Source organism: Bradysia coprophila, unplaced genomic scaffold (assembly GCF_014529535.1).
Source record: "Bradysia coprophila strain Holo2 unplaced genomic scaffold, BU_Bcop_v1 contig_232, whole genome shotgun sequence".
Taxonomy (NCBI): Eukaryota; Metazoa; Arthropoda; class Insecta; order Diptera; family Sciaridae; genus Bradysia; species Bradysia coprophila.
In genome coordinates, this window is record NW_023503493.1 from 3,131,817 (window position 1) to 3,275,995 (window position 144,179).

General features: G+C 36.3%; 7 protein-coding genes and 5 long non-coding RNA genes across 12 annotated transcripts; 10 read left to right on the forward strand and 2 right to left on the reverse strand.

Moving 5' to 3' along the window:
- The first annotated feature begins 19,112 nt into the window (after nucleotides 1-19,112).
- LOC119075978 lies at nucleotides 19,113-19,550 on the forward strand. The gene is made up of 2 exons (XR_005087517.1): nucleotides 19,113-19,216; nucleotides 19,272-19,550. It is a non-coding gene; the product is annotated as an uncharacterized LOC119075978 (long non-coding RNA).
- A 10,222-nt stretch (nucleotides 19,551-29,772) lies between these two features.
- LOC119075979 lies at nucleotides 29,773-30,176 on the reverse strand. The gene is made up of 2 exons (XR_005087518.1): nucleotides 30,116-30,176; nucleotides 29,773-30,058 (listed from the first exon to the last, which is right to left on the reverse strand). It is a non-coding gene; the product is annotated as an uncharacterized LOC119075979 (long non-coding RNA).
- An 18,456-nt stretch (nucleotides 30,177-48,632) lies between these two features.
- Nucleotides 48,633-50,616, forward strand: LOC119077180. The gene is made up of 3 exons (XM_037184362.1): nucleotides 48,633-48,877; nucleotides 48,940-49,514; nucleotides 49,574-50,616. The coding sequence occupies exons 1-3, from the start codon at nucleotides 48,816-48,818 to the stop codon at nucleotides 50,614-50,616; spliced, it is 1,680 nt and encodes a 559-aa protein (XP_037040257.1). The 5' UTR covers nucleotides 48,633-48,815.
- A 703-nt stretch (nucleotides 50,617-51,319) lies between these two features.
- Nucleotides 51,320-52,933, reverse strand: LOC119075964. Its single transcript, XM_037182546.1, has 3 exons — nucleotides 52,615-52,933; nucleotides 52,361-52,546; nucleotides 51,320-52,295 (listed from the first exon to the last, which is right to left on the reverse strand). Exons 1-3 carry the CDS (start codon nucleotides 52,907-52,909, stop codon nucleotides 51,736-51,738), a joined length of 1,041 nt encoding a protein of 346 aa, XP_037038441.1. The 5' UTR covers nucleotides 52,910-52,933; the 3' UTR covers nucleotides 51,320-51,735.
- Nucleotides 52,934-53,213: 280 nt separating this feature from the next.
- Nucleotides 53,214-53,768, forward strand: LOC119075973 (anaphase-promoting complex subunit 10-like). Its single transcript, XM_037182560.1, has 2 exons — nucleotides 53,214-53,421; nucleotides 53,500-53,768. Exons 1-2 carry the CDS (start codon nucleotides 53,217-53,219, stop codon nucleotides 53,709-53,711), a joined length of 417 nt encoding a protein of 138 aa, XP_037038455.1. The 5' UTR covers nucleotides 53,214-53,216; the 3' UTR covers nucleotides 53,712-53,768.
- Nucleotides 53,769-57,389: 3,621 nt separating this feature from the next.
- Nucleotides 57,390-58,217, forward strand: LOC119075980. The gene is made up of 2 exons (XR_005087519.1): nucleotides 57,390-57,683; nucleotides 57,954-58,217. It is a non-coding gene; the product is annotated as an uncharacterized LOC119075980 (long non-coding RNA).
- An 11,800-nt stretch (nucleotides 58,218-70,017) lies between these two features.
- Nucleotides 70,018-71,792, forward strand: LOC119075976 (endocuticle structural glycoprotein SgAbd-5-like). Its single transcript, XM_037182563.1, has 3 exons — nucleotides 70,018-70,298; nucleotides 71,381-71,553; nucleotides 71,627-71,792. Exons 1-3 carry the CDS (start codon nucleotides 70,156-70,158, stop codon nucleotides 71,674-71,676), a joined length of 366 nt encoding a protein of 121 aa, XP_037038458.1. The 5' UTR covers nucleotides 70,018-70,155; the 3' UTR covers nucleotides 71,677-71,792.
- An 11,230-nt stretch (nucleotides 71,793-83,022) lies between these two features.
- On the forward strand, nucleotides 83,023-86,687 carry LOC119075988. The gene is made up of 3 exons (XR_005087525.1): nucleotides 83,023-83,054; nucleotides 86,420-86,422; nucleotides 86,564-86,687. It is a non-coding gene; the product is annotated as an uncharacterized LOC119075988 (long non-coding RNA).
- Nucleotides 86,688-116,851: 30,164 nt separating this feature from the next.
- LOC119075950 (oxygen-dependent choline dehydrogenase 1-like) lies at nucleotides 116,852-119,819 on the forward strand. Its single transcript, XM_037182516.1, has 10 exons — nucleotides 116,852-117,100; nucleotides 117,195-117,272; nucleotides 117,334-117,452; nucleotides 117,521-117,719; nucleotides 117,782-117,907; nucleotides 117,972-118,096; nucleotides 118,436-118,606; nucleotides 118,671-119,109; nucleotides 119,169-119,397; nucleotides 119,471-119,819. The coding sequence occupies exons 1-10, from the start codon at nucleotides 116,950-116,952 to the stop codon at nucleotides 119,769-119,771; spliced, it is 1,938 nt and encodes a 645-aa protein (XP_037038411.1). The 5' UTR covers nucleotides 116,852-116,949; the 3' UTR covers nucleotides 119,772-119,819.
- A 1,195-nt stretch (nucleotides 119,820-121,014) lies between these two features.
- On the forward strand, nucleotides 121,015-123,050 carry LOC119075977. The gene is made up of 2 exons (XR_005087516.1): nucleotides 121,015-121,747; nucleotides 122,969-123,050. It is a non-coding gene; the product is annotated as an uncharacterized LOC119075977 (long non-coding RNA).
- Nucleotides 123,051-128,726: 5,676 nt separating this feature from the next.
- LOC119075974 (cuticle protein CP14.6-like) lies at nucleotides 128,727-130,796 on the forward strand. Its single transcript, XM_037182561.1, has 2 exons — nucleotides 128,727-128,961; nucleotides 130,367-130,796. The coding sequence occupies exons 1-2, from the start codon at nucleotides 128,822-128,824 to the stop codon at nucleotides 130,620-130,622; spliced, it is 396 nt and encodes a 131-aa protein (XP_037038456.1). The 5' UTR covers nucleotides 128,727-128,821; the 3' UTR covers nucleotides 130,623-130,796.
- Nucleotides 130,797-133,966: 3,170 nt separating this feature from the next.
- On the forward strand, nucleotides 133,967-136,265 carry LOC119075975 (flexible cuticle protein 12-like). The gene is made up of 2 exons (XM_037182562.1): nucleotides 133,967-134,179; nucleotides 135,814-136,265. Exons 1-2 carry the CDS (start codon nucleotides 134,046-134,048, stop codon nucleotides 136,061-136,063), a joined length of 384 nt encoding a protein of 127 aa, XP_037038457.1. The 5' UTR covers nucleotides 133,967-134,045; the 3' UTR covers nucleotides 136,064-136,265.
- The last annotated feature ends 7,914 nt before the right edge of the window (nucleotides 136,266-144,179 follow it).

The window sequence follows — 144,179 nt, forward strand, 5'->3', positions numbered from 1 at the left end:
AATTGTTGAAAAAATCACAACAAAACTCACCTAAGCAACGTGCACCAACCGTGTTCAAGTGCACTTCACATTTTCTAATCTCTTACACCATTAGCATAATCATATCAGCCACTTTAATCAAAACTGACTTCATCATCATTCTTTCACCACACAATGGCACTTTAGCCAGTACTCCATAAACCATCGCATCAAAATCACCATCTCGCACTTAAACAACCGAATTGAAAATAATTTCCAAATGTTTCGTGATCGCTATCAAAACGTAAACTGATCGAACAACACAACCATTTGAACGAACAGCATAGTTGCAACTTGAACAAGAAATCTTAATTTCGATGATCCGATACCGGAAGGACTCTAAATAAATTTTATTCCATTTTCTACCTACATTGCCACCACGTGAAAAAAGGTATTACGTAGACAATACAAAAGGGTTGTATACGATGAACATTGAACAGTATTTTCTAATTCAATTCATTAATTTTTTCGGTTCTCTTCACGCAGTCACAGACTTCAGACCGATTTTTTTTTTCGTATTTTCGTTGAGTTGTTGTTAAATATTCTATTTTGATACGAAATTACAAAGGATCTGAGGATCCCCTATCGAGCTGATATTAAACATACAATCGTGATGTGGTGCTTTTTCGTTCCTTTCACTCGGGTTTGTTGTTTTTTTTTTGTTAACCCTTTTTGCAAGTTAACCTTTTTTTTTACCCCGGTCTAATGGATGTTGCTGTCTGCATTCAACTTAAATGAGTTGGATTCAGGTAGATGAAGGATCTTTTGTGTTTCAGTTTATTTTTTGTGTTATTTGTCCCTCTTCGTGAAGTACATTATGAATGTCATATGTCGTTCATTTTCAATTTTTTATTTTGTTTGTTTGTTGTTGTTATGCATTGCAGAAATGCGTTGCATTTAATGTGAAAGTAAATTTTTGTTTGGTTGCACAACTTTGCATTTGTTTAAACATTCGTTTGCAAAGAATTCAGCTCGAATTACTTCTCGTTTTTGTGGAGAGAAGGACAGTCAATTCGTTGAAACAGTTACTTTCGAGTTATTAGTAGACTACGAACCTCTGTCTAAATTTCTGTTTCGACTAGTTGGAAGTTATGGACCGAGCCGAGGAAGTGTTACTCTCTTCAAAATAAAAATTTTGGGCAACGAAACACAGCGACACAAAAAAGTATTTTATTGCCTGTCCCGTCCGAAAGTTGACCATTACATAACAGTTTGCCCCGTGTGAAAGCTGACCATTACGTTTAGTAAATTTTCGGTTCATGAATTCAAACTTTATGAACTTTCGCATGGGATAAATCAGAATTCATTAGACAATGCTACGCAATACATTGACAGTATTGACAGTATATTGATTTCGCCTTTGGATCCGATATACAAATTCTACACTTGTCGAGAAGACAGATACCGAAGCTTGTTGCTCCAAAAATTCACTTTTTGGTTTGCTTTTATCACAAAATTCTGACTTCATGTAATGAGTTACTTTCACCAACATCCAATGTAATCCACTATTGCTCTTCTCTTCACAACGCGCAAGTTCGTCGTTATTCATTAACATTTTAGCTAATTTCACTTTCGATGTTGTATAATGAAGTTTGAGCCTATGAAGTGACTTGAGAAGGTTGTCGATATGCATGATCTACTATTTGTAAAGAAGTTTCGAATTATAATGAAAATGAAAAATTCTAATTCCTCATCCAGCAGGTTGGATTTTTCAATAAAAAGCTTTCGTTAAACAACTCAGTCTTTGCTTTATATTCACTTGCGGCTCCTTTAGACGTCTAGTGCTGGACCACTTTCTTCTTCTTCTTCTTTTTCAGCCTGTTTCTATCCACTGCTGGATGTAGGCCTCTCCAACTTCTTTCCATTTCGTACGATCCATTGCCATTTGCTGCCAGTTTGTACCTGCAATATTCTTAATTCCGTTTGTCCATCTCTCTGGTGGTCTACCTATAGCTCGTTTTTTATATGGTCGCCAGTTCATGATCTTTTTGGTCCAACGTTCGTCTGTCCTTCTTGCAATATGTCCCGCCCAGCTCCATTTCAGAGATGCTATTCTTTCCATGACATCAACGACCCTGGTTTGTTGTCGAATCCATTGATTCGTCATTCTGTCTCTGAGTGTTATTCCAAGCATACTCCGTTCCATGGCTCTTTGTGTCACTCTCAATTTATCTTCGGATGCTTTTGTTAAAGTTAACGTTTCCGCTCCATAAGTGAGCACTGGAAGGACACAAGTGTCGAAAACTTTGCGTTTCAGACTATTATTCATTTTGCTTTTTAAAATATGTCTGAGTTTTCCGAACGCTGCCCATGCAAGACCAATCCTACGTCTTATTTCTGCAGTTTGGTTGTCCAGACCTAACTTCAGTTTATGTCCTAGATATACATAGCTGTCGACTCGTTCAATGACAGTGTCACCAATTTTGATTTCTCTATCGTCCCCGATGTTGGTCATGACTTTTGTTTTCGATAAGTTCATCTTGAGGCCAACTTTGCTCGCCTCTTCACTTAACTGTTGTAGCATAAGCTGAGCCTGACCTAGATTCGCTGCTATCGGTACAATGTCATCAGCGAAGCGGAGATTGCTCAGGTACTCTCCATTTATCTTTAATCCCATTTTACTCCAGTTTAACTTCCTAAAAATACTCTGCAGAATCGCCGTGAATAATTTCGGTGAAATGGTGTCACCCTGCCTTACACCTCGGCCAATTCTGAATTTCTCCGTGCTCTTATGAAGTTTTATACATGAAGTAGCATTTTTGTACACATATCGAATTGTGTTGGAGTACCTTGAGTCTACTCTACATTCGTCTAATGCGTCCAATATCGACCATGTTTCCACTGAATCGAAAGCTTTTTCGAAGTCTATGAATAGCAAGACTATGTCGATGTTGTATTCACGACACTTCTCAATAAGCGTTCTCATCACCTGCAAATGGTCGTTTGTGCTGAAACCAGATCTGAAAGCAGCTTGTTCAACAGGTTGGTAGAAGTCGAACTTGTTAGTGTTCCTCTTCGTAATGATTTTCATAAACAACTTGTAGAGTGTTGACAATAGGCTTATGGGTCGGTAATTTTCCAGCTTTGTTATGTCTCCTTTTTTATGCAGCAATGTAATTACCGCATTTTCCCAGGCTTCTGGTACTTCTTCCCATTGGAGACATTGATTAAACAAAGCCGTGATTGCCTTTAATAATGAGTCTCCACCTAGTTTAATGGCTTCCACTGGAACACCATCTTCTCCGGGAGACTTTTTGTTTTTCATCTCGGCTACTGCAGCTTTGACTTCATCAACAGTTATGTCGGGCATATCCTCCGATCCCACGTTTCTTATTATTGGTCTATCTTCGGTTTCTTCCGTTGGGCTCTGTCTTGCTGAAGAAAACAAATTCTCATAAAATTCTGTTGCAATGTTTAATATCGCATTTCGATCCGTTTGGATCGTTCCTGTTTTGTCTCGTAATTTGAAGATTTCTTTTTTGGCGTTTGTCATTTTTCTTCGTAGGACTTTCATATTGCAGTTAGCTTCAATTATGTTTTGAGCCAATTGGACATTATATTTTCTTTCATCTGATCTCCTTGCTTTGTTGATACTTTAAGACAGGTTCCGGTATTCCACCGAATCTCGTCCTCCGTTTTTTACCAACTCTGCTCTGCTTGCGATCAGGTCTAATGTTTCTCTGCTGAGTTTTGATTCTTTCCCTTGGACGGATTTGCATTTGGATTTCATGAAACCCATTATTGTATCGACGATTTTGGTATTCAATTCGTCCAATGTTTCACATTGATTGTTGACGTTATCTAATTCGGCATTCATTTTCGTAGCAAATTCTTCATTTTGTGTGTAAAGCCGTTGTACGTCAATCCTTTCACTTTTCTGAACTAGTTGTGATCTTTGAAATCTGGTATTTAACGTGACTCTTGCACGAACCATTCGGTGATCACTACCGGTTGAAAAATTGTTTAGGACCGTAACGTTCTTAACGGTTGACTTACAGCCAGTTATGATGTAATCGATCTCATTTTTCGTTACACCATCTGCACTAGCCCAAGTCCATTTCCGTTGAGGCTTTCCTGCAAAAAATGAATTCATTGCGTACAAATTGTGTTGCTGTAAGAAGTTGAGTAAAGTATTTCCACGCTCATTTCTTTGGTCGTTGCTAAAACTACCAACAGAGACTTCGGAGTCTTCTTCTCGTTTTCCCAGCTTCGCATTGAAATCACCGATTAGATATTGGTAATGTGAAGGGTTTTCGTCCAGAGCTTTCTCGACATCTTCATAGAATCTTTCTACTTCTTCGTCATCATGGGTGGACGTTGAGGTGAAACAACACGATCAGGAAGCCAAAGGATAGAACGATCCCAGAATTCTTATTAGCTACTAGGTTAAGCTTTTAAAGGACGAATAACCTTTTGCTCAGATAGGTTCAAAAGAATGGGCAAAGCTTTATGGAAAAGAATGTTCAAAAAGAGTAACACTACCCCGTCGGGCACTGTGCACTTTGATAGGCACGGTGGTCCCGGAACGTGCAGAAATGTGCGGGTCAGAGCTCGAGGATTACCGGGGGCGAGCAAAGTAAAGCTTTCATACTCACCAACCCGCAGTAGCAAGCGTGGTGTTTTAATGCTAAAAACCTTCAAACGAAGCCATAACGAATTATACATTGCCACATATAATGCCAGAACATTGTCGTCAAGACAAAAAATGCAAGAAATGGAAGAAGAGCTAGAAAAGATAAAATGGGATGTTGTGGGAGTGAGCGAAGTGAGAAAACCTGGAGAGGAATGCCTGAAATTACAATCAGGGCATACATTCTTCTACCGAGGAAGTGACAGTCAGATGCTGATGCACGGTGTCGGATTGTTCATAAACAAGCGGTGGTCGGATCGCATAATTCACACGAAAAGCATATCCGATCGAGTGATATACGTAATCCTGAAGATAAATAACAGATACAGTGTCAAATTAATTCAGGTTTACGCACCCACGTCCACCCATGATGACGAAGAAGTAGAAAGATTCTATGAAGGACCACTTTCGTTTCACAAAAAATACAACTTACCCTGACTCAATGAAACGTTTCAGCACGACATAACATTATGTTACACGTAAATAACATCACATCCAAATATTCAGGCGCCAGTTCCCCATCCAACGACCTCTTCACATCACCGAAATTGAATCATTATCCAAAATTATCGGATGCTGATTCGGAAGCGATTTAACCGTTAAATACTTCACCGCAGTACTTTGTCAAATGCCATTGTGTGTATAAATACCGATCCCTTAACCCGTAAAATTCTCTATGAAATCCGATTTTATGTACTAAACTGCAAGAGTCAAAATCTTTTGTCCCGAAAATAAAAAATCTCCAAAAAAAAATTACAATTGTTGCAGGTCCTTTTATTATTATTATTGGTTCTCACGATCCTTTTTTTTCCTCTCTCTTTCGACAAAACAAAAATAAACCATAACTTACACACTCTGACAGGTAAATACCAACAACATCGCTCTAATCACATATTGCTACTTCTGCCGAGAAGTTTTTTTTTTACAAAAATATGTGAAAAAATCACAAGGGCGTTTTTATTAGTTGTTTACATTGCACGGACAAAAAACTGTTTTTTATCGTAAAATTGGCATTATGAAATTGATATTGAATTTATGAGTAAATATAGGGTTGGGACTGGAGAGATCGTATAAAAAAACATGTTGGAAGAGGTAAACGCAACAGTTTGTTAGTTTTATGGATTAATTAATGTCAGTTGGGGATGACAGTCTCTCTTGTGGAACTCAAAGAGTAGTCTAAAAATGAGTTGCGCTTATTTTCGCGAATCCTCTCTTAAACATTTTTAAGTTAGAAAATTCAAGATTTTTTGAGGATTTCAAGAATAACAAATGCATGTTTACCAAGGAGAGTAAATAGGAAATTCCGAGAAAAGCCAAAGTTCACACGACTTAGAATTTACCATTTATCTCCAAGGACACATGATTTTTTCACCCATGCATGGCGTGAATAACCGGTTTTATCCACGAAACAAATAAATTAATTTTCAAAACCAAAACAAAAAAACAGTTTCAAAGAGAAAAAAAAACTCTTGTTCAGCCCAAAGTCCGGAGGCTGCTATGTCATCTCGCACGCTGTTGAGTTTTAAAGTATTTTGACTTCAGTATATGATTAATAAATTAAATTAAATAATTAAGGGGTCAAAGTTTCCGAATTAATTTTTTTCTTGGCCCTAACGAACCGGTAATAACCGGCTTTACTGTAAAACTTCAAACTCGGATATCTCTGTTAAATCGAAATATTAAGTGGTCCCAACGGTTTCTGAAACTTTGATAAAATACCTAAAACTTATAAAAAAAAACTTTTTTTTGTCAAGGAACTTGAACTGCCCGGTCTATAGAGTATTCCTGGAAAAGTGGCCTTAAAAAAACCGCTAACTTTGAGACTCATTTCCCTGGCCATTTCTTATTCAATTTTAACGCTTTTTGGAAAGGTAATTTCATACCATACCAACGATAGCTGGCCCAGCTCTAACATATCAAAGAATCGGGCACCACAGCTCTATAGGAAGCACCAGTCTTGGCACCAGTACTTTTCCCACAATTTTTGTTTTCACAAGCGTTTCGAACGATTTGGACGATTTTTACTCAAGAAACTACAAGACCTTTGTATAATGTGCAACCATATGACTGGGTCTGAGCCTTCCCAAATGCATCCCATAGCTAGAACTCAAGAAAAACTAGCATTTCTAGCAATTTTTTGTTGTCTCCTCTAGTTTTGAGGAAAGATTTATGTATTTGCATGTCAGTTCCTACAATTCCATCACTTTGACTGGTCATCCTTCCCTGTGCTAGAACTCTAGGATGGTGAGCACTTCAATCTGTTTTTTCGAACTTTCTTCTGGATTGCATCACTGCGAAAGACCTATCTTCTACCCAAAACTAGAGCTAATGAAATCACGGTGCACGGATGAAAATAATCATTAAAATTGTGGAGTTTCTTTTGGGATTTGCTAGAGTGGCAAACATGTATGTGGAGTGGACTGCTCAACCTTTCATAAACGACAAGCGTATCGTCACATAACGAGTGAATCTGGTACCCGTTTTGCTTAACGTACTGCTTAGTGTTACGAACAAAAAATCTTTTACTTCATTTTTGACACAATATTTCCGTCATCGTTATCGATAACAGATGGATAGTCGAAGAATAGTATTGATAGCCCCTTAGTTGTTCGCCTGTTTCAAATCATGTGGGGAACAAATCTGCCGTAATTTGGATAAAAAACAATTTCCAGTGGAAATGACAATGAATGAGAATCTAGTTCCTCAATGCAAAATAATAATTCTCAGAACCTGATCGATTTCAATTTTCTATAAAAAAAAAATCAGAGAAAAATCACAGCGCCCTTTTCACCTGGATTTGAATAAATTCAAATTTATTTCCTTTTAAATGCAACCGAGTCCTTAAATAACAACTCGAATGCAATATACGAGCAGAGTTACACAAAGTGTATACAGCGAATACACTCCATGTTCGGTGGAGAGCTTATTCTAATATTATATTTCCACATGAGGGGCAAAAAAAAAATGTTGAAGCAATAAATGAGTGAAGATGAATGGAACGAAAGAAAGCAAAAGTGACATGTGACAGAAATATGAAAAACTTTTGTGACATTTGACATTCTGCTGAAGAACAAAACGAATTTCATTTTGTTTGAATAGTTGAAGAGAGAGAGAGAGAGAGGGGGGAGAGGAAAAAATTGTTCTCGTTTCCGCCGGTCTGTTTATTTTAGAAACAAGAAAAAAATCGCATTGTTCGTTCCATGCCATTACGAACGGCGAATATTATGTCCAATGACTGTTCAAAATATATATGGCAAATAAACAAGAAGCAGCAGCTCTGAGTAAACATATTTTTAGAAATGTACCCGAGCCAAAGGTATCAGTGAAAAAAAAGCAGAACCGGCATCTTCCACATTAAATTGCATTAGGGTTACTGTTCAGCGTTCCCTAACAGATTTCCTGAAAAACATACACAAAAATGAATGGAAAAATGAAAATATCAATTTTGGTTTCTCACGTTAAAAACATACCAAATGCGCGATGCGTTGTTGTTGTTGTTGTACGTATATAACTCTTGTATGCAAACAACACACAAACCCCCGTGTCATACACGCGAAATTTTCTTGTGCATTGAATTTTCCGAACAAAATGTAACAATAAATTGTGCTGGGTAATGGCACGTTACAAATTCGATAATGTCCTGTTTGATTTCCACAACGCGAAATTCTTACATTACATTTTCCACTGTTGGTTGTATAGAATATGTGTGGCGTGTGTATGTACAAATAAATGGGACACTAAATAAAATGTGATGAAGAAAATCACATTTGTTGTGCGGAAGATGGGATTTATGTCACAAAAATATTTCTAATTTTATTCTGAAGCAACCAGATCCGTTTTGCTCATTATGTCGATAATAAACACGCGAAACTTTTTCCTACATACCGCCAGGCTCCTACTGTCAAATGCCAATTTTCGAGAATTTCGGGTGGCCATAATATGGAGATTGTGTTGACGATTCTTTGATTGCACAGTCGATGTTATTTCCTGCACAAAAACATCTCTAAAATCAAAAGCACACCCTCATGTGTTAACATGTTTGGTAATTCAAAAGATGTATTTTCCATTTCGTTTATAATTCGCTAGAGATACACATGCAAAAATATATGACCTCCTCCGTAGAGGTAAGTCGTATTTTCTTCACCGTGGAGTAATGGTAGAACTGACATTTTTTAACTTTCATTTTCAACTGCCAGATGCGAGGCAACGAAAGATGCAAAAAACAGGTACGACGACCCGTTCGAGCAAACATTATTCATTGCTCAGCTTAAGGTTTCAATTTTCAATTCTCAAAAAATCAATGTCTGCCACAAAATTGACGACATTATACAGTGACCCAGTGAGACTAAAAGGTCACGACAACTGGTCACGTTTTACTATTTACAATAAGAAAATGTTAAACTCAAAAAACTCATTGATCATTTTTGTTACCTACATCAATAGATGTCGCTCTTCCGTAAACTTCTCAATGAATTTCAGAGCGAACATCATGGTAACCTGTTACATACGTATGGCTATTCATCTGCTATCGAAACCAACGACGAAAACAATGACAAACTCTGGGTAACGTGGTTCTTTATATAGGAAATGCATGTTAAAAAATGTGAAGTACAAGATTTGAAATCAACCGATTGAAAATACTTTGATCGATGGAAGTAATAGACCCGATTCTAATACTGGTCCTACGCTTGCCATCTGTAACAGGTTAATGTTCCAGTTCCCACAAAGGACAGGACAGAACGAATTCCTTGGATGTTGCCACACGATTTCAATAGAACTGATCGAGTGTAGTGAATATGATAGTTCGAATGTTGAAAAAGTATTTCAACCTTGAAGGAACTCTATTGAAATGTTAGGTGCTATTACTTATAAGCGCTGGACGTTTTTTTGTTCAATGACTCAGCGAGACGACGGTGAAAAAAGGTTCATACAAATTCAGTCGATTTTAGTGATTTTAGCGATTTTAGCGAGTGTCATATATCAAGGTGTTTGACCATTGCACTGAACCAAGTACCAGAGCAAAATCTTTAATCTCTCTTCGTCACAGTAGTCAGAATTTCTGATACAATTTAAGAGGCGTCGGTGTACGACCGCAAATCCGACCACGAAAGTGTTAGCTTTCAACAGAGAATATTTTTGGTTGTAGCAGTTTGACCGGCTCTGAGAAACGTGAGCAGTTTATCATGGGCGCGCGTTAGCATAGCGCCCGTGACGCAAGTCCTATTACTAGAAAAAATTAAAAAAAAAATTTTTTGTCGTAGACTGCAGAACCATATATACAGCAAATATTGAAGTTCTACAATTCAAAGACAAATGACTCCAAATTACCATTAAAAAAACTAGGCGTCCGTACGAGTTCAACGAGCTATCACACGTTCTTGCAGCTTAAAATTTGGCCACGCAAAAAATCTTCCAAGAAGCCCCATTTCCATACATTTTGGTCAATTTCAGTACTTTAAACGAAATGAAAAAATCCTACGTTACTTTGTTAGTCCGTCCGTCCGTCCGTCCGTGTTTCCTATCTTCTAAAGTCTTCTTTAGATTTTGTTGAAATTTTGGGAGTAGATTCTAGTCGTCATTCTAAGACATTCCAGAAAAAAAAATTTGGGGGGAACCGGCCTCGTTTCGGAGCTAGGGCTTCTCGAAGTTCCCATATAGGCCACATATAAGAACACCTTTTTGTGTGTGTGTGTGTGTGGATGGGTATGGTACAACAAATTTGTTCGCTTTTGGTATTTGGTAAGCCCTGCTCGCCTCAATTTTTTCCTAAATTTAGTATTTTTTAAATTTTTTTAATTTTTTAAATTTTTTAAATTTTTAAATTTTTAAATTTTTAAAATTTTCAAATTTTTTTAAATTTTTCAAATTTTTTTTAAATTTTCAAATTTTTTTAAATTTTCAAATTTTTTTTAAATTTTTTAATTTTTTTTAAAATTTTTTGGTAAAATTTTGTTTCTAGAATTTCTTTGGTCAAATTTTTGCTGTTACAGTTTTTGCGTACAAGCGCAGAATGCGTCACCTCCAGCGATATCAGTTGTTTTGGAGGTACTTGCGTCACTTTTACTCTTTTGAGTGTTTTTGACTGATGAAAATTTCGCTAAACTGCTCACTTTTCTGGAAGCGGGTCAAACGACTACAACCAAATGTATTTTCTGTTGAAAGCTAACACTTTCGTGGTCGGAATTGCGGTGGTATATTTTCGAAAAGGGATTCTGATGGAAAGATATCATTAAAAATGAAATATGAAGCTCACAAATGTAGGCTACAATTTTAGCTAAGTACCGGTGCGTCTTAGGTTTGTAAGGTTGGTATAATACTACTGCGTCGCAAGTTTATACTGAAGAAACCAAAAGGGTTCCGTATTTTTCTGCAGGGAATTTTTGGGTCTGAAGATTTTCACAAATTTTCCTAAATTTTTCCACAAAAATATGAGAAACTTCCAAAACAGCACTTCGCGAGCTGTCAACTTCCGGCACACCTGGCATTTTTATAAGAAAAATCTAACTTGACAAAAAAAACACATAATTTTCGTTAGGTTGGATTTTCTTGTAATAAGCGTCCCAGAAGTTTACAGTTCCGCGAAGTGCTATGTAGTAACTGAACACACAAACTTGCCTCTTCATCAGTATCATTTCACTGAAACTAAAATAAAAACAAAACAAAAATCCGATCCGAACCGAGTAAATCCTAATGCCCACATTAATTTCCAACGTCTTTATCTTGTTAACCTTTGACGAAACCTAAGTAACTCGGAAAGGGGTTCTTTGCCAACTACGGATGGTATATTTCTTTTCAATTCGTTTCATCGTTTTTCCATCCAATATATGGATATACATACACGAAGCACCGTGTTTCCCATCAAACTGTTTGTCTTGTGTATGTTTTCTGGATGGCAATGGGTGCACCTATCTTAAAAAAAGAAGAAAAAAAAGGAAAAACTGGTTTTTGAAACCCTATGCTTTTTCTTCACGCCAAAATAACGTAGAAAAGAAAACCAAATAGAGCGAGAGCAGAGTGACTGAGTGTAGTATATGTACATATGGCATGCCTGTGTATATAAATTGATCCTTTAACGGATTTAGTTGATCCCGAGGATTTATGGTTTACATACTCGGTGTATGCTGTCGGATGTGTTTGGAGTGGAGTGTATTCTTAGTGTACATAATATGATAACGGATAAAGCTAAGAAATATTATATGACCAAACGTATACCTTCCAAATTGGATACACCAGCGAAAGTAAAGTAAAAGGGAAACCCATCATCCATTACAATGCAAACGAAATCCCTTTCAAATGAATGTTATGTCTGTGTACTCAATACCACTGCCACTGTGTGTGTAGTATGAATATATGGTGTATCGGGGATATTATATCGAGAATCAATTCCGAGTCACATTTACGAAAATTAAAATACATGCATGAACTCACCACTGCTCTCTATCTCTCTACATATATATACACAACACTTCAAAGATACACTATTTTTTGCCCGTACACACAACATCATGACATCCAATCCTCCCTAAATTTTTTATTTTTATTTTTGTTGTTGCCATTTTTCCTATTTTTACCAATTTTCCCATTTCCATCAATAAAAACGAAGAAGAGATAAACCCCCCCGTACGAACCATCCAATGCACACAATAAAAGGGATAATAATTTATTATCCAATTCCAATCGGTGTATACGAACTTCATTGGCTATTTCGATTCGATCGGTCAAAGAACTTTTTTGTGATACACAAAATATATGAAGCGGGAGTAGCAGGAGGAAAATTGAATGGAAATGTCGAATGAGAGGTCTTATATGTTGTATCGAAAAATGTAATAAAGAGAAGCGAAAGTAGAGCTCGCATTATGTCCTAGTGGAGTGGATGGAGTTTTATTTGATGTTTTGGTGTAGTTTTTCATTTATAAAGATGATTGTTGGGAAGGTGAAAGTACATTTATCCTGCCGACATGAACAATGGCTTATTAAAATGGGGAAACCAACTGATTTGCAAGTCTTCTTTTCCGCGTGCAACAATTTGCCACCCCTTTCAGGAGAGAAAAGATTTATCGTGCGCATGCATAATTAACTCAATCGCCTTGCGTAGGCTATAGATCGTACTAAGTTTTCAGGAATTTTGTCGAAAAGACAAATGTATCACGGTTTGTAACTCAATCTATTACTTCTTTTGATTAAACGTGTTTTCATAGATTTGATAAAAAATCTTCTCCTTCAATGGTTTTACTATTGTCGAGTTAAGTGGTTAAATGGGTAACCAGAGTTCTTTTGTCAATAACAGATGATTAGATCTAAAAGTTTTCTGCAAATTCTAAATGTATCGAGAAGAATGGCCTTGCAGTGTCAATACTTTTTACGATTTCTACAGAATTGTTGCAACGTCAAAATATCTTCCACAAATATGATCCGCGTTCAGCGATCAGCCTTCAAATTTTAGGCAGTTTTAGTGTGTTTGCTGGCTGCAAGGATGTACACATGTTTAGTCCATCATTCCGCAGAGGGCTGCTAGGAAGTTCGCGCCGCGTCATTCACAATAATTGACAGAATGACACATTTTGTATAAGGAAAATGTCACTTTGTGGGTTATTGTGAATGACACGGCGCGAAATTCCTCAACACCCCGCAGAGATTATTTGCATACTTCTAGTCGTGGTTCGGAAAAAAGCAATGGACCCTCTGCAAATTTGTAGCCTACGTTCAGGCGGAAAATATTCGTTTTATGGTGATATCTCTGTGGTAAAATCTTTTAATATTTTCCGTCGAAATGTAGGCTACAAATTTACAAAGGGTCCATTGCTCGTAAGGTGACAACTGTCAAGTTACAAATTCTTAAATTCATATGTGTAACATGACGAAATATACTTACAATTAATATTATATGACGTACTTGCTAGTAAGTTTGTTGCTTTGGAAAGTGTGATCTTTGTGGAACGAGCCGAGGGCGAATGAAGTAATCACTCAAGTCAAAACAATCACTTAAATGCAATTACAGTCCACGACATCTCAATTGTCTCACATCCTATGATTTCCACGTTTTCAATGAATTCCACACATTCCACACAGCTCACACTCTGTATCAGTATGATCCACTGTGGTTGCTAAGGTTATATATTATTAGGAGGTTGGGCCAACAGCCTTTTTTCGTGGTGGCATTAAATCAAAAATAACTCGTTGCTACTGTGATGCTGTTGCATTTCAAATTAGTTGAACTCTGCGAAGAAATCACCTAAATCATTTCGAATGAAATCCTTAATCTGAACCTTAAGATTTGACGGACTTTTCAGATTAAGGATTACATTCGAGAGTTTTGGGTCCGTGCAGTAAAGATAACTTTCCCTCACGTTTTTGAATAAAGTTATTTTATCGCATACGGTATTTGTTACTGCCAGCAACAATGTACAGATGACACCGGTCAATTTGCTATAATTGGTATGTCGAAACTGAGCCAACGTCTCGCTAGTTCATACGTCACAGCAGTTCATACGGAATTTCTCTTCAGCCAGACACACGCTGGTACCAAGATTTTCATATCAAATCATAATTTAAATGTCATCCGTGAACTGTTCATAGGATTCTAAGTTGTCCAAGTGTTGTCAAACACAATAAGTAAGTCCTTTTATACATGTAGGTTGTGAACATAACCAAACTTTGTAAAAATCAGATTTTGTAGCTTCTACATCAAGCATAATTGTACGGCAATAAACTTTTTCTTATGACCGACGCTTGATTGCTTACTTATTTCCCCTGGCTACACACTGACTAACAGGAATACATTTGCCCCTTTACCCGTGGAATCAACACTACGAAATTTATTGTGTTTGACTACACTTGGACAACTTAGAATACATGGTTAATCCCATGAACAGTTCACGGATGACCCTATAGTGTTAAAGGTTTTTCAATCACTATAAAAAGAGATGTTTGCCTATTGCGATAAAATACCTCACTGCTATAAGGCTGTATATAAGAGACTCGTACTAATACTCGTGCAAGCGCTCGTATAACGTAAACGTCTCTCAAATACAGCCTTATAGCAGTAATACACTATTTGCTCACTCCACGACGCATTATGGTTTAACCTTAATATATGAACAAAAAACCAATTGTGTGTGTATCCTCACTGAGTATAAAAGGACAGATTTTGCATTCGTTCTATTTAGTTAGAAATCATTTTCGGAACAGAATGAAATACTTTTTCGTCGTTTTACTTGCGTTTATCGCACTCCAAGTAAGTTCTACATTAATTTGAATCAGTTGACTCTTCAGTCATTTGTTCCTAGTTCCATTTGTGCGCTGGTGGAACAGGGAGTGTAATAGATTCTAGAGATTGGTCGACTGGAACATACGATTCGGAGAATGGAATAGAGGGTAATGGTTCTGAGAATGGAACTGATACTAACAGAGATGAATTGGAAGGAAATGTAGAATGTGATGGAGTTTTGGATGGAATTGTATGTGTCGTTGGCGACTTGGTAGACTCAACACTTGGATCAAAGTAAGACTTCAACGTACACTTCATGAATTGAATTTGTTACGAATCCTGTTAACGACCAAATCGATTGTTATAAAATAAAGGAAAATCGTAATTAAAACCGGTGGTTTATACTTGTTGAACATGAATGAAATGAGAAACATTGCTAGTGTCACACTGTTAGCAGCCATAAGAACATTCTTATTAAGGAACAGATTGGCGATCGAGGACCGAAGTGGTGTGCTTTTAACATTCTTCATTGTATCAGTTCGTGTGGTTTGAGCCTATCCTTACTTCATAACTAATGTCTAGTAATAAGATGACAGAATATGTGATTTAACAGTCTCTTCTCGTGTTTTATGACGTATTCTCGAATTAGATCGGCTATCCATTGAATTTAAGTGTCGTATGTCAGTTGGTGATCATTCGTAGGGAGTTCTTTTGACTTGTTTGTGTAGCATCGATGTCGGATTTTTTAGTACAGCTCAGAGCCATACAGCTAGTCCAATAGCGCGATAATTGATTTATAAATCAATCATTTACAGTACAAGTTTATTTTGTTTAGAGCTGTATCCGACCAACGTTGGTTAACTGGTACATTTGACTGATTTTAAGTTTAATTGGTCGCGCTTTTTGTCGACGTGGTGTCTCCAGTTTAATTTGTTGTCCATAAATAAATAAATAAAATAAATCACTCATACTTTCTGAAGGATCATACGAGTCAAAATATTTTCTATTCACTGAAAATATTCTTAAGGAAAATTTTGAGGGTTTCGAAAGCGTCATTCTACTCTTCTCTTTTTTTTTCATTTTCGTACCTGTAAATGCCTAGCAAAATGGAACTAATATCATCTCACAGCATCATCAATATCCACTAGGCGTTGTAGATGTTTTGCTGATTCTGCCTGCCCAACAGGAGATTCATTTAGGTAGATGTGTAGATTGCTATTTATATGAAGCCAAGGTGACATGATTGGAGATTCATGCCATAAATACAAAAAGTGTTTACGTCGGGAGGTTTCAGTTGTGCAAACTTTTTCTTTTATTGAACTACGTATATATATTGCAATTCTGTCAGCAGAATAAGGCCAACGTACGAGACATACTCGTTACTTATTTTTTAAAACCCGTACGAAGTCTTACTATGATGAATTTGTGTGCATTTTTGACTAGCCTACATTTAGGCGAGATATCAATTGAACACCTAACTTTACATACTTCTAGGGATGGTTCGGAAGGCATAGTAATGCAGTGGTCCAGACTGCACTTGTTATTGACCGCAAAAAGTATGTTACTGAGGTTTCTTAACGAAACGAATAAACAAATTTATGTGAGATCCGCTTTAACTTTCCATTAGGGGTTTGAGTGGAGCATACAAAATCGATTTTTTGCCAATGGCATTCACGATTGTCAATATATGAATACGGACTACCACATCCCTAACTATATACAATATAATAATTGCTACAATGAAAGACGTATCATGGCCCTACGTTAGTGAAGGGCCGTGAGGCAGTCCGTTCACACTGAAAAATTTGAGAATATTTTTTTCCACAGGACTAAGGAACATATATACACGAACTAGATTTTCTCCGAGTCGTGAGATGAGCCTGAATGGAAACGTCGTTCCTTGGTCTGAACACATTAAATATTTGAATGTACTGCTGGACCGAAAGTTGACCTTTGGCGAGCATGCGAAGCACATTCAGGTAAAATCACAAAAGTGCATGAGGTTGCTGTACTCCTTGATCAACAGGAAGTCGAAGTTAAGTTCGAGGAACAAGTTATTGGTTTTCAAAAGCTCATTCCGGCCGGTACTTCTGTATGCACCTACTCGGGGAGTGCCCGCTCTACGAGGATCTTCGTGATCTGAATGGTTGTGGGTTACTCATTCGTAACGGATCGCTTGACGTTAGCGGGGCACTCAGCGAGATTGGAGCGTTTGAAAAGTTGAATCAGTTTGCGGTATCGCTATTCGGCAGGAGGTCGAGGTTGATGAGAGGGGACGTGGATCCGTGAATGATGCATGTGTACGCCGTTATGTCTTCAATGTAGTTGATTGTGGGGTGAATGACCGGCGCAGGATGAGTTCAGCTGGTTGAACGGCTAAGGCCAATTCCAGACTGTATCTCGGAGAGTGGCGACTCCGCGCAATTCGAGCTAGTCGATCGGAGCTGGAAGTTCATGCTTCCATCCGAAGTGGTCTTCGATACCACCTACCCTACCCGAGGGTTAAATCGGTACCATGGGTGTTGGGAGCCCACCAGGATTGCACTATCCTCCTGGTCCCAACTATGGTTGAGGAGCCTATCCTTGGCTGAAACGTGGTGGCTGTGGTTCAAGTGCGTTTAATACGCTGGGGTACTGCTCCCGGGTGAATTGCAGTAAGGGTTGTGATAGGCCCTTGTCCCACCTTTGGCTATGCTGGTGCATGAAACACCAGCATATAAAGGTAGTCATTTGACGCGCTGATTGAGCGTATCTCAATCTACTCCTCTTAGAGAGGACGAGATGTTATGCCTTCGGGTGGGTAATCTCGTTAATCTAAAGATATTATTCTGTATGCGTCTCCCGTATGGGGTGGATGTGCCAATAGTCACTTGAAGGGGCTGCAAGTCGCCCAAAATAAGTGCCTTAAGATGGTGTCAAATAAGCCATACTGTTTCCCCACTTTGAGGTTACACGAAGACACATGTGTGAGCTTTGTTAAAGATTCAATTAAGACTCAGACGGAGAAGTTTGGTTCAAAAAGCTTGTTTTCTGAAAATCCGATGATCTCCAGCCTGTTTAGTTAAGTCTAGTGTATCTAGTCTGTTTTTATTGTATTTCGTCGTAAACGTGCTAGTCGCTCATTTCACGATGCCGTAAAGCCCCCTCATCCCGACCTTTCACCAGTTAATCCTCCTGTTTGTATAATTAAGTCTGTCAGTTGTAGTCCTTAGTTTTTAAGTTAAGTCAAATCAAGTATTAGAAAAGGTTTTTGTCCAGTTTTCCTTTCGCCTACTCGCTCCTCAGTCGCCATTTAAATAAAAAACTAACACACTAACGCTAAATTAAGTTGAAAAGCCGTTCTTAGGCTAAACACGTGCTGCAAGTAAATTTTTTTATCTGGGCGTCCAAACGAGTTCAACGAGCTATCACACGCCTCATAAGGTTAAGATTTGGCCGAGATATTAAATTTCAAAACTTGGAAATTTGTATGAAGAAATGGATTTTTATACATTTTGAAATAGATGAATTTTACCAACCTTTGTCACTTTGTTACAACGAAACTTTTGAATTTATCGGTGGATTTGGCTCAGGGTATGTCAAGGACGTAATTCTAAGAAAATGATTTGAAGAAATTTTTATAAAAGGTTATAATTTCGGAGCTATGAGCGTGTTAAGCTATTCAAGGTTCTGAAAGAACAGGTTAAGACAACTCTGAGTTGATCACGAGGGCGGTGACACACAATTGCGTCAACGGCTGCGATGTTTATATGTAAAATGGAACTTAACAAAAACAAAATTCTGAATTTTCGAGAAAAATATTTTCTTCAAGTTGATTTCTCACTCTATCTGTTTATAAAATTTGGTGTCAACCGCCTTCGTGGTTGTCTTAACCTGTTCTTTCAGAACTTTGAAGCTATTGAGCTATGGTACCTATAACTCGGAAAATACGGCAGATAGAAAGTTCGTTTAAAAGACAAATTTATAGAGATTTAGATTCTAGTCGACACATGTTTCAGAGTTTTACTAATAGGGGTAAGCCATAATGGTCCGAAAAGTTTGTAAGTATGAAAATTTCGTTAACTTTTGACATTTCTTCCATATATTTTATGTCAAAAGTCTATATTACGTCCTTGATAGTAAGTTTGCTGTTTTAGCTAGTGTTGCCAAAACAACAAACTCACAAGCAACGACGTAATATACTATTACTCACTCTACGACGCATAATTGTTTACCCTTAATATATCAACAAAAAACCAATTGTGTGTGCATGCGCTCAGTATAAAAGGACAGATTTTGTATTCGTTTTATTCAGTTACAAATCATCTTGGAACAGAATGAAATACTTCTTCATCGTTTTAATTGCGTTTATCGCATTCCAAGTAAGTTGTACAATAATTTGAATCAGTTGACTGTTACGTCATTATTTGTTCTTAGTATGTCAGCGCTGGTTTGGGAGGGGCTGGAATAGACTCTAACAGTTGGGCGAATGGAATAGACCTTATCGGCTCGTTGCCAGTGAATGTGAATATTGGAGAATGTGATGAAATTTTGGATGGAATTTTCTGTATCGTCGGCGGCGTGGTACATTCAATACTTGAACCAATACTTTGATCGAAGTAGGACTTTAACGTTAACTTCATCAATCGAATTTGTTACGAGTTATTTTAACGACCAAATCGATTGTTATAAAATAAAGGAAAATCGTAATTAGAACCGTTGGTTTACACTTCGTGAACAAAATGCTAGTGTCACATCGTTACGAGCCTTAGACCTAATTAATTCATTACTATAGTATTGAGTTATCATGGACCTATGTTAGTGAAGTGCCTTGACGCAAGTCCGTTCACACTGAAAAATTTGACAAAACGAGCCATCAGAACAGTCGGAGCGTTTGCTGCGACTGAGCCCCGTACAAACCCGTACATCTATTGCGCACGTGACCCTACTTCGTCCGTCGCCCTACTCTTACCGTAAGCCTATTGCGCCCGTAAACGTCGTAAAATTCTTATGCAATGTGTACGTCTTAAAAATTGCGCATAGCGCAATTACGAAGCCCCGTACGACGTTCCTTTCAAAAGTAACACAAACTACACTTCCCACTGATCAGTGATATTGGAATTATCATTTTCACCTATTTATATTGATTTTACAAAAATCCAAAATGGCGGCCGACGGCCATTTTGTTAGGAGGTGGAAAGTACAACGGCTGCTTTACATTCGTTAGTACCTTTCAAACAAACAAAAATTCATGAAATTCGGTTAAATTTTACTCGAGATATTAACAAAAAACACCACCTTCACTGTACGGCCGAGTAGCCACATATAAGCTCACTCCAAGAGACCTAGCTCACGCTCCGGTAAACCGAATCTCATAAACTTTTTTTCCCTGATTGGTACGGTCAATACCTATCTAATAAATCAAAATCTATCTAAATCCGTTCAAATTTGACTAACCTACAAGCAAAAAGGGATTGCCGCCCTGTACCTAGTTCACACCAAGGGGTCTAACTCACGCGTCGGTCATCCAATTTCCATAAACTTTTTTTTTGTGGATAGGTATTGTAAATACCTTTCATTTGATGTATCACTTACAAGTGTAGCCTTTAAATGGCCAGAGAAATCTTTGGAAAACGTTAAAGCACTTATGGGGCCCCAGCTCTGAAAGGGTCGACCCAAAATCGCCCATCTTCGAACTTAGCCTCACTATTTCAACTACCTTTCAGGGGAAAAAAATTGTTTGAGATCGGATTTGATTTACTCAAGATATCGACGTGACAGACGGACAGACGGACAGAAGGACAGACGGACAGACGGACAGACAAAATTTTTATTGCGGATTCGTTATCTATGAACATAGGCAAACACTTTGCCCTTACCGTCTGCTTCGAATTCCATCAATTACACACGGCATCGTAATCCTATAAGCCCCTTCGTACTTCGTACGGGGCTAAAAATTCTACGCACGAACTTTTTGACTTTTTTTTTCCTTCATTCCTACTACCCCTTGAAGTATTTTATTCCCAATCTGGGCGTCCAAACGAGTTCAACGAGCTATCACACGCCTCATAGGGCTAAGATTTGGCCGAGATATTAAATTTCAAAACTTGGAAATTTGTGTGAAGAAATGGATTTTCATACATTTTGAAACAGATGAATTTTACCAACCTTTGTCCTTTTACAGCGAAACTTTTGAATTTACCGGTGAATTTGGCTGAAATTTTCAGGGTATGTCAAGGACGTAATTCTAAGAAACTAATTTGAAGGAATTTTCGTAAAAGCTTATAATTTCGGAGCTATGAACGTGTTAAGCTATTGAGCTATGGTACATATAACTCAGAAAATATGGCAGATAGAAATTTCGGTTAAAAGACAATTTTATAGAGTTTTAGATTCTAGTCGACACGTGGTTCAGGGTTTTCACCAAATATCTACCATTTGGTAGCTATGAGCGTTTTAAGTGCTAGCTATGGCAGTCAGATAGAAACCTTGTGTAAGAGACAAAGTTATAGAGTTTTAGATTCTACTCGATGCGTGTGGCATGGTTTCCCTAAAAAGTCGCTTTTTAGTTGCGTCAAATTTTTGAATTTCGTAAAATTTTCGATTTTCATCAAATTTTTGATTTTCAACAAATTTGCGATTTTCGTCAAATTATGGAATTTCGTCATCGCTTTCCTCATCAGCTGCCATTTGTGAGGCATATCTTTTTGCGTGTCGGATCTGCAAGCGTCACCTACACCGATATCAGTTCTTTTGTAAGTGGATAACAGGACTTGCGTCACACCTCCACTGTAAGTGGTTTTGGGCGATTATCAATTACAGTCATTACAGTCATTAACACTTTCGCTCATTACTTTAAGCTTTACTTCAGCCTTAAACGTGTCCATGTTCCTAAGTTTCCGTATCCGAGAGCTGAGGCGATTGTATTCACTTATAGAAGTCTTGAGTGATGGATGATAGTTGGCAATGTGTACTTGACTTCGTCGTCTAGAAGATCGCGAGGAAATGTCTCTATTAAGTCTGATGTCAAATACTTGTTTCGTGAGTGAATTGAGCATCCGGTGGAAGTGAACTATTCTCTCCACAGTAGCCCATTGGTGAATCGGGATCAGATTGCAACTGTACAGGAAGGAGTTCTGTGTGTCTCTAGACAACCTGAAAGTTGCTTTGACGCACTTGTTTTGAATTATTTGCAATTCATCCAATTTTGTTTTGTTGTCCCGACTGTAGATCCTCCCGCAAAATGGGAACTACTGGTGTCAGTATTACTGACGTAAAAGTCGGATCTGCTTCTAAACCGAGCAGTCCCGGCCCATTCCACGAAGTTCCCTCGGGGCGTTGCAACCCCGCGGAATTTGATGCAAGTCGATCGGAGCTGGGAGTTCATGATTCCATCCGAAATGGTCATACCAACCACGTACCCTACCCGAGGGTTTGTATCGGTACCACGGGAGCTGGAAGCCCCCCGAGAACCAGAGAAACTCTCGGTATCGGGCCCAGCGATGGTTGAGGAGCCTATCCTTGGCTGAAACGTGGTGGCTGTCGGTTCAATTGCGCTTTATGCGCTGGGGTACTGCTCCCGGGGAAAGTGCAGTAAGGGTTGAGATGGGCTCTGGCCTCACCTTTGGTAATGTTGGTGCATGAACACCGGCATAAAAAGGTAGTTCTACCCGCTGATTGAGCGGTAATCTCGATCAAATCCTTTTTGGAAAGGAAGAGCTGTTAAGCTTATGGCTCTCTAATCTAAAGATATGTTATTCTGTAGATAGGGCAGCTGCTTCTTCTTTCCAATCGGGATGAATTTTCCATGTCTCCACACGAGCGAAATGAAATGTTTTTGTCTTCGATACTAACGTTGAGATCTGGTAGTCGGCTCGCTCGTCCAAAGGTCATGTAGCAGGTCTTACCAGTGTTTAGCGTCAACACATTCCGGCTCAGTCACTTGTGAAGCAAGTTGATATCACGTTGCATCATTTGTTGCATTAGTGTCCTTTAATATGGTGGCTTCTACTTTAGTGTGGTTCTGTAGTCTCTGCTCGTGCATCAAAATGGCGTTTGGTCGAATCGATTCCCATTTAATCCATTTATTTTCTAAATAAATTGTATATTTCCTTCTTTAGCACACAGCGGTGGACAGTGGTGATCATTCCGAGGATCATTCGCGGGAAATTCTTTTGACTTGTTTGTGCAACATTGATATTGGATTTTTTAGTACAGCTTCAAAGCTCAGAGCCGTACATCCCAGGCTATTATGACTATTTATAAATCAATAGTCATACTAATGAATGCGCACAGCACTTTAGAAGCCGACGAGCCAGAACATTTTGTCTTGTTTTGTGTATCATTTCTTGGGCTTTTTGTCTCACTTGCTGTTTCGGGTTTAATTTGTTGTCCAAATATAAACCTAGATATCTGGAACAGAAATTCCGTATAGGTCGATGTTGCTATTTATACGACACAATGTAAAGGTGACATGATTGGAGATTGATACCATAAATACAAAAAGTGTTTACGTCGGAATGTTTCAGTTGTGTCAACATTTTATTTTTATTGAGCTAACTACAGTTGCCGTTTAAGGTGGAATTTTGTAAGCAGAATAAGGCCAACGTACGAACCACATTTTTACTTATTTTTAAAACCCGTGCCAAGTCTTATACGTTCACTACTACGTTTTTAACACATCGAGCTCGACTCCCTGAGCAATGAGACACATTGGAAAAGGTTACTTTGGAGGACTGGCCAAGGTTTTTTGCCAATATCTGCCGAACTGTGCAGCCGACAGCATTTTTATCCCCCCCAAAATCCAGTCATTTCTCTAACTCACTTTTTCACCCCGAACGAAGTTCTGGGGGCTTATATGATGTAACCCAAATAGGATTAATTTGTGTGCTAGCCTAAATTTAAGCGAGATATCAACTGAGCATCTAACTTTCCTCCGGTGGTCCGGGCTGCACTTGTTATTGACCGAAAAAGGATATGTTAGTGAGGTAGTACTTTATTCAGCTCTAGATGTGTAATTATGACACGAGGGCCTCGTCGAGGCATACAACTTTTTGGCATGTAATTAAAGTGATAGCTATTTAATAAGAAATGATCACAAGAAAATAGGAAATGATCACTAGAAAAAGAGAAATGATCACAATTTTTTTATGATTGCAATAAAATGAGAATTTGATCACCAAAAAATAAGAATTTGATCACTAAATATATGCAATTTTACCACTAACATATGATCGTCTCGAAATAAGAAATGATCTACAATTATACGAATTTGATTACAAAAAATAAAGAAATGATCGTGCAAAATAAAAAATTTGATTGCAAGAAATAAGGATATGCTATCTATTATTCTGTTTGATTATTAGACGATGCAAGAGAAAAAAAAATTAACACCTAAGTTACCAACACCGTTCCGGCGCCCGGCTCGCATTGCGGCCCTCCGCTTCGCTACGGGGCAATGGGCCGGATCGCTCGGCGTGTTAAAACGCTTTTTATGTGCAATGAATTACACAGACTAATTATTAGACGATGCGAGAGATAAAAAATTAACTCCTAAGTTACCAACACCGTTCCGGCGCCCGGCTCGCATTGCGGCCCTCCGCTTCGCTCCGGGGCAATGGGCCGGATCGCTCGGCGTGTTAAAACGCTTTTTATGTGTATTCGTTCGGACTTTTAGTGATCAAATTCTTTACTTTTAGTGATCAAATTCTTTATTTTTAGTGATCAAATTCTTTATTTTTAGTGATCACATTTGATTTAGCGGGTGGTAGGTACTACTTGTGATCACTTCTTATTTTAGGTTGATAGAATCTTATTTCGTAGTGTTATATTTGAAAAACTGGTTGTGATCACATTCTTATTTTCCTGCAATCATTTTAATTTTCAAGTGATCAATTCTTATTTTAGATTTATCGCTTTTATTTCTTCCCCAACTTTTTATGCCACAGAGACATCTAAAGTTTGCAAATTTTGCATATTATGATGTGGCATAAACAGATCTACTAAGATTCAACATTTGGCGCCCCCGGGTGGACTTTTGGGGCGATTTTGTTTTGGATAAAATCAAATTCGTTTCGATTATTGGCCACAAATTGGGCGTTGCATGAAAATTTTGTTGTTGGCCTTTCGAATTGGACTACACAAGAGGATGTCACTGCGTGCACAGATTGGGTCAATGGAGCAAGAATTTAGTCAGCAGTACAATCAGAGCCGGATTAACCATATGGGCTTGGGGGGGCCCGGCCCACTTCTTCTTCTTCTTCTTTTTCAGCCTGTTTCTATCCACTGCTGGATGTAGGCCTCTCCAACTTCTTTCCATTTCGTACGATCCATTGCCATTTGCTGCCAGTTTGCACCTGCAATATTCTTAATTCCGTTTGTCCATCTCTCTGGTGGTCTACCTATAGCTCGTCTTTTATATGGTCGCCAGTTCATGATCTTTTTGGTCCAACGTTCGTCTGTCCTTCTTGCAATATGTCCCGCTCAGCTCCATTTCAGAGATGCTATTCTTTCCATGACATCAACGACCCTGGTTTGTTGTCGAATCTATTGATTCGTCATTTTGTCTCTGAGTGTTATTCCAAGCATACTCCGTTCCACGCCTCTTTGTGTCACTCTCAATTTATCTTCGGATGCTTTCGTTAAAGTTAACGTTTCCGCTCCATAGGTGAGCACTGGAAGGACACAAGTGTCGAAAACTTTGCGTTTCAGACTATTATTCATTTTGCTTTTGAAAATGGGTCTGAGTTTTCCGAACGCTGCCCATGCAAGACCAATCCTACGTCTTATTTCTGCAGTTTGGTTGTCCAGACCTAACTTCAGTTTATGTCCTAGATATACATAGCTGACGACTCGTTCAATGACAGTGTCACCAATTTTGATTTCTCTATCGTCCCCGATGTTGGTCATGACTTTTGTTTTCGATAAGTTCATCTTGAGGCCAACTTTGCTTGCCTCTTCACTTAACTGTTGTAGCATAAGCTGAGCCTGACCTAGATTCGCTGCTATCGGTACAATGTCATCAGCGAAGCGGAGATTGCTCAGGTACTCTCCATTTATCTTTATTCCCATTTTACTCCAGTTTAACTTCTTAAAAATACTCTGCAGATTCGCCGTGAATAATTTCGGTGAAATGGTGTCACCCTGCCTTACACATCGGCCGATTCTGAATTTCTCCGTGCTCTTATGAAGTTTTATACATGAAGTAGCATTTTTGTACACATATCGAATTGTGTTGGAGTACCTTGAGTCTACTCTACATTCGTCTGATGCGTCCAATATCGACCATGTTTCCACTGAATCGAAAGCTTTTTCGAAGTCTATGAATAGCAAGACTATGTCGATCATGAACCGAAGCGATAGCGGAGGTTCGTGACGCTAGTCGACTCCCTAAGAAAAGAAAACAACCAACGGGAGACTAAGGAACCTATATATAGGCGAACATTTTAACTTTTCCATACTGAACCAAATCAAAAAAAAATTATGTTCAAACGAAAGTGCTCGTCAATACGAGTTCAACGAGCTATAGATCATTAAAAACGGTGGTCCACATCCGGAGAAAACACCACTTGAAAACCACTTGAAATGAAGCATCTTCACACATTTTCAGCACATTCTCCATATTCGAGTTAATATAAATGTTTCGAATGTTTGCGAAAACTGCGCTCGCACTTTTGCTAAAACTTATATTAATTCAATCTTAACACTTTTTCATCGGAAAATCAATAAATTTTTTTGAAGTTTTTTACTTAATTTCTGTAAATTTAATTAAAACATTTTCATGCAAAAAACCAAAAAACACACTTAAAACACACAGCAGATGCTGAGGAAACCCCTCATACGACAATAATCATCTGCCACTTTGTGACGCATTTTTTTTGTAAAACTTTCGTTGTAAAATCTCATCGGTAAACTTCTCGTTGACATATTTCCTTGTTAAAATTTTCTTGGTAAAAATTGATTACGTTGAGGCGCAGAATGCGTCACCAAAACTGATATCAAATGTTTTGGAAGTTTGATTTTTACTACACTAGCGTCACCTTTTCTTCTTTGAGGTTTTTGTGGGATGTTGTATTCACGACACTAATCAATAAGCGTTCTCCTCACCTGCAAATGGTCGTTTGTGCTGAAACCAGATCTGAAAGCAGCTTGTTCAACAGGTTGGCAGAAATCGAACTTGTTAGTGTTCCTCTTCGTAATGATTTTCATAAACAACTTGTAGAGTGTTGACAATAGGCTTATGGGTCGGTAATTTTCCAGCTTTGTTATGTCTATTTTTTTTTGCAGCAATGTAATTACCGCATTTTCCCAGGCTTCTGGTACTTCTTCCCATTGGAGACATTGATTAAACAAAGCCGTGATTGCCTTTAAGAAGGAGGCTCCACCTAGTTTAATGGCTTCCACTGGAACAAAAATAGTGGGAGGTTGTTGGATCGCGAACGGTGCTTTCTACTCGGTAATAGTTACAAATCAGAGTCGTCGTGGAAATTATAGAGAAAATCGAATTGGCACTGATTTGTGTAAAAAAAGAGTGTTCATCAGAATAAAACATAGAGGTGAAAAGGGCAACACGTCCGAATTAAAGTGTTTCATTCTCCGTCCTAATGCCCTGCCCAATGCCCACAATTACAAAGATCTGACTGGTAGCCAGATCGACTGTTGAACAATTCAACAATTATAGGTCGAAAATTGTTCATCCAGGACGATAATATCGCCTACAGTGAATAATTTTAAAAATATTGTCTGGACGATATTATCGTTCAAAAAACGATTGAATCGTTTTTTGGACGATATTATACTTCTAAAAAATTTCATGGTTATTTTGTTGGAATTTCACGGATTCCAATCCGGACTTCTAATAAAACTCAGATGTTCACACTTTGAACGTTTATTAAAGATTGAGTGGTTCTATGAACAAAGCATCGTATTTATCGTACCTAATTCTAAGTCTACTACGTTAATATTCATTTCATTAGGGTACTATTCTAGTGTGTCTCCTCGAGTGTTCGACTTGACCGAGTTATATTAATTGTATAACTCCAACACTCCCACTCAATTCATGTAACTCGTACATGAATCCAATACTCCCACTTAACTTTCATGTTGTCGGCTCCCACTGAATTCGTAATGTGGACCATTGTCTTTATTTCACCATCGACTCGACCATTGACTATCGACTCGACCATAGACCATTGTACCGCATCGACCATTTGTACTGCATCGACCACTTTATTGCTTGTGAGATTGGACTGCTCACCCAGTTGTGACTAGCTCCTCAGACGAAATCCACGTCATACTTGGAATTTACCGCCACTGAGGGATATACTGCCCACTCAGTCATTCGCTGTTGCTACCAATGAATTCTCTGTTGCTACCCATCAACAACCCATCATGGACCTCATGCAACCATGTGAGATTTGACTACTCACCCAGTTAGCCAGTGACCATCTCCTCAGACGAAACGATGCCATATTAACCGCCATACTTGGAGTTTACTGCCACCACAGTGCGACTGCCTCCTCAGACGAAACGACATACTAACCGCCATACTTGGAATTTTACTCCACCACCGGTCTTGTAGCATAGCTACATTCGCTTGCACTTAACAGTGCCACAACTTTCCACAGATCACAATTCAATCGTACAGCGAGTGTTATTGACACCCCTTCCAGTGCAAACTGGCGCTGCAGATTAATTGCCACAGTTCAATGTGTCTGGGCCCATAACCTGTTGGAATTTCACGGATTCCAATCCGGACTTCTAATAAAACTAAGATGTTCACACTTTGAACGTTTATTAGAGAGTGACTTGTTCTATGAACAAAGCATCGTATTTATATCTAATTCTAAGTCTACTACGTTGATATCCATTTCATTAGGCTACTATTTTAGTGTGTCTCCTCGAGTGTTCGACTTGAACGAGTTATATTAGTTGTATAACTCCAACATATTTCAGTGAAATGATAAGTTGGTACGCCTGTGGCGAGATAGAAGGAACTGGTGAATGACAGTTGGTTCCTATAAGAGAGAATGGAACCAATTTTGTTTTCAGTTCTCTCACATTCTGTCCCAGAGGAGCCAACTGTCATTCACCAGTTCCCAGAGAGTTCCCAGAGAGATGCGAATTTGACGACTGGGTCGTTTCGACGGATAGAGGGAATATGTCGAATGATTTTAAAATTGGTTGAGAGAAAATGTATTGAATTCTCTCTCAAAAACCCAACTGTCATTCGACATATTCCCTCTATGCGTCGAAACGACCCAGTCGTTATATTAGCATCTCTCTGCCAGTTCCTTCCATCTTGCCACAGGCGTACCAACTTTTCATTTCTCTAGGATATTTTCGTTTTCTGTACTATATTATAGTCCAACTAAACGATAATATCGTCCAAAGCACCTAGCAGGGTAATAGATGTTTTACACGTCAAATAGAGTAGTATTTTGATACCAAAACCAATAATACCATTAGCAGCCTTAACGGTAATTTTGCAATGACATTAAGAAAAAAAAGGTATGGAAATATTCGCATGCTTCTAGGTGCTTTGTATCGTTCAAAGAAACGATACAGAAAATGATAATATCGTCCTGCGGATATTTTCATCATTTATGGTTTATCGTGCGAAGTTAAAGATTATTGCTAATGATTTTGCTCATGCATTTTCCTCTGCAGGATTTCCCAATATTTTGCAACCACCTGGTATTTCTAGAGACTTTTGAATCATTAGGTTGCATTACTAATGAAGTCAGGTGGCTCAAAAGAACTAAACCTTAAAAGCACTTTGGGCCTTGATCAATGGACCACCGTTTGTTTCTTAATAAAAATGTGGTCCCATTAACGTGATACAACGATCGCTAGCTGTTATTGCTCCTAACAGTGTGACAATAAGCAATGTTTCTCATTTAGTTCATGTTCGAGATGTATCAGAACTATAAACCACCGGTTTTAATTACGATTTTCCTTTATTTTATAAAACAATCGACTTGGTCGTTAACAAAATTCGTACAAATTCGATTTATGAAGTTAGCATTGAAGTTCTACTTCGATCCAAGTATTGAATCTACCAAGCCGTTGAGGAGACAGGTAATTCCACCCAAAACTCCATCACATTCTTCATTCATCACATACTCTGGCACGTTTTCTCTGTCACCAGTTCCATTCCTATCAGCAAACCTTAGCAGCAAACTGTCAGAATCTCTTCCTGGCAACACTTCACCAACGCTGACATACTAAGAACAAATATGATGACGTAACAGTCAACTGATTCAAATTATTGTACAACTTACTTGGAATGCGATAAACGCAAGTAAAACGATGAAGAAGTATTTCATTCTGTTCCAAGATGATTTGTAACTGAAAAAAACTGATGCAATATCTGGTCATTTATACTCAGTGCACACACCCAATCGGAGTCTTTGTTGATATATTAAGGTTAAACAATTATGCGTCGCGTACTGTGTAGAGTGAGTAATAGCATATGACGCTTGTGAGTCTGTTGTTTTCGCAAGTATGCTTTGCGGAACGAGCCAAAGGTGAGTGGAGTAACACCACAAGCCAAAACAATAACTTACAAGCAATTACAAGATTGCGCCTATTCTTGTGAATTTAAGAATTCGTAATTTGCAAGCTGTCACTTTAATGCTAACTGTCAATTTACGAATTCTTAAATTCAGAGAATCGGCATCCTGGGCCTCAATTCTCATACGTTCGTAACTTCACAGTTCTTTTCTTATGGAGTTTTATACACACAGCTGTCAAGTTACGAGAATATTTGGAGTTACGAAAGTACGAGAATCGGCGCCCTGAGCGGTGTAAATGTTGTAAAGTAATTCTGCCCTATTTTGCCACTTGCGACGCAAAATTTTTTTGGTAAAATTTTGCTTCTAGAATTTCTTTGGTCAAATTTTTCCTGTTACAGTTTTTGAGTACAAGCGCAGAATGCGTCACATCCAGCGATATCAGTTGTTTTGGAAGTATGCACAGGGACTTGCGTCACTTTTACTCTTTTGAGTGTTTTTGACTGATATCAGTTCTTTTGGAAGAATTAGTAGATTGAAAAATTTGAAAAATTTAAAAAATTTGAAAAATTAAAAAATGTGAAAATTTTGGAAGTTTTGAAAAATTTGAAAAAATTTAAAAATTTGAAAAAATGTTGACAGTTTTCAAATTTTCAAAATTTTCAGGAAATTTTGAAAAATTTGAAAAATCTGAAAATTTTGATAAATTTGAAAATTTTGGAAATTTTGGAAAATTTGAAAATTTTGATAAATTTGAAAGATTTGAAAAATTTAAAAAATTTAAAAATTTGAAAAATTTGAAAAATTTGAAAATTTTGAAAAATTTAAAAATTTGAAAAATTTAAAAATTTGAAAAATTTAAAAATTTGAAAAATTTGAAAAATTGAAAAATTGAAAAATTTGAAAAATTTAAAATATTTATTTTAAATGCGACAAAAAAGACTGCTCACAATTATGGCGCAGCCGGTAAAACATCGATCTTTTCTCAAAAATTAAAAACTACAGTAAATAAATATCATCGATCTTCTTCTTCCCTAATGTTCCCAAAATACAAGCAGCGTTACCACGTTGAATTGCGATGGAAATTCTTTGCAGAAGGTATTCTTTTGATTTTACCTCACCCGTTGCCTTTTTCATTAAAGAGCCCAATTTATCAATAAATTTCTTCGTTTCCGGACCCATGCAACCTAAAGTCTCGAAAGCAAGTGGGGTTAGCAAATAGTTTTGTTTCAAAGAAACGTAATGGTTATGCTTATGTCTCTCTGCTTTTTCAGCAATGGACCGTGCTTTCTTTGATGAATCATTAATATATGATGCAGCCATGGTATCCCGGACGGTAACATCCCACAAGAGTGATCTCCCATGACTCCATGGTATCAAAGTCATACCGTCAGGTCTTTTACCATCATCTCTTGAAATACCTGGAGGCTGTACTATATTTGGAACACCTGCACTAGAGAAAGCATAAGCGAAGGTATTCTGTCGCAGTCATCAACGGTACACTGTAATAGCATTCTTCTCGATACATTTAGAGTTTGTAGAAAACTCTCAGATCTAGTCATCTGTCATTGACAAAAGAACTCTGGTTAGAGGACCAATTTAGCTACTAAAATTTTTGGTAAAGCCATAGAAGTAGAACATTTTGCATCAAATCTATAAAAAAGAATCATAATCGTTCCTGACGCTATTGACCGTGTAGAAATGTCGCCTATCACAAAATCGATTTCTTGCCATTGAGTGGCATTCATGATTTTCAATATCTGAATACGTAACGCACTTCACAGCAAGGTTCTGAAAGAACAGGTTAAGACAACTCTGAGTTGATCACGAAGGCGGTGACACACAGTTGCGTCAACGGCTGCAAAGTTTATATGTAAAATGGAACTTAACAAAAGCAAAATTATGAATTTTTGAGAAAAATATTTTCTTTAAATTGATTTCTCACACTATCTGTTTATAAAATTTGGTGTCACCCGCCTTCGTGGTTGTCTTAACATGTCTTTCAGGACTTTGCTGCACAGAGAAATGATAAGTTGGTACGCCTGTGGTGAGATAGAATGTACAGGAGGGTGACAGCTGAATTGTATGGGAGAGAATGTGGTCGTCTGCCTCTCCCATAGCGCCCAGCCAGCTGTGGTCCTTATTAGCATTCTCGCCACATTACCCATTTTTACACTGTTTGAAGGTCATGTGATTAGAGTAAAACTACTCTTATCTATCTACACAGCCAATACTCTCGCTATGTCAGGTACTTTGGTGTCGCTAAAGTGCTTAGAGTTAAGTAAAGTTGTGCAATAGAGATCATTTTTCACAGATTGGTACGTTGCGCTACTACAACTTGTACATTCTCTACTAACAGTCTTGCTGCTTTGTCGAGAAATCATAAATTGTTTCCAATTTGACAAAAACCACCACCACAAAAAAATATTTCATCCTTTCCCCACCGACCCAAACAGTAGCAAGAAAAAAACTTCATTTTACATCAATGGGATTTGTATGCAAAAAATAAAAAAAATTGAAACACACCGAACCGTTCCATTATACATGCAAAAAGAAGAAAAAGAAGAAAAATCCCCATTTCTCAACTCGAATAGCAGATATATAGCGAGCGAAAATATATACAAACAAAAAATGGAAAGTCAGAAAGACAAAGTTCGGACATCGGACCGCAGATGTTATAAAATTGAATTATTCATAAAAGAAGAAGCTCTACGGTATACGGCTCTCCCCCAGTTTTATTATACAATGTATTTGTATGTATATGGTTGATATAATACTGGTTACGTACTTTCCGTCCCGAAGCACATTTTTCTAATAATAAATATGAAAAAAAGGACTTTTTTTTTCCTTTTGCCTTGCTTGCATTCCCCATATAAATAATATATCCACCTTAAGGTAAAAAAAAACAAGAAGGAACAGAAGACTACGACGACGACGAGTATCCTTTTTTTTACTCGCTAGTCCTTGAGGTAAAATAAATTTTATAGAATTGTTCCGTTTTATATCAAATAATATTTTTCCTTTATAGTGGTTTGGTGGTGGGGTTTTTCGTTATATTTATTTCAAATAAAAACCGTACGCCCCATACTCTCCACACACTATTATACCATTTCGAATATCACATGGATAAATATCCCACGATCAAGAGGACCCACATAATATATTTATAGGGACACGAATCTATATATTGGATATGTGTGTATGTTGTGGGTAATAGGACGATGTAGATGGAGAAGCAGCAGCAACAACAACAACAAAAAACCTTAAAGAATACACGACGTCCTGTCATGTATCCCAGGAAAACCCTAATGTTTTTTTATTTTTATTTAATTTCAACTCTAATGCAGGACAGAGTAACGAGAAACAGAGAAATGGAAACTCTGCTTTTTGTTCAACTTTTTTTTTTCGTCTTTGTATCCTTCGGTTCTTGCTTGGAAACGACGAGAACACAAAAATAACCTCAGCGTATGGGAAAAAAAGCAAAAATAAATAAGTGGTCTGGGTTTGCCATTGCCATATTATACAAGTCCCAAGTCCAGGTCCATTTTGTGTGTGTCTATTTCCTCGGAACATATAAAATGTAAATGTGTTCAAATGGGAAAGTTCACTAACTGATGGGAATGGGGAATAAATTTTGTGTAACAACGGTACGTGCAGCACAAACTCTCTCAGTACCATGTGGGGTCCTCGCACCGCTGTCTGTGTATACACTTTTATACACGGAGCACAGAAAATGCATGAGATTATGGAATGGTGAATGGAACGGGCGTTTGTAATCTCGTATAGCATTTGTATTTTAATGGAGTTATGTATGTTAAACGGATCAATACTGACCATCGTTCTGTGATTGGTCACAGCAATTGCGCTTCGTTGTTTCGTAACATAAATTCCATTTAAAGCATGGCGATAATGCCAGGGGTTATTGGACGGAAATTAATACATCAATTTAAGTACTTTTAGGGACGAGCACCAATTTCTTAGGAGATTACCGTGGATGCTGCGAAAGCAAGTCATTGCATGATCAAAGTAAACTCATAAGTGTTGAGCAAGAAGTTACGGTATAGCTGACTTTTCCACAAGTGTGGAGTTTAATTAGCCGAGCCGAAGCCGAGGTATACAAGCTTCGGTAAGTGTTCTTCGACAAGTGTAATTGAATACATCAGCTTCGGCTCGGCTATGCAAAATTAACACTTGTGGAAGAGACAGCAATCGAAACTTCTTGCTCAAATAAACACGAGGGAGTTCGCGCGTATCACAAAGTTGTTTGCGAATTGATGAATTACGTTATATTGTCTGCTGATCATCATAAAGCAATTTACGTAAAATGAACCTTCTTGTAATGGATCATTTACGCAGGGTGCAGGCAATAATAGTGTATTATTTACCAACGGGACGTGCTGAGGCGTTTTGAAGAAAATTTTCACGAATACAGGCTCTCACTGCTCGTGACTATTCGTGTCACTCGTATGTTTATACGTCGAACATGTACGATATATATATCAGACGTTGGAATATCCGGATAAAGGCAGAAATGAAGCTGTCTGCCAACCATTTCATACATACTGGACGTATGAAGACCTCGGCTTCGGCTCGGCTATGCAAAAGTTACACTTTTGGAAGGGACAGCCACGGAAACTTCTTGCTCAAACAAACACTAGTGAGTTTGCTAGTATCACAAAGTTGTTTTCGAATTGATGAATTACGTATATTGTCTGCTGATTATAACAAAGAAATTTACGTAAAATGAACCTTCCTGTAATGGATCATTTACGCAGGGGGCATGCAATAATAGTGCATTATTTACCAACGGGACAAATAATTAAAATGTTACTTCTTGGGTAAAATTTACCGATCCGAGGCGTAGACGAGCTCAGTAAACATACATGAAGCCATTCACAGTGGGGTTGAACAAAACTTAAATAGAGTCGCGACACCACCTCTGATTTTTCTTCATGTTCCTATTGAGTGACTCGAGTGCTATAAGGAACCACATTCAGTTCGCGGATCCATCCAGCCGTTTCGGAGAACCGGCACTCATGGCCGTGCGGGGCCGACGAGTCATTTTGAATACAGATTGTTATCGTAACGGATAGAGGGACTAATTCGAAGCTAATTCGTATTAAAATGGCTTCCCTCGACAACCTGACCACAGCCAGCTAAAGTCGAAATTTCGACATTTTTAAATCGTGATATGTCCAAGATGAAGAGAGTTTGAAACTCTTTGAATGGCGATATTGGTAGCGGATTTCATGCTCTATTAAACGCCGAGAATGGATTTTGTTTGCAGCAAGGGCACTCTACGACGAAATTTTCAATTTATTATCTATCTTCAAGTGCCCGTTCCTTTACGATAAGTAGAATTGTTATTTTCGTTATTTCAATAGTTTAATGACACATTTTCTAATAATCCGAGCGAAGCAAAGCTCAATTTCACGAGAAGTCTCGACATTGTTATCAATTTTTTCCGTTCTCATCGCACTAAAGAAGAGACAATGTTCTTCTCCAAAGACATGCAGGACATCCAGTAAGTTTCGTGTTGTAGTTTTGAGCACTAGAATGTATAGTCGTCAAACAATCAAGACTCAAGAGAAAACCGGAAAAAAACTCTGTGTGCTCGTCACACATCTAACTGGATCATCGAATCTATTACCTCTTTTGATCATACTGGGTTCAACGTATCGATGGAAAATCTTTTACTTCTATTGTTAAAATATATATTACGTTATATAAGATCGCATTAGCCAGAGCTGACCGTTCATTTTTGTCGTCGGTGTTTATAACAGATGTCGGAGCTGCCATAAATCGTTTTCGAAACTGTTTGATTAAAGGCCCTAAACAACGGACGGTGAGGCGACATAACTACACGGTCAATATAGTCAGGAACGATATTATCGTTTTTTAGACGATAGTATCGTTTTTTAGACGATACTATCGTCTAAAAAACGATAATATCGTCCAAAAAAATTTCATCCAGGACGATAATATCGTCTAAAATTATAAATTTTAAAATATTTTCAGGACGATATTATCGTTTTCTTGACGATATTATCGTTTAAAAAAACGATAATATCGTTTTTAAACGATAATATCGTTTTTTTGGACGATACTATCGTTTTTTTGATGATACTATCGTCTAAAAAACGATATTATCGTTCAAAAAACGATAATATCGTTTTTTTGACGATAATATCGTCCTGGATGAAAATATCCGCTGGACGATATTATCGTTATTTTCTTTTTCTGAACAAATTTATCGTTATTTTGGACGATATTATCGTCCTGATCGATAATTTTTGGGACGATAATATCGTTTTTAATTTATTAATTTTTTTAAATTTGAGACGATAATATCGTCCAGGACGATAATATCGTTTTTAATTTATTTAAAATAAAAATTCTAGACGATAATATCGTCCTGGGCGATATTATCGTTCTGGATGGTTGTTGAAGACGAAACACAAAATCTTGTAGATAAACACCTTTTTATAGACGGCAAATATATATTAAAAATTGGTTCATTTGGTTCTGTAAATTTAAATTTTATATAGAAAAATTACACAGACTAATTATGAGACGATGCGAGAAAAAAAAATTAACTCCTAAGTTCCGACACCGTTCCGGCGCCCGGCTCGCATTGCGGCCCTCCGCTTCGCTCCGGGGCAATGGGCCGGATCGCTCGGCGTGTTAAAACGCTTTTTATGTACAATCTAAGTTGGTATTCATTTCGTAAAAAGATGAATTATTTAGGGACGAACTAAACGCCTTTTTTAAACACTGATGTGTAGGTGATTTCCTCTGACAATTGTTTTTTGATATTTTGGAAGAGAATTCGGTTCTTGCTGCACCTCTGAGTAAAATTTCGTGCTGGACGATATTATCATTTAAGAAAACGATAATATCGCCCAGGACGATATTATCGTTTTGGACGATATTATCGCACAGAAAACGAAAATATCCATTAGATTTTCTAGAACGGTAATATCGTCCAGAAAACGATAGTATCGTTTTCTGAACGATAATATCGTCCAGAAAACGATACTATTGTCCAGACAATATTTTAGAATTTTCCAATTTAGACGATATTATCGCCCTGGATGAAAATTTTTTGGACGATAATATCGTTTTTTAGACGATACTATCGTCCAAAAAACGATATTATCGTTTTTTTGGACGATACTATCGTCTAAAAACGATATTATCGTTTTTTAGACGATAGTATCGTTTTTTAGATGATAGTATCGTCCAAAAAAACGATAATATCGTTCCTGACGATATTGACGGTGTCGAAATGTCCCGCCACCCAACGGACGGCCTAGCGAGTAGGCACAGTCACAGTCCCCCTGAGTCTACAATTATTTTTTTCGAAGAGAAAATCTCCCTCTGAAAACATGTGAAGACTTTGATCAAATGCAGCATAGGGATAAAGTAATTCAGAAAGACGGATTCCTGTTGTACACGAACATCGTTTTGTTAACAATATACTGGCGTCTTCAGCGAACAATTTCCAATTTACACCATATGAACCGTAACAGAAATACAATTCCGTCTGATTCAAAAAATCGAGGAAAAAAACCTGGGAACTTTCAACCCCTTCACGTTCTCTGGCTCAGACATAACATAATACGTATATGGGATTAAGGTCAGGTAATCTCCAATAAAACCATTGTGTCAATTTTTTAATATCCGAAAAAAAAAATCGAGAGAATTGTTGTAACACATAAAAGGTGTAGTCGAACTGTCGAACAGTAAATTTAAAAGACCGAGCCAAAAAAAAAATGAATCGAGAGAAAGAAAACATTTTCGGAACGGAACGATAGTTTTCGATTTATGATGTATAGCGTTCGATTGATTGCATTTTGTGGAACACACAGACATAATACTATCTAAAATGCAGCGCGCAGGTATAAATATGGCAATATCTTTTTGCCGGTTCAACCATTTGACTGGTAAGTACAATTCATTGAAATTAAATTTAATATTTATTTGTTTAATGACAAAACATCGCTGTTTAAGGGGATCGGGGAAGATGAAATATGGAATGTCAATAGAAAAAGCCAAAAAGGGTTGCGAAATAGAAGAAAAAAATAAATTTTTTTTCTCATGAACTGAGTGTAGCAGAAAATTGTTTTTTGTTCGGTAAAAACTCGCATTAGAGACTGAACGGATGGCTGAGAACATTTTCTTTCGCATTCTTTTAAAAAAATTAACCGTAAGGATTTTCCCTGACGAATACGGTTTCATTTTACATCTCCGACTGTAAAAATAGGTACATGTCGCTGGCACCGCCACCATTTAGGGCTGTGTCGAGTTATGGCTCATTTTAAAGGGCTCGTTTAGGGCTGACGAATAAAACCGGTCCCGAGTTTAGGGCTGTCGATTTACGTGAGTTATACCGTTTTGAAGTTTTCAAGCATGTCACTTAAGTGTTTTGTCATAAACTGAATAGGTTTTTGACTTTCCACTCAATCTATGATTTGGGGCTAGTTTAGGGCTGACGATTGAAACCGGTCCCGAGTTTAGGGCTGCTCAAATACCATAGTTATTCAATTTTTTCTCGAAAAAACATGTCATATTGGCAGTTTTGGATGTTATTCATAGTGTTCCTAGTTTAAAGTATATATTAACGTTTGGGGCTAGTTTAGGGCTGACAATTGAAGCCAATCCTGAGTTTAGGGCTGCTATCCCGCCAATGATATTCAGCTTTCTCTAAACACAAAAATGTCATATTAGCTCTTTCAACGATATTCAAAAAGCGTCTGACTAAAATTATAGTCTATCGTTTAGGGCTCATTTAGGGCTGATGATTGAAACCGGTCCAGAGTTTGAAGCCGCTCAGTGTCCAAAGTTATCCGATGATGAAGAAAAAAAGCATGTCATAATGGGCGATTTGTTGATATACAATGTGTTTCTTAATTAAATCATAGCTTCACGTTTAGGGCTCATTTAGGGCTGACAATTGAATCCGACCTCAAGTCTAGGGATCTTGAACGAGCAAAGTTATTCGAGTTATCACCCATCAACTGTTCCATTGGAAATTTTCAAGATATCTGACGATCAGATTTCAAGTCTATGACGTGAATCCATCGTTGTCTCTGAGGTATTTTTCAACATTATTTCAAGAGCAACTACGGTATTAATTTTATTTGAACAGTTTCTCCTCTCGAAAACTAAGACCAAAGGCAGTGCTATTCTCTAGTCTTAAGTGCATTTCAGCATTGTTAGAACAATCATACTCAATAAGAGATTCAATAACTTTATCTGATTTGTAGCGATAAACAAGCCTCTACCCCTATCGCTTAATGCAACATTTTTATGGATCTTTTAATATGAGAGTATTACTTTCAGAGTAAACCACCTCTTTTAGTTTTTGATGGATTGCTAACCTAAATACATGACTGGTTCCAAATTTTAGGAATAAACTAGCTCAAAATTGTTGATCAGTTGATAATTAAAAATATTCTTCAGATATGCTAGAGCCCTCACAGTCCCTCTATCCTTTATCTCTACGGCTAGGTTAGAACACAATACTACCAAGTCGTAAACTTATTAGATATGGAATAACTTCATCCGCTAAGCGACACAAATTCGTTCTGTAGTTCCAAAAATACTAGAACAATCATAACTTAGTTTATGTCAAAGTTTTAAGAGTCATATCGCCCTGAAATCTTGGCGACATTCGTACAACATTCCAAAAATTAAAATATTTTTTTCTTGAGTTATTGGTTACCCTCTGACATGTCTTTACTTTTGAACGCTTTTCACAGAAAATATTTTTTTTTTTTTTTCGAAAAATAAAAGATATGTGTTTGCTAGAATTGAAAGACGAATCCAATGAGCTATCACTCATTAAAATGTGAGACCGCTTGTTCCATAATCGCATTGTATATCAACAAAACGCCCATCATGACATGCTTTTTTTCTTAATCATCGGATAACTTTGGACACTGAGCGGCTTCAAACTCTGGACCGGTTTCAATCATCAGCCCTAAATGAGCCCTAAACGATAGACTATAATTTTAGTCAGACGCTTTTTGAATATCGTTGAAAGAGCTAATATGACATTTTTGTGTTTAGAGAAAGCTGAATATCATTGGCGGGATAGCAGCCCTAAACTCAGGATTGGCTTCAATTGTCAGCCCTAAACTAGCCCCAAACGTTAATATATACTTTAAACTGGGAACACTATGAATAACATCCAAAACTGCCAATATGACATGTTTTTTCGAGAAAAAATTGAATAACTATGGTATTTGAGCAGCCCTAAACTCGGGACCGGTTTCAATCGTCAGCCCTAAACTAGCCCCAAATCATAGATTGAGTGGAAAGTCAAAAACCTATTCAGTTTATGACAAAACACTTAAGTGACATGCTTGAAAACTTCAAAACGGTATAACTCACGTAAATCGACAGCCCTAAACTCGGGACCGGTTTTATTCGTCAGCCCTAAACGAGCCCTTTAAAATGAGCCATAACTCGACACAGCCCTAAATGGTGGCGGTGCCAGCGACATGTAAAAATGAAGAGTGATGTTGGATGTATAATACACCATAGGCGACGTAAGCCAACATTGAAATAAATATTTTCAATGAAAAAAATTTTCTTTCCACAAAAATATTACAACAAAAAAAATGGAAAGACGAAAAAGAAGATAAGTGGGCGACTCTTATTTCCAGTCCAAAGGGTCAATGATGGCGATGATGAATTTTTATTTAGTGGTTTTATGTATGATGATACGTTCGTAGCGGCGGAGGGTTTGGTATTACTATACATAGTCTGATAGAAAAGGGGACAAAATAAATTGCGCTAAACCTTATCTGGAGGAACCAGGCAAACGAGCGCATCAATCAACTACTTAATGTTGGAATTTTCTTTCTTTTTCGCCGTTGTTGTTGTTGTTTCTGTTGGATGTGCAAGGAAGGATATTTTTATGTTTAGCCCGTTTAAGAGATGTTTCGGACAATTTTTTTTCGTTCTTTCTGTCTGTATGTGTGTTCGTATCGGAGTTGGTGTAGTTTTACGGATTTATTGTTATTTATGATCGCCGGAAGTAATCCAGAGAGGTAACATTTCCTGTCTGCTCTTCACTTGGGCATTCTACTTTGTATGCAAGAATTTCGTTGTTAACGTCCATCAAACCTTCTAAAAAGGTATAGTGTTGGACGTGAAGGACGTTTGAATTAAACAAAAATCTGTCATTTATGCTAACATTTTAACGCAGAGTATAAAAAGGATCACTCCATAGTGGTAATAACCAGTCTGCTTTCCATTACTACAGCCGTGAAGTGTCGCCAAATTCAAATAGCATAATCATTGGTAATACCAAATCAGTCAAAAAACCCTTAGAGGGTAAATGTGACGCAAGTCCTTTATCTTACTTGTTTTATCAACAAAAAATTGACACAAAAAATTAGTGAAAGAAAATTTTACAAAAAGAAATTTGCGTCACATTTAATCTTTCAGGACGTATTTTTCCACATTTTAACCATTTTCCTAACCCTAGTTTCCTCAACATCACTTGTGACGCAATTTTTTTTTTTGTAAAATTTGCTTTTTTAAATTTTTTGTGTTAAATTTTTGTTTATAAAATTTTGCGTAGAGGCGCAGAATGCGACACCCTCAGCGATATCAGTTATTTTGTAAGTAAGATAACGGACTTGCGTCACATTTACCCTTTAAGGCCAGTTCATGGTCGCATATATCGCAAAAATGTATGCGAGTATGAACTGGCCTTAAGGCCAGTTCATGGTCGCATATATCGCAAAAATGTATGCGAGTATGAACTGGCCTTAAGGCCAGTTCATGGTCGCATATATCGCAAAAATGTATGCGAGTATGAACTGGCCTTAAGGCCAGTTCATGGTCGCATATATCGCAAAAATGTATGCGAGTATGAACTGGCCTTAAGGCCAGTTCATGGTCGCATATATCGCAAAAATGTATGCGAGTATGAACTGGCCTTAAGGCCAGTTCATGGTCGCATATATCGCAAAAATGTATGCGAGTATGAACTGGCCTTAAGGCCAGTTCATGGTCGCATATATCGCAAAAATGTATGCGAGTATGAACTGGCCTTAAGGCCAGTTCATGGTCGCATATATCGCAAAAATGTATGCGAGTATGAACTGGCCTTAAGGCCAGTTCATGGTCGCATATATCGCAAAAATGTATGCGAGTATGAACTGGCCTTAAGGCCAGTTCATGGTCGCATATATCGCAAAAATGTATGCGAGTATGAACTGGCCTTAAGGCCTGTTCATGGTCGCATATATCGCAAAAATGTATATATATATATCGCAAAAATGTATGCGAGTATGAACTGGCCTTAAGGCCAGTTCATGGTCGCATATATCGCAAAAATGTATGCGAGTATGAACTGGCCTTAAGGCCAGTTCATGGTCGCATATATCGCAAAAATGTATGCGAGTATGAACTGGCCTTAAGGCCAGTTCATGGTCGCATATATCGCAAAAATGTATGCGAGTATGAACTGGCCTTAAGGCCAGTTCATGGTCGCATATATCGCAAAAATGTATGCGAGTATGAACTGGCCTTAAGGCCAGTTCATGGTCGCATATATCGCAAAAATGTATGCGAGTATGAACTGGCCTTAAGGCCAGTTCATGGTCGCATATATCGCAAAAATGTATGCGAGTATGAACTGGCCTTAAGGCCAGTTCATGGTCGCATATATCGCAAAAATGTATGCGAGTATGAACTGGCCTTAAGGCCAGTTCATGGTCGCATATATCGCAAAAATGTATGCGAGTATGAACTGGCCTTAAGGCCAGTTCATGGTCGCATATATCGCAAAAATGTATGCGAGTATGAACTGGCCTTAAGGCCAGTTCATGGTCGCATATATCGCAAAAATGTATGCGAGTATGAACTGGCCTTAAGGCCAGTTCATGGTCGCATATATCGCAAAAATGTATGCGAGTATGAACTGGCCTTAAGGCCAGTTCATGGTCGCATATATCGCAAAAATGTATGCGAGTATGAACTGGCCTTAAGGCCAGTTCATGGTCGCATATATCGCAAAAATGTATGCGAGTATGAACTGGCCTTAAGGCCAGTTCATGGTCGCATATATCGCAAAAATGTATGCGAGTATGAACTGGCCTTAAGGCCAGTTCATGGTCGCATATATCGCAAAAATGTATGCGAGTATGAACTGGCCACTTTTGTAAGTATGTCATTTTGACAACATCAAAAAACCTTATGGAAATTACAAAATTCCAGAGAAATCAGTCTGAATCCCAAAATCTCTAAACCAACCTTGGAACACCTCACTTATATCGAAAATAACCAAATCCATCAAAAAATCCGATGGAAGTTAGGTAGTGCCAGAGGAATCATCTGTCATCCCAAAATTTAGGAACCAATCTTGGACAATCTCACTCATGTCGAAAATAGTCCAAACCCTTAAAAAAATTCGATGGAAGTTAGGAAGTGCCAGAGGAATCATCGGTCATCCCAAAATTTAGGAACCAACCTTGGAACTCGTCACACATTTTGAAAATAACCCAAATCCATCAAAAAATCCGATGATAGTTAGGTAGTGCCGGAGGAATCATCTCTAATCCCAAAATTTAGGAACCAACCTTGGAACACCTAATTCATGTTGAATATAACCCAAATCCATCAAAAAATTCGTTGGAAGTCAGGTAGTGCCAGAGGTATCATCTGTCATCCCAAAATTTAGGAACCAACCTTGGAACCCGTCACACATGTCGAAAATAACCCGAAACCATCAAAAAATCTGATGGAAGTTAGGAAGTGCCAGAGGAATCATCTGTCATCCCAAAATTTGGGAACCAACCTTGGAACCCGTCACACATGTCGAAAATAACCCAAAACCATCAAAAAATCCGATGGAAGTTAGGAAGTGCCAGAGGAATCATCTGTCATCCCAAAATTTAGGCACCAACTTCGACTAGCGGAAATTTATACTTAATGATCCCAGGAATTTCCAACAAGAAACACATCCCCTTACTAACGTGCGGGCAGAATCGCCAAAACGAGAAGTTTCGTTAAGAACCGAGTTGAATCACCAAGGATGTTGTTGTTAGTTGGTTATTGTTATGTTGGTAATTCATCCAATTTTGTTGTTGTTTTTTAAATCGTCAAAGAAAATGACCAAAGTGTGAAATATCGTCAACAAAACATGAAGTTTTGCCAAGAGAAAAACTATAATTTCTTGGTGATTCATCGTGGTTCTTGGCAACACTTAACGTTTGGGCGATTTTTACCGGTGATACTGCATATTTTGACGATTTTTCTTGGCGTTTAATTTTTTGGAGGATCTGACTTTGGCCATATTTCACTGAAATTCCATTACCCGAATAAATTGCACAGCTTTCGCACGGCTCACTAGTTTCGCTCATAATACATTGGTTTGTCGCTCAGTTTACCACTACACTATAACAACAGTAATAAATATATGCCTTGCAGCATGAAATTTTCGCAAGGGGCACACCGTTGACGCCTGAGATAATTTTCATTTTCGTAGGACTTCACAAGTAAAATGCATTTTACTTAATTGTCTGCAAATCTCCATCTCGGCAAAATAAAAATCTCCAAACAAGGACGTAATGTACTATTATTGCCTACTCCATGCGAAATCAACCATTACATGAAGAATATTTTCGGTTCACTTGGAGTCAATTCCTATGTGATAATCAACTTTCCCATGTGGACGGAAATAGACCAGAGGACTTTCATTTCAACTATGATTCGCTAGACTTGTTCGTGAGCAAATTGAAATAGTGTTCTAAGGGTATTGTATTAAGTACCACTGTCGCTATGGCCTGATGAGCAATAATATTTTTTAACTGCCTATTAATGCCAAACGTCAAACCTATATCTGAGATCGAAACAATGGTCAAATGTCTTGCATGCTTTCATGTATGTTTGGTGTTTCTTGGACTATAGCGGCGTTAGGCAATCAAAAACGATTGTTTGTTTACAATATTTCGAGCTTAAAAAACATGAAATTAAACTAAAAAATTGATTTCAAAAAACTAACTAATCGTACACATCTGGTCTCATGATAATAAACAATATTGTAAACAGACCATCGTTTTAAATAGCCTCACGCCGCTATAATCCAAGAAACATTCATTGAAAAACGGCGAAGAAACAACACATACCATTTGCATGCTTCGAGGGGTAACCGACTCGGGTAATTGACTACACACCCTCAAAGGAAGTGCCGGAGTATCCGGTAAATAATTGTAATTGATGGAATTGAACGGAATTGACCGGAATTGACAGGAATTGACTGGAAATATGTGGAATTGTAAGGAATTGAAAGTAAATGAGAGTAAATGCTGATAAGTGTGATTGTCGGAAAGAAGTACCAGCGAATGCAAAACCACATTATTTCCTTTTTGTTCTAATTTTAAAAGCTCCCGCGCAATAAATAACAGTGTACAGTGTTGATCAGTTCCATTTTAGAATAAGTCCAACGTTCTTTTATCTTCAAAATATGCACACTGAAGGATTCTTCTTCAGAGGATTCTTGTGAGTCAGATTAAGCTGGGGCATTGCCGATGCGAAATGCTAAACAAATTTACCAAAAAAATGCATCACCGACAATATCATCTATTCCATCAACTTTTCAAAAGCCTAAAATCTTATGATGTCGAGCACTTGAACGAAACAGAAAATTGAGTGCTTTGGCTTTTGCTTACGTGTACTGAACAAATCCATTTCCTGTAGAGGTACGAACAACGTTTTGTGCATTCGACAACTGAGTCATGGAAAAATTCCTTTCCCGCACTATAAATCGTAAAGAAATGAAGTTTCTTTCATGCCTTGGGTATAAATTACGGAATTTTTCTAGTGACTTAGGCCCTCAGCATGAAAAGTTGTATGAGCATCTGTTGTGGACGGTTTATTTTAGGCACTTTCGCTTGTCACTTCGTTCGGGCTACAATCCGCGAAATTGCCTAAAATATACCGACCACAACAGATACGTAAATAACTATTCCTGCACGATATATGAACGATGTTCTGTTATAATTTGACAGCTGTGCGGAAAAACGAGACAGAATATATGTGTGGCTTGAACCCTTATAACAGAACATCGTTCTAGTTCGGGAAAAACTGACATTTCTTAATGAAAAATCATGGCAAAATATGTCGTATTTCAGTTGTCGGATGCACAAAAGTTTTTCCTGGCTTGGTATGAAAAATACTATTTATCTAAAATAAACAATGATGTGAAAAATCATTTTAAAGAAAGCTGCAGTGAATTGGATGGTTTAATATAAATTGAAATTGAAAAATCTATTCTAAAAGTATGAGTAAAAAGTTAAGATTCTAACAAAATGAGTCACAAATGTTGGACAACATAGTTGTTCCAAATTTTAGTTTGTCTTTCCAAAATGCTTAAGGGTTTAACTTTGACTTTAAATTTATATCTATTTGAAAATATCGAGTAAATATTTCGAAAATTCGTGGAATTGAGGAATTGCTTGGAATTATAGGAATTGAAGGGCGAATCCGGCAAGTAGTGGTGTTAATCCGGTAATTAAAGAAATAAATGGAATTAAGAGCAATTAAAAGGAATTGAAAGAAATTGACAGGAAGTACCTTTAGAAATTGAAAGGGAATTGAAATGGAATTGAAAGGAATTGAACGGAATTGAAAGGAAATAGAGCGAATCCGGCAATTAGACGAGTTGGTCCGGTAATTGAGGTAATTAAACGGAATTGAAAGGAATTAGAAATTGATTTGCCACCATTTTGGCCAGTCGGTTACCCCTCGCGAGCAATTATTTCGAAAATTCGTGGAATTGAAGGAATTAATTGGAATTATAGGAATTGAAGGGCGAATCCGGCAAGTAGCGGTGTTAATCCGGTAATTAAAGAAATAAAAGGAATTGAGAGCAATTAAAAGGAATTGAAAGAAATTGACAGGAAGCACCTTTAGAAATTGAACGGGAATTGAAAGGAAATAGAGCGAATCCGGCAATTAGTCGAGTTGCTCCGGTAATTGAGGTAATTAAACGGAATTGAAAGGAATTAGAAATTGATTTGTCACCATTTTGGCCAGTCTGTTACCCCTCGATTTTAATCTATTTATTTAGCAAACTTTTTTGAAAAATGTAAGACGACAAAAACGAACGCTAATTTGAATATTTTGGAATAATACTCGAGAGCTCAGTGTTTTCACTATTAGTATTATTCCAAAATTCCACACAAGCTCAACACCCCAAGAAGCTAATTTGAATGCTTTTAATAAAGAAACTGATTTAAGAATGAACTTGCTTCCGAATGATTGATGGCTCCATAGAATGGTTAGGCTCTCCTGACAATTTTGTGGAACAACTTTGTTTTGGTTTTCCTTTCATTTTTGGCATTAGAGTTGTAAAAGTGAACCACGTCGTATATATTGAAAAAAAATAAAAAAAATTGTGAACTCAACGTTGAATAATTTTGCCAGTCTATTTATTTGGAAGTGTGTAGGTTTGTAGTGCTTAGAAAGAGACGCTTCGATACATACCCAAACAAGGTCGAAAAGTCCTTGTATGGAAGCACTAGTCATCGAAAATCAGTATTTATGGTTTTCGGCTTCGGAATCTCTCGGACAGCGACAACCAAAACGTTAGTCAATGGATAGTAAAGTGTGGTCTACCAGGATTCCAACGATACTACAGAAGCCTTTGCTGTCCAAGGTTGTGTCAAGAAATTGAAAACATTTTACTTCATCGCAGAACTTCTAAAAGCTCCTCTGCCACCACAAAACCACTAAAAAACGAAGAACCTATCAGACGTCGTTGCTACTGGTCTCTTCTTTCCAATGATACCAAACATAAGTGAGAATAGACCCGACGAATGCAATTTTAATTAGTTAATGCGACACATACTACGAAAGAAAAAAAAATTTCAAAAAATTCATTAGAACCTTAGACTAATCATACCTAGACAGGAATTACGTACGGCGAAAAGTGGCCCCTACATCAGTTTGTATAATATTCATATTTCGTATGACTTTACACCCACACATGTAGGCGTTGACTATTCTGATAGTTGTCAATTTTCCATGTTGTTGTTTTTCTCGTCTCGACGTTGTGATTTTTAATTTTGTTTAAACAATTTAAATATTCAATTCAATCATTCAAATTAAAATACGGTACATCGTACAAGGTGGAAATATGTTTTATTAAGGACTGCCGAAGTAAGGAGCGTACCCAATTAACCAAATTCCTCCATAGTATGATTTCGGATTTCCTGAAGCTCAATAAACTGCCCTGCTCATTCGGATTATCGTTTTCCTAAACGGAATTGTAAAAAGCCATGAATCGGTTCCCAAAAGGAAAAGCTTTCGATTTTCAAAAGGATTTCCTTGGATTTCCTAAAATGGTTTTCAGGAAAGTCATTTTATTTCGCATTGTTCTTTCGTAACACAGGTTGTATTTCGATTACGAATACTGTAGATAAACTAAAAATACAATTTGATTATAATGGATTCCAATAATGATTCACAAAGACGAGGAAAACGTGTCGGCGACACCGATATCGAAAGGTAATTAAATAAAACTCTAAGGCAGACTTCTTTTATAAAACTTCCAAAATTGGCTTGGATAGGCATGAAAATCCGAAGAAACCAAAATGGCAATTACCTAGTGATCTGGCTTCATGGTCTTGCACGTATAAAGTAAAGGCAGATTGTGTTACAGCTCTATTGAAAACTTTGCGTCAATATGACTTTCCCGACTTAATGAGTGATTCTCGGTCGTTACTGAAGACACCTCGTGACACACGTAAAATGATTCGAAATGTTGAACCTGGAGAATATATTCACATCGGCATTGCAGAAGGTATTAAGTACACACTGAGACAAAATGAGGTGGATATAAATAAAGTAGAGTTCATCGCCATTGACTATAACACGGATGGAGTCCAAATGACCGACAGTACCGATAATGTATTTTGGCCTATTTGGTGCAGATTAGGAAGTCCTCGCATTGGAAAACCTTTTTTAACGGGAAATTACTACAGTTCCACTGGTCAGCCGAAAAGCTTCGACGCGTTCATGCTTGATTTCGTTAATGAGTTTAAGGCACTGACAGATGAAGGCTTGAAAATTGGATTCAACAAGGTCGTGGAAATTCGTATGGGAATATTTCTAGGAGATGCTCCAGCTCGATGTGACGTTCTAGGTCTGTTGTTTTCCGTTAGTTGTAACTATGACAAAACTGAGCCCTTTACTTTTCGCCAGGTCTAAAATACCCGACCGGTTATTATGGATGTGGGAGGTGCACAGTCATAGGGACTTACGCTAATAATCGAGTATGTTTCACCGATTTGGATGCTCCGCTAAGAACTGACAAAAACTTTCAAGAGAGATTGCAACCGGAACATCATCATATTAGCTCCTTGGTTGAGAAACGCTTAGAGCTGCGTTGCATAACACAATCGCCTCTCGATGGAATGCATTTGGTCTATGGTTGCGCGGTAAGACGTCTTTTGTTCTGGTACAACACTGACACAGTGAATTATAAACTTCGACTGTCCGCTACACAAATCGATTTAGTGAACGATATGTTGAACACTGCAATGTTATCGAAACCCAGGGAATTTGCAAGACCGGTGAGAGACATTAAAAAGTATAAAAAGTTTAAATGCACACAATTACGGCAATTTTTGCTGTATCTCAGTGTTGTTGCAATGAAAAAGGTGCTGCCTAAGTTTCAGTACGAACATTTGTTGCTATTCGTCATTGGAATTAGAATTTTGAGTGATGAGAAACAGTTCAAACGCAAAAATGAAATTGCAGAGAAGATGCTTTATGAGTATGTTAAAACATTAAGAGATACTTTTGGAAAATTTCGTTTAATTTATAGCACTCATAACTTATTACACTTGGCAAATGAATGTTTGAAACAAAATGCGCCATTAGACGCATTTTCGATGTGGGAATTCGAAACTGCCAATTCAGGCCTAAAAGAGTTCACAAAACGCCAAGGAGCATATTTAGAGCAATCGTACAATCGAACGATGGAAAAGTACCACAAACGCTTTGATTTTAATACACAGACGAAAACATTTCCGAGTCTGTCGATGGAAATAGACAAGGAATATGATGAAGACTACAATGTGACTGAAACTTTCTTTTATCGGGTAGAATATAAGACATTTATGTTGGACTCTTCTGATGGTAATCGATGGTTTTTAACTAAATTTGGTCACGTTGGTCGGTACGATAAAGCTATCCTAAAATCTGATAAAATAAAAATCCGCTGTCAAGTTTACAAAATTTAATTTTTTCACAAACCCACTAAACTCTACATTGGTAAACATATTTCATTGTTATGACAAAGATCTATCAACCAACTATTATGAGATCGACGCTGATTCCGTCGAAGCAAAAATGTTTATGATTAAATATGAGAGCATTTCATCCGTTTTAATCTCGTTATTGTAAATTATAGTTGAAGTTTTTCGTTTATTCATTTTTATATCACAATTCATTTAATCACTTGTACGTTTCTACCGTACTTTTTCTTTCCTTTTTTTAATTTTAGTCTTTAGTTCATAGTCTTTTAGATTAATCTTTTTATCACACATGAGTTGTTTGTAATTTGAATGAAAATAAATTGAAATGGTTTTACCTTACGTCTGTCTTTGCTATCAAAACGAAGGTCCCATTCTGTCGTATAGTTTCAGGCTACACCAGCAACCTAATTTATTGTTCTATCAGCAACCATACTGTCTTTCACGTGAGACGGACCGCTTGCGTTAATGCCACTATTCGGTTCTGCCGATACCAGACTGTCGTTCACGTGAGACGGACCGCTCGCATTAATGCCACTGTTCGGCTCTGCCGATACCGATGCACTCCGAAACAACACAATCGTGTTGATCTTATCAACAGAAGTTGCTGCTTCAGCAGAAGTTGCTGCTTTAGCAGAAGTTGCAGCTTCAGCAGCCACTAGACCTAGATACGCTTCCTTGGCACTTTTTGTTCTCTGCTTCACTACTTTCATGAGCACGTCAATCGCAACGCAGTTCGGATACTTTTCGCCCAGCACCTTCGATATCATTGCGATGATGAGATGAAGATCTTGGAAACTTTTCATTTTTTTTGTGCCAAGCCACGTGAAATCCTTCAGACAGCGAACGTCGACAAGTTCTTTAAGGATTTTCCGAACTGTTTTGGTTTCATCATCTCCTTTGATTTGTAGAAGTTTTTTGAACAGGTTTTCGGCGAATTTTTTATCGTCCTTTAACGATGCGTTAAAGTCCACAATGAATTCGCTGCTTTTGATCGGAAAAGTCTTTTTGTACAACGCATTAAACTCGGACAATTCAGCCATATCGAGTATGGGTTCAGCATCCACAGCACAACCCGATTCGTCAATCTGCCCGTTCACTGTTTTGTCAGTCTGTCCTTGAGTTGGACGTAGTAAGCTTATCACCTGTAACAAAAGTTGTCGGTTCGAACTGCTTTCCTGGCGCAACACACTCATTTCCTTGCACCACTTTTTTTTGAAGATAATCAATTTTGTTCAACACCTTTTGATGGGACTTGCAGCAACTGCCTGACGAAGAGCAACGAGCTTGTTGCTGATCAATTGTGTCGATTTGTTGATCATTGTAGCGGTCATCATCGAGAGCATCCTCAGACTCACTGATAGCAGCTGTCGGCAATTCAATTGAAGCAAATTTCTCGTTCGAAAGATTTAACAGATTTCCTCCAGCAAAAACCGTACTTCCAATGATTTGAAGATCATCAGACACACGTGGCGCATTTCCCTCGCCGAACACCGTACCCTGGCTTATTTGAGCCGCTTGTACAGGACTCCGTAATTCCAATGAGCCGTCATCCATCACTTGACTGAATTCACCCAATATATCACTATCACCGTCCAATGTGATAAACTGATTCAAAAACTGATCGTCCGCTTGGAAGCAAATATTGTAATTTGAAATCGGTTGTGCTAAAATAAGATGAATCACAACATTGAGATTGAGGAAACTGAGAGCCTAAGACACAGCAACAAACCATTTTGTTCATGTTCTCCTTCGTCGCTTTCTGAATCGTCCATCGGCTTGTCTTTTTCCACCTTTTTCTTTTTAGAAAATGTTTTTTTGGCTGACGGTGCAGCTGATGGTTCTTGGATTTCATCCTCAGCGGTACTGAAATAGTCGCTGTAAAACTTCTCAGCGTCAAGTGCTTCTTCGAGACTATCTGTAATACAGACAGAAAATATTTTGAGTAACATAACCTCAATTTATGCCATTCACCAACATACGAACCTATACCCATTTTGAGAATCCGTCCATCTCTTAATTCCCATTTTTCGTTACGCTCCGTTGGTGTGCAGTTAAACTTCGCCTGCTTCACGTATCGTGTGTAAGCATCCTTGCTTTGGTTCGGCAATCGGCGAGGAAACAAAAATTTCACAACACTGCGCTCCTCGTGCGCAAGTTTTTTGTTTCGGGGAGGAATTACCCATATTTGCGGCATAAATTCAACAAATGTACCGCTTACGAATTTGGTTTCCATCACAACATATTTCAAATGATGATGATCAGCCTGCTTTCGCTTCATTTTTGTAGGTAAACAATAACCGGGTTCCTCTATCATCTACCATCTATCGCCAACACACTGTTTTGATTATTGTTATTTTGATTGACTGATTGACAGCTTAATCGGAAATCGTTATCGTTAAAAAGTTCGTCCTGACGAAATCCGATCGCTTTACCTTTTCGTCAAATAATATTTCCTAAATTTGAATTTAAAAAACGACTTATACGGACGACATCCTATTGCTTTTCCGAACAGAGAATTATTTTTCCTTTTATTATAGGAAATTCCGATTTTGAAATGGAAGAATTTGGTTAATTGGGATAATTGTATGGACACGTACTGGCAATCGGACGGTCAATTACCGCATCTTGTCAACATACAATTTCAACGAAAAACCACAATAAACCAGATTTACATCTACACCGACTACAAGCTGGACGAAAGTTATACCCCAAGCAAGATTTCAATTCGATCGGGAACGCATTTCAACGACCTGCAGGAAATCGAAATTGTCGAACTGAATGAGCCAGCAGTTTTGTGAATAGCTTACTGTTTGCTTGTCTGCCTTCGACTGGGGACTGTATTTAAACCGTTTTATCCGCCATATACAGGCTGGGTGGTGATTCCCATCGAAGATATTCGGGAGCAACCGATACGTACGTTCATGATCCAAATAGCCGTCATATCGAATCATCAGAATGGTCGTGATACTCATATGAGACAGATTAAAATTCATTCACCGATCGAAGGTCGAAATTATTTACTGGAGGAATATGGTCCATTCTCGACGCTAGAGTTTCAACAGTACCGAACTTTGCGCTGAATCGAATGTCTAAGTCTAAGTACAATTTTAATTTAATAAATTTACATTCGGAACGAATGAGTGGTCCAATTTAATGTTAATATCATCGTCAGGTACAGTTAATTCTACACAAAGTGGTCTCCGAACTTAAAAAATTTAATTATGTTCGCGAGTTGAGCTGGAAGAATTTTCTGGCGAGCCTCTGCAAGAAAATAGGAATTGCAGCTAGAGAGATTCGCGAGAAATTGTGTTTTGACTGGACATATAAATGGGTACGTTCATAAAGCAAATTTTACTCATTTATTTCGGTTTTGTGGTCTTCCCGAGATCAGATTCATTGTTTAGTTTTTCGATCTTCCACTCTCACACTTTTTTCCGTCAATTTTTTTTTTCTGCTGTTTTCGTGATAGTTTCGGATCAGGATGTTGGGAATGACTCAACAAAATAAAAAAATGGTTTTTGGTCTGTTCTGTTCGGCTAATTTATTCAAATTTATGAAACATTTATGTTTAAACTAAGAATGACGATATAAAATTTTTGAACGTTTTAAATCACCATCGCAACAACTGGCCGAGTCGACCCCGGTTGAAACCAGCCCGAAACGATCGTGATTTAAAGTTCTTACAATGACAGAAAGAAATTTTACAACTAATCGCACAACTAATCAATTTCCAAGTGCGCATTATTACGTTAAGTTCAGATATTTTTTTTTTTAAATTAAGTCGCTTAATAGCCAACATTTCCTTTAACTCCTTAATCTCCTCATCTCGCCTTTCGATCGTCCATTGAGCCTCCGAAAGCTGGATAGATTTTTCGAAGTGTAATTCTGACATCTTCTCCAAATCTATCTGCAGCTTTCGGATTTGTTGTTTGTCTTTTCTGCCCGAGTCAAAGAAGGTCATCATCCTGTTATATATGGCATCGACCTTCCTTGACTGGTGAGTCGGTAGTGGGGGAGGAGGTGGTGGAGGTCTTGTTAGTTGCACTGGGACTACTGGTGGTGACACTGGGACTGCTGGTGGTGACGCTGGGACTACTGGTGGTGGCGCTGGGACTGCTGGTTGATTTCTCGCAGGGCTGAATCCCAGGAGCACCCGATTATCTTCCAGGCGTCTTAAAACATCTACCATCACCGGATTTGTCAACTTAATGGCGTCGTTGATGGTTTGCACGTGCCCATTGCTGATTTTTTTAAGAATCGTCTGGTACGTGCTCCCCATCAATTTTCCAACCATTAGTTTCGTCAATCTGTGGGTCGTCTGTACCGTAGAGATGGCTTCCAGTGCCATTGCTGACGTTCCACCATCGTCTACTTCAATCTGGTCAGCTTCTCGTCGGAAGTCAGCTTGAAGCTGCACCACTGGATTAGGAGAAGTCCAAATTATTCTAGAGAATTACTCAGAGACCACTATGTCTAGTCTAGTTGCGATTTGATGATTGAAAGTTGTTAATATTGGCTGCTGTTGTGCAGATAGAGAGTTGGTTCCAAAGAATAAGTTATAGAGTTTTATTAGTAGAATTTTTTAGAGACCCAACAAAATGGCCGACAGCCGCCATCTTGGAAATATCGTCCAAATTTAAGGTTAGGATTAAGGATTTTGGCTTGATATCACAAAATAGGTACAGGTAGATACAGAGTTGCTTCCAAAGGTTAAGTTGTAGAGTTTCGTGTGTGGAATATTTTAAGAGTCAACAAAATGGCCGACAGCTGTCATTTTGGAAAAATGCAATTTTAACGTAATGTTCTATAAGTGTGTGGTGATTTGGGTCTCAATTTAACGGTGAACATGTACTGTCCATACTAAATGACCTACATTTTGTTTATTTTTTTCTTCTCTCATATGGCGTACTGGACTACTCCACACTTAAATGAAATCTTGAAGCCTATTGCTTGCTATTTTTTAGTGGGTACTAAAACTTTCCTTCAGGCAGCAGGCATACGCTCAACATTAATTGTACGATAAACTTTTCCACGATCTCCAAATCATTCTTCTTGTCGTTAATCACTGGGTAAATTATAGATCTTTTTCCGACTCTGAACACTGAACGTTAGCATTCAAATAATATTATTTTGTTATACAAAAAGATCGAAGGTTCGGTACTAAACAATAAATCAAACATTTCATGCGTACCCTATTTTCGATACAAAATACGTATTTGAGAAATTCCAGCATTTGACCATATACTGGCTCATACGTATTGTCAGTACTTAATAGGCATCCCGTGCTTTGCTGAAAAGAATACATTTGGGTGATTTTTAAATACTGTCTTTTGATGATATCTTTAAACCAGAATCATTTTTCAAGTATGTACGACCGCAATAATGACACGAATGTGTTAGCTTTCAACATAAAATAGATTTGGTTGTAGCAGTTTCACCAACCCTGAGAGAACTGAGCAGTTTATGAAAATTTCGTTACACTGTCCACTTTTCTCATAGCTTGTCAAGTGACTACAACCAAATCTACTTTCTGTTGAAAGCTAATACATTCGTGGTCGATATTGCGGTCATGTGTATTGAAAAAAGGATTCTGATGAAAAGATACAGTCGTTGAAAAGTGAAAACTAACATGTTTTCTGTTTTGGGACTAGTTTTGGGTTGAATTGTGGGACAAAAATACTTAATTTAATGAACAATAGTGGCGCTAGTTGTCCAGCAAAGTTTTTATTCAATAAAATTCTGACACTTTTGATTCGGGGTGCTCATATTCGCACCATAAAAAATTCAAACGAGCAGTTAACAAAATCGAGAACATAAATGTACACATTTTTTGCGATGCTGACCCTTCCCAAGAATTGTTGACATTGTATCTTGAAATACACACAATATCCTCATATTTATTTCTGAAATTTAAAGTAAAATTGTGAAATCTTGATGCATTGGAATTGAAGCTGCTGGTCACATTTTTAAATGGTACGGTAATGAGCAGCCAAAATTCAAATGTCAGAACCACTTCGCGTAGTATTGTTCTCGCATTCATTATTCTTGTGTAAATTAGATTCGGTTGTGATGTGAGAAAATGTCTGCTAAACTTTGTGCATTATTCGCGATTTTTAAGTGCGTTAAACATTGCAAATAGCCAAATATTTTTGTGAACGGCTAAAAGTGTTGAGGAGATTTCGGAAATTACGTGTGTGGAAGATACACATCAAAACATTGCTGTCGGTTTCAAATTTAAACATCCACAGCCAATGTTTTGATCGTGTTTTCCCATACAAATGATACGAAAAGTGATTTAATAAATTAACTAAGTATTTGGTCGCGGTTAATTGCTAATAATTTCTATTTTCTAATCGAAAATCTTTAAATCGAAGAATTTGACTTCGGAGGAATTTTCTGCTTTTGATGTGGTCAGAAATAAATTATTTGTTTTTCTTCATCTAAAAAGGTTTTTTTTTTCAAATTTTCATAAGAAAGTTATCTTGTACTAGCGCCACTATTGTTCATTAAATTAAGTATTTTTGTCCCACAATTCAACCCAAAACTAGTCCCAAAACAGAAAACATGTTAGTTTTCACTTTTCAACGGCTGTACCATCAAAAAGGCAGCACGAGATAGGCAAATATACGCTACAGTTTTAGCTAAGCACCGATGCCTTTTAAGTTTTAGTGTCTTCTAGCAGACCCATTTTTTATATCAATTCAAATCTAAAATTTTCGTTACTTTTCACAAAGTATTTGAACGTAATATGAAGTCCTGAATCTTTGTATACCTTGTAATAAACACAATGAAAAAAAAAATGAATTTATTTGTTGTCATCTGGAACTTGCGTCACGTTGCTTTGAACAGAGGGATTTTTATCATTGAGGAAGATTTCTTGGAATAGGTAAATGGAACCGCAAGACTGGTTTAGCTCTATGTGTACATTGTGTGTGCAACATTCAAACAGTATACGTTACTCGATCATCCGCTTTGCTAGTCGTGTTTTTTACAATCGTGAAGTCGATTTTGTTTTTTGTTTTTTTGCGAAAAATGTCCTCTAAAAGTGAAAGGTTTGAGTCGTAGACTGTGTCATGTCTGAAGGGCATATTTTCAGAACCGGGTAACTAAAAATACGCCCTTCAGTTATGACATCGTCGAATAAATCAGAAATTTATGTGAAATTTGATAAACTTTTTTATTGATGTGCACGCTGACATAATGATTAAATCTCAGAAGTCAGAACAGAAGAAATAATTTTCGGTTCGGTCAAATTTTTTTTCTTGTTTCTCATTTGATTTTATGCAATTTCATTCTTGTAAAAAAGTTTATCAATAATTTAGAGACAATTCGAATGACGGAGGCAAAAATCGATACGACAGAGAAGATCATTTGCCAGAGTGTTCCGAAACGAGTTCAGAATGTGCGCTAGAGACATGTGACAAAAAGTCGACGATTTATTGTGTAAAGTGTAATGTTTATTTGTGTTTCAATAAACACCGAAACTGTTTCTATGAGTATCATCATAAGTGAAAGCCGTTGTGCTGAAAGATTTCATTGATGGCGGAGAATTATTTCGTCAATAAATAATAATTTTGATGCGCTAAGACTTGAGTTTTAGAAAAGCTGTGAATTCTGCAGTGCTAAGATAAAACAACACATATCGCGCTGATAGAGTGCTATGAGAAGCTTTCGAAAACTTTGAACTTCGTCTAGCTTCCAATGGGAAAAGTGGAATATGTCAGCCTTTCTACAAGAAATAAGTGCAATGTGTTATTTTTGCTAGCATGGCAGAATTGATTTGTTTTGAGGAGTTGATAACAGTCCCTTATGGCCAAAAAAAAGTTCAGCAAAGCGTCTGAACAACTAACATAACCAAAAAAAATTTGAATTCAAAATCCCTTGAAACGCTTAACTTTTAGATCTGGAAATGGTTGGGGTATGTATAAATAAATGCTACTAAAAATTACTCACTCGTCACGGCTAAATCCTGAGGAACCAAATTTTCCATTTTGAATAAATAAATAAATTAAAATTTTACACAGAAACACAAGTTATTGTCACCAAAGCCACAACTGTAATGAACTGATATGAATTCAACGACCGTTGTTCTGAAAAATTGGAAAAAGAACAAAGAAAACCGATTCGAACGATAAGTTCACTTTCCATTAAAATAATTCATAAAAGCGAAAGCTTCACTACACAGCTTTATCTCGTAGGAAAATGTAAAGTCTCCTTGAGTTCGAAATAGAAGAAGAAGCAGGAGAAAAGTCAGTTTATGTCATCCCCTCATTGCATTAAAGCAAGTGTTACAAGTGTCACAAGTGTTACAGTCGAAATTGTATTTTTATGAGAGTTGCTCATTCAGAGGCCATTAATAACAGATGACTAGGTGATACTACAATACGACATAGTGGAAGACAAAAACTTTAAAATTTTGTTCAGATTCATTTGCGTTTGTTTTTTGATTATACCAACATGTGCGAACATTGCTCGTTGTTTTGAGCAACAAGCCGTTAAACCTTCTCTTTCAATTTACAGGACGATAAGTTGCGATCACTACGAAATTCATCATTTGATTCCGACAAAGATTTGGATCTTGATACCAGCATCGATAGCACAATAAATCATCAACCATTAACTTTAGGCGAAAATATTCCATTTGCCGACGAATCACCGGAACGTCCGCTGATCCAGTCGCGTTCCAAACCTGTACGTGTATCCACGTATAGCATACCAACATCCCGGTACACAACTCGTCTTTATTCACACGGTTCCACGTCACCGAACTCACCGCAAGATGCATTATCATCGTCCCAAAGCCACAGTAGCGAAGAAAATGTCAAAGGTTGCACCACATCCGACGATACGGACGCGTCGACCACCAGCAATCCGATGGAAGCATTCCCATCGTCGGTGCGCATCGATCGGGATATGATACGCGAAATGAATCGCATTCTAACGACACTGGAACGGAAAGCAACCAAATTGAATCGTTCACTGTCGCTGAACTACAAGAATCACAAGGGCGAATGCTGCTGCAACATGAACAATCTGAATAACAGTTACCGATCGGGCAGCAATCGTTTGCCATTGACCAAGGACGAGAAGACCGACAAGAATATCAACAAAAAGCGTCAGATCCAGGATGGCAAAAGTCGCCGGTACACGAATCGATCGATCAAACGGCGGCATACGGTCGGCGGTACGCATGATTACGATGTGAACAAAAGCGGTCAGAATGTACGGTGTCGGCAGGGTCATCAAATGGGTGCCGATCACGGACAACGGACCAGTTCACAATGTTATTATGAATGTCTTGAATGTTAGACAAATTGCAAAGATAAATTTTGATTTACCGATAATGTCGATACTCTTACAACCGATATAGTTTCCGACAGTCAGCAATCAAATCTCAACAGAAAATGTCACTTCTATCGATCACGGTTCAAGATCCATTCTTTATGTCGTGCAGGAACAAAATTGTTACCTCACTAAATCTACTACTTCGTCTGTTCAAAATGTCTCATCGTGATTGATACAAAATCTTGTACTTCATTCGTTTTAACATTCATTTCACTATATTAGACGTCATTAACCATTGGTCATTTTGTTTATATGTGTTGTCCTTGTCGATAACAGATGATTAGTTAGTCGTTTCAATATATTATTCTATCGTACTACATTACAAAAAATTGACTTTACGCCGTCTAATATAATTCCGATGAAATAGTCACAAATGTAAATAAATCAACAAATAACCGACGAAACACCGTCACCGTATCGCCTCTTGCAATTTCTTTAATTACATTTCCAAATTAACCGACCAAAACAATACGCTTTCGACGAAACCTTTAACCGAAAATGGCCCCATAATTAATAATAATTCAAATGAGTGGCATTCCTTCGTCGCATTTACAATCATCCGAAACATTAGATCCGTATGGGGTTCGGGGATAACACGAAACTACTTCACTTAATTAATATTATTTGGCACGTCTATCATAATAAAACCGTATGCTATATCACCCGCTCGTCGCACTATCTCGCTCTAACCTCTCTCACTCTCGCTCTCGGATTTACATTCAGTAACGTACACATTACTATATGCACCGTTAGCCATCAGAAAGACAATGTAACATCTTCATACACCGCTTCCACATCAGACCGGTAACCTACTCGATTCGTGCTCCACTCTCATACAACTTGTTAAAGGTTAATACGCGTATGTTGGCCTCTAACTCGTACGAACATAATATAATTCCATTATCTATCAGCATATATGTGGACGGTCTGCCGCACCGCATACAACAATAACTGTGCTTACTTAACCCAAACCCGTTCATTAAAATTATGGTGAATTCAATTTTCCATGTAAAGTCCGATAAATGTTTCCGAAGAAAAGGATCCGACAAGCTTACGTAACATGCATGTCTTCTAAGTTTCTCATAGTTTAAATTGGCTTTCGGGAATGGGAACGGTGTGTTTGCATATATATATATATGGTTGATGTATATCGACGTGATGCGGATAGACTCGGGGGCTGGCTGGCATAAGCACGAAGAATATTATTCAATTTGTCGGTAACTAGGTATATATTATCACCATTGGTTTTCTGGTGCGGTTTCAATAATTGATTCATTTTATGATGAGAAATAATAATTTCGTTTTCCCAGTTCCCTTCTGCCACCATCTCGTAGCAGCCCGGTCGTTTTCGTCAGAGAAAGCATTATAAAGTTTAACCGGGAGTGGTAGACTCTAAATAATGCAAAGTGTGGGAAAGGGTTGCAGAGCGAAGCATTCGGGTTGTTGGTGTGGCTTTTTTTTCTGATGGGGGTGAATGTAGTATTGTGAATAAGTGAATCACGTTTCGTCGAAAATGGTCTATCGCATGATTTGGGTTTCAATCTTCCGTATGTATCACTGGGGTATTGTAATGCCTAAACGTGATGTACCCCGATAGAGACTGTGTGTGTGCTGGATATCTGGTTTTTCCAACTATAAAAACCTGTTTTAATTTTCATTTTGTTTCCGGAAAAAGGTTTGTCGGGGCTAATTTAATGGATATGACGAGCTAACACAAGTCTAATGTTTAGATGAGTGACCTCTTTCTCAAACGAATGTCTAAGCTAAGTGTAACTCTAGCGACACGAAGGAGATCAAATTCAAATTTTTCTTTTGTTCTTCTGTCTAATTTGACAGTGCGCGTCGCTATGTGTAAAACAGTTCAATTGATTGTCCTTCATACTAGAGCTCCTGGAGCTTTGCAGTTTTTACTTAGAACAAGAAATAAAACTTCGACATTAGATGAAATTTCTGCGGTAATTGACAGTGCCTATTTTTCGTGAAATTTTCATGAAATTCGTGAAATTTAGTGAAATTCGTGAAATTTCGTGAAATTTGTGAAATTTTGTAAAATTCATGAAATTCGTAAATTTCACGAAATTAATCCAATTTCTGCAAAAATCCAATGGGAACCGATTTTTGAAACAAAATACGAAGAGAACTTTTAGCGATCGTTTCACTGTTTATCTGTTTATCTTCGAAGTTTATATGAAAAAGGCAACGTAACAAAAACAAAATTCCGAATTTTCCTAAAAAATATTTTCTTCAAGTTGAGTTCACACACAATCTGTACTGAGTACGTTTATCGATTCTTGTGTCACCCGCCTTCGTGGGTGTCTTAACCTGGTTCTTTCAGAACCTTCTATCATTGTAGGTTTTTAAATGTTGTTACAAATAATGCAACAAATCCAAATTTGACCATTCGAGCCTTCCGTTGTCGGATTCCACAATCCTTGAAAACGCAGTTGAACCATTGTTGAGTTTTGGCTTTTTCTCCGCTTTATTGTTTTTACGTATAAAAAATTAACAATGTCTACGGTGTAAGGTATGATCGGTCGTCGCCCTTTTGGGATCACACTTTGTTATATATGTGTGTTAAACGACTAAAATCTATTTTGAAAGAGCTCACGATTTAATTAAGAAATAAAAATATTCTAGATTAGTCTAATCAAGCGACAACGTCAGAAATAATGATTCTTCTCAAGTCTTTCTCAATTTAATGACGTTGAACCGATTCGGTTCAACCGATCATTCATTTTAAATAAAAACGAGTTATCATAACAGTCGGAGCGTTTGCTGTATATCTATTGCGTACGTGACCCTAGTGTGACTGTCACCCTACTGTCACCTATTGCCGCTATCATCCAAGAACGATAACAAACATAGTCACCCTACTTGACCGTAAACCTATTGCGCCCGTAAACGTAGTTAAAGTTAAATTATCATGAAATGTGCAAAATGTACATGTGCAAAAGTGAGTTCAAGAAACGGTGGAAAAAACTTGAAATAGTTATTTATGCAACAAATTGCGAAAAGTGGTTGTTTTCGTCACTAGATAACGCTTCGCTCGTTTGATAACCACATCGTGTGACGAAAACACACTTTTCGCAACGTGCTGCATACAACGTTTTCTGCAACAACCGCGAAAAGTGAACTTTTGAAATGAAAATTTTACATAATAGTAATTTATGCAATCAAGTGATAAATTCGTTTTTAGGCACTAGAGGTGTAGATTGTCACTCGAGGCCGTAGGTCGAGTGTGACAATACACATCGTGTGCCTAAAAAATCATTTATCAACGAGTTGCATACAACGTTTTTCTCAAAAAATGCGACGAAAATTTCTTATTTCGTCACTGAGTTGAGAAAACGATATAAATGCGTACATCTTAGAAATTGTGCATATTGCAATTACGAACTACCGTACGACGTTCCTTTCAAGTGTAACACCAATTTCACATTGACCTAAAATTTTAATTTATTGAGTATAAATACACATGGGGCAGAGTAGCAGCCTTAGTCCAAGGACCCCAATTTAACATTTTTTCAACAACCTTCTCTTCGGTGTTCGATTACCTTCCAAATTAAACAAAAATTAGGAAAATCGTAGGAAAATCACTTAGGGCCGATTAGCGGCCTTAGTCCAAGGACCCAAATTTTACAATTTTTTCAACAAAATTTTATTTTTCATGTGAGGGAGGGAGTTTTGAAATTTTTCTTAGGTTTTCGACCCCTTACATGAAAATTTTTTTGTGCGTCTGTTTTGGACGATTAATTTTAGGCAATTTCGCGAGTTGTAGTCCGAACGAAGTGAGTTCAAAACAGACACACAAATAACTATGGTATTCAATTACTTTCCATATAAAACAAAAATTAGCAAAATCGGATGAAATTTACTCGATTTATGTATGTGCAAAACACAACTAGGACCGATTTCCATAAACCTTTTTTTGCCTAAATTTGTATCGACAATTCCTATCTTTTCATTTCATTTCTATCGTTTTTTTTGCCGTAGATATCCCCGAAAGACCTTGACACAATTAGGCGACCCTTAACTTACGAAGGGCTGACCCGAATATGCCCATCTTCACGATATCTACGTGACAGACAGACTGAAAGAAAATCTGTGACCACAGGCAAACCCTTTACCCTCACAGTCTGCTTCGAATTCCATCAATTACACACGGCACGCAATACGTACTTCGTACGGGGCTAAAAACTTCAAAATAAATGGTATTCTGATATAAATGACACTGCGGAAAACTTAAATGAAATTTAGTGAAATTTCGTGAAATTCGTGAAATTTCGTGAAATTCATGAAATTTCGTGAATTTAATGAAATTTCGTGAATTTAATGAAATTTCATGAATTTAATGAAATTTGTGAAATAAATTTTGAAAATAGGCCCTGGTAATTGATCATTGTCGTTTTTATTTTTATTAAGATTGATTTACCTGCGACAAAATTTACTCACACCGTTCACACCACTAAAGACTGATGCGCAATACAATGTTAAAATCAACAAACAATGTTAACAAAATTTCACCAGAAGAGGCCAAAATAGTCACAATATAAGGAGAGTAGTCATAGATGCATGTACGTGAATGTAATTATTCTGTGAATATTTTTGCGACTGCCTGTTGAGATGTGGCAAATGTTAACGATTTTGTTGTCGCAAAAATTTGCATTGGACAATTGTCTCTCAGGATTGTAAGTGGTTATTTGTGTCGTATAATGTATGGTTTCGTGTTTTGGAATAGAAACAGATCATCATTACGTCACAGAATTACATAAAACGTTGTTTGCAACACGTATGCAGTTATATAATCACACACAAAATATCATCCGAGGTTCTTTTGGTTCTTTTTACACTCTGCAAAACTGCTCTTTTCTACAAAGCAAGGAGTTTCTTCTTACAAAACGTAGGCAAGGAGTTCCTTCTCACAAAACGTGGACAAGGAATTCCTTCTTACAAAACGTAAGACAATGATCTTAATGCTCCATTTTACAAGAGAAAAACAAGAAGCTTATGGTTCCTTTTGATCGTCGATAGACCTTGAATTAAAAGTTTTTCGCTTAAAATTTTGTCTCAAATCGAATCGAAAAACTTTGACTTTGACTTTTATTCAAGGGTTCAAGCGTCAAATCGAAATATTTTTTAGTGGTCTCAACGGTTTCAGAAACTTTGATCCAATACCTAAAACTCATGGAACAACTTTTTTGTCAATGGACCAGAACTGCCCAGTCTATGGAGGATTTATGGAAAAGTTGCCCAAAAGAACCGCTAACTTTGAGACTCATTTCACTGTCAATTTCTTATTCAATTTTAAAGTGTGGTGGCTTTTTGGAAAGGTAATTTCATACCCTATCAACGATAGCTGGCCGAGCTCTGGCATATCAAAAAATCGGTCGCCACAGCTCTAGGAAGCACCAGTACTTTACTCCCAAGTTTTTTTTCGCCAAAAATTGTTTGAATTAAGAAGCGCTTCGAACGATTTGAACGATTTTTACTCAAGAAAATACAAGACCATTGAATGATATGTAACTATACCACTGGGTCTGAGTCTTCCCAAATGCATCCCAAAGCTAGATCTCAAGGAAAACTAGCATTTCTAGCAGTTTTTTTTTGTTGTCTCTTCTGGATTTGAGGAAATATTGAAGTGTTTAGATGTCAGTTCCAAGAATTCCATCTCTCCTTCCTTATGTTGAATACGACAATGTTGTTGGGCGTACAGTTTGTGAACTGGCATTCACCATTGATGGGGATGTTATGTTGCTTTGCTTCAAGAATATCGGAAAGAAGTAGTTTATCTGTTGCTATCTTTCCGCACGATGCTATCACACCATAATGCGTTGAGTTGATGATTTTGGAGCCCTTCTTCCTAATGCTAGAACTTTAGGATGGTGAGTACTTTCATAGGTTTTTTCGAACTTTCTTCTGGACTAGAGGGAAGTCTGAGGTGTCTGTAGGTCACTTTCTAGAATTCCATCACTTTGAAAGGTCTACCTTCTTCCCAAAGCTTGAATTCAAGGAAAACTAACATTTCTAGCAGTTTTTTCTAGTCTCTTCTGGATTTGAGGAAAAATTGAGGTATCTGCAGGTCAGTTCCTAGAATCCCATCACTCCGAAGGGTGTATCTATTTCCCAATGCGAGAACTAAAAAAAAGGAATTTTTGAGATAATCTATAAGAGAGGACATGCATAAATCTCATCTTTTACAGAATACCCACATCCCCTTTCCCCTGTCGAACAAAAGAAAATTCACCTGTAGTTTTCACTAGAGTGCTAACCACCTGACATAATTTGAGGATGTCTTCATCCAATATTATCAAGTTAATGCACTCATCGCAGCAATGTAACAACGAAAAAAGAGCCCATGAAAATGAAGTCCACTCTGACTATCAAAATAAATGACCTAAACGATAACTGAGTCACTAAAGCCATTCGTTTGCCTAATAACAATGATTCCGAATTTCATTTGTTTTCTCAGCACAAAAAGGACGTGTTTTTCACATAAATCGTTAAAGTTTTCCACATGTACGATCATATGTAATGCATGACAGTTAAATATACATACATTTATGTGTGGACGCTGTATATGCCATTCCGATAAAACCATTCCTATAAAAACAAATCACCATCGCCGACATAAGTTTTACATACATTTTGCCCCATTGTTATATCCCCGAAACAACTTTTCAAAAACGAAAATTCCTTTTCAGAACATAAACTATCCGCATTCAAAGTCCCACATACATATTTATGCAGTTAAACATAAGAAAAACCCACCTCCCCATCCCCATATCGCCAGCACACTATACACACACTGTGTGGATGTGTGTATGGTGTCTTGTCCAGTTTCCATTTTCCACAAAACATTTCGCATTCTTCTCTTTTATATGAACACATAAACTAGACCATTTATCAGAACGTGGTTTATCAAAATAGGGTTTAGATATGTAAATAAGGGTCGTTTAAGCGCTTTTCCTGCATGTTTATAAAGTTTGGGTAAATGGACGGCTCTTTCTTTTGACCCAATGTGTTTACGTAAGATTTATGATGAAAGGATGGAGGATAACCATAAGTATTCAACTTTCTATTTTCGGGTGTATAAATATACGAATATGTGTGTGCAACCCGGCTTAGTTTGGTCGGTGTGGAAAGTTTGCATTGAATTGTCTTTCTTCTACTCTCTCTACATGGTATGGTGTGGTGCAAAAATGTGAATGTGAATTTTCAGCAAATTTATTAAAAGGAAATTGAAAATAATCTTTCTCTCCATGGAAAATTGTTGGAATTGTGTTGTTTGTTTGCCGGTGACATTTAAACCATTCAAACCGGTTGTTGCTTATGAATATGAAATTTCAATTAGTCATTTTTCTAATCACGACTAAGTGCCTCGCTTAGTGCAGAAACGCATCATAAACTGGAAGCAACATAACTGCCCTTATGTTTGATTTGTTTGTCTTGACGTTTTCGAATCATTGAATCTGTTACTTCAATTGGTTAAACTTCGCTTGAAACATAGCCTATTTTAGGAATTAAATTCCCGAAAATTCCAAAAATTCTTGAAATTCTTGAAATTCTTGAAATTCTCGAAAATTCCCGAAAATTCTCGAAATTCCCGAAAATTCTCGAAATTCCCGAAATTCCCGAAAATTCTCGAAATTCCCGAAAATTCTCGAAATTCTCTAAAATTCCCGAAAGTTCTTTAAGAAATTGCCTAAAATAGGCTATGGCTTTTAAGTATCTGATACAATTGTAGATTATATTGGATGCCGCGAAAGTAATTCATTACATGAGATGACAGTTTTTGTGGTAAAAGCAAAGTCACAAGTGTGCATTTTGAGCAACGAGGTTCGATAACTGTCTTCTTTCGATCCGAGCCGAAGGCGAGGTGTACAATACCACTTGTCGAAAAGACCAGTTACTGAAGCAAATTACTCAAAAAAACACGAATGGGTTTTGCGAGTATCACAAAGTCGTCTCCAAATTAACTTGAATTACATGGCTGCATCCAATGTAATCTGGTTTAATCCTGCCCCATGAGAAGTTGATCATCACCAATTAATGCACGTAAAATTAACCGAAAATTTGCTTTATGTAATGGATCAATTTGGCAGAGCGTAAACTGATACGTAATGGTCGACTTTCGTATGGGACATGCAATAAAGTCATTTACTTCATGGCTTTTGACTAAAATTTTTGTTATTCAAACGAATACCAGAGGTGGGGCCTATCGTTTACGTGTGCCGTTTTTCTTGTCCTTTAGACTTTACTGCGCTTTGTCCACGACTGTTGAAATATAAATGATTTGTTGAAACAGCAGAGAGGGATTCTTTTAAAAAAACAGCCTACCGAAATCGGACGCATTTTCTATTGGAATGTTTTATATGTGTCCAGAAAGGACTTTGACCCTAGAAACCAAAACCACTTTCAAAAAAATTCTTTGAAGCTTGTGTGCCCAACGAGAGGTCATTAAAAACCGAAATCTTACACTTTTCTTACAAAAATTTCTCCAGTTACACGAGCCGTACAGGGTCGTGTGGTGTGTCATTTGAAACATAATTGCATGTGCTTTTGGGCCGAATAGGGTCTTATATGGTTTGGATGCATCTACGATGAAATAACCCCCTAAGACCCAAAGTACATAAAATTACGTTTCCAATGACATCAGACACGACCATTTGCGTTTCCTGTACCTAGAGAAACACAGAAGCACATATCTCAGTGTGGATGAATTCTAAACCCAATAAGACCCTATTTGCCCCGGAAGTACATGTAATTACCTTTCTAATGACACCCCACACGACTCTGTATGGCTCGTGTAACTGAAGAAATTTGTGTAAGAAAATTGCAAGTTTTCGGTCTTTGATGACCACTCACCAGCCACACAAGCTTCAAAGAATTTTTTTGAAAATGGTTTTGACGTCTAGGGTCGAGTACGTTTCTGGACACATACAAAAAAAGTCCATTGGAAAATGTGTCCGATTTCAGTAGGCCGTTTTCCAAAAGAATCCCTCAGACTAGTCCCGTAGCATATGAACTTAGAATGTACTGAAATAATGAAGCAAATTTTGACATATACGTCGCTTCGCTCGAAATAGTGGCTCAAACAATCACGTGACACATTTCATTGACATCGTAAAAGTTGATCCTTGGACCAGTAACCGCAAGACTGGACCTAGGCCAAGAACAAAATAAAATCTTAGATGGAATATCACATAAGAAGGTGCCAGACATGTATCAATATTGAACATATTCTTCTTCCATTGAAAAACTTCTTTATGAATAAAAGAACAATGAGTGTTCGACTATTGGACTACTGTAGACTGGTGCTGCCACCATACATAGTGCTCTTTTTGGAGAGATTCGTTTCTCCACTGATTCTGATAATCTTTGAAAGATATGTCGCTTCGCACTGAATATATTGGTCAAAGTAATCACGTGACAAATGTTAACCATAATGTGAATTGCTCTCTACTAGCACCAATGAAAAAATGACGATTGGACTTCAGAATGACGAAATCGGAGGTAGCTCGCAAAATTAATCTTTCAACCATAAAAAAGTTATGAATTCGTGTAGATTCCAATCACATAATTTTTGGCGACATTTTTATTGGAAATTGTTGAATAATCGATGCGTTGCACAGTTTCGGCATAATTACGACCACCTACATAAACATCGATTCCGCTTGTAAATATATGCAAGAAAAATGCGAGACGAGAGGAGATAGTTGTAAAAGAAACGAATAATCGGAAACTAATAAACTTTATGAATGAATTAAAGTAACGTAATTTATCGACTGGAATTGTATAATACGGTTTCCTAGCCGGTAACAATCCATTTCAAATGCAAAATAAAAATATTTTTCGGCGACCAAGATTCTCTCGTAACAATAAAATATTCAAATGATCAGCGGTAGCATGGTATATCCAAGTGAACGAAGTAAGAAAAAAAAAACTTTCGAATACCTAACACCCAAAATTAATTCGGTTGGAATATGTTTGTGACGCGTTGATTGATATAAAAGCCTATGCATAAGATCGATATGCAGTAGCTTCATGCTTATCATTCGAGTCTTGTACTTCGATCAGTTAACAGTTAATCGAAAAATTGTTGCCTCTTAGCTCGACATATCTTTTAAGTGTTCGTTCACGTGTCCGAAAGTGTTCTAAAACAACAAATTTGTGTTCAGAATGGCGTACGTTGCGTACTTCTACTTGTTAATAACCATTTTGGGAGTAGCACTTTCTGCACCAGCACCTCAATTCAATAACGATGAAACGAGTATCCTTCGATATTATAACGAAAACAACGGTTTGGGACAATACAATTATCTGTAAGTGAATTCAGTGTGTTATATGGTTCGGTCCTTACTGACCATGCCATTTTTGCTTGGTAACATAAATGTTGTGTCCACTGCCTGCGGTCAATTTACCGTCAATAGTTCTGTAAAATTGTGTAACAAGATCTGACTTGTATTGCCTGTTCCATGCGGAAGTTAATCGTTACATGGTAGTTTACCTGCTGCGAAAATGACCCATTACACGAAGGAATATTTTTGGTTCATTTTACGTGAACTCCGCGCTGATACGCAATTCATTAATTTCGGAAACAATTTTGTGTACATTTGAGTAGCTTCCTTCGGTAATTGTCTTTTCTACAAGTGTAGCTGTGCGCCTCGGCCGCCGGCTCGGATGTACAAACTTTAAACTTGTCGAAAAGATAGATTTACCGAAGCCTGTTGCTCAAAAAGCTCACTTGTGATTGTAACCTCATGGAATGAATTACTTTCGCAGCATCCAGTGTAATCGACTATTATATGCTTGTGCATTTTGACTGTCACAGTAAGTGCACTCTACCGTGCATAAGCATGTAAAGGTACATTACTGTCTTGCTCGGATGTTTCTTGATGAGGCGTGAGGGAAGTTAGAGTTCGAGATCAATTACACTTCATTGGATGTAACAGATACGTTTGAACTTTCAGCGAAGGAGTGAGTGAACATATCAAACGAAAGTAAATTTCAACGTTTCATCTGTTGTCGACAACAACGACAAAGATAAATGATGAGCTGAGGCTAGTGTCCTTTCCTTATAAGGGAAATGTGTAGTCTAACTAATGAAGTACGAGATCTGGTATCGAACCATTAATCGATATTTTAAACAAATGAAGTAATAGATTGAATTCTTGCAATGTCGATGCACTTGCCGTTTATAAAATGTAAATTTCAGTATTTATGTGCTCAGTGCCGTAGTTCAATCGGAGAGTTGCAAAAGAACAAAATATTTATAGATTCAGACCGTTTACGTAAACCGAGAACGACCGCTACTTACAAATGGATCGAGTTACATTTTATGTGACATGCAGAAGCGTTCAGTGAAGACACATTTTTTTAAAGGAAATTTTTCATTATTATTCAGATATCAATTGAGCAATGGCGAAACCAGAGCCGAAAACGGCTATCAGAAATTGGTCGGTGAAAAGGCGATACCAGTCATCTCGATATCCGGTAAATATTCATTCGTCGGAACTGACGGAGTGACGTACTGGGTTCACTACACCGCCGACGAGAACGGTTATCATCCAATTGTCGGTACGTAATTGAAGGATTTTTGATAATTTTTTAGCCTTGACATAAGCTAAATGAATTGAATGTGTCTGTGTAGGAACTGGTGCTGAGCCCGCTAACGATTTCGGTCCAGCTCAACAAGGCTGATTAAGACTGTGGTCGATGTACAAAACCGGAACAATCGATGGAGTTGTTTCCCTTCAAGTTAAGTTTATTTATTTTGACGTTATCTTAGGCTCTGTGTAATAAATTCCCCTAAATCACAAATTTCCTGCTTTTCATTTCGTTTGCGTCTTTCTGTTTATTTAACAAAACAATGTTGCCGACCAAACCAATCAAGACAGAACAAACCTCCTTGAGACCTATGACCCCCCGATGTGAACAAGACTTATTTCTATTTTGCATAATGAAACTACAAGCGAAACAACAATCGACCCTCCAACAAAATAACTGTTACGTCACATAACCAGATCATCAAAACGATTATCAATTATGTTTCCCTCAGACAAAAATTACATTTTTTTTCGTCTTCTCTTTATTCAAAATGATGCAAATAATGATACACATATCAGCCGGTGAGCACACGTTTGAAATAACCTCAGAACACCTCAAAGTTCACTTGCAATAAACCGACTTATTATGCGCACGTTGTGTCCATAACATATTCATGAAGATGAAAACTGGATCAGTAAACTGGACAATGGGTAGTTTAATGGTGTACTATACAGGAAAATGTGATGAGGTCAACATTCAACATCCCTGCTGTATTATGTGTTGTGATGTACCGATGAGAAATAGCATTACACTTTCTGAATTGTCTGGGTGAGTTCAATTTGTGTGCTTTTGAATATTATGAACGGAGAAATTAGGGATGCTGGCTTTGTGATACATTTAACGTGTCATAGAGATCAAACGGACAAAAGGAGAGATCAAATTAAAGTCAATTCGGGATGAGTATTGGATGGATGAGGATGGGGTTGGGTGTTTTTTTTAAAGAAGGAATTCCAGTTTTTATGTTGTTTTTGCAATGAATATTTGAATTGAGATGATAATTTGAAGTGTTACGGATTTAGATGAGTGGCAGATTTATTTTAGAAACGACTAGCGCATGCGACACAATCATTGAATCTGGTACTTCCATTGTTTGAAGTGGCCTCTTCACTTCATGTAATAGTTGATTACATTGGATACTGCGAAAGTAATGCATTACATGGGGGTAACAGTTTTCTGGTTCGGTAACTGTCTTTCCGAGAAGTATGTAGTTTGTATATCCGAGGACAAGACAAAATGCAATTGGCGAAAAAAATAGTTATTGCAACAAGTGGCTCGAGTTTTACGGTTACAGATGAGTAAATTCTGGACAACGATTAGGAGTCTATATTAGTGTTCACGACATTTTGCGACCCTCGACGATATAACTAAAATTTCACGACATTGCCGTTATTGCACGTAGACCTCGTTCTCCTTGTAGACACTGTCATTTTAAGTTTTATTTTACTGATATTTTTCTTGAAAGAGCACTTTCGATCGATCGCTAAGTCTACTAGGGTAAAACTACCAAAGACGAGCACCCACTTATGGCTCTACTGGTTTCCGCAGTGAAACAAAATATTTTTAAGACAATGTCCGATTTTATTAAATAGATTGAAGAGAATCATCGCACTTCAAGAATGGGTGTAAATAGAGTACTGAAACGGGACAGTGTATCAAACAAATGTGGGCACTGTAAAAAAATCTGGAAGCATTTTTCATACAAAATAGTACTCTATTTGACAGCTGTCACTCGAAGCACTTTTGCTTGAAGTGCGTTGAGAGAATCAATAATCTTTCCAGTCATAGTTTTGCTCCAAATAGCTGTTAACCCGAACATTGACAACACGAACGGCAACCGATTTCAATTAAATCATTTAATTCACAGCAACATAACCTACACAATTTTACATACAAATGTTGTTGATACTAAAAGCTAAAACATTCAATTTGCTGGGTCTGAATTCATCCGCTTCGCCACCGTTTTATCTGCGTGACGTAACAGTTGACATTTCAATAAATAGGTATTGAGAATAGGTAAACAATATGTTGTTTGAAATGTCAACTGTCACTTACACGGGGCAAAACGGAATGAAAACAGAGGCAAAACAGATGACTGTGAGGCCACCATAGCTATATCACGGTGCGGTTGAACAACTTTTTTTTCGAAAAGTTCGTAAACACGGGGTTTTCTTGTTAAAAATGATTGGGGTGATCCTAACGATTATTTTTCTCCTAAATTTAAAATGTTTTGCCCGGGCCTTCTCGAGAAAAGTTGATTTATCTTTAAAGAATGAGTCAAAAATGGCCCTTTGTGAAATGTTTTCTACTAGGAAAGCTTGTTAATGTATTTTTTTGGTTTTATAAGCACAATTATGAGAAGTAGATACTCAAACCTTTACAACGGTACCTTACACACCATATTCGAACCTTTGATATATGATTGGAATCCCGTTTTCGACTTACTTTAAGGAAATTTCGATGGTTATGTGGGTTTTCCCGGTATTTTTTTAGCTAATAGGTCCGATTTTTTTTCAATTGTTTCATAAAGATGACATCCATCCTTTCGATTGATACCAAACAAGACATATAAAGACTCGAGTAAGGGGAGCCGGAACTGATTTCCTCTCGAGAAATAACGATTTTCTTACAATTTTCATTTTAGTTTGTCTTGGGTAACATTTACTCCAGCTACACACGAAAGAGACCTAATTCAAATTTTTTCTTTGTTATTCTGTCAGATTTGACAGTAAAACAAAGGAAAAATGTGAACTACTCTGACAAAAACTAATTTGTTGAGTAATGACTGCTCTGTTTATATCATAATTGTATCTGCTGGCTGAACGCATTGAACTGTAAACTCGTCATCACATTCAGAAATCTATTCAAACTGAAAAAAATCGAAAAAGATGAAAACATAAAATCAAACAACTTGTCGCCGGCAATAAACCGAATCGAATGCCAATCAAAAAAATTCTCCAAATCTGAGCTCTAATCGCATTCGAAAGAAAATATTATATTTCGGTGGCGGGTGTATTTATTTGACAAGCGTCTACGCGATACGTAACTATATGAGTAACAACAGTATACAACATTGTGCACAATTTGAATTTTTATAAAACAACCGTCATAAAACCACACACAAATCCTCTTTCCCGAAAATGTGTACATCGATAGAGAGGTATAATGTGTGCCTCCCCATCCCGTTTGCATTTACTACATATATGTGGGCCCATCACCACCGCACCAAATACACGACTATAAAAATTCAACAATTTATTTTTCGATACACATTTATGGATAATAATATTTTTGGACGCACATCACGTATGAAAATTACCTATACTGTATGTTGGGTTGCATGGAAAAATGTTATTTATATTTATAAGTCCTGGTTTTCTATTTTCCCTCTCTCCTCCATCGGCGAATCAATGTATCCTAGCTGGATGTATAAAAGGCAAAGGATACAACACATCTATATGATCGAATGGGGTCTTTGGTTTTCCAATGCTATAATATGAAAAAGTACAGAGAAAAAACCAGTCTCCATGATATAGCCAATCCAAAATCAAATGCAAAACAAGTTACGGAATGTAGGCTGACGATGTACGATAATGCGAGACTCGCACGTACAACTAACTTTCTTAATTTCTTAAATGAATATTGTGGTTTAGTGCGACATCGGCTTCTGTCAAAGCATTCCACATGTCTAAATATTGTGGTTTAGTGCGACATCGGCTTCTGTCAAAGCATTCCACCTGTCATGGTGACGTGCCTGATAGCTTATGTCTTTCATCCATGACAATTTTTATACTTTGACAGAAGCCGACGTCGCCATAAACGCATGGATAGCCTGAAAATACACAATGATCTTGCCTAGCACAAAATGTATGTTGTTGGAGATACCTTTGGATGTTTGGTTCGAATGTTGAACGTAAAATAAACTTGAGTCGCCAAAAACTATTGTGCACATTTTAAACCAACACTAAGGCGAACCTTAGGAGAGTGTTAACACAATTAGCTTTAACTGTGCTGCAGAGAGATCCAGTTCTTTATAACAAAATTTTGTACAGCAGCCTCAAAACTGTGCTAACTTTTCGAAAACTGTAGAAATTGTTCGAAAAATGTGCTACTAACTGTTCGAAAATTGTGGTAACTGTTCGAAAGCTGTTGGAATTGTTCGAAAATTGCGCTACTAACTGTTCGAAAACTTTGATAACTGTTCTAAAACCGGATGAACAGTTCGAAAACTATATTAGCTGTTCGAAAACTGTGATAACTGTTCTAAAACCGGGTGAACTGTTTCAAAACTATATTAGCTCTTCGAAAACTGTGGTAACTGTAACTGTTTCAAAACTGTATTAGCTGTTCGAAAACTGGACTAACTGTTCGAAAACTCTGATAACTGTTACAAAACCGGGTGAACTGTTCGAAAACTATATTAGCTGTTCGAAAACTGTGATAACTGTTCTAAAACCGGGTGAACTGTTTCTAAACTGGGCTAACTGTTCGAAAACTGTGGGAATTGTTCGAAAATTGTTCTACTAACTGTTCGAAAGCTGTTAATACTCTTGAGGGCAACGGCGAATTATTTCTGTTAACACTCAAGTCGACAAACTTTTTCTGATTTCTAAGCCAATTGTCGACTAGATCTTCAGTTGACGACATTATCAACCTTCTTATAGACCTTCTCTGACCTAGTAACGTCACCCAATCTCTAACGTATCATACAAGTCTAAAGTACAAAATCCACCAACCGTCTCACCATTTCCAACACAAGACCAATCTTAGCATTGCTACCATGGCGTACACAACATACAACAGGACTTAAGCAGAACGAATAAAAAATATAAGAGATGATTCCGTACATATCCCTCTAATAAAACTGTATTTTGTATCCGACCATATACATATCCAATCCATGTGTATCCATGAGGTATACGGACTACGTGAAGTCTTTTTTATACATTCGATCTGTTACAGTCATTTGATTGCGAAATGAGATTTTTGAAAAAGAATAAAATTTTATGACAGAACACAACGTAAACGGAACGAATGATGAGCTATCAAAAGAAGAGCGAAGAAAAAAAAACGGTATTACTCGATGTATGGATGAGATGCGAGTGGTTGCAACTCAAGAAAGGATAACATTCCGAAAAGAAAGTGCTTAGTTATATGGCTGGAATATTATGGCAGATTTAATAAATGTCTCCGATACAAAGATTGTATATACAATGAGGACGACCATTTTGAATATTTTGGAAACAAATATTTCGGATTGGTAGACATTCGGATCCAGTTGATTAATGCACCGTGCCATCAAGCATAAAATTTTGTGGATGACTGTTGACCTCTTTCGGAGTATTTACCCTTTACCCTTTAGCGAATCCTTTTGTCTTTCTGTAGAATCAAACGGATATTGAATAGTCACTTGTCGATTTAAATAGCTATTGATGCCATTGAGTGATACCAACGTTTTTCTCAATAAAGGCGACGAAAGTTTCGATTTCCGTCAATGAGTTGAGAAGAAATCATTTTCATTACAAGGGATGAAGGTAGCACAAACGGTAGAGCGATGGACTCACGTCCTATATGTCACGGGTTCGTCTCCCGTGTCAGACACAGTTCATAGGGTTTTTACTAATCGTAAATGATTAGTCTCTGCTGTTAGTTACCACTAGTCAGCTCTATCGACCGTAATAGGTCTCTAAGAAAACAACACCAAAAAATGCTGAACACAGTTCTCATACGTCACATGCGTAATTCACAATCGTGATTCTAAAAATGTCAACCACTAGCGACACCTATGTTCTAATTGAAAATTATATGATTCACAATTGTAAAATCTCTCGGAAATATGGGTAATGCACAACAGGCCCATTGGCGGCCTAGGTGCTTGGAAAGCATCAGCTTTTCTGCCCATCTTATCCTATCCTATTCTAAGGGATGAAAAGTGGAAATGACGAGTCATCGTGTGAGTTTCGTTAATTCGAGGAGAATCCGAGGTCAATGAACGAACATACGAAACTTTTCCAACATTTTAATTCACCTGAAAGTTTTGAATTAGCTTTTGGTCGATCTAAGCGAAATCGATTCAGCTCAAGTGCTGAAGAAGCGGTCATTCAAAGTCACTGTTGTCAGTGTTATGATAACTGACAATAGAATTCAATTAAATCAGCGAATTATAGGAAAAATGAAATTTCATTGATTTAACTTCATTTACAATAGGCTGACGATGTTTTTTCTTCTGAAGTATCAAAACAGCTATTTATGCAAGAAGAATCGTGTGCGATAATATACCAGCACACGATTCGTGTCGCATACAACATTTTATGCAATTCTGGGACGGAATGAACTATTTCTATGCCAAAAGACGGAAACATACATTATGACACAAAAATCATATCGCCTGGCCAGTGTTGCAATCCTGAGAGACTATAGTGCATTGCAACAAAATCAATAAACATCTGCCACGTCTCCACACCCAGTGGCAAAAATATTCCCAATGTAATGAGACTAGCGTTTACTTTATACACGGACATGTTAAGCGAATCATGAACAAAATTAAATTGTATCAAAATTACAATACTTTTTTTATGATTCGCTTAACACGTCCGTGTATAAAGTAAACACTAGTCTCATTACATTGGGAATATTTTTGCCACTGGGTGTGGAGACGTGGCAGATGGTACCTGCTTTGTTAATGTTAACATTTGTATTATGACAGTTTGTATTACGTGTGTAAATGGAGATTGGTGCACACAAAGTGGTCCCGACTTCGCTCGTATCGGCAATCTCGTATCTAGTGCATAAAACAACACCATTTAGACACGCGTAACAGGAAAATCGCTATTTTAACGCTATTGAATGAAATTTCATTTTTCTTATAATTCGCTAAATGAATATGTCTTATTTTTGCATTTAGATATTCATATGTCCATCTGGTTGTTATTGCTCCTTACCGACAAATTACCGTAGTAATATCCGTCCGTTTTCTTTACCCAGAGTGTCTTCCTCAAATCACACAAAGTCAAATTATTACAACCAAAAAGTCATTATGAATGATTGTTCAATGTTCGTACACACTCTCTCGTCAGCTTATCAACTTTTCGAATGTGAAACTAAATGCTGCAAAACCCTTTGACCGATTTCGGATCACCTGATAGCTTAAGATGGATTATCCCCTTGCAATATAATGGGAAACGATGAGGATTGAGGATACTCTCTCACACATATACGGAGATATGTAGAACGGTTCGTCGAACAAGAAGAATATGATGGTAACCGATAACTATACGTATGTGAGAGCACATTATACACATGATGCTTTTTAAGACACATAATAAAGGTATCATTCCATTTACCGCAAAATAATTTCCCATCGCATTCAATGTAACTACACACACACACAACATATTGTGTATAGACCAAAGTAGAACATAATTCCCTGTCGACTTTGATTCCCTTTTGGGATTTGAAGCCACACTATTTCGTATACAGTAAATATTCATTGAAAATTATTTCTTCGTTTTTTTGTGTTTATATGGAAATGGCTTTTCCACTCCTCGGGGATGGATGGGGGGCTTTCTTTCTTTTTTTTATTCTCTAAACATCTTTCGAAATATCCTCTTCTTACACACCACATAACCAACATATTTTCTTATTATTGAAGCATATAACATCTCGTTACAATTCACTGAATTTCTCATAAATAGAAAATAATTTTTTTATTTTGCCAACGAGATACAGAGACCATGCTAACGGGCTACAATAACCCACCACGTTTATTGTGCCCATAAATTTCCAGAGACCATAGGGCATTTTTCCGGGCAACGATGCTAACTGTACGAATAGCGTAAGGGAAAACCCATTTATCTAATCGAGAAAAACATACCGAAAAGTTATGTCTGCTTTTTATTGCTGTTTTCCGTTCGAGTGTATGAGAGTTGAGCATATACACGGAGGGAACTGGTACAATGGGCTGTTTAGTTGTCATAATGAGGTTTTTGATTGAAGCCGGAATCGCTCCGATTAGAAAATGGTTCAGCCTTTCACATGACATTTAAAGTCACGTATACCACCAGTCGGTGAAATGAAATTCTCACACGAGCTGAAAATTTTGACAGATGGTCCATACATTTTCTGTCAAAATTTCATTTCACTGACTGGTTGTATAGTTGACTGAAGCAGACGAATGAAAATCAATTTTCGAAAGAGAAGTATGACAGTTGGGATCAAGAGTCGGTCTTTTCCATTTGTCAAAGTGACGTTTTAAATGTCAAACAAAAATAAACTTGCGAAGTGGTCGCAAAATTCTAGATTTTTCTTCGCTAATGGAATTGAGAAAAGATAAATGATTTTGTTACGAATTTCAATTTTTTTTTCTTTTGACGTTTTAAACGTCACTTTGGCAGTTGTGTCAAGAAAAACGGTGACAAATTAGAGTGTACAACAATTATTCGTCGACATTCACTAGCGAATTTTAACAGTTTTAACAAGGCTACCCATATCGCAGCTGACAGTTGTCACTTAACGAACAACAATTGCTGTACGCGCAGTGAGCACCTCTATTTTGCTTCCATTTAGTTGACAGTTCTATCTTCAAAATTCATTTTGATTCATATCGGGCGTGAGGTAATCTGGCACACCATACGAATTGATGGTGTGCCAGATTCACCTCTAAGGGGCGAATCTGGCCGTCATGACTTTTCGTTACATGTAGTAAAAGGACGCATACTATGACCGCGTGTGCCAGATTCCCCGATGCCTCATATTGGCCTTTTTTAAACAGAGTTAAGTTAGGAAACAGTTCATCCGCTTATGACAACGAAACAAAAGCCAGGGAATCAAAACGAGGGAAAATTATGTACTAAACGAAGGCAAAATTGAATCGTGTTGAATATCTCCTTTGTTTACCTTGACAGTGTTGTCACGCTAACGGAATGAAAACGGATCTGCACTTCACTCCGTTTACTCACCGTTTAAAAAACTGCAATCTCTTTCCATAGTGAAGTGCAGATTAAGCTTTCTGACGTCACTTCACAATCGACAGTTCATCCGTTGATCCGTTTGCGTAACAAAAGCCGGTCAATAAAAATTAATTTTTGATAGAGAACTGTCAAATGGGGCAAAATTTAGTTGACAGCGGTCAATCAGACTGAGACAAAATCATGGTTGTATATATATGTGGGAATGGCATAATCGGTAGCGTGAATTATTTTCTGGAATTTTGTTATCGAACGATATAATCGATTGCGTTGACAGAGAATCGATTTGTTTGTTAGAATCATTTTTAGACGAACCGTTTTTGAAATAAAATAAATTGATTAGTGAGAAAAGTCAAATGTTCTGTTCTTTGAACAGCCCAATGGTTTCTACTACGTTTCTACATGGGGGCTCGTCCGGGAATTCTATGCTGAACTGTGCTGTGATTTTCGTACAAAGTTTAAGTACAATTTCAGTTCAATTACCGACATTTTTCCAGGGAAATAATGGCAATTTGCCTAATCTCTACGTATACAACGTTGAAGTTTTCGACTGAACTGAAATTTGACTACAATTTTGTACGAAAATCACATCAAAGCTCAGCGAATTTTTGGCGATAACGATACCAGAGATTGTTGTTGTACCGTTACTTCCTCGCATAATTGAGTGCTATTTTTAGATCCGCTCAAAAAACCATAGCTCGAATATTCATGATATGATTTGAGGAGTGTGGATTCATCGTTAGCCTCTCGCTTTTTTCACTATGATACTAGCAAACATTAAGGGGTTTCCAGCTGACCAATTGTCAAAATCATCAGATTTTAATTATTGAAATAAACAGCGACAGCTTTTTATGTGCTGGGACGCCATATTTGACGAACCTACCAAAATCCATCAGAGATATCGAATATTTTTCCTTCGAGTGTACACACAATGATCGAGATATTCGTACTATATGTGGTGTTTATGACGAGATATATGGGAGGATGGGTGGTTATGATTTGTGATAGGGCGAGAAATAAATTTTCTCTTTCTGGACAACCGTTTTACGGTTACGTTATATGTTCTTTATATTGCTGATGGCAGATAAACTATTTTCCAAGTGGCACAACATTGTGTGTTTTCGATGGAAGTTTGTTTTACATTTGGCCGCATGAAACGAGAAAATTCGCAATATTTCTCTGGTCGGAAAATAAAAAGTTTTTCCATTTTTTTTGTGTGTGGAGGGTTTGATTTACAAGGCCCAGTTTTATCTGGGAATAGAAAAACGGAGACAACACACGAAAACTTTGACTTTTTTTGTAATAAAATTATAGAGTCTCCAGAGCAGGCCACACACACACATCGCGCATACATTTTCCATTCGTCCTTCTACATATAGTTCCGTATCATCATTTCTGTTTGTTATGAACTGGTAAAAATGGAAAATGGAAAAGAAAATTCAGGTCGCCCCACACACAGCATCATCATACTTTTTCGGTACATAAAGAAGGTACATGTGTGCACAGAGATCACGTATAATAGATGGCCGGCTTGCCGCTACATTAATTCTAAATCATGTGCCCTTTTCTACTTTGGGTGAAATATTTGCTTTCTGCTACAGTTTTCGGTTTGAAGTGGGTGGAATGCTGGAATGAGTGGTTTGGGAAGGGGGCGAGAAAAAGGACTGATTACGGTAAAATGGCTTGAACTGTAAGTAGACATTTATTTATGTACATGGGTTGGCCATTTTTGTAGCATACGATATTTCATTCCGTGTCTTGAAAGAGTTTCGTCGGATGTGTGTGTGTGTGTGTGTGTGTGGGTATTCTTGCTTGCTTAGGTAGACATATTATATTGGTGATGTGATTCTTTAAGCCTTTGAGCAAATCAATTTTTGATGGGACACAAATAGTGTGATACTTGAATTAGAGTAACCGGAGGGGCTCGTTGGAAATATTTTAATCGTTTCAACGATGCGTCCTCGATTTGAAGCCGTTCAGTACGATTTTAGGGAGTTGTGTAATGAAATTGATGAGAAGGAAAATTTGGTATGTCGGAAAGTCAATACGTCGACAAATTATGTGGACACTTGTGTTTTCGTATGAAGCGCATTATTTCTCTGAGTTTAGTATCTAATCCCTTGGAAGTGGATATTGGCCTCGAAATCTTCTGTCAATAAGGCATGGGACACCGTGCAAGTTTACCCTGAAAACTACAAAAGTTCCATGTTTGTTTTAAAACTACAAAGACACCAGCTGAAGCAAATTTGCTGACAAGTGGTGGTGGCCCCATGGCAAAAAAAAACTTGATGGATTGAGTAAGACATTTTATTGCCTGTCCTATGCAAAAGTTCATCATTACACGTCAGATTGCCGCCTGTGAAAGTGATGCATTACATGGAGTATAGGTTCATTCCAAGTAAATGTAAACGCGAATTTTGACTGGCCGAACGAACAAGATTTCATCCACAGAGATCGGTTTTCACATAAAAGTTGATGAGGTTATGTCTCTATGGATGAAATTTGACAGTAATTTGACAATTATTATTAGTCCTTATGCCGTAAAAAGGGCTCCGTGAGCCTTAAGTTACGTAAATTTTTTCTTTGTTGTATGTTGTTTGCCACGAAAAGTTGTGAAACAAATTTTTTTTCCGGAAAATGGAAAATCGTTTTTCCGGACGGAAAAGCCATTCATATGAAAACCTTCAAAGTCGAATATCTCCTAAAATAGAAGATCTTTTTGAAAAATTTCTTCTGTTCTAGAAAGTATGACTCATTACCGATATTTCATGGAAGAACTTCTTTTTTTTGAGGAGTTGGAATGAAGTCGTTATAAGAGTTCCATCAAAAAGTGTCCTGGAAAATTCATCAACTTTAAATCCATCGATCAAAATCGGTTCAATTCAATTTTTTTAAACATGCATTTTACTTTATAAAGGACCATATTACCTAGAGCTTGTCATTAGTTTTGTCGTCGTTATCGATAACAGATGAGATAACAGAGAAAACTTTCAGCTGTAACGTCTGGTTAAGACTGTTATGATGGGGAAAATTTTGAAAATTTCTTTGGTCAAATCACATTTCCCTGTCATAACAGAATATAAGCGAATAAACTGCATATGAAACCTTCGTTGGAGGTGCCACAATTTGTTCTTCTTCAGTACCTCATTCTTTACATTCTCTTTTCTGGTGAAATACCTTCACTCTGTGTCCATGAAACCTCATCGCTGTGAAGTTGGTTCACAAGAAAATAGAGCACTGACATGAGTAATTTTATGACGTAATGTAATAATAGAATCCTACAAAAATCTGCTAGATTTGAGGTTTAGTGTAGCACTTCCCTATGACAGAGAGATGCTAATATGACGACTGAGACGTCGTTTCGACGGATGGAAGGAATATGTCGAATGACAGTTAGTTTTTTGAGAGCGAATTCAATATACTTTCTCTCAATGAGCTTTCTGTCATTTTTTCGCATCAATCAACGTACTAGATCAGCAAAAATTTGTATGAAAACTGCGATTCGCTTGGGAGGTGTATACTAAACGTAACAGATAAGAGAAGCGTTGCAATGGGATACGATAACACAGACACATTGAGTATACTCTTTCAAAACAAATGGCACGTTAACCACGGCTCTAACAACCCAATTCGATTCTTTAAAACGCCACAACCGAAATATTAGGTATAACGGGACTTCATCGAGGATTTTAACGATGAAAATTCAAATTTCGCTACCCCTATTCAAATAAGGCTGGGGATCAATTCAGATTATCCTATCTAACCGACCCGACGAACCCTTTTCAACGGGATCGACCATTAAATACGATTTCAGACGGAAATCTTTTACCTGACAATGGATTGCTTAAAACCTAAAACCCATTCTTGTGCAAAAAAAAACCTCGAAAATACTTTCAGTCTTTTCAATAATGTAATGTGCATCACAATACACAATTATTTCACAGTTGCACGATACGTTGGCATATATAACGCGATAATATGTTACGAAATCAGAGACATTTCATTTTGGCAAACGTTTCATTCATTTATTAAAATTTTCGGTTCGATCTATGCGCGCTGAATGCGTATGGAGATATTGAGGGATTCTTTTGAAAAACAGAAGAAAGAAATCGGACACATTTTCGAGTAGAATTTTTTGCATGTTCCCAGAAAGGTATTCCACCCTACAAGCTAAAATCACTTTCCAAAAAAAAAATCTTCGAAGCTTTTGTGGCTAGTGGAGGTGATCAGAAGACGGAAAACTTACATTTTTCTTACAGAGGTACACGAAACGTACATGGTCGTGCGGGGTGTCATTGGAAAGGTAATTTCACGTATTTTCAGAGCAAATAGGGTCTTATGGGAGCTTGGAAGCATCTACGAAGAAATATGAGCACTTAAACATTTCAACTTCTCATATTTCATCGTAGATGCTTCGAATCCCCGTAAAACCCTATTTGCCCTGAAAGTACGTGAAATTACTTTTCCAATTGTATTTTGGTTTTCTTGGTTTTATGCGGCAAGAAAACACCAAGAAAACCAAAATGCAATTACGAAGACACGGCAAATAAAACCCAAAACAATTACTTTTCCAATGACACCCCACATGACCATGTACGTTTCGTGTACCTCGGGAAATTTCTGTGAGAAAAGTGCAAGTTTTCAATCTTTTTCGGTTGAGAAATTCAACTGTGCATATCTCAGTGCGGATGAATTTTAAACCGAATAAGACCCTATTTGCCGCGGAAGTACATGCCATTACCTTTCTAATGACATTCCATACGACCCTGTACGGCTCGTGTAACTGGAGAAATTTCTGTAAGAAAAGTGCAAGCTTTCGGTTTTTGATGACCTCTTACCAGCCACACAAGCTTCGAAGAATTTTTTTTGAAAGTGGTTTTGGCTTCTGGGGTCGAATACCTTACTGGGCACTTATAAAAAAGTCCACTAGAAAATGCGTCCAATTTCGGTCGTCAGTTTTCCGAAAGAATCCCTCTCTTAGGATGTTTTTACCGAACCGACGTGAATGTATGCCTTTGGTATTAAATATTTAAATAAAAATAAAATTTGCGTTCGGTTGAACCCTTCCTTGATATCGAACAGATTTTGTTTTCGAAACAAAAAAAAAATGTTTCAAATTCCACGTTCGGAATAACATTCTAGATGAGGCATGTGCGTGTGTTTGGTATAGACAGGAATAACTCGTCATTATGAAAATATTGTCCTTTGTATACAGGAAAAGACCGAAAGTTGTTTGGATGCGTTTCGATTTCTATTAAAACATTTCAGGTAGAATTTGGATGTTAATTCAGTTTTTGCATAGGAGAAAGAGTCGGTTTTGGTTTTGCATCGACAAGAGGGTTTTGTTGTGTAGATGGTGAAAAAAATGCGCATATGCAAACCGAACAGTTTTATTGCGATTGTATAATAAGCGACGACACCCCATCCCATATCAGTTTTTGGGTCTTTAGGCTGAATAGCAACAACAACAACAGGGATCAAAAAAAATTGGAAGATGAACAATAATCGTGCACGAACGCACGAGTGTTTGCATTTTAATCAATAAATAATTTCGATTTTTGATCTTTCAATGAAACATCTGCTTTTTTTTACCGGTCTCGATGAGTGTATTACAGCAGCACGCTCAGAATAATTATTTTAACGAAATCGGTTTAGTTATTCAAATATCAGATGAAACAGACGATTTCCGATATTCTGCGTTCCATTCAACCTTCTACACAGTCTATTACTTCGTGTGATCGCAGTATTTTCAACGGATTTTGATACAAAAATCTTTTACTTCATTTGTTTTGCCATACATTTTGCTACATAAATAGCCGCATCAGTTAGACCACGACACTTATTGCATCGTCGTTTTTGATAACATATTAGAGAACGTCAGATTTTCTTAACGCTAAATGCCACACACTAACGCTAACACTAAATCCGTACGCTAATGGCAAATGCCGACGATAAAGGCAACATTAACGAGTTAGCCGACGCCATGTTGCTTTTAAATTTAACATCTGTGAGGCCAGCAATATCAGGCACTTTTTCATCTCTGAATATATCAGCAATCGCTGTTTGAAATTTAAAAATTAATTCATTGCCATAATTCTAAGGTCCATTAATATGAGATTCGCCTTTTATTTGCAAGAAATTTACTGAAATTAAAAATTTATTTATGAAATATGGATACATGGTCGGCCATTTTGATGTAAGATTAAAGAAATCAAATGCAGTGCAATATGAAATAGAATCAATTCGAATTGGAATCAAAAATGGCCGACCATGTATCCATATTTCATAAATAAATTTTTAATTTCAGTAAATTTCTTGCAAATAAAGGCGAATCTCATATTAATGGACCTTAGAATTATGGCAATGAATTAATTTTTAAATTTCAAACAGCGATTGCTGATATATTCAGAGATGAAAAAGTGCCTGATATTGCTGGCCTCACAGATGTTAAATTTAAAAGCAACATGGCGTCGGCTAACTCGTTAATGTTGCCTTTATCGTCGGCATTTGCCATTAGCGTACGGATTTAGCGTTAGCGTTAGTGTGTGGCATTTAGCGTTAAGAAAATCTGACGTTGCCTATTATAACAGTCCGTAAGAGGCTCCTCGTTCGCTATCGTAAAAGGTTTAAAACTTAAGGCCGAAAACACTCTGTTGGGATCGATCGACAATTGTGCTGCACTCTTGATTGTAATTCGGTTGGTAGTATAGGTCGCTCGCGAATTTAATCGCACGTTTTTAAGTGTTCGCTCGTGTTTCCTGTTCTATTGTTTGTTGTAGTCGCTGAAATTCAGTGCTTATGAATCGACCTACATACTTCACTAGGTGGGCACTACAACCTGTGGTTTTGGCCTCCTTCAGAATTCTTCTCCAATTTATCTCTCCCTCTTAGTGCTTTCAGATCCGGCTCAACTGCATTTCATCTTGATTTTAGTCTTCTTGGTTTGTAGCTACCATCGGGATTTGTATTTAGCAGCTTCAGGGGCACGCGTTCTAAATCAATTCTCTGTACATGACCGAGTCCATCTTATTCGATTGGTTTTGATGAATTTGACTGTATTGGGCTCTTTGCACAACTGATACAGTTCCTTCACCAATTTCCTTCCACATTCACTACTCCAAAAATTGACCGATGAATCCTCCTTTCAAACACCAAAAAATGTCTGCTCAGCTGATCTCAGTGGGTCATGAATGGTTTTCGTTTACTGTTAACGTATGGGTTGTTGGTCTGCGGTTAGACATTAAATTCGTCATGTTTAGTCTTTTCTCACTGATTTGGAGACCGAACTCAGCACCCATCACTTCAATGTTTGTGAAATTCTCTGTAACGATATCAACATTCCGTCCAATTAAGTCTGGGTCGTCAGCATAGCCTATTAACGTTCCAACTTTCTGAGGATTGTATCGCTGGTTTCCATGTTGCTTTTATCACCATCTCAAGATCAATGTTGAAGAATAGAGCTGCTAGTCCTCCCATTTGTAGATTTGTCAGTTTAGGACTATCAGTGAAGATCTTGAAACACAGATCTGTTGATCCTTTGTTTCCATTCCCGGTCGTCACACAAATCATGGCAACCTTCCTGTTGCCGCTAGGGTGTCTGGTCCTATTGTAGCAATTTCCGAAGGAATCACCTCATAGTCTCCCAACATCCTGCGTCTTAGTTGAAGAGATTTAGGGAAATCGCATATTGGTTGTGCTCCCGTGCATCACTTATTTTTAAGAAGTGACCTGTGGTGGTTCTGAACATCAGATGACAATAAAGAACATTGGCAAAAAAGGTAGAAATTCGTAGTGAAAAGATTCTGTAATTTTGAAGATATTTGACTTAAACGTTTGTCGTACAATGGCTTTTCTTGTCGGAAAACACCATTTGTCGTTTCATGCTTAACCTAGCCCACAGACGACAAGCATAGCAACAGTTTTACAATTGAATCTATTACTTCATTTAATCTAAGCGTTTTAAAATCTTGTACTTCATTTCATTGAATATGGTTTTGTACTAATAATACCGCATTGGTCCGAGCTTGCCGCTATGTCTGAAGATGTTACCGATTACTAACGCCTGAACAGACTTTCTATTTACCGGCAGTCATACAACCGTTCGGTACAATACCTAACAGAAATTTCACTCTAAAGCGACGAAGACAAACTCCGACATTATTGAACATCCATTCATCCGATTCATGCGAATCTCTCGCTCTCCTTTTATTCACATTAGATATTTCCAATTTAATAACAACAAAATCTGACTATGACGGAAAAGAAATCCATTTTATTACATCAAAAACGTTAACATAAAAATAACCCACCCTATCAAGCAATTGGATACTTATTTCCTATCCTCCATTCGATCATACACATATTGTGTTGTTAGCGATATTATTATTGTATATATACGTAGAGACGGTAGGAGCCGTGTAGTGTGTTGTAAGATATTATTACAACATATTTATATATACATACGTGTATCGCTTGCGTACCATCATATATATATATGGTTGAAATGATACAGTGGAAACGAAATTATAATGGATTTCATGGACCAACGATGTGAATCTAACATTTTTCTCCTCGTCGTTCTCCGGCTGAAGATTATTATATTTAGGAAAATGTGTCTATTCGGAAAATGGGACGCATTTATTGCAGAGACGAAAGAGAAATAAAAAAAAGAATTATCGGAAAAAATTGCTATCTGAATACAAAATGGACATTAAATTGGATATGTGAATGGGTTTGCCGGATTTGTGTGCGAAAAAAATGAAATCGCAGGAAAAATAAGGGTCTCTCTCGATACACACAGTTATATATTCATCATCGTGCCATATATCCATCTCCCGTTTAATTGGTCAATGAAACGAAAGTAAGCAACAGAATTCATCGGGTGTATGGCCCACACCCTATCATTCCGTGCGTTTGTAATTACCCAGTTGTTGTGTAAACGTGTGGCGAAGATTGCAAGTGATTTATTCGAATGGTGTTCGATTTGTATAACGAATGCAATCAATGGCCGTGTTATGATGGTTGCATTGCATGTCGAACGCGCAATGAGCCCTCATGCATAAAATGCAACGTTGGAGCTACTACAAAATGGCATTCTTTGATTGGAAAATTTTACGGATGATTGCTTAATGAATGGATCGGTTGACTGGAAGGACATTTGAGTTGATCTTGGGAACGGCGAGAGAAAGTTGACGATCTCGCTGAAATTGTATGCGAAACCAAAGGCGTTTCTGTAGTGAAGGGTCCAGCAAAATTTACTTTGATACCTCTATGAACGTTAAAATTTTCCCATTACTATCCTAGTTTGCTTGTTTGCTTTCGAGACATAAAGTCGTTTTTTGCGGCCAAGTTTAGACCGTCGTGATTAACAAACAACGCCTAAAAGTATGTAAATACTCAGATGAAATTTATGCGCATAAGACTGATATCGCTCCTAAAAGTAGGCTAGGAATAGATGTATGCAAATTTATCGTATTAGGGTTGCGTTATACGAGTAATTCATGTGTGCATCGTTTCAGCCACCAAACACATTGAACTACCCAAATTATCGAAGGAGAAACAGCCCTGGGAAGTCGTGGTCCCGAGCCAAAAAAAGTCAAAATCCCGAAAAGTCACAAAATGTCCCGTAAAGTCACTGAAGTCACATCACAAAAGTGACGTCACGAAAATACCGGAAGGTCCCGTAAACTCACGAAATATACCAGAAACTCACTAAAGTCACGAAAACTCACAAAATGTAACGAAAGGTCACTTGAAGGAGCGGAACATGACGTCATGGAAAGACACGAAGTCTTTGATAGCCAAAGTCCTATGGCCGCTGTTTTTCGATGTAGTTTTCGGTAGAAAAATTTAATTGCATTTTTATCTGACACTGGAATCGAACCCAGATCATGTTGACGCAAGGAAGGTTAGCACGCAGGAAACCACTAACCGATCCCATATACTAATATTTAGATTTCAATGTTTTCCCCTTCTTTAAATGTAAATCACCTGTCGACTTGTTGTTGAAAATTCAAACTTTAAATTTACCTTGTGGCTAAACGGGAAGTTATTCGACGACAATCATGTATATTTCGTCCAGCAAAATTAAGTGAACTTTCCCCCCTAACAGTCATACCGACTTGAAATGGAGAGATAGAAAAAGTTAAATGTGTGATGCACCACACCAGCACTTACATTATACACAGCCTCGAATCAGTCATGCTCAAATAACGTAAATCGCCTTAAGTTAGACTACCATTTGTTAGGAAACTTTTCTGAAAGCTAACATTTAGTTATCATTGATCATCATCATCGGGTATACATGCAAATGGACCCACATTGCAAAAGCAAAATAAAATCCAATAACATTATAGTCGAGCAACATTTGGTCGTGTATGTATCGCTATATAGTATACAACGCACCGCAAAAATATTACAAATTCTTCTCTCTGTTGCAGGGAAAACTATAAACAAAAAACAATAATTTTCTTCTTCCCGAAATGAAAATGGCATATTAACTGTACAATACACACACATATAGCACATCAGTGCACGTAAAACTAAATGGAAATTACTTTCTGTGAATTTCTCGGGTCTCAGGTGCTCTTAGCTTTGTGTATTTCGTTTCACCCAACCCAACTTCGGTCACAATTCATTGTTGGAAAAAGTTCTCGAGACGACTTTAAAGTCCGGCTACAATCAGTGTCCCCGGGGGGAATATATCTGTTTTTGTTGAGGGGATTTTGTACGTATCCGTAGAAACGGTTTTCTATTTTAGTTTTCGTTTTTCTCTTGCATCCAAGTTTTGTTTATGTGGAAATTCCCTCTCTCTCTCTGTGTGCGTGCTTTTGAATGGTTTTTCGGATGGGTCGAGTGTTATTGAAACATGCCGGCGGTGTGCTAGACAACGTTATAATATGTAGCAACTTAGAACTCAGTATATAGGAGGTGGTTGCCGATTAGATGGCGTTGATGAACAATGTTAGAAATGGATAGTTGGTCCGAACTTGCTGAATTGAATTTCGAATAACTAAATCGTAGGTCGTATGAAATGCAATTTCGAGCAAAGTATGTTAGACCGAAGTAGCAGTAGATTTCATTGGATAATACGAAAGTAAGCCATAAGGTAGCAACTACGACAAGATGTTCGTAAACTCACAAACTTTGAGGAAGAAGTTTCAGAAAAACTGTCTTTTCGAAAATTGTATATATGATCCGAAGTTGTACCCCCCAAAAGTTGCATCAAATGATCCATACCATTAGTGCGTCATCGGCTTCTGTCAATAGTTTTTTATGACATCGAGTGCAAAGTACTGTATTAGACTCTAGATGCGTATATATGACACGAGGCGTGTGTCATTATACACATCGTGAGCCTAATAAAGTACTTTGCACCGAGATTCATACAACGTTTTATCCCACAGAGGCATCTAAAGTTTGCAAATTTTGCATATTATGATGCTGAGTGGCATAAAGTATAGTGAGTCTCTAGATGAGTTTCGTAATCTGACGAGGCGATCGTATCATCTCATTGACAATTTACTGTTCCCACATCACACATTCAACTATACTTCGATGTGCGCGATGACGTGGATAATCACGAGGGTGACTGGGTGACAGGCTTTGAAAATTTGCAAGGTGATGTTTGCCCAAATTCCTGTTTTGACGCTATTACTGGGAGTATAAGTTGGAAGTCGTGAGACTTAACCTTTTCCTCTAATATTTTAGATAATAAAAGGAGAGATGTTCTGAGCCGTTACTGCTGTCGATACAATAATTTCACAGCACAATTAAGTGATATTGAGTGTAGTACATACACTATGATATACAATGCATAGTGTGGTAAACCTGCAGCAAATCCCATATACTACTCGTAAGATTTTATTCATTTAATTTTTGTTCTCTTTTTACTTCGTTTGGAAAACATTTTTCCTTTGATAACTTCCCTTTGTAGCGGTGAATGCGTAATATATGTGAAATTTATCAGACATTATTATCCCTTTGCCGTAACCGAACCAGCGATAGCAAAAGTTTTCTTTGCGACAATTTTCATTCCGAATCTTTTTCTTGCTTTTTCCAAATTCTCCGGGCTGGATGTCGTCGTTCAAAAGAGTTATTTTCAATAAAGAAATTGCTTTCGCAGAAGCAATATCACCATGCAGAGAGCTCGTTTCAGAAACATTGTTGCATCTGAACCGTTTGATATAATGGGAATACATCGTGTTCTTTACGGAAAACTTTCGCCAAAGTGAATAAAGATTAAATTAGGGTTTAGGTTATTGGTTACACAGCTTTTTAATACATAGAACATGGAATACCATTTTTACCTGAACAGCGAGTAAAATTGCGTTTTTTTCTTGCTTTCCATCGTTGACATGAGGAATCATTCCATACATTGTTCAGCCGTCGTATCGGTACTACATCAACCTTGTGTGCCAGGAGAGAAGAAACAAAAAAAAACACGTCCAATATAGTACAGTCCCTTGTGTCAGAAAAAGTGGCTCCGCACGCTTGACTTTTTGTAAATTTTTTCTTCGTTGAAAGCCTAATCAATCACCAACATTCTGTGGAACAATTTTTTTTTGAGTGACACACAACGGGGTTGATACCAACCTCTCACATACGGCTATTCATCTGTTATCGATAACGACGATAAAAATAATGACAAACTGTGCGTAATATGGTCCTTTGTATACGAAAATGCATGTTAAAACAATTGAAGTACAAGATTTGAAATCAATCGATTAATTATACTTTGATCGATTGAAGTAATAGATTCGATAATAACACTGGTCATATGCTTTCCCTGTTACAGACGGACCTGAGACGTTAAGAAATGAGGAATAAGATAGGATAATCCGAGGGATTCTTTTGAAAATCCACCTATCAAAATCGGACCCATTTCGTCTGGGATGGATATTTTATATGGTTTGAAAGGTCCTTGCCAGCAGACCTCAAAACAGGCCTTACACAGTCTCGAGCCACACCTGCTTGCTGGTGGCAGGTGTCTGAAGGTCGAAAAAGGGTGTTTTTTAACCTAATTTTTTGGCCGCTATAAATGATCGTTCCGGGTGAGACAGGGCTCGTTGGAAAGCTGAGCTGAAGTACTTTCGGGTCATGCCTAGTTTGAATAGATGTATTGATATTAGTTTGCAAAAATGTACATGAATTTCTTTTCGAAATCTGTGTTATCTTTACATAGGTCTGGGCTGGTACTGATGCCGCTTAATGTGAACCTAACATGTTAGTCGTAACTTACATTGTCTAAGCTTTCCATCGATACCTCATTTGCAGTGCTGCATAATTCCACTCATCCTAAAGGAACGGCCACTTGAAGATAGATGATAAATTGAAAATTTCGCGTGAAAATTTGTTGTGTGGCTGGTATAGCAAGTGTGGTATCGTTGTAAATCTTGGACTGCAGGCTGATCAGGCATTATTGTTTTGTTGCAAGAAGGGTTGCATCTGTGTATTACAGAGGAGTCCACGTTTTGTCGAGGATGATAAAAATGAACTTTTTCAAATATTGTACAATTCAGACTTTTGTAAAATACATTCTCGACGTTTAATAGAGCATGGAATCCTCTACCAAGATCGCCATTCAAAGAGTTTCAAACTCTCTTCATCTTGGACATATCACGATTTAAAAATGTCGAAATTTCGACTTTAGCTGGCTGTGGCTACGTGGTCAGGTTGTCAAGGGAAGCCATCTTAACACGAATTAGCTTCGAATTAGTCCATCTATCCGTTGCGATAACATGTATTCAAATTGACTCGTCGGTCCTGCACGGCCCTGCACGGCCATGAGTGCCGGTTCTCCGAAACGGCTGGATGGATCCGTGAACTGAAAGAAAGGTATACCACGAAATGTTGATCAGGTCTTCAATGGAGCAAAGAATTTTCGGAAAATGTTGCCCTATTCAGGTAATATTTGAATTTTTTTTCGTCACTATGCTTCTCCAGTCGAAAAAACGATTTTCCATTTTCCAAAAATGGTTCTTTAGTTTTCCGTGTCCGATCATACGATAAAATAAAAAATTCGTAAAATTCGTAAAACTCACAGCGACCGGATTGACAGAATGGACCGGACTACTATTACACAGTCCCTCAACCGTATCCTCGACATTTCGCATACCTAGCATCTATGGCAACGATAATAAAATGAAATAAAAAACCATAACGATCCTTTTACAGGGATATTTATTTATGTATAAATGCGGCGCATTTTTGTACTTATATAGATATATCCTACACATCGGAATGTATCACTATGGTAATATGTTCACTCTCTTCGGATGGGCTAAAGGTATCCTTTTTATGAATATAAAACTCCACTCAAATTTACTCGTTCCAAATGTCCTTTTTTTCGAAAATATACTCATATCTAACGATTTTCCACTGTATGCAGCCCAAGCTTCGACACACAAAAAAAAAAATTGTACGTAATGTACGTGTATAATACAACACCGGTGTGGTACTTCAACCGACGACGGGGGTATGAATAAAAAATAAATAAAAATTCGAAATTGTTTCCCCTTTTCCCATTCTACCTTTCTTCTTCCTCCTTTTCGTGTACAAAGCGAAAAATATCCTTGTCCGAATTTATATATTTCGTTTTATCCGACGATTCGTTTTTATTATCCTACAACGTACATGGATGTATATACATATATGAGGAGGGTCGTCCGTGCCGGTGTATGTGTAGCAATGAGAAAATTAAAGGAAGGTTCGACGGTTTTTATTTGTATTAATTCTATTGTATGACCACGATGGATATAGGTAGAAATAAATAGGGTGAGTTGGTCAAACACTCACACAGACACACACAAATAGCCATTGTAGCAATGAATGTATAGAAATATGTAGAAGGAGGGGCAAATTTTGTTTTTATTTACCTTCGCACTGCATTACCGACTTCTCCTGTGGCGTTCGTTGATGGGATGGGATATTAATAGAATTTGTAATGATAAAATTGTTCAACTCATTGCGTCGTGACACAGCCGTTTTTTGTTTGGAACGGATTTATTCAGTAAAGTTCGAGGTAAATTTTCTTTTCGGTATAAGACCGAGTCAACGAAGAGACTGACTCAACGAAGTGATCGACTCAACGATGAGACAGACTCGACGAAGAGACCGACTCAACGAAGCTTCATCTAACATATTACCTTTTCGATCTGTGGGTGATCGTACAGCGCAAATCGTTTTGTTGAATTTATTTTGAAGACAACGAGATCTTCTCAATGGTCTACCGTTGGATGGATTCATGTGATAATGTTTGTGTAACAACATTTTAATTGAAATTGTTTAACATTTTATAATTGGTTTCATTCTTGTTTTGCTTCTGCTCTTATTGTATTGTGAACAAATTAAAAATTGAGAAAGAGTTTTGTTTCACTTTAAATGCTCTGTGTGACTTTGCTTATACACTGATTATGTGTATGGCGTGTAATTAATAGCCTCAGCGATGATACTATCTCCCGATGTGTATATAAAGTGATTACAGTTGTTAACATCAGATTATATCGCTCACAACAAGTATATATATTGTGGCGGTAAACATAAGTACTCGAGTCTCAATCGAAAATCTCGTCTGCGGATATTCGAGAAATGTTGTAAGCCTTTCCAAAAGACGTTGATATAGTTTACACAAAATCATGGTTTTCGTTCGATTCAGAAACGAATTTTTGACTCGGACCAGGTCTACCGTTTTTATTTAAATCGATAGTACATGTGATCAGTCAAAAAAATCCTTAAATGGCAAATGTGACGCAAGTCCTTTATCTTACTTACAAAATAACTGATATCGCTGAGAGTAACGCATTGTGAGCCGTACGCAATAGTTCCATCAACAAAAAATTGACTCAAGAAATTTGTGAAAGAAAATTTTTACAAAAAGAAATATTTTGTCACAAGTCACAAGTGACAGATGTTGAGGAAGCTATTGTTAGGAAAATGCTTAAAAAATGTACGGAAAGAAGTTAAACGAAAGAAAACCGAATCATCTAACACTTGTGACGCAAATTGCTTGTTGTAAAATTTTCTTTCACAAATTTGTTGAGTCATTTTTTTGTTGAAAAAACTTTTGCGTACGGCACACAATGCGTTACCCTCAGCGATATCAGTTATTTTGTAAGTAAGATAAAGGACTTGCGTCACATTTACCCTGTAAGGGTTTTTTGACTGATTTCAAAAAATATTTGTTATTTCGACAACATCAAAAAACCTTATGGAAGTTCAAAAATTCTAGAGAAATGAGCCTGAATCCGAGAAACCAATCTTCGAATACCTCACTCATGTCGAAAAATCGGATGGAAGTTAGGTAGTGCCAGAGGAATCATCTGTCATCTCAAAATTTAGGAACCAACCAGTGGAAGTTATTACCTAATGATCCCCGCAGTAACATGTGATAGCTCGTTGAACTCGCTGTTTTTCAAAAGAATCCCTCGACGAGAAAATGTGAAATTCTGACAAGAGCAAAATTTGCAACTAGAGCGAAGCGAGGGCCGTAATTCGTTCGAGCTTTAATTTCCTATTTCTCCCAGATGTGAACACAAAACAAATTGATCCCACGGGAGAAACAAGAGTTGAGAAAATAAAAACTTTAACATCTGAGCTGTCATCAGAGAAAGTGTCAACAAACGCCATTTTCTTACCGCATCTGGGATGAGAAATTAAGGCTTTTCAGGCCGCTCGAGTTAATAGTTATTTTCCTGACACATGCAGCACGAGCCGGAAACGACGAAGTCGCGATATTCAACACTAGTTAAGAAACATTTGGGAAAATGTGTAAACGGTATATTACATTCGATGCTCCGCAGAGCCTAATATTTGGGAATCGTTTTTGAGAATTTTTGGGAATTTTAGCTAATTTTTGGGAATTTTTGGGAATTTTTGGGAATTTTGGGAATTAATTCCCAAAAATTCCCAAAAAAATTCTTTTCTTTGCATTTTTATAATTAGATGCTCGTAAAAGATCAGGAAAAGTTCAAAAACCTTTAAAAACTATGAACAAGCAAAGGAAAAAAATGGGATATTTTTTGGAATTTTAGTGAACTTTTGAGAATTGGTTCCCAAATATTATGCTCTGAAGGATATAATTCTTGTCGATGTACTCTCTCCAGCCAGGGCGTATACTCTACTTGTAGGTCTCTCCAAAGCCGACATTAGTACAACACTACAATAATTTAAGAGCAATCTACACTCCGACTCCCTATGAAATACATTTTTGATGATAACTTTTTATTCGAATTCTTTTTGAAAAAAATGGCCTCATCGTTTGGTGCCAGAGAACATATAAGGTTTCGATAGCCACTGGAATGGTCCAGATTGATGTAGTGTACTGAGAAAAAACTCAAAACTCCTAAAATTTGTGTTTTTTGTGATATTTTTTGGACTTTTGAGTTTTCTCGGCGTAGACTGCATCAATTTTGACAATAAACCGCGAGAGTTAGTCCATATTATTTTTATTTCAATGAACACATCAAAAACACACTGAAAATGTATATTGATATTGGAAAAGTGGAATTTGAAATTCTTAATTTCAGTTTAAAAAGCCGCTCCAATTTTCAAAAAATCTCGCGCTTGAAAAAAAAAATAAAGTGGCTTAACAAATTGGGATGTTTTATTTGTTGACAGTTTGTTTTAATTGTGATCACCGAGATAACCAAAAAACCAACACTAACAAACAAAATATTCCTATCAGCTGACAGACAGATACCTAATATCCCATTTCGATTCTTTAGAGTTTCCGTACGTGAGTTCATCATGGCAGAACAAAACTTTTATTAAAAAAGGCTCGCGGTTTATTCTGGTGGCTATCGGAACTTTATATGTTGTGGCACCAAACGATGAAACCACTTTTTTCAAAAAATATTCTAATAAGAAGTTATCATCGAAAATGTTTTTCATAGAAGGTCGGAGTGTAGACTGCTCTTAAAATAATTATTTTTGAGTTATAGCCGCAAAAAGGTTTTCGGTACCCTCTGAACCTTTGAACACTTTAACCGAAAATTTAAAAAATGTTCGAAAAAAATGAAAGATACGATTCTCTAGAATTGAAGACGAATCTATCACTCCTAAAAATCGGAGACCACTTGTTCCCCTATCACCATCACCTCCAGTTTTGGCGATATGTCGCTTAAGCTCAATTTACTGAATATATTATATTCAATATGTTCTGAAATATTTGTTGTTTTTTTTTGGAATTTTTGGGAATTTTAGGGAATTTTTGAGAATTTTAAGGAATTTTTGGGAATTTTGGGAATTCAGAGAATTAATTCCCAAATATTAGGCTCTGGCTCCGAAAGTAATCCAATACATGAGGGATGTGATACCAACACAAACTAACTAATGTGTCTCAACTGTCTTTCAACTTTACACTTGTCAAAAAACAGTTTTCGAAGCAAATGGCTCGGAGAACGCACGATCGAGTGGGAGAGTATGACAAATTTGTTTTCGAATTAATGAATTACTTCCACAGCATCCACGAAAGATTTCACGTTAAATTAACCGAAGATATTCGTCTGGTAATGGTTCATTTTCGGAGGGGACAAACTGTCATGTAATGGTCAAATTTCGCGTGGCGCAGGCAATAAAATATTTTCTTAAGAACAATCCCTCAATCGGTTGAGGAAACACTTGGATCAAAATCAACTAACAGATTCGATGACCTGTTCTTAAGATTTCGTCTGTGTGTTAATAGAGACTAAATCAATGGACTGAGTAAGTGTTTCTTCTTGTTGGTACCTCGTATAGTTACCCTATAAAGTCTGGTTACAAGTACGGTTACAGACTGTGTATTACAAATGTTTCATTTAAATAATTCCATGTAATATACCGAATCATAATTATCTCCCACGAAAATAAGTGCTCTCGTTTCCAATGTTTCCAACGAAACCGAAAATGCGGTCAAAAAATTATTTATAAATTAATTAATGAACCCAAATTTAAACAATATTTAATTATCATATACCGACTAGTTAATACACACACTCACCGGTTGCGTGTTGCGTGTGAAAAGGTCACCATCTTGTCTTTATTGTTGATGCGTTTTCTTATATGTTACATTCACAAAATCCAAAAGATTTCATTACCAAAAATATTATAAAACAATTTGGAAGAAGAATGCTGATGTAATCGTTGGTTTATCGTACGCTAACCATATAAATGATCATAATACATATTACTTACCAGCTCATGATATAAAAATGTGATGATGGTGTTAAGCAATTTATTGAATTGACAATGACCAGCGACAGATTAACAATGGGCTACACCAAATTTAATATTTTAATGAGTGGATTAAATAAGAAATTACGGGAAATTCGACTGATTGTAGGTTGGGTTTCGGTAATTTCGGAAAAAAAAATATTTTGTTTTCAAAAAATAATTTTGGGTTTATCGCAATCAGAAGGTCAATTTAATTTAACCATCCACATGAGTGATATATCTTGTTAGTGTGATGGAAAATCTTCCAACGAACCGCAAATAGAATGACCGTAATGACGCGAAGTCGTTGGAAAATCAACTGAGCTAGGGGTAACGATTTTTATTGTTTCTATTGGCGAGACGGGCTAGGCTTGCAACTGACGACTGGCAGTTAAGACTTCGGCTGTGAAACAAATTTCTTAAGCTTCTCAAAAGATTTTCATTTAACGGCTCCCTGAGAAGCACTAATGGAAAACAGTCTTTATTGACTGCCCCACGCGAAAGTTAACCATTACAAAGCACTTTATCCCCTAGAAAATGATCCATTACATAAAGACATATTCTTACTTCATTTTACGTGAATTCCTTTGTAATAATCAACTATTGCATGGGGCAGGCAAAAAACCAGAATACAATGGATGCTGCGAAAGTAATTCATTCGGAAACAACTTTCTGATACTCGGAAACACACTCGTGAGTTTTTGGACAATTTGCTTAGGTAACGGGTTTTGCGACAAGTGAAGTTTTGCACTTCGCCATCGCCTCGGATATACGAACTCTCCACTAATCGAAACAATGATGGATTTTCCGAAGACTGTTGCTCAAAAAACACTCGAGTGAGTTTGCGAGTATCAAAACATTGTTATTGTTACCTCTTGTAATGAGTTCCTTTCGCAGCATCCGATGTAATCTACCAGTTTCTTCGGAAACGAAAGTGAAGAAGTTTTGGCATTTTTCTCCTGTACCTTTGTCACTTTGCATGTAAATCAAGTCCTTGTGTCTTTACTTACAAAATACTTGATATCGTTGTAGGTGCCGCACTCTGCGCTTACACACAGAAATTTTAACAACACTTTGATCGAAAATAAATAGAAAGAAAATTCTACTTGTGACGCCCAATTGGCAGATGTTGCGGACTCTACTGTTAACGAAATTGTCAAAGCAGGGAAAAATATGTCCGAAAAAAAAGTCTGCAAAAGGAAAACGCCGATTCTAAATATCCAAGTTTAGGTGTCGTGTCGTTGGAGTTAAGAGGGGAAGTCAAAGAGTTGCTGTAAACATGTTCCTTAGAACCTAAAAAAAATGTTTGTAGTAGAGGACCTTCGTCACGCCCGCTTACCAACGTGCGGGCATGGTTCGCATCTGTTTGGGACAGTTGATTGCAGTCACTTTTGCATGAAACAACCAGCGATATTGCTTAAAATCAAAACTATTCAAGCAGTAGACAGCTGCCACTTGAAGTGCGTAAAATCAATCGTCCCAGAAGGATACGTAAAAAACAGTTTAATATCCAAGTCGAGGCAACTTTTGTTATAGCTTGCAATCCGTTGCAAATGGCAATCTCTCCATCGCCCGTACTTTTTCAATACCTACTGCCCCGTTCTACTTCGCAAGACCTGTCCTCAACTTAGATTATTTAAATTTAAAGTTAGTGCTAAAATAAGTATGGAAAACGGTAGTCTACCCCTATGTGGAAAACCTAAAAAACGGAATCGGGTCCACATCTGTTAGCTACATAACAGGCAAAAAACAAGCAATTCGCTTCACCTACTCTTAAATTAATAGGAAAACTAAATGTTAAAATGAATGAAGTACTAGATCTCGTAACGAACAGGAGAAAATTTTGTTCGAACAATAGAAGTAATAGATTTGATGATTTTACCAGATGATATGTTCGTATGAGGTATGTTCGCTGCAACACAAACAACAATCAAAACATACTATCGAATTACGACAGTGAACAATTTAGCGACTCCACCCTGATGACTTCGACATAACTGGTAACTAAAGCTTGCTAAATGTAATTGTAATGGATGGAATCGTCTTCTGTGCCATTTGAACTTTGTTGCATTTAGCCGGTAACTGGCTGTATAAATGTGTGGCTGTTCAAACATAATCGCTAAATTGTGTGTTCACATAACAGGATTAGCATAAAGTGTGACTCCATACACGAAATGCCATTAATCATACTCAAGTTCATCGGTTGTTGGAATTCATATGTTAAAAATGGGAAAGAATGAAAATATTTTGTACAAATTAATTACAATCAATTGCTTATGCAAATACAAATACAAATTTGTATAATTCAATTGGACAAACCATCAAAAAAATGAAAGAAATAAAATCGAGATGTGTGTTACCGTACGTCCATAAGTCGTCATATGAGCGAGTCAGCGAAATAAAATTTAGTGAAAAAAAAAACCAAATCATCTCTAAAAGGCCACAAAATATAATGAGAAATTATCGTGCCATCATTGTAGAGGATGTGTACACATTCATTTTTGTACTTTACATTTAAATGATCGTTCGAAGATTAAGTGTTTGTTCGGATTAGGATGATTTTTTCTCGCCGTACGCGATTTATTGTTAACAATTTAGAAATATCGAGACGAGAATATCGTGGCAACGAACTCTTTTTTTGTTGTTGTTGTTGTTGTTTGTGCTTTCGTTTTCATGGAAAGAGTCATCAATTATATCACACACACTCTTTGTGACGCATGATGTTCGTCAATCTTAAGCGTTTTGAGAGGATTGTTATTCAATAGTTCTGGCATACACCGAGAGAAAAATGATGGCAAAACACAAAAATGAATCGATTTCGTACAATTTTGCAAAATTTAGAATTTTCACAAGTAATGTAGGACAGTAGTGTTCATCTGATACCTATAGTCTGTTCACCTCAAGAAAAAACAATTTAAGATTATTCAGATTTTCAAAAGTCATCGATGAATTTTTGGCGCAAAATTTGAATTCGCTAAGGCATTTTCAAATTTTGCGCCAAAATATCAAAAATCACTTTTAAATGACAGTGAACATCGATGACCTTTAAAACTTCAAAACACGTCAAAGATCCTTGAATCTACAACAGTTACATTTTCACTTTTGGCTCTTTACTATTTCCTTCTTTAAGGTGTAATTATTCGCAGAGGTTATTATTGATGCCATTTCGTGATAGCTTACCAAAAGTAGTAGCGACTGAATTCATTTAATATGATTCACTGCGCTCGTTGTCTCGTTGTAATTATTCCTTACATAATTGCGAACGTTTAAATACTATACCCTACCTAATGGGTGGGTCAGCTGGTGAAATTATCAAAAGTCGTAAAAGAAAGGACCATAAAATGCATATAAGCCTACACGCACTGAAATGAGTTAAACCCGCTGTAAGAAGGAACAATACAATCGAAGGAATAGATGAGGAGATAATGCTATAGTAAGTGGGCAACATCCAAAAATAATTAGAATTTTCAACTCTCTTGTTTAACAGAATGACTGTCACCACTGATTCTATGACTTTAAAAACAATAAGTCCACGGCAGAGTAAAGTAATCCAGGCAGTGCCGTGATAAGCCCAAACGCACTGGAACAAGTTAAAAACTGTGAAACTGTTTACAATCGAAGGCATAGATTGGGATATCGGTTCAGCACTACCAAAGTTATCGTCCCATCAAAAAATCTGTCAAAAACTTTTTTGTGAATAGCTCCCAGATCATTCGGTATTGTCCATCTATGAACTTAACCTCAAAAATTTTATTTCTCATCGATTGAAACCAAATTTTTGAAAATAGGCTCAGAATTACTTAAGTTATCGAGCCATCAAGCGTTACTGACATTTCAATATTTTCTGTTTTTTTTACGGCTGCTAGGAATCTCGCGCCGCGTCATTCACAATAATTGACAAAATGACACATAAGGAAGATGTCACTTTGTGAGTTATTGTGAATGACGCGGCGCGAGATTCCCTAACACCTTTTTTTACGTGTGTTTCATACATAAGACCAATCAAAGTGAACTTGAAGACGTATTTTATGACGTAAGACCCTAGAAATTATCGACTGATGTCCATCAAGGTTAGATTTGTTGTTAACCTTTCACCGGACGGTGGCAGTTTTACTTTTGGATCTATTTCTTCTTTTGATCGAAGTATTTTCAAGAGAATCATTTCAAATCTTCTACTTCATTTGTTGCGAACATGCATTTTGCTATATAACTCCTAATTAGTCAAAGCATGTCGCTTGCTACTTCAGTCGTTATCGATAACAAATGATTGTCGTTCGTAACAGGTATTTCCACTGCACTGCAACGCAACAGAGCTGTAGCAGAGCTCTGGTATTTCCAATTTAATGTGCTTAGGAATTCAAGTTGAAGACGTTAAAGATTGATCAAGCAGTTTAAAAGTGTGAACGATCTCAAAGATAAAAGAGACTTTGACGGAATCAATATTCAGCTAGTGCTGACTAGTGGACACCGAAAATAATAATTTTTTTCTCAGTGTGTGCAGATGTTTTACATACGTCCTGACGTCTAATTTTTAGAAATTTCGCTTCCTGATGTAATGATCAAATATTTACAAACTTACATCCATAAGGCAAATATTGACATAAGTCTACGAAATGTGTTATGGATTCTCTCATCATGTGACTGAGTCAACACGGTCTCAAGCCTACCAAACCTAGCCAAAAAAAAAACGAACGAAAAATCTTACATTTTTATGAGGTACTTGAAGGTGAAATGGAAATTAAAAAAATTTGTTTGTTTTTATAGAAGAACCCAAAAAAAAACTCCGACAGAAATTTTCGGCATAATTTATTGTAGTCATAACACACGTACTTGACAACGGTAATAATAAACCGAACGGAGAGTGAACAGAAAAAAAAAACTAAAATTTAAACGAGAGATCCTCTTGAGATCTTTTTGAATAAAATTTAGTTATTAAATCCACAGATGGTCTCGAATCAATAGACGCTTTTCGCTGGGATTACATTTTCAACGCATCATTCGATATTATGAAGGGTTAACATCATCCGTACATTTGAATATTGATAGGATATTACCAATTTGAATACACACGCCATGAGTTTCGCGTATGGCTTAGATGTTCCATTCGAACTATTATTTTTTTACTCGAAATGTACACATTGTAGGCATACACATCAGGAAAAAAAGAGGTTAATCCGTCTATTGTTGAACGTAATTAGGTGAGATAGATATGCTGTTGTGTAATAAGAACAGATGTGGTATGGCAACAACACAAAAAAAATGAATTTCTTCTTTTAGGTGTTAATAATAATGGTAAAAAAGGTGATAAAACCTGTCTAAGGGTTTCGTTTGATTGTTCATTTTTCAAACACGATGGACATATTATTAGGGCAGGATTCGATCGAATCTACTACTTCATTTGATATTGTAGTCCAAATGAAATTACTAAATCTTTCACATCATTTTGCTATATAAGCCATCGTAGGCTAGAGTTCACTGTTTGTTATGTCGTTGTCGCTGACAGACGCTGTAGCCTTCGATTACTGTCCATGTTCCCTCACTAATACCATTAACGGATATTGTCGTCTTTATATCCATCGAACCATTTATTCATTTATTCAATAACATTAAAGCGAGAAGAAACGTTAAACTGCATCTCTATCTCTAAGTAACATTAGCTCCGTTTCACAGTTTCCGTGAAACGATTAGATTGTGAGGGACATCTATTCGTTACAAAATCTGTGGCAGGACCGGGAGTATCAAAACCTCTGCAAAAATTAATCTTAAAATCTTAAAATTAATAATAGACGACAAGCGTCTATCACAACAAAATCGGAAAATCTGGTACTTCATTTTGGGTAAAGCGTTTGCTAGTGTTTGTCACAAAAATCTATTCCTTCAACATGTTGTGCCTTACATAATAGTATTCTAAGTTGAGCTCATCGCTTATTCGTGTCGTCGATTACCATAGCAGAGATGATTAGCCTTTCCTAAAAGAATCATTCAATTGATTCAGACTCATCAATCTTGTTCTGAGCTCAATTTCGTTGTGTTTATTCAATCATAGATTTCATTGAGCGGAAATCTTAGTTCTCCTTTGTTACACTCTAATTGCAGTATACTTTGTTGCAGCGGGTTCCAATTGAAAAATTGCATTATTATCTGACTCGGGGTACTTGATCCGTTTAAGAGCAATAAGATCGTCACAGATGTAACGTTAATTTGCTAAAACGTTCTCTCACCTATCATATCAAAGCGAATCAACATTAATTCAATGAATAGATGCACTAAATCGCAAGCTAAATTTAACCCAATTTTTCAATCAAACCGAATAAAACGGACAAATTGAAATAAATTTATTTCGATTCGCATAAATAACTCGTACAAAGTGTAATCAAATGGGCATTCTATCTGCATAATTCACCATACTTGTCCATACTGTCCAAGAACGCATATTTTACGATAAAACCACACACCTTTTGTATGATGATAATTTAAGCGTGAATGATGTTTTGATTAATAAACTTAAACGACACAATAAAAAAACGTGTTTTAGTCAACGACCTTTCGGTTTAAATTAGCATCATTTTCTTACATGAAATTATTTTTATTTATTTTTGGCTAAGAATTCATGGTATGACGACACAATCGTGTAGATTGTAAGAAAGGTGAGGTGATATTAAGAAGAAGAAGTCGAAAATTCCATCAAAACTATTAGCGTTTGCTTGAAATAGATATTTAAAGATTTATAGATAGATATGGGACAAACACACTAAGGTGCCATATTGCTGACACAGAAGCCTTCAAACCAAGCCATTTCTTTCAATTAGCAAAGTATTTCGATTTCTCACATTTGACAATACAAGTTTCAAGATGCCACCACTTCTATCCATGAATATAGTAGATACGTGTTTTGACATCAATCATTTGAAACAATTTCATTTTGTACTGTTTTGAATTACTAGAATCTAATTGAATTTGAAATAAAAATTTTGATGTGCACGGGTGAGGCACGAACTCACAACCTTCAACTTGCCGGGCTGATGCTCTAACCAATTGAGCTACCGTGGACATTTTTATTTCAAATCCAATTTTGAACCGTTGGTACAACACATGATGTGTGTGTTCTTTCTTCTATATGTGTATTTCAACCTCCATTAGAAATACACATATAGAAGAAAGAACACACACATCATGTGTTGTACCAACGGTTCAAAATTGGATTTGAAATAAAAATGTCCACGGTAGCTCAATTGGTTAGAGCATCAGCCCGGCAAGTTGAAGGTTGTGAGTTCGTGCCTCACCCGTGCACATCAAAATTTTTATTTAAAATTCAATTAGATTCTAGTAATTCAAAACAGTCTAAAATTTCGGAAAAAGTCGCGATTTGCGTTTATCTCAAAAATTTCATTTTGTTTATGATTCGCCAGAGATGCACATGAAAAATGTATGACCAACTCCGTAAAGGTTCGTAGTATCTCCGCCACTGTCAGAGTCTACTATTTCTAGTTATAGATTTCATCGACGGGCGAATATGAATAAAAGGCTGGTAGGTACATCTATATAGTAAAACAAGGAATTTCGCGCCGTGCACATTCCTGCACGAGATGTGGAATCTCACACCCATACATTTTCGGTTTTTCGGTAGAAACGAAAATCCTTCAAAATTTTACAAAAGAAAATCCTCAAATTCATAGAAAATGCCTTAACAAGCTAAAGAAAACCAAATCAAAAGAAGAAGATCCTTGCAAATTGAAAAAAAAAAATCCTTTGAAAAACCATCCAGAATCCTTGGAAAACGATTGGTAAATCCCTGTAAATCTTCGAAAATCTTCAGAGTATTATCTATTTGAAAATCAACGAAATTAAGATTAACAATCGTCTGCCCCTGGGATTACCTTCTGCAGATAATTACTGCTCTTTGTAACTCCAAACTATATTCAGATCACTCATTATTTGTGAAATTTATGAAATTAAGATTTCGTTTTCGCAAAAGTTCGTGAAATTTAACGAAATTTTGTTAGAAAACTTAGTGACATATTTCTGGCTAAGACATTCTTTAAATCGATTTTTTACCATGAAGCCATGATGGCTAATTTTTGGTCAAATGTAGAAAAATGTAGAATAGAACCAGATCGACATTTTTCTCCTTTTTGCCAAAAATGAGCCATCATGCTAAAAAATCCATTTAAAGAATGCCTTGGCCAGAAATATGTCTCTAAGTTTGATTCTATGATTCTAACAAAATTTCGTTAAATTTCACAAAATTCGTTAAATTTTGCAAAAGTTCGTTAAATTTCACAAATTTCGTTAAAATTCACAACTTTTGCTAAATTTCACAACTTTTGGTTCGTTAAATTTTATAGATTTCGTTAAATTTCTTAAAAGTTCGTTAAATTTAATAAATTTCGTTAAATTTCACAAATTTCGCGAAAGTTCGTAAATTTTACAAATTTCGGTACGTTTCGTGAAAGCTCGTTAAATTTTACAGATTTCGTTAAATTTAACAGATTTCGATAAATTTCACAAATTTCGTTAAATTTCACAAATTTCGTTAAATTTCACAACTTTTGTTAAATTTCGCGAAAGTTCGTAAATTTTACAAATTTCGGTAAGTTTCGCGAAAGTTCGTTAAATTTCACAACTTTTGTTAAATTTCACAAATTTCGTTAAATTTCGCGAAAGTTCGTTAAATTTCGCGAAAGTTCGTTAAATTTCACAAATTTCGTTAAATTTCGGAAAAGTTCGCTAAATTTCACAAATAATTCCTAAACAATTTTTTGTGTCAAATGAGACCAGAGCTTCTTTTCTGTGTCAGAAACTTAAGTATTTCACTTTGTTTCAGTTTATGTTTTTAGAATGTCCAAATCATATCTAATTACAACAACAACACCAAACCATCATCGATCATCTTAAGCATTTAATTAATTTTTGTTTTATCTCACAACGAAAAAAAATGCGCCACAGAAGATGCGTAGTGTCTTCTACATTCATTTATAATATTTTTTGAACCGATCAAATTATTAAAAAGATTAAAATCGACCGTGAATTTCCATAATTTTATGGACACTCTAAGGTGATCATAAAAGCAATTTTACGAACATAAATATTGTGCCTCTTCTAATCTGAAACTTATTAGCCACAAAATATTAAATATTTTGCAATAAGCAACATGATTTTTCGGACCCACCTTCATCGGATTCTCATGATAAACAAGCGAACAAACAAATATTATTGTTGTTTAAAAAGAATCGACAAAACGATGTTGCAATAAATTATCGACTCTTCGAAAACAAACAAAAAATAATAATTCGGTTAATAAACTCAGTTAAAATTTGTTAGAACTAATTAACAATTTGATGGTAATTCCCCTGCTTTGCCTGTCCGGTTGTTCAAAGTATTTTGTGTCGTCGATATTTTGTTAACACAACAAAATCTAGTACTTAGAATTTCAAACATGGTTGACTATTCTCACCGAGAGCCCATATAAGGCAAGGGTTTGAAACCTATGCCAAATATGTTACCTTACCCAAAAGCATAGCAATGCTTCTAGCATGAACACTGAATTGCCAATTGTCAAATTTGTAGGCTTTAGCGATCAGAGCTACAGCTTAGGATTGTTTTATATGTCCAGGCTAAACGCAGTCTATGTTGCTAGGCCTATCGTGCCAGACAGCTTATTTGTTTGAATTTTCAATTTGTCTGGCAAGGCGGTCCTTTCATCGAAAAGGGACCAATCTGTTTTTGTAGATTTGAACTAGCTTCTGCAATGGAATTTTTGCAGTGCCGATAGTAATTTGAAGGGTTACTCCACTGCTCTTCTGCTTGTTGAAAGCATTGTTTCCGTAGATATTGTGTTAAACACAACATGATCTAGTACTTCAAATTATAAACATAATTGACAATTCTGACCGAGAGGCAAAATAAGGCAAGTTTGAAGCATATGCCAAATTCTACAATACTTGAAAGACATTTTGTTCTACGACATTTCATTCCTGAGTCCTAGAAGGGCTCTAACGAGGACTAGCATATAGCTCGGCTGAAATACAGCGGAGAAAATCCAAATTTGTGTCAAAATAAAGGTATTGGTCCCAAATGACGAATGTAATTTTAAAAAAAATTGTGCTACACGTCCTGTCGTGCCAAACAACTCATGTTTCCGAATTTTTAACTTATGTCTAACAAGACAGGCTTTTCATTGAAAATGGCATTTTTAACTGAACACTGAACCAATTTCATTGAAATCGTTAGCTCTACTATATTGTCACTGAACTTAAATTCACTGGACAGAAGGGTCCAGTTTGTTTTTGCAGATTTGCACCACCTTCTCTCCGTTCACGTTCACATGCTTTGCACTTGGACAAGTGATTTTTTGTGTGGAATTTTTGTAGTGCCGATATTTCCCATAATTTTACGTAACCAACTTCCACACATAATAAACAATCGTTGAAGTGAGTGAGTTAATTAAAAATTTGCGTAAAAACTGAATGAACCAAAGAAAAAAAAAGACTCGAAATCCAACGCATTGTTCGGTTTCGAGTCTAAAACAAATAATTAAACAATTTCGATTCGGCCTCTTTGTATTCATTTGAACATGCTGATTATAGCACAATGTAAATATCGATAGCTACATCCAATACGAATTGAATCTGGCAGTAAAAATTCGTACGTCGAAATTAGCATTTTTGAATTTGAGATTTTTGGTATATCAAACCGACTGTGTCCTTATGTAAAGCAGAAACTTACTCAATATGGTCCGGTCATGAGATTTTCTCTATCGCCAAATACAGACGAGCCGGAAAGAGTTCTAAACTGTTGTGAAAACGAACAATCCAATAGGTAGGATCGATCATTCCAATGTCCCATGTGTTTGAACTTTTAAAGTACTTCAATGAATGAGTTCTACATTCGAATCATTCAAACTAATAAAATTTCCGAGATCGTACCTTTGAGTGAATATTCATTCAAAGTTGATGAGTGGTCAGTGGTCACCACAACTCCATTGAAAAAACGTTAATGAACTGAAAACCGACCTGATGATCGAGCAAAAAAAAGCCATAATTCATCGGATTGATTTGCTTTTACTTTTCTTTTTCAAACACTTTTGATCAGATCGCTAGGTGCAATACAAACATTCAAAATTTATGCAAATTATGGGACACAGCGCGATGTTATAAATTTATGCGTCGAATTATGAAATTTCCGATTTGAATTATTAATGAAAAACAATTTTTTTTGATGAGAATCTTTACCTATTCGAACTACATCTGGATTTGGATTTGGTTCGGTGATTGGTATACTTATTTTGTCTTTCTTAACCTTGACATCTTATCTGTCCGAAGCAGAATTTTTTCGGTTTTTCGTTTTTTTGTTTGTGATCATTTGTCTTTGAGTTAAGCAATCGATCTTTTTCAGATGAATCTATAATTTTTCAGATATTCTCTGTTGTTGAGGAATGTGATCGTTCTGTTCAGTTAATTTCAACTGGTCCACTCATGAACTCACACTGTTCAAACGGTTTTACCACTACCAAATCTAGTACTTCTTTTGTTGAAATGTATATTTCCTTATAAGAGAACATTAACATGAGCTCGACGCTCACATATGTCCTCATTGTCGATAACAGATAATTGGTCGTTTCTGAAGGACAAATTGCAATTGACACACGATTTAGCTTCTTAAAGTGTTTGAACAATTGAGCTTGTATGAATCCTCTACATCTACATTAATGATGCAACAAACTAGAACGAAAAAAATTACCTGAACAAAATACAGATGCAGCCCCGTTCTATAGTGTAACTATAACTTACAATTATTTAAGAGGCATCGACGCTTAGCTTAAATTGTAGCCTACATTTGTGTGTTGTCGTATTTACTTTTTGATCATAGCTTTTCATCAGAATCCTTTTCGAAAAAATGTACGATCGCAATAACGACCACGAATGTGTTAGCTTTAAATAAAAATTAGTTTTGGTTTCGCTTGACCAGGTCTGAGAAAAGTGATCAGTTTAACGAAATATCAATAAACTGTTGGAGGTATCACTTGATAATAACATAGGTCTAGTAGTCGGAATGAATTAGACGATCAAGTAACCCTAGTTATGAAGAAAATTGCTTTTAGTCACTTCTCAATAAACACTGGAAGTGCAAACTTGTGTTTCATTGGGAGTCCAGATATCTAATGATATCTGACCATTATCAACCTCTGCCAACAGGTTATGGGCCCAGCTAGAGGTCTGTTTGAACGATAATCGATAATGGTGCGTGTGAGACCAGTTGTTGTCCTGAGCCTGATGGTGCAAAAGAATTGAGCAAAAGAGGCAAAATATTTGAGCACTGGCGAGATTGTGTACATCAAAGGAAGTCAGACTGGTAGCGGCGGAATGGTGCACTGACAAGTCCTATTATGGAGAAGAATCTTATGTGAACATGGCGGTCAGGCTAAGCGACAAAATTGTCGTTCGTTCACAAAGGTTCAATTGCGGAAAAGAATTTGGTGCAGTCATGGCGATGATGTCGAGTCAGGAATAAAAGCAGTTGGTAATTCAGGCTAATTGTTCGCAATGGTCGATGGAGAAATCAATGGCGACATTCGTGATACGACACTGTCGACGGTAAAAATTGATGGCAAACGTGATCATCTACAATTGAGTGGGAGAGTACTGTGTTACAATTGAAGATAATCGATGTGAACATGGCGGTGAGGCTAAGCGACAGTGCGGTCGTGGGTTCACAAGAGTTTCATTATATGGGAGAATTTGGCGTGTACATTGCAGTTCGATGAAATCCGTGGTATAATCGATCGATAGTGAAATCATACGCTATCAAATACAATTCGATAGCGAAACCGCAATGGCTAATTGACAAAATCTAGTGGTATTTCAATTGAGTGGGAGAATATCAAATTGCAATTTAAGATGGTCGATTGGTATGGAAGTGTTCGAGCTGGAGATTGAAAACGATCGGGGTCAATGAATGTGGATCGTTTCAATACTGTTTCAGTGAGAGTATTCAAATTGAAGATAACAGAAAGAAACTTGTGTTTCATTGGGAGTCTAGATATCTAATGATATCTGACCATTATCAACCTCTGCCAACATAAACTGCTCAGTTGTCATAGAGCTGCTCAAACTGCTAAAACCAAATCGACTTTCTGTTGAAAGCTAACACATTCGTGGTCGGTATTGCGGTCCCCAATTTTTGATAAAGGATTCTGGTGGAAAGATATTGAAAGTGAGCTAAAATCCAGTATTTAAAAAAGGGAAGAAATAAAAGCGATAAATCTAAAATAAGAATTGATCACTTGAAAATAAAAATGATTGCAGGAAAATAAGAATGTGATCACAACCAGTTTTTCAAATATAACACTACGAAATAAGATTCTATCAACCTAAAATAAGAAGTGATCACAAGTAGTACCTACCACCCGCTAAATCAAATGTGATCACTAAAAATAAAGAATTTGATCACTAAAAGTAAAGAATTTGATCACTAAAAGTCCGAACGAATACACATAAAAAGCGTTTTAACACGCCGAGCGATCCGGCCCATTGCCCCGGAGCGAAGCGGAGGGCCGCAATGCGAGCCGGGCGCCGGAACGGTGTTGGTAACTTAGGAGTTAATTTTTTTTCTCTCGCATCGTCTAATAATTAGTCTGTGTAATTCATTGCACATAAAAAGCGTTTTAACACGCCGAGCGATCCGGCCCATTGCCCCGTAGCGAAGCGGAGGGCCGCAATGCGAGCCGGGCGCCGGAACGGTGTTGGTAACTTAGGTGTTAATTTTTTTTTCTCTTGCATCGTCTAATAATCAAACAGAATAATAGATAGCATATCCTTATTTCTTGCAATCAAATTTTTTATTTTGCACGATCATTTCTTTATTTTTTGTAATCAAATTCGTATAATTGTAGATCATTTCTTATTTCGAGACGATCATATGTTAGTGGTAAAATTGCATATATTTAGTGATCAAATTCTTATTTTTTGGTGATCAAATTCTATTTTTATTGCTATCATAAAAAAATTGTGATCATTTCTCTTTTTCTAGTGATCATTTCCTATTTTCTTGTGATCATTTCTTATTAAATAGCTATCACTTTAATTACATGCCTTTAAAAAACGCTCAAATGTATGCTTATCAGCAAAACATCGATGTCTCTTAAGGGACTTTGTAGCCTACATTTGTGCGTTTTTGTTGTAGTTTTGATATCTTTTAACAAAAATTCTTTTTGAAGAGAGATGTCAAAAGCGCCCACAAATGGATCCAATTAATACCGTGTATTTGTTTGACTATGTCATCTGTTTTTGACAGCAGGGCATATTTTCGATAATTTAAATTATCGAAATTATCGAAAAATTCTCCAAAAATTATCGAAATTCTTAAATTTACTTTTGGAGAATTTTGATAATTTGTCGATAATTTCGAGAATTTTTCGATAATTTCGATAATTTAAATTATCGAAAATAGGCCCTGATTGACAGCGACGACAAAAGTACTCAAACTATTGCGGTTCTATATAGCAAAATGGATAATAAAACAAATGAAGTAAAAGATTTGCTCTTCACATCTGCCAAAAATATTTAGATCAAAAATGAAGTAATAGATTCGAAAATAATACCGTCCGGGTAAAAGTATAATGAGTTCTGATTTGCAATAGGAAAAAATTCCGTTTCAACATCAAACGATTCTATCGACTATGAATCATGCGTTGAATGACCAACAATTTTTTTATTCACTGACAAAATCATTTAGCGCTAACTAATTTCTTGACTGTGTGGCCCTATTAACGCTAACAAAAGAAGTTTAATTTGAATATTAAAGACATCAACCAATTACTTTTACGGTCATTGTGTTCTCAGAAGCACCGCGATTAATAATGACCACAAGAGGTGTCACATAATTTAACACTTTCAATGCTTCTCGATATGTATGATGATGTGATGAAGAAAAATTGTTGTTTTTTGTGCACACAAATTCATTGATATCGTTGAATGTGCAAGCATGTAAACAAGCATTTCGAGTTGCAGAGTTGTGCCAATTTTTTCTCTTTTTTGGTTTCAGTATTGCGCTCCAAGCATTTGATTAAGCATCAAATTAGATATTCACATTTGAGTGATTGATACACTCAAAATATTTTGGTCCATGGTCAACATTGTGGTGTGGGCCATGTAATTTGGTCTGTCAATGGACAATAAAATGTGATTAACCATAAACAATGTTTTTTCTTAATAAATAATCGGTTATGTGCACATCTGTTCGAGACTTTGAAAACATCGCAGAAAATGTTGATACTTGACATTGTGCTTGTCGATCAGAAACATGAGATTTTCGTCAAGTTAGATTTTCTTGTAAAAAACCAAACGTGCCCTACGTTGCGAAGTTGCCTCGTATTGACAATCACACACACACACAAATACAATATCTAAATGCATAAATGGGACGTGTCCAACTAGCGAATTATAAAAAAAATGAAATTTCAGCAGGGATTCAACTAATGTCTTTCTATAGAAAGGGGTTAAAAATACAAGAAATGATTTAGCGTTAAAAAAAATTCGCTCGCTCCGCTCGCTCCGCTCGCATTACCTTCATCTTATATCCTTCAATAAAGAGATAGAAATTTTACTGAAAGTTTTGAGAGATACCCAAATTCTGACAGGAAAGAAAATCAAATATAATTTAAGAAAATTTGATAATATTCAGTGGGTGATATCACTAACAAAAGAATATCTTCACGATTGTAATGTCCAAGAGCACGGCACGTACAGCAATTATTTATTTGTCAACATTCACTAGTGAATTTTTGACTGTTTTAACAAGCCTACCCATATCGTCGTCAGAGACATGGATAGAGGAGTGAGATGGGATAGTGAACTTTGACAGTTGTCACTTAACGAAAAACCATTGCTATACGCGCTCTAATTGTACAGAGATATTAGAATTAAAACATGAATTGCAGGTAGATAGATTTGGTAGATAGAAAGTTCCTTTGAAAGACAAATTTATAGAATATCGTCGTATTTTCGATTTTCGTCAAATTTTCCACTTTCGTGAAATTTTCCATTTTCGTGAAATTTTTGATTTTCGTTAAATTTTTGATTTTCGTTAAATTTTCGATTTTCGTTAAATTTTCGATTTTCGTTAAATTTTCGTTTTTCGTCAAATTTTTGATTTTTGTCAAATTTTCAATTTTCGACAAATTTTCGATTTTCGACAAATTTTTAAATTTTGTGAAATGAAAGCTGGAATGAAGAATATTTCATTCAAACTGCACAATATAATTGTCTATTATCTGCAACGAAATTCTGAAAAATCACAACTTACAAACGAACTGATATCGCCCAAAACCTGCCACTTATGGCACAAGTTTTTTTTTTTGTTATAATTTTTCGGGTAAAATTTTTCTTGCTTTCCTCATCAGCTGCCATTTGTGACGCATATTTTTGCGTGTCGAATCGTCACCTACACCGATATCAGTTCTTTCTTTCTAACAGGACTTGCGTCACACTTCCACTGTAATTGGTTTTGGACGATCAATTATGCGTCTGATTTTCGTCAGAGAGTATTTGGATATTAGGGCAACTCTTTGCAATTCTTGTTATATTGTTGTCCTTATAAGAAAAGAATCCACAACAGCTAGCTATACTGCACTTAAAGGACTCGCTTGTGTTGATAAATAGCAGTCAATCATCTGTTAACGAAAACGACGACAAGCCTCAGTGACGAGTTCGACTAATTTTCTTCTTATATGAAGAAAAGCTCGATAAACCTAATGAAGTAAAAGATTCCGTTCCAAACACCAGAACATACTTTAGACAAAAGAAGTAGCCGATTTTCTTTTATTTCAATATGGCAATGTCTTTCTACCACTGCACCAACCAACCAAAAACCAAGTGATTCCCGGTAATTTAATTACTTCGATAAATTCAATTTTCTAATCATTGAATTGCTCTTCACACGACTTTAAATCACACACTTCAGATCAGTCCGATTCGATTAGCAAATTGGTGGATCAGGTAGCAGCAGATTAAAGCAAAAGCAATAACTGAGTTTGATAGAAGACCAATTGATTGCATTATCAAGTTATTACAAGGGACACAATTATCTCTTCATAAACGCTATTATCAGACAGATAGGCTTTTCACTTAGTAACTTAGTCGGTTGAGCAACACTTTCGATACCAGTCGTCAAATCGCTGAGCTATACATTACCCAAACATTCAACAGCGACTTAGAAAATGAATTTGGCGGAATTTTTCCTGGGATCCATTCCCGTACTACTCCAATTTTATGTGGACATGTACCGGGAAACGGATTTAAAAAGTACGATGGTCGAATTGGACAGTGAAATGAACGTTCCGTTCGTCAAGAAATACGATTTCATTATCGGTGAGTTGCTGTATGCACGTCACGGTTGCATAACGTACATCATGCTCGTTATCTCTGTTATGACTAACAAGTTCTTTTCCACTAACTCGCTCAGTTGGAGGTGGATCTGCTGGATGTGTCTTAGCCGGAAGATTGTCGGAGCATTACAGTGTACTATTGTTGGAAGCAGGAGGTTCGGGATCGAAAGAGATTCGTGGTTCTTCAAGACTTTGATCCGAATTCCAATTTTATAGGCTCTCCTCCTCCCGCAACCTACGTTCCATACTTTACGGGTGATGTCGGACGCGATCCTTCGATCAACTACTTTTTTAACTCGGTTCCACAAGCCAATGCTGCGTTGTGTTGCAGTGGGGTATGCTGAAGAGAACACGACTTTTATCTGATTGTTTGAAGTGAATTCTGCTTCTCATTTACATAAAGGTCACAACCACTCACACTGGTCGCATGTTAGGTGGTTCAGGAAGCCATAACGACATGGTGCATTCGAGAGGAAGTCCCCGGGACTTTGACAATTGGGCAACGTTACTGAACGATGACAGTTTCAACTACACAAATGTGCTCAAGTACTTCAAGAGAATGGAAACTTTTGTTGGCCGGAAGTATGGCAGTGATAGTGACGGTAGGTCGAATGGTACTTTTCGTCACTGCTTTAGAGTGAACATTTCTGGGTAAAATTGACAGATTATTACGGTAACGATGGTCCAATTGAAGTATATACCAATGAGCTTCCTGTCCTTGAGCTGTGGCTAGAAGCAGCTAGAGAACTGGAATACGATATCGGAGATCCAAACGGTTTTCAGAGGGAAGGTAGGACATATTCTCTCGTTGTTTAGTCAGTCTTCCAACTGTCCGCAATCATTAATTTCATTAGGATTTACCCCGATGAACATTGCTAGCAAAAATGGTCAACGATCCAGCTCATACATAGAGTATGTGAAACCACACGAACAAACAAGAAGTACACTGACTGTGCTGCGTTATTCGACTGTTTCCGAGGTAAAGTGGATATCTGTCTGACTGGCTCTTTTGAAGTCAGAGCAGAGGAGGTTGTTAGACATACTAAACGTGCTCCCTTTTCTCACATTCTCCACTTTCTGTTTTAATGGTCGTCAGGGTCGGACAGGTTGCAGAAAGGCGCATAGGCGCAAAGAAGCAAAAGTTAAAGGCTTGAAGTGAAGAATGTGAGAAAAGGTCACGTGACCTACTTTTGGAGTCATGCGCGTAAAATACTGTTGTACGTACCGCTTGCAACATTAGGTCAAAATCGTGTGCTCTGTTATTTGAATCTAACTTATAACAATCGACTTTGGGTTAACCAACATTTTATTGTGTTAGATTCTACTCGACGAAGACAAAAAAGCTTACGGAGTTGCCTACTCCAGACATGGATTCCCACAGATTGCCCATGCTGAAAAGGAAATTATCCTCAGTGCGGGAGTGTTTTCTTCACCTCTCCTGTTGATGAAATCTGGCATCGGTCCCGAAGACGTTTTGAATGCTGCAGAAGTACGTACCAAACGAATGACGCATCCAATAGTTGGACATGATTTCTATCAGAATTCAATTGCAGATTCCAGTCAAAGTGCCATTCGAAGCAGTGGGAAAAAATCTTGGCGAGCATCCGTCATTCATTATGACCGGATTTACAGTCAACGATACGTCTCTGTTTCCTGACATTCGAAGCGAAGATGTGGAGAAAATCTTAGCAGAATACGAAAAGGGTGATGGAGTCCTGTCCTATGTGTCGGAAGGTCCACAAGCCTTCATTCGGTCCTCGGTCGCAGAGCCGGAATGGCCAGATCTATGGATTGAGATGCATCCACTTGTTAGCATTAATGGCGCCGAACAGCGAATCAATTTCTACAACGTAGTTGGACGGCCGAGAAGCCGAGGTACATTTTCCATGGATGCTGCAAAGTATAGGGCCGGAATTAGGAACGACGTTGAGTTGGCGCTAATCGATTACCAATTTTTAACGCATCCTGACGACGTTACTGCTCTGATGGATGGTAAGAAAATGTCGATTTCAATGGGAATGTTCTGCAGCTATAACGACGATCGCTGTTAGGCGTAAGATTTATTTTCAGAATCGTTGAGACTGAGGCCTTCAGACGTATAAATTTGACTTACTCTGCACCGGTCGACCCGGCATGCAGCTCATTCACATTTATGTCGGACGAATATTGGAACTGTAAAATGCGACAAGACACTCAGGCTTGGATTCATATGGTAGGGACATGTAGTTTGGGACCGGATTCGGACAACTCGAACTCAACGGTCGTCGATACAAAATTCAGGTTAGTGGCATTAATGGCAAGACGAAAATTTGTCCAAATTTACATAGTTTCTCCCGCTTCGTTTGCACATCAGAGTTCGTGGTGTGTCCAATTTGAGAATTGTCGACGCTTCGGTTATTCCTGAAGTGACAAATGCCAATCTAAACGCACCGGTCATGATGTTGGCCGAAAAAGCAGCAGAAGAAATTATTAATTTGTATGGCGCCCAATCTAGTACGACTCCCACGCCAAGTGAAACAACAACACCAACACCAGCTACTTCTACACCTAGCCCAGTCACAGATGCGGATGATAATAATGGATCACCGAGTGTGAGGAACACAGTCACGCTAACACTGATTTCTGGTGTTTTATTTTCTGTATTTTACTGTTAAATCGAAATAAAAATGAGGCGCACGTTTAGGCGTCACGAAGAATATAAATTTGTCTTGTCTAGTTGCGAGAGACTAAAAACGAATGAAATGAATGAAATGAATGAAATGAATGAAATGAATGAAATGAATGAAATGAATGAAATGAATGAAATGAATGAAATGAATGAAATGAATGAAATGAATGAAATGAATGAAATGAATGAAATGAATGAAAATGAATGAAATGAATGAAATGAATGAAATGAATGAAATGAATGAAATGAATGAAATGAATGAAATGAAATGAATGAAATGAATGAAATGAATGAAATGAATGAAATGAATGAAATGAATGAAATGAATGAAATGAATGAAATGAATGAAATGAATGAAATGAATGAAATGAATGAAATGAATGAAATGAATGAAATGAATGAAATGAATGAAATGAATGAAATGAATGAAATGAATGAAATGAATGAAATGAATGAAATGAATGAAATGAATGAAAAATGAATGAAATGAATGAAATGAATGAAATGAATGAAATGAATGAAATGAATGAAATGAATGAAATGAATGAAATGAATGAAATGAATGAAATGAATGAAATGAATGAAATGAATGAAATGAATGAAATGAATGAAATGAATGAAATGAATGAAAAATGAAATGAATGAAATGAATGAAATGAATGAAAATGAATGAAAATGAATGAAATGAATGAAATGAATGAAATGAATGAAATGAATGAAATGAATGAAATGAATGAAATGAATGAAATGAATGAAATGAATGAAATGAATGAAATGAATGAAATGAATGAAATGAATGAAATGAATGAAATGAATGAAATGAATGAAATGAATGAAATGAATGAAATGAATGAAATGAATGAAATGAATGAAATGAATGAAATGAATGAAATGAATGAAATGAATGAAATGAATGAAATGAATGAAATGAATGAAATGAATGAAATGAATGAAATGAATGAAATGAATGAAATGAATGAAATGAATGAAATGAATGAAATGAATGAAATGAATGAAATGAATGAAATGAATGAAATAAGGTTCATCGTAGGACTTTACTCTATGTATTGATGTGATTATACCTTTTCACACTTGATTTATTGAATGTTTGCAATTCATATCGCAGAATTTCTATTTACGCATTTGCATTTGCATAAATTGCTTCAAATTGCTCACATCCCTATTATATCAATTTCAATTTGCAATGTGAGTTCTGTTATAAGATCATCGTTCAGCAAGAAACGAACTGGTCAGTTGTACAGTTCTATCAGAGACATTCACACAGCATGTCCTCTGCACTCGTAAAATGTGCGCTCTTGTTCGCTCTGTCGATATATTTTGTTCTTGGCGATGCAGAACCGCCAAAATTAAAAGAGTGTGAGTTGGCGAACATGTTCTTCCGGCACGGTTTCAATCAATACCAATCCCGCTTTTCAATATGCTACGCAAAATCGAAACAGTTTCGGCCCAAAGAAGTAATTCCGTACCGACACCATCAGGACGGCAAAGCCATATTTTTCTACGGAATGTTTCCCATCACGACACCATATTGCGACGATATACCGGGACAGGATAGTGTGTGTGGGATAAGGTGTAAACATACGATGGACTATAATATAGAAAATGAAGTGTTGTGCATGAAGCACATGTTTGCGTCGAATATGAGTGAAGAGGTGTCGGGATACTATAAAAGAGAGGAATCAAAACTGTCGGACTGTATGCGAACGATCTTTAACCCATGTCGTTTCGTTGGACCTGGAGGCCGGGCGAATAATGGTGAACCAATTTTCTTGGGTTAACGTTGTTGCACCGCGAATAATTGCGTCGTAATTTATGTTGTTTTATAGTTGGAATCATAGAATTTCCAGTGACACTATGTTTGTACCTTTGCATTATTCTTTATATCATTGAGAAACTGGTCTGAGACGGTCGAATTGGCAGATGTGTGGCGACGCTGTTTTGGTGAGTAAATTGATTGATTTAAGCTTTGCTTAAGGGCCAGGTACAGCTAAAGTCTCTACAATTTACCATCGAATTCCGACGATGAGAACTCAAATTTTCCTGTGGAATTAATTATTTAATCTAAATTTTTGTAATTCCCGCCGCGCTTGTTTGAACAATTCGCTTATTTTCACTTTCACTTGATGCCGTTTCTGTCTATGTTGAAAAATTTGAACATCGGACACATAAATGTTCAAATACGTGTCGCACCCTTTGTTACAAATCACCTATAGAAAGGCGGGGCGACAGGGACAAACCTCAATGGCCCTAGACATAAAAGCGAAAGTATATTCTACTGACGACTTTAGCCTATTGGTTCTAATTTGTATACTTTCCACTACTCTAATGAGTGGAACCAGTGTTAGAGTTCAAAGCTGAACCGTTTTGAACCGATTGTCAATGTAAACCAGAGAAAAAGCTGACGGAATCGGTTCATGTAAAGTGAAGTTGAATAAAAAACTTTCGTACGACCTATACCGGCAAAATCATTCTTGGCAAAACCGATGTTCGACTGCAACTGGTTTTGATCCTAGTATATCACAGATGGCACCCGGTTTGGTGCTCAACTTTTACCATTACCACAGTTCGGTAATGAAAGAGATACCGGGACTATCTCGACACAATTACCTTCGGTAATTCATTCGTTGCACTCTATTTGATGGTGAAATAACTGCATACTGGTAAAATATCCCAGAAATGTAGCAGTTGGACTTTACTAGATTTTTCGATCAATGAGAAGTAACAGGCACACATAGCTTGAGAGAAAATTTAAATTCCAACATATCAAATTGAAGGACTTGACTGACGATTGGCACGATATGCCGAAATGTTTATGCTTCAATGATATGTTCAAGAACACAAATGTTCTAGTTGAGTCCGTACTACTGAGCGTCATTCAATGACAGAAACTAATTCCATTAAAATTTCTCTCAAGCTATGTGTGCCTGTTACTTCTCTAGGTGCGGTTGAATGAATTTTAACTGAGTATTTCGATGAAATTTTGATATTTTTGGATATGATTAGTCAGCTCGGAGCCCTGAACAAGGTTCCGCAAAACTTTTGTTCTTGATTCAAACGATTCCTATGAACGATAGAAAGCTAAAAACACACTTACACATCTTACACACTCTGCTTCCTTGTGTTTCAGTTTAAGTAAAATAATTTTTCTTTCACCTTACACAGATACTTCAATGACGCTCATATATCAAAAGATGTTCGTAAATAATGGCTTTCGTTTCGGAAATATTATGAAAATTAGACCGAGCTGTCCAGCTGGAATTAGAAATTCAATTAACGTTCAACAATAGGTTGTTTGGATTAAGTATAATAAAAATAATCAATGTAAATAAAACAGGCGAGCAATCGAAACTGTTGTATCCGACTGTGATTTTGACAACTACAATGTGTCGACCATCGACTGTTGCATTTGTTCGCCTGTTTCTAGTTCAAAATATTTTTTATTTTCTTAATCAGCGAAAAAAAATGTGGATGTTGACATTTATCATCCGAGACAAATATAATCGATAGATTTAAGATAACCCAAAATATTTACGTAGTTGAGAGCACAAAATAAATATATTTAATCTGAATGCAAAAAGATCGTTTCTCGTCTTATAATTGTAATAGATCAGTGTCAAATAGCGGTTTCTTCTCTCAAAAAGTGTCAAATGAGTTGTCAATTTCACAAAGCAGACCTCAAAAGATGTTTCGTTCACAGAGCCGCCCCTTGAAATGTATGAAAATTTTGTGGCGTCTCACAGCCCAATACTTTTTTTGTTCGATTTGAGGTTAGCTTTGTGAAATTGACAACTTATTTGACAGCTCAAACGACATTGACAATGATCTATTTGATGAGGTTTAATCTGAGACCTATGACCTAAACCTACGTTTTTACCATATCGTTGGGATCATCGAAAGGATGTTAAATTTAGGAACCAACCTTGGAACACCTCACTTATATCGAAAACAACCCAAATCCATCAAAAAATCTGATAGAAATTAGGAAGTGTCACAGGAATCATCTGTCATCCCAAGCTAGTGGAAGTTAATTCTTAATGATTCCAGGAATTTCCAACAAGAAACACATCCCAAAACAACACACACCTTTCACGACATTACCATCCATTTCATGCACCAAAATATGCAACACACACACACACACCCACACATACAAATTGGCTTTGGAGACTTTGCTTATTTTCATTAAAACATCAATATTTCGAAGTTCAATATCTCATCCAATTTTGAAGCTGCAGTAACGTGTGATAGCTCGTTGAACTCGTATGGATTCCTAGACTCCAGATAACCTAGGGGTTATCCTAGGGGACTTAGGGGCCACTAGAGCCGAAAGGAAGAAGACAAAAAGTTATTAGTAAGCTCTGCAGTCCAAAAAAAAGCATTTTTGGTAGTGGACTTGCGTCACGCCCGCTTACTAACGTGCGGGCATGATTCGCGAAAATACCAAGGTAAAATACAAAGGAACTCAACACAAGTTGCACACAAGTCGAATTCGCTTTGTTAGGTTGCAACACATGACAAAACTCAAAGCAGTTCTAACAACATTATTGCACCCAATTTGAGCATTTGCATTACCTTCAGTTTATTTATACTTTGCATATTTTCCTTAATTTTCCACAACAAAAAAATTTTGAAAACTGAGGGAAAATTCTGGGAAATCTATCAACCCATGGAAAAGTGCTTTCCCGAAATTCGGAACCTGTACTCAGATCCGAAAAATATGTGACTTTTTTTTAGGAATTGACATCTAGTGACTTCGGACTTGTTAAAAGTTCAAATGTTATACGAGAAAATGGACAAAAACGTAAGAAATGTCTGATCTAGACTACTTGTCGGAACGTCAGGATTTGACATTATTTTGGATGAAATTACTTCTGAAACAGTCACAAAAGTATTTTCACCGAGGATCGGGGTCAAAACAATAGTTGTTCGTTACATAAAAAGGCTTTCGTAAAAGTAAATTGAAATTTTCATAGGGAAAATCGTCAAAAACCTAACAAAAATGGAACCTTCCATAATCTTTGGAGAGAGAGGAACTTAACGAACGTAGTTTGCCCATTTTTTGTTCGACACATGGACCTGGACTAAAAACAATAGCCGAATTTGACTCAAAAATTTCCACTGTTCAGAAATCCCTTGTGATGAAACATTTTTAGTCTGGGTCGTATGTTCATTCGCGCGTTGGGGAACTTATCGAAAATTTGACAATGAAATATGATAGGGGGGTCAAAGTTGTGGAACTAATTTTTCTGTGTGTGCCGCGAACCGGTAATACCGGTAAAATAACCGGTTTAGTGTAAAACTAAACACTTGAATATCTCTCTGTTAAAAAGCAACATTTCCTTATGGGGTTTGTTTTGCTTGAGAACCTCATTCATAGCCGACATTTTATGGAAGAACTTTTTTCAGGTGGATTTGTAGTATTTTTTGAGGTGAACAGATGTAAGTTCCTATGATTCCATTATTCCTGAATGCTCCACTCCGTTCCAGATCCTAGAAATCACAGATTATGGATTAATTGGTGTAAGTTGGGGATGTAAGTCTCTCTTGTGGAACTCAAAGAGTAGTCTAAAAATGAGTTGCGCTCATTTTTGCGAATCTTCACTTAAAAATTTTTAAGTTCGAAAATTCAAGATTTTTTGGGGATTCCACACTGACAAAAAAAGTTTCGAAAATCTCAGCTGTTGCAGCTTATTTTGTCTCCAGGTAATCTACAATAGCTGCCACAGCTGTAGCGCCCCATACAAAAAATACAGCTGCGGCAGATAATGTAGATTACCTGGAGACAAAGTTACCTGCGACAGGTGAGTTTTTCGAAACTTTTTGGTCAGTACATTGTCAAATTTTCGATAAGTTCCCCAGCGCGCGGAACGGTTTTTTCGACATAAGAACCCAGACTATTTATAGGTAATACTTTGTGTGTTTGGACTAAGCAGAGCACACAACAAAACAGATTTAATAGAAAAAATTCGCCATCGACAAAGCGACAAAATGAGTGTTATGACAACTGAGTTCTTTATCTTCATACGTCCAACCACATTACCACAGACCATCAATGCATTTATCAGACCACCATTAGGATGTGGTAACAGTTCACAAAAAGTTCAAAACAACAACCAACCGAACGAAGAAGAATTTGTTCAACCTTTGTCCACGGCGTAACCACAAATTCGATTTCAATCAATTGTTAGTGTTACATCGAAAGCGTAATAAAGTCATCCTGCCGTCACATATAAATTTGGTTAGGTAGGTCAGAGAGAATACACCTCCGTTGTCTGACTCTCGTTTACATAACGAAAATGATGATATCGTCAAGTCAAGTCATCGTGTGTGTGTGTACACTTCAACAAAATCGAATTGAATAATCGTTGGCACAATTCATGTACGCTGTTGCTTGAAGGCTTAGAGATGTATTTAAATATGAAATGGGCAGAGAGAAAAACAGTATGTGAATACAGCTATTGCATGTGCACTTATATGTACATGGTCTGACTATAACAGCAGCAGCACAATCCTCATTATCTACGTCCCAATCGCAACAGGTAATATATGGGTACCGATATCAGAAATGAAGTTTTGAGAAGACAAAAAAGCCACAACGAAAAAATCCCAAACACATCGGTCTAATCTCTACCATCATGATGAATGAACTTGCACCATCGGCAGTCACAAAACATCGTCACAATTAATGTGTTTGAACTTAATGGGTAAGTACTTAATAAGCTCGCCGAACACACGTAACATTTTCATTACCAACAATAGCTGACAGCCCACACGTAATCAATTTTTCGTCTCTCATATTAACGAAATTCGATTCATGCAACTCCAGCGGTAATTATCAGAAAAAATCTAATAAAATTTGCTCGAACCGTGTCGTCATGCAGCACAAAATGTTTTCCCATCTTGTTAATTCGCATTGTTTTTTTCCGTTAAATTAAATTAACTGACATCAATCTGATCACACAGTGATCTGGCAGGCCGAGATACGGCCACTGTGGATGGTCGATGTATTTTTCGTTCAGCTGAGTTGTAATCATCAAAATATTTTTAGAAATGGCCATATGATGCAATCACTGAATCTGCTACTTCTTTTGTTCTACATAAGAACACTTTATTTGGAAATTCTCGCATAGTATTGCCGTTGTCATCGATAACAGCTGATTACCCCTCTTCTTAAAAAATACGAAAACGCTGGATGTAAGAGGTCCGGATGTAATAAGTTTCATTGAAAAATGAAGGTCAAGTAGTCGTGGGTGAAATGCTGTTAACCGCAAAGTGAAGTCCAATACTTTCCAAGTTGAAAATTATTGTCAATTACGGTGTTAGGATTGTTAGGAACTGGACCCACTTTACCGAAATTAGTTTTTGGGTGTCGGGAAATCTCTCACACGCGAATCATAGTATGTGTCTCTTTACGTCATGTAACACAAAGTCATGATTTTTCTGAGATTCACCAGTCAGAGGTGAGTCTCGCATACCATTAATTTGTGTGGTGTGTGAGACTATCGTACCCCGTTTATTGAAGTCAGGTTACCTGCAGGAATTTCACGTAATGTGATCTTGCCTGTAATTTGCCACTTATCGTTACAATGGAAAACGTACAGTTCGTTCCCCTTTAAAAAAAATACAATTTTAGATTCTTAAAAGTTTTAAAAGTCATCGACGTTCCCAGTCAATTAAGCGATTCCCAGTAATGATATTTTGGTACAACAATTAAATTCGCTAAGGCATTTTCAAATTTTGCGCCAAAATATTATAACCTGGAAATTGACTGTGCATATCGATGACTTTTATGATTGATTTCCACTTACCAAAAAAGGACTAAGTGTGAGAGACAAAATAGATTTTTTTCAATTTTTGCTTTAACAGCTTGCTCTCTCACGGAGTACCTTTTGTTGAGTGGAAACCATACTTTAAACTAAGTCTGAATCATCCGTTTTGTTTCCGTTTTCATTCCGTTTTGCCGCCATGTACATGACAGCTGGCATTTCATACAAAAGCGCATATTGTTTGAAATGACCGACAACTGTCATGTGGACGGAGGCAAAACGGAATGAAAACGGATGACTGTGAGGTGTCCTTAAGAGTAACTATATCTAGAGCGTGAACGCGTGTATTGGTGTAAAATCGTACGGTATGTATATCTTATACAAATTGATGTTAGGACTACATTTTAACGTACAAAATACCAAATTGCCGATCCTGAGGTAATACAAACCCTTGGCGGATCATAGTAAAATACGGAACCCACGTTTAGGGTGAATTTGCGTGCAGAGTCACGACTCGTACGCACCACCGACTGCAAAAATTCTATAGAAAATCGTAGGTGGTACAATGAAGTGAACTTGCGCTGCAAACGAATTCATCCGAAAACCAGGTAGGCACACAAGCAATATTGCGTTGATGGGATCGACAATTATGCTGCGTTTTCCATTGTTTAGCCTTTGGTGAACATCAGATTACAATGGAAAACGCAGCATAATTGTCGATCCCATCAAGGCAAAATTGCTTGTGTCTTTTCGGCCAAATTCACGTCATTCCATTGGAATTCAATGAGCTGTAGTTTGTTTTAAATTAAGATCGTTTTAAGGGATATACGACATTTTGCAGTTCGCTTCAAATTTTCCTATTGTCAGAACAGTTAATTTATGCAAAACAGTTTAACAAGACTTTCAATAATGGCTCTTTACGCGTTACACGAAAGAGTCTCGGTGTGCACAACACGCACCATTTATTACAAATAATGTTGATTTTACCAACCAAAAATTTTCTCCTACTCTATCCATCACTTGCGATTGTTGCTTCTTTTTTGCTTTATCTGGTGGTCATACTGTTGTACCATCATGCAAGCAATGTCTTAACGTAAAAGTATGGGATATGGTTTGTAACAAAACAATTTTTTTTTCGGTTGTATAAAAGCATCCTCCGGTCATACATCGAATAACATTTGTCTAATTGAATTCGCACGGTTCGTGTCTAAAGGTCTAAAAAAAATTGAACAGAAACAAATCGGCCAAAATGGTTAAAATTGTTGTGAGTTTATTGGTGGTCGCGTTAAGTGGAGTGTTTGCTGCACCAGCACCGCAAGAGGATCCATCGCAAATACAAGTGGTGCGATACGAAAACAACAACAACGACGTCGGGAAATACACATACACGTAAGGCGTTCTTTAAGTGAACCATTTGTCGTTGGTGATTCTGATGATCATACAAGACTTGGAACAGTGATAAAGTGATTGGGAAATTTTCTTATAAATTTAGGGAACCTTTCCTCTTGGACTTAAATCCCTCATTTTCGTTGAAAGTGCAATAAAAACAGTTCCTTGTTAGTCATAGCAATTTTATTTACCTGCAAAAGCAGTACCAAAATGGAAAATCATGAATCATGAGGTCCATGAGAACCATGAGGTCCATGAGAACCATGAGGTCCATGAGAACCATGAGGTCCATGAGAACCATGAGGTCCATGAGAACCATGAGGTCCATGAGAACCATGAGGTCCATGAGAACCATGAGGTCCATGAGAACCATGAGGTCCATGAGAACCATGAGGTCCATGAGAACCATGAGGTTCATGAGAACCATGAGGTCCATGAGAACCATGAGGTCCACGAGGACCAAATGGTTCAGGTGACATGGTTAATAGTTAGGTTAATAGTCAAATGGGAAGACAAAAATGTTTTTTAAAAAATGTCACCGCTAAAAATTTAACCCCAAACAGTGTAGCACATAAAACTGTGGCGCAAGCCTGAAGTGGAATTAGACCATAATTTCGTCAAGTTACGATTGTGCTACGAGCGAAGTGGTTCAACTTTTCGTCCACTCTAGTCACGAAACTACTTGACCTATTTTTGGGGACTTTTTTTTCGAACGGTCTTCACTTTGGTGTCTCATTTTTTTGGCCATTCCTCTGTGAATCTTTCAAGTGCTTAAAAGGGACTTAAAATACTCATCTTGTCTGTAGATTTCATGGAAATGGATGTTTTAAGTTGAACTCACAGTCGTCAATTTTGCCTCCGGGTAGCTATCCGTTCACGTGATGTTTCTATTGTTTAGATGACTTTTACATTGTTTTAATTCCAACTGTCAACGGAGGCAAAACGGCTGGAAAACGAACGACTGTGAATTCAAATTTAGAGCTGAGTTATACCAAAAGTCACACATTTGTTACTCAACTAAAATCAGCCGCCCTGTTGACCACACAGATCCTATTACGCAGTTTACAACTTCAAAATCTGGTTGATACGAAGAAACGCCTATCAGGTGGGGAAGAATAATCGTTCGGTTTGTCATCCCATAAATGACGACATTGCTATTGCAACTGACTTACTGCAATGTCTCATATATGAACAAGATCGACGCATTTTCGTAACATGTCCATTTGTATCTACAATAGAACAGTTTCAGTCTCTAGTCTAGACAAAATGACACCAAATGGGCACTCCAGCCAAACATAATCTCCTTAAGAGCAGGCATTGTTTCGAAGCCTTAAAACTTACACATAAAACCTCTTTCGATCGAACGAAATTCATTTCATTTCTAATCAAATCCAATTCATTGCAGATATGAATTGAGCAACGGTCAAATACATTCCGAAGCTGGCGCTTTAGCTGAAGTCGGCGAAGGCGACGAGAAGGTCCAAGTCATTGTTGTGTCTGGCAGTTATACATTCGTTGGCCCAGACGGAATTACATACTGGGTCAATTACACAGCCGATGAAAATGGTTACCATCCTGTCGTCGGAACTGGTCCTGGGGGAATTAAAGGTGGTGACACTGCATCGCTAGATCCCAGCGTATTCAAATCTTTGGTTGGTTAATTTAACGTTTCGTTTTGTTTCGATAAATTAATTAATTTTTAGTTGAATTTGTTAGAATTTAAATTGCAACATTTTTGATTGAAAAGATGCTATTTGGAAGCGTATGCGTGTGTAGATTGGCTGTAAATATGAATGAACACATCAGAAAGAGAAATAAATACAAAGTTAAGAATTCACTGAATTTGTTTTGATTCCCTCAAAATCTTTCACCGGACGGCAAGTATCAGGAACCATCAGGAGTCTTATGGTCGAATCTATTACCTCACGACTCTGATGCCAACTAAATTTCAATCACGTTAACCTGTCACATACGGCTATTCATCGGTTATCGATAACGACGACAAAAATAATGACAACCTCTGGGTAATATGGTCCTTTGTATAGTAAAATGCATGTTAAAAATATTGAAGTACAAGATTTGAAATCAACAGATTAAAAATACTTTGACCGATGGAAGTAATAGATCATCTTCAAAGCCGTTTGAAATGCCATCCATGATAAGTGCCATCCACGTTAAAAAATCTCATACAAATGAATGAATGAACGAAACATTTAACGAAACTTAAGTGAGACCACGTCTGAAAGTACCGTATCTTGAAGATGATCTATAGACCCGATAATAATAGTGGTCATATGCTTGCCGTCTGTAACAGGTTCATACAACATCTCCGAACAAAGTATGACAAAAAAGAAGTTTTGTTGATTAGTGTGACGATCAGAACATATTCTGGGGGAATTAATCGAGGAATTAATCAAATTTCCTTTACTAGGGACGGAAAATGGACTTTTCGTCCCTAGGGAAAAGTCTTTCTCTCCGTCGTAAAGGAAAACACTTTTACTCATCTGGATACGAAAATATCAAATTCCTTCCATTGTATAGTAATATACTATTTATCACTCGCTAAAATAACATTCGATCAAAGTGCCTCCGTTACTTTTGCGACCTTTTTGGTTGCTTTAAAACAAAATTGAGCTAAATCGATAATATTCGGTTGTGACTTTATAAGATTTAAGAAAAACCAGAATTAAGGACATTTCAAAATATTTGGGCAATTTCAGTGAATTTTGGAATATTCGGAAATAATGTCTTCATAGTCTTGCCTTACAAAATCAAGATATAACTTAAAGGGTTTGTTAACATTTTACACGCGTCAAGTGCATCCGCTAAATAGTCATTAAATCTTGTACTTTTGCCGTTCAAAGTATCGCGTAGTGTTTGACCCAAAATCTATTACTTCATTTGTTTTAACATGTCTATTTAAGATCACATGAACCGTATATGTTATTGTTGAAGTTACTGTCAATAACAGATGTTAAGCAGTTTCCGAGGCAGTTTCTGACCGGTCACTTGGTCGTTTTATTTATTACATAAAATGAAGAAATCGAGAAAAAACACGTAAGGTTCTGAAAGAACAGGTTAAGACAACTCTGAGTTGATCACGAAGGCGAAGGCGAAGGAACTTAAGAAAATCAAAATTCTGAATTTTCGACCAAAAAATATTTTCTTCAAGTTGATTTCTCACACTTTTGTAAAATTTGGTGTCACCCACCTTCGTGGTTGTCTTAACCTGTTCTTTCAGAACTTTGATTTCTTTATGTAAAAACCACCGACGGAACACTTGAAACGTCATTTTACCGACAGAAATGAGTGTCAGAAATGTGAACAATTGAAATGGATTGAATTTTCGTCAAACGTTAAATGTTTATCATAGGTCGGGGTAGAATTATTTATTGTCTTGCGGTTTGATCTGAAAATTGATGTGGGTCAGTAATTTGTGCGTCATGTAGGTCATGTGTTAAATCATCGCACTTAAAGCAATAGTGATCAACTGCGTGCGAAATATACAACTACTTTGTATGAAATTGATTTTTACAAGTGTTTTACAGTTGTGTGACACACTGTCAACTTTCAGTACGCTATTTAGATTACCACTCATGATTAAATAAGTATTGTGTATTGGCGATATTCACTCGATAGCGCAGTGTGTAAGAAGTCGAGAGTTCCTATTGAATTTTTGAATTGCCAGTTGAGGGTTCGAAACTCAACCGCAACACAAATAATTCGTTTTGTCAGGTTGTTGTCACCATAAAGGACATTTGATTGAATCGGTGTTGGATTTTGTACCGATAACGTCTCTTTGTGTTACATATAATGATTCGTTGGTAATGTCATTCAGTCAGTTAGGCGAAAAGCCCGTTGACGGTGTGGGCTGTTTTTTTTAATATTTCTTGCTCATCGCTAATTCTTCACGTTTATATCTATACCCTGTATCACGTTTTGAGTTATATTTGTCTACCTGTGGACGCCTACTAGACCAAGGTTATGTACGAACAGGCTAAGACAGTTCCGAGTCGATCACAAAGAGGGCACTGGCATCAAAAAATGTCTCTGTGTCACCAACTAGGTTTTCTTCAGTTGACTTTTCGCACAATATCCAATAAGTGTCTTTAAAAAATTTGATGCTACTCTCCTTGTCTTCTTTCATAACCTTGATTTTAACTACTCCCTTTATGCCCCTCGCACACTATATTAAAATTGCCATAAGATTTGGCAGATAAACTGTCAAATAAATATTGCGAATGTTGAAATGTATGAAGTATTGGCTGTATTGTGTGTACGATTGTGTCACGGACATTACGTGTTAACGTATCCCACTTGAAGAAACCTTTGCAGATTACATAAATTTACACAATCTGCAAGTGGAATAATTTATCACCCACAAATCAGGTTTTCCTTTAGAAGTAACACATTTTTGCGTCCTTTAATTGTTTTTCTTTCTCAAGAAAAGATTTTGGTCCAGAGAAATCATCAAAAAAACGAATATTTTCCCGCCTAAATGTAGGCTACAAATTTGCAAAGAGTCCATTGCTCTTAAGAATTTCATCCCGGATTTGATACATTTTTTGTCGAAACTATGCGTTAAAAATTGCGTACAAATCAAGAAGCAAAGTAAAAACTACAATTTACCGACATCAACAAAAACGCTAAGAAGGCTTTTCTCAATCCCAAAACTGAACGATTAATCTTCTTCACTCGATTACGATTTACGACGTTTAAATGCTAAATATCAATTTTGGATCACCTTGAAAACGTTGATCAAAAAACACAAATCCCATCAGACCTCATACACACAAATTATTTAACCAAATGAGTCGTTGAATTCGATCAAAATAAATTTACCGAAAAAGCATACACAACACACGTATGCATCTCCTACCATCTGGTTCTTTTTTTTTGTCGTCAATTTCGATTAATCTCGATGATCTTCTTATGATAGACCAATCGATTTGACAAAAATTAATAGCGACCCATTTCGACCGAACGAATATAAAAGCTTCGCCAGTCCGATGCAACCGTATCATTCGTTTAATTTATCTCGGTCCGTTCATACCAAAAAGTCTTACAAAAAGTGTTAAATAACAATGGCCAGGATCGCTGCTTGTTTGTTAATCGTTGTCATTGTCAGTGGAGTACTTTCGGCACCAGCACCGCAAGAAGACGTTCAAGTGTTACGATACGATAACAACAATCAAGGAGATGGAAATTATCAATACACGTAAGGGACACTTGTATAAGTCGACTGACGAGTTAAAGTTCGTTGGATCGATGATGATCAGAAGAAAGCGAAATTACGCAGACGTGACTCTAAGAGTAGTGTTATCCAATACATCCAATAAGTTCGAACAAGTGGAGTGATGATTTATTAGCCCGTGTTTCAGTAAAAGTGAATACGAAATTAAAATAAAATTTAAATGCCGTCTGTGCCGAGGTGTGTGCATTAATGAGACTCGTACGCAAGCACAAATTGAGTTAAATTAAAAATTAAAGACACGGAGTCACTTATACCACCTAGATAAATGTGTCTTGGGTTGTAATAGAAACGAAGAAAATATTCGAATAAAGTTTAGGGATACGCTGTACAGTGCACCAGTGTACCACACGGCTGTGTATAGCTTAGCACTGAATTTTCGTAACTTTTCGTTATTTAGCAAGTGAGCCATTCTTATCTCACTGCGATACCATTTTCGTTGGCTTTTGTTCGAGACTGAACGTGCTTAATTGTTGAAGTAGTAGATCGTCACGTCAATTTGTTTCCAATGAAACTCCTTTACCTCTAGACATTGGAACGGAAATAAAACGATGTGCAACGGGAAAGGAATTACTGTGACGGAAGAAGTCTTTCCTTTGTTATGTGACCTCACAAACAGTCTTTTACGGCCAATAACAAGTTCAGTCTGGACCATTGGCTTCACGTGATTTCCGATCCACATCTCGGAAGTGTGCAAATACTCTCTGAGGATTTCTCGCATAACTGATATCTCGCCTAAATGTAGGCTACATGTTCACAAATTCATTGTATTTAGGCTGCGCCACACGAGTCATTCAGTACGTGTACATCGTTTTGCAGCCACTAAACACGCTGCGATTACTCAAATCGTTTTGAGTGAACCTTAGGGCATTACCAATGCGATATGATCGCGACAATAGTTCCATGTTGAATTATTGTCTGGCCCGAGAATCGAACCCCGGACGTAAAACCACTGAAAGATCAATCATTGTTACAATTCTGACTAATTTGAATCGGTCGCTTTGAAAGCCTGAAAAGCATTTTTTTGCGAAGGTTGTAATGAAGGACTAGATTTCGAGGACATAAGATTTATAGAAAAATTGACAAAATCAACCGAAAATTTCTGCGATCAGATCTCAAACACCTGATCCAAAATGCTCCAATTTATTAATCCTAAACAAACCATTTGTACCTATATACCTATCACCTTCTTTCTCCGTGAAATTCGGCTGCGCATACACATCAACATACCTTAACGATAATTCCATTTATCGTGCGAGTCGAATAAAGCGAATGTGTTCCAATGCCCACTTTTAGGTATATTACCTAGGTCAAGATTTAATTGAAAAACGAGAGTTTTATGCCGGTTACGTTGTGATATAATCGCTTGATGGTAATCTGGTGAATGAATTCACAAAGCAAACTAATGAAGAAGTCGGGCGAAGAAGACGTTCGAAATTGAGTGGATTTTTGTTTTTGGATGAACATTTATTTGAACGTAAACACACGACTCTTATCTATCAGTCACTCATGTGTATGGTACCTATACGTTGAATTACCGTTTTTAACATGCAAACAAATCGAACAACATTTTTCCTGACATTCAAATTCGCCTATTTCAGATATGAATTGAGTAATGGTCAAATTCACTCCGAAGCTGGTGGACTATCGAATGGTGACGGTTCCGAAGATCCGTACACAGTAGTTTCTGGTGCCTACTCCTATGTAGGACCCGATGGCGTCACATATTGGGTCACTTACACAGCCGATGAAGATGGTTTCCATCCGATTGTCGGTCAAGGACCAGGAGGTATTCAAGGAGGCGGTTCAGCGTCATTGGATCCGAGTGTTTTCAAATCGTTGGTCGGTTAAGAAATGAATAGAATTTTAGGATATTGCGTTAATTCACTAGATTAATTGAATTTGTCTGTTTTTTTTTCTGGTTATTCAGAGTTTTTGAATAATTTTTCCGTTTTTTTCACTTATCGTTCGTTATGCGTCTATATTAAATGCATTGAACGAATCTCGCTGCAAGAGGGAAACCTATCAAATTAATAAAATAGATAAACCAACCTCCAAAAACCGTTTTTTGATTTCAAACGGCGAGTCTTATTCCCCACTGACGACAACTAAAGTATCATATACAGGGCTTATTATTGGGAATTTTTTAAGAATTTTAAAGAATTTTTGAGAATTTTTAGGAATTTTTCAGAATTTTTAGGAATTTTTCAGAATTTTTAGGAATATTTCAGAACTTTTAGGAATTTTTCAGAATTTTTAGGAATTTTTCAGAATTTTTAGGAATATTTCAGAATTTTTAGGAATATTTCAGAATTTTTAGGAATTTTTCAGAATTTTTAGGAATATTTCAGAATTTTTAGGAATATTTCAGAATTTTTAGGAATATTTCAGAACTTTTAGGAATTTTTCAGAATTTTTAGGAATTTTTAGGAATATTTCAGAATTTTTAGGAATTTTTCAGAATTTTTAGGAATATTTCAGAATTTTTAGGAATTTTTCAGAATTTTTAGAAATTTTTCAGAATTTTTTAAGAATTTTTTTGTTTTTGCTGTAAACTAAATTCATGCAATTCATTTGCTAATTACGGTTATAAAATCGAACAATTCAAAATTTAATTTTATTGGATGAAGTTGTGTCTGATACGACCATTAATTTATGTGAAGACTCTTAGGTGGGTAAGGTCGCTTGACTGAAGACTGAATAAGTTTTCCAATAATTGCAGTCCCAGTTTTCTTACCATTTTTAAATAAGCTGGTGTTTTTAAGAACACAAAATTAAAGACAGATGAAAAAGCGATACAAGAATGGTATATTTGCTACATCATTAATTGTGTATCTCTTTTATTACCACTGGCCGTTTGGAAAACTCAAAATTAATTTAATTTTCTGAAGAAACAAAGAGAGCTGTGAGTTGAAGGTTCAGAATGATATCAGAATGTATCACCTTACATGTGAACTTCATTAAATGAGTCCATAACCACCTTATTTGATATTGGATATTGGACTGGATAAACTTTATTTCCGTTAAAATTGGAAACAAAAAAACTGCCTCAAAAATCTTTCGAGTAAGTCGACTTACTCACATATTTGACATCGTAAGGAATACAAGCCAGATAGCGAATAGGGCAAGTATGGTATTTTTGGAAAGGTGCGGTTTCAGACTATGAGATGTAGTAGCAACTGAAGCTTTTCCCATCAGTGGATGAGCTAGACATGACCAGAAAGCTTCCCGATGGTGAAAAAATTAGTGAAAGTTGTCCACATTCACAACTTTCCATACATTTCCATTAAAAAATCTGAGAAATGTGGGCACCCAGAAAAAAGTTTTTTTAAGATTTTTTGAAAAAATTGAAAAACCCACTCTCAGTTTTTAGACCCGTACGAAGTACTGGGGTCTTATAGGTTTACGCATACGTTTGTAACACGTCGAATTGGACTCCCTGAGTAAGGGGAAACCTATTGTGGTTGTATAGAGATGCCAAATCCGCGAAAAAAAAATGTCCGTCCGTCTGTGCGTCTGTCCGTCCGTCTGTGCGTCTGTCCGTCCGCCTGTCCGTCTGTCCGTCTGTCTGTGGGTTTTCTAACTTGAGTAAAACGCATCCGATTTTAAAAATTCTTTTTTTCCTCGTTTGGTAATGTCAAAAGACAGGCTAAGTTCGAAGATGGGTGATTTCGGATCGACCTCTCCGGAGCTGGGGCCCAATAAGTGCTTTACGGTTTTTCGACGATATCTCCAGACATTTGCACTACACTTGTCAGTGATACGTCAAATAAAAGGTACTTACAATACCGATCGACAAAAAAAAAGTTTATGGAAATCGGATGACTGACTCGTGAGTTAGACCCCTTGGTGTGAAACAGGCACAGGGCGGCAAGCAGTTTTTGCTTGTAGGTCGGCCACATTTGAACATATTTCGTCTGTTTTCACTTTATTAGATAGGTATTGACCGTACCAATCAGGGAAAAAAAAGTTCATGAAATTATGTTCTCCGGAGCGTGAGCTAGGTCTCTTGAAATGATCACTTTGAAATTCCCTATCGATAGCACCATAAACGTCCGGAAACAAAAATGGTGTGTGCGATTCCAAAAATTTTTCACCATATACGAACCTAACCTCATGATTTCATTCTCCATCGATTAAAACCAAAATTTTGAAAATCAGTAGGTAAAGAATTACTTGAGTTATCGCGGTAACAAGTGTACGGATGTTTTCTGTATTTAACGTTTTAAGCCAATGTAGAACATTTTCAAAATATCATATTGAACTTGTCGTTACGGACATTTAAGGTTATTTTGCATAAACCCTGACTTTCAGTCAAGGGAGTAAACGAAAAATTTAATCATATTACAGTCGAAGAAATATAAGAAACTGGCAATACAATCAAATCAATGCTATTTATCCCACATTCATTACCAATGTTACGATATTTATGTATGTATATTGTATATGTATTATAACTTGTAAATCTCATGTGGATTAAATAACATCGTTGAAAAAACCGAAATCTATTTTTCTTCGACTGTAAATGCAAAATATTTTTTACGAATTTGTAAGAATTTTTTAAGAATTTTTTAAGAATTTTAAGAATTTTTTAACAAATTTTGAGAATTTTGAGAAATTTTAGAATTTTTTAAGAATTTTTAGAATTTTGATAACTGAAATTCCCAATAACCGAAATCTATTTTTCTTCGACTGTAAATGCAAAATACTTTTTACGAATTTGTAAGAATTTTTAAGAATTTTTAAGAATTTTAAGAATTTTTTAAGAATTTTTTAAGAATTTTTAAGAATTTTCAAGAATTTGTAAGAATTTTAAGAATTTTTTTAAAAATTTTGAGAATTTTGAGAAATTTTAGAATTTTTTAAGAATTTTTAGAATTTTGAGAACTGAAATTCCCAATAACCGAAATCTATTTTTCTTCGACTGTAAATGCAAAATAATTTTTAAGAATTTGTAGGAATTTTTAAGAATTTTTAAGAATTTTAAGAATTTTTTAAGAATTTTTAAGAATTTTCAAGAATTTTTAAGAATTTTAAGAATTTTTTAAAAATTTTTGAGAATTTTGAGAAATTTTAGAATTTTTTAAGAATTTTTAGAATTTTGAGAACTGAAATTCCCAATAACCGAAATCTATTTTTCTTCGACTGTAAATGCAAAATATTTTTTACGAATTTGTAGGAATTTTTAAGAATTTTTAAGAATTTTTAAGAATTTTTTAAGAATTTTTAAGAATTTTTTAAGAATTTTTAGAATTTTGATAACTGAAATTCCCAATAACCGAAATCTATTTTTCTTCGACTGTAAATGCAAAATACTTTTTACGAATTTGTAAGAATTTTTAAGAATTTTTAAGAATTTTAAGAATTTTTTAAGAATTTTTAAGAATTTTCAAGAATTTGTAAGAATTTTAAGAATTTTTTTAAAAATTTTGAGAATTTTGAGAAATTTTAGAATTTTTTAAGAATTTTTAGAATTTTGAGAACTGAAATTCCCAATAACCGAAATCTATTTTTCTTCGACTGTAAATGCAAAATATTTTTTACGAATTTGTAGGAATTTTTAAAAATTTTGAGAATTTTGAGAAATTTTAGAATTTTTTAAGAATTTTTAGAATTTTGAGAACTGAAATTCCCAATAACCGAAATCTATTTTTCTTCGACTGTAAATGCAAAATAATTTTTAAGAATTTGTAGGAATTTTTAAGAATTTTTAAGAATTTTAAGAATTTTTTAAGAATTTTAAGAATTTTCAAGAATTTTTAAGAATTTTAAGAATTTTTTAAAAATTTTTGAGAATTTTGAGAAATTTTAGAATTTTTTAAGAATTTTTAGAATTTTGAGAACTGAAATTCCCAATAACCGAAATCTATTTTTCTTCGACTGTAAATGCAAAATATTTTTTACGAATTTGTAGGAATTTTTAAGAATTTTTAAGAATTTTTAAGAATTTTTTAAGAATTTTTAAGAATTTTTAGAATTTTGAGAACTGAAATTCCCAATAACCGAAATCTATTTTTCTTCGACTGTAAATGCAAAATAATTTTTAAGAATTTGTAGGAATTTTTAAGAATTTTTAAGAATTTTAAGAATTTCTTAAGAATTTTTAAGAATTTTCAAGAATTTTTAAGAATTTTGAGAAATTTTAGAATTTTTTAAGAATTTTTAGAATTTTGAGAACTGAAATTCCCAATAACCGAAATCTATTTTTCTTCGACTGTAAATGCAAAATAATTTTTAAGAATTTGTAGGAATTTTTAAGAATTTTTAAGAATTTTAAGAATTTTTTAAGAATTTTTAAGAATTTTTAAGAATTTTTTAAGAATTTTTAAGAATTTTTTAAGAATTTTTAAGAATTTTCAAGAATTTTTAAGAATTTTTAAGAATTTTAAGAATTTTTTAAAAAATTTTGAGAATTTTGAGAAATTTTAGAATTTTTTAAGAATTTTTAGAATTTTGAGAACTGAAATTCCCAATAACCGAAATCTATTTTTCTTCGACTGTAAATGCAAAATAATTTTTAAGAATTTGTAGGAATTTTTAAGAATTTTTAAGAATTTTAAGAATTTTTTAAGAATTTTTAAGAATTTTCAAGAATTTTTAAGAATTTTAAGAATTTTTTAAAAATTTTTGAGAATTTTGAGAAATTTTAGAATTTTTTAAGAATTTTTAGAATTTTGAGAACTGAAATTCCCAATAACCGAAATCTATTTTTCTTCGACTGTAAATGCAAAATAATTTTTAAGAATTTGTAGGAATTTTTAAGAATTTTTAAGAATTTTAAGAATTTCTTAAGAATTTTTAAGAATTTTCAAGAATTTTTAAGAATTTTGAGAAATTTTAGAATTTTTTAAGAATTTTTAGAATTTTGAGAACTGAAATTCCCAATAACTGAAATCTATTTTTCTTCGACTGTAAATGCAAAATAATTTTTAAGAATTTGTAGGAATTTTTAAGAATTTTTAAGAATTTTAAGAATTTCTTAAGAATTTTTAAGAATTTTCAAGAATTTTTAAGAATTTTGAGAAATTTTAGAATTTTTTAAGAATTTTTAGAATTTTGAGAACTGAAATTCCCAATAACCGAAATCTATTTTTCTTCGACTGTAAATGCAAAATAATTTTTAAGAATTTGTAGGAATTTTTAAGAATTTTTAAGAATTTTAAGAATTTTTAAGAATTTTTAAGAATTTTCAAGAATTTTTAAGAATTTTAAGAATTTTTTAAGAATTTTCAAGAATTTTTAAGAATTTTTAAGAATTTTAAGAATTTTTTAAAAATTTTGAGAATTTTGAGAAATTTTAGAATTTTTTAAGAATTTTTAGAATTTTGAGAACTGAAATTCCCAATAACCGAAATCTATTTTTCTTCGACTGTAAATGCAAAATAATTTTTAAGAATTTGTAGGAATTTTTAAGAATTTTTTAAAAATTTTGAGAATTTTGAGAAATTTTAGAATTTTTTAAGAATTTTTAGAATTTTGAGAACTGAAATTCCCAATAACTGAAATCTATTTTTCTTCGACTGTAAATGCAAAATAATTTTTAAGAATTTGTAGGAATTTTTAAGAATTTTTAAGAATTTTAAGAATTTCTTAAGAATTTTTAAGAATTTTCAAGAATTTTTAAGAATTTTGAGAAATTTTAGAATTTTTTAAGAATTTTTAGAATTTTGAGAACTGAAATTCCCAATAACCGAAATCTATTTTTCTTCGACTGTAAATGCAAAATAATTTTTAAGAATTTGTAGGAATTTTTAAGAATTTTTAAGAATTTTAAGAATTTTTTAAGAATTTTTAAGAATTTTCAAGAATTTTTAAGAATTTTAAGAATTTTTTAAGAATTTTCAAGAATTTTTAAGAATTTTTAAGAATTTTAAGAATTTTTTAAAAATTTTGAGAATTTTGAGAAATTTTAGAATTTTTTAAGAATTTTTAGAATTTTGAGAACTGAAATTCCCAATAACCGAAATCTATTTTTCTTCGACTGTAAATGCAAAATATTTTTTACGAATTTGTAGGAATTTTTAAAAATTTTGAGAATTTTGAGAAATTTTAGAATTTTTTAAGAATTTTTAGAATTTTGATAACTGAAATTCCCAATAACCGAAATCTATTTTTCTTCGACTGTAAATGCAAAATACTTTTTACGAATTTGTAAGAATTTTTAAGAATTTTTAAGAATTTTAAGAATTTTTTAAGAATTTTTAAGAATTTTAAGAATTTTTTAAGAATTTGTAAGAATTTTAAGAATTTTTTTAAAAATTTTGAGAATTTTGAGAAATTTTAGAATTTTTTAAGAATTTTTAGAATTTTGAGAACTGAAATTCCCAATAACCGAAATCTATTTTTCTTCGACTGTAAATGCAAAATAATTTTTAAGAATTTGTAGGAATTTTTAAGAATTTTTAAGAATTTTAAGAATTTTTTAAGAATTTTTAAGAATTTTCAAGAATTTTAAGAATTTTAAGAATTTTTTAAAAATTTTTGAGAATTTTGAGAAATTTTAGAATTTTTTAAGAATTTTTAGAATTTTGAGAACTGAAATTCCCAATAACCGAAATCTATTTTTCTTCGACTGTAAATGCAAAATATTTTTTACGAATTTGTAGGAATTTTTAAGAATTTTTAAGAATTTTTAAGAATTTTTTAAGAATTTTTAAGAATTTTTTAAGAATTTTTAGAATTTTGATAACTGAAATTCCCAATAACCGAAATCTATTTTTCTTCGACTGTAAATGCAAAATACTTTTTACGAATTTGTAAGAATTTTTAAGAATTTTTAAGAATTTTAAGAATTTTTTAAGAATTTTTAAGAATTTTCAAGAATTTGTAAGAATTTTAAGAATTTTTTTAAAATTTTGAGAATTTTGAGAAATTTTAGAATTTTTTAAGAATTTTTAGAATTTTGAGAACTGAAATTCCCAATAACCGAAATCTATTTTTCTTCGACTGTAAATGCAAAATATTTTTTACGAATTTGTAGGAATTTTTAAAAATTTTGAGAATTTTGAGAAATTTTAGAATTTTTTAAGAATTTTTAGAATTTTGAGAACTGAAATTCCCAATAACCGAAATCTATTTTTCTTCGACTGTAAATGCAAAATAATTTTTAAGAATTTGTAGGAATTTTTAAGAATTTTTAAGAATTTTAAGAATTTTTTAAGAATTTTTAAGAATTTTCAAGAATTTTTAAGAATTTTAAGAATTTTTTAAAAATTTTTGAGAATTTTGAGAAATTTTAGAATTTTTTAAGAATTTTTAGAATTTTGAGAACTGAAATTCCCAATAACCGAAATCTATTTTTCTTCGACTGTAAATGCAAAATATTTTTTACGAATTTGTAGGAATTTTTAAGAATTTTTAAGAATTTTTAAGAATTTTTTAAGAATTTTTAAGAATTTTTAGAATTTTGAGAACTGAAATTCCCAATAACCGAAATCTATTTTTCTTCGACTGTAAATGCAAAATAATTTTTAAGAATTTGTAGGAATTTTTAAGAATTTTTAAGAATTTTAAGAATTTCTTAAGAATTTTTAAGAATTTTCAAGAATTTTTAAGAATTTTGAGAAATTTTAGAATTTTTTAAGAATTTTTAGAATTTTGAGAACTGAAATTCCCAATAACCGAAATCTATTTTTCTTCGACTGTAAATGCAAAATAATTTTTAAGAATTTGTAGGAATTTTTAAGAATTTTTAAGAATTTTAAGAATTTTTTAAGAATTTTTAAGAATTTTTAAGAATTTTTTAAGAATTTTTAAGAATTTTTTAAGAATTTTTAAGAATTTTCAAGAATTTTTAAGAATTTTTAAGAATTTTAAGAATTTTTTAAAAATTTTTGAGAATTTTGAGAAATTTTAGAATTTTTTAAGAATTTTTAGAATTTTGAGAACTGAAATTCCCAATAACCGAAATCTATTTTTCTTCGACTGTAAATGCAAAATAATTTTTAAGAATTTGTAGGAATTTTTA

Bases quoted from the DNA above. Each gene is read 5' to 3' on its own strand.
- LOC119075973 (XM_037182560.1), top strand. From the start codon at position 53,217: ATGGACACGTACTGGCAATCGGACGGTCAATTACCGCATCTTGTCAAC. The intron at 53,422-53,499 runs TTTTGTGAATAG...CGCCATATACAG, and splicing joins CGAACTGAATGAGCCAGCAG to GCTGGGTGGTGATTCCCATC.
- LOC119077180 (XM_037184362.1), top strand. From the start codon at position 48,816: ATGGATTCCAATAATGATTCACAAAGACGAGGAAAACGTGTCGGCGAC. The intron at 48,878-48,939 runs GTAATTAAATAA...TGGCTTGGATAG, and splicing joins GGCGACACCGATATCGAAAG to GCATGAAAATCCGAAGAAAC. The intron at 49,515-49,573 runs GTCTGTTGTTTT...ACTTTTCGCCAG, and splicing joins AGCTCGATGTGACGTTCTAG to GTCTAAAATACCCGACCGGT.
- LOC119075974 (XM_037182561.1), top strand. From the start codon at position 128,822: ATGGTTAAAATTGTTGTGAGTTTATTGGTGGTCGCGTTAAGTGGAGTG. The intron at 128,962-130,366 runs GTAAGGCGTTCT...AATTCATTGCAG, and splicing joins GTCGGGAAATACACATACAC to ATATGAATTGAGCAACGGTC.
- LOC119075975 (XM_037182562.1), top strand. From the start codon at position 134,046: ATGGCCAGGATCGCTGCTTGTTTGTTAATCGTTGTCATTGTCAGTGGA. The intron at 134,180-135,813 runs GTAAGGGACACT...CGCCTATTTCAG, and splicing joins GATGGAAATTATCAATACAC to ATATGAATTGAGTAATGGTC.
- LOC119075964 (XM_037182546.1), bottom strand. From the start codon at position 52,909: ATGAAGCGAAAGCAGGCTGATCATCATCATTTGAAATATGTTGTGATG. The intron at 52,547-52,614 runs GTTCGTATGTTG...TCTGTATTACAG, and splicing joins GATTCTCAAAATGGGTATAG to ATAGTCTCGAAGAAGCACTT. The intron at 52,296-52,360 runs GTTTGTTGCTGT...ATCTTATTTTAG, and splicing joins AGGAGAACATGAACAAAATG to CACAACCGATTTCAAATTAC.
- LOC119075976 (XM_037182563.1), top strand. From the start codon at position 70,156: ATGGCGTACGTTGCGTACTTCTACTTGTTAATAACCATTTTGGGAGTA. The intron at 70,299-71,380 runs GTAAGTGAATTC...ATTATTATTCAG, and splicing joins TTGGGACAATACAATTATCT to ATATCAATTGAGCAATGGCG. The intron at 71,554-71,626 runs GTACGTAATTGA...GTGTCTGTGTAG, and splicing joins CGGTTATCATCCAATTGTCG to GAACTGGTGCTGAGCCCGCT.
- LOC119075950 (XM_037182516.1), top strand. From the start codon at position 116,950: ATGAATTTGGCGGAATTTTTCCTGGGATCCATTCCCGTACTACTCCAA. The intron at 117,101-117,194 runs GTGAGTTGCTGT...TAACTCGCTCAG, and splicing joins GAAATACGATTTCATTATCG to TTGGAGGTGGATCTGCTGGA. The intron at 119,110-119,168 runs GTAAGAAAATGT...GATCGCTGTTAG, and splicing joins CGTTACTGCTCTGATGGATG to GCGTAAGATTTATTTTCAGA.